The sequence below is a fragment of the Thalia democratica genome, chromosome 8 (genome assembly GCF_965202585.1).
Source record: "Thalia democratica chromosome 8, ktThaDemo2.hap1.1, whole genome shotgun sequence".
Lineage (NCBI taxonomy): Eukaryota > Metazoa > Chordata > Thaliacea > Salpida > Salpidae > Thalia > Thalia democratica.
In genome coordinates, this window is record NC_139172.1 from 15,309,742 (window position 1) to 15,453,920 (window position 144,179).

The following is a 144,179-nucleotide window of genomic DNA, read 5'->3' on the forward strand; positions in this document are numbered from 1 at the left end:
ATCTTGAATAACATAATTTTTTTGTATTAAAATCTATCCTATTTTTTTCGTTTAGTTATAAAGGTTTAATTTTAATTTTTTTAAATGTTACAATATAATATTATCTTATAAAGCAAAAATATTTTGTAGAAATTTGAGATCAAGAGCTTTAAAAATGAAGAAATAGATTTTAATAAATTTTTCAAAATTCCCAAAAAATAAGCCTTTAAATTTATTAATTTCATATGGCTGATTGGAATTTTTTTAACAAAGCTGGTTGTATCTCAAAAGTTAAATGAATTTTTCTTCTTTAAAAAGTATCTAATAGTATATAATTAATAATAGTAAATAATCTTAAGCTTTCAAATAAAAGCCAATTTTAATTAAAAAAAAGCTTTGACACTCCATATGCCCTTAACTAGCTGTTGAGGCCAGAGTTTATAAAAAAACTTAAAATAAATACAACTTATTAAGCATAAAAAACTTATAACACCAAAATTAATAAAAAGCCTTTAAAAAAAAAAAGAATTTTTAACAAAAATACTAAAAGTCATATAAACCAGCCTGAGGTTTTGGAAAAACAACCTAACTACCTAAGTTTTGCAAAAAAAACCTATTTCAGTTGGATTTTTTTTAAATTCTAAACCAGTCTGAGAGTGACCATCATAGTATCTAAATGCTAAGTTTAATTGTGTGCAATTTTTATCTAAAAATTCTAACAAGTTTTATAAGATCTTGCTTAGAGTTGTAAGGGCTATAAAGTATAAAAAAGTTGAATAAGAAAAAGGTTTAATAAGTATTTTAATAGTGAGACAATTAGTGATCTTTCATCGTTAGTAAGAGTTCAGAAAAAGTACATATTAAAAAAAAAAATTTACAAGTGGTCTCATCTATTAATTAGATCAGCCAAATCTCAGCAAAAAGACCAAATCAGATAACTCACAAGTCTTCACTGAAACTTGATGCTATATATATGAACAACATTCTCTCTAAAAATTTTTTATCTACAAAGTTACAAGGCTTGAGTTTGTAGGGTGGGTTGCTTAGAAAGATGTAGTTTCATACTGATGTGTTGTGAATTTTTTTTTTAAATACAAGATCTAGTCTAAGGGTTAATAAAAATATAAATAAATTCTAAATTCCTGATTAAAATTCAACAGTATAAAACTTTATGTGTATAAATTCCACCTCATAATGAAGCATTCATCTAGAAAGTTAAAAAGTACCACTATTTTTAGTCAAAAACTCAACTTTTAATTATTAATTGAAACTTGTTAAAATAATTTTTTCTTGAAGTATTTTAGTCAAATCCAGTTTTGGCCAGACCAGTTCAACAGATACAGTGGATCAGTAGTTAAACTAGAGATTAAGCTCTGTTAAATTTGTATGTTGTCTAGTGGGTTGAGTCTTTCAACTTACAATGCAGTACAATTCTACACTAACAAATCTAGTTTTCATATATATTTGATAGTTTATGATAAACACGTGAAATAGGTTTGTTTGTATTGCTTTGCAATAAACTCAAGCTTATCTAAGAATTCTGGAAAATAAAGGTTGTACAATATAGATTCTAGTTTACAGGTTTTCTTTTAAAACTATTGAAACAGAACAGTCTTAGTATTTTTGTAGGTGGTGAAACAATGACAAATCAGGTTTTCTCTAAAACTAGTTAATTTTTTTTTCAACTAAGTTTGTATCATTTATATTAGAAAAAGCTACAGTATCTATGTGCAAATATTAATTAAATTCTTTAATTTTCATTCCCACTCCATAATTTTTTTTTTTAAACTTAGTTTTAAAAAACCCCACACTGCAAGCAGAATTTATTAGTGTCAGGCTAAATCAGTACCATATGTAAAAAATAGTTAAAAAAATTAATTTTGCATCAAAAAGTCATGAAACTTTTAGGTTAAGCTGTTTTGTCAACTTAAAAGCCCAACTGGGCGCTAAACAACAGTTAAGAAAAATATCAGTCTAAATTAGGGCATGTCATTCTAGATTTTCAAGTTTTGTTTACATAATCTGTCTAAGTCTATGTCTAAAATTAAAATTTGCTATTTTGAAAAATTCAAGTATGATAAAGTTAACTTTTCAATGCTAATTTGCAAGTTTTATTATAATATATTTGATTTTATGACAGCTTAAATAAGCTAAATATTTCAGGATGCTTACTTTTTTATCTCAACTCAGATGACTTATCCCAGTATTTAGACTTATGTTTGTTTAAGTTAAAAACTCTGTGTCTCAGATAGGTCAGTACAATCTTAGAGTCTTTGTTTTGAAATAAATAACAATTTAATTTTTTGAAGATAATCCTAAATTCTTTTCAAAATAAATTGAATAATAAAAAGTCTAAGTTTATAGTTTTTATTAAAAAATAAAGATTTTTGAGAACCATAATACATGAAGGTGTTTTATTTAGTCATTAAAATATACTAATAATAAATAAAATACTATTAATATATAACATAAAAAATGTATAAATAAAAATTAATGAGTGATTTTAATTCATAAATTATAAATAGCAGGTTCTTGTTTTGTGTTTGTTTATATTATAAGTCAAAAATGGTGAAGAAAATTGTTGTTGAAGGATATGAAGAATTCACAGCAAAAGTGAAGGCCCCAGAATTTGAGGGAATGACCAAGTTTTGTTTGTTTACTGGCAGCTTAGATCCTACCACTAATGAGAGTTGGTGTCCTGACTGCAGAATTTTTGAGCCAGTAGTTACTAAGAAAATGGAAACTTTAGAAGGCGAAAATGTTATTTATATCAGCTGCTTTGTTGGAGGCCAAGATTCTTGGAAAAACAAACAAAATCCTTTCAGAACTGATACCAAATTAAATTTAAGTGAGATTCCAACCTTTTTAAAGTATGGTAGTCCACAGAAGTTAGTTGATGATCAACTGAATGAAGCCATGATTGAACTTATGTTTAAAGAAGATGATGATGACAACTAAAAGTTTTACTTCAGTAAAGTAAATAAAAATAAACTTTTTAATTTGTTAAATAGCATTTTTTTTCTGATACTTGAACCTATAAACAAACCTTTAAATTTAAATCATAAAACAATTTTTGTAGTTTTAAATCTTTTTATTGTGATTCAAAAGTTATAAAATAGATTTGTTTATTTTAGTTATTTGACAAACGAATTTAACTTAATCTCAGAAACTTATCTTGTATAAAAAAGCTACTATTATTTCAAACTACTGCATTTATAAAAACTTCTATATTAAACTTAAAATTTCTAATTATTTCATATAAAATTAAAATACTTGAAAAACAAATGAACAGAGAGTTTTGTCAAAGTTATGTAAAAGAAAAAACGGATAAAATTATTTATTTGTATATAAATAGGCTTTCGAAACTTTAAATATAATGCTATTTTAAAGCAGCAACATAATTTACATTTAATTATACATGCAATTACGAACAAACTTAAAACCACTTTTTATGTTGGTAAATTAAATGATTTTGTATATGAAATACTAGTAAGTTCTAAATATTTTAATATTATTAATAAACCACTTGTTGTAAAATTATTTCATAGCTACATATAAATCAGGGATTCCCAAACTTTTTTGCAAATGGCCCACTTCAAAGAAGTTTAAAAAGCTATGGCCTCCTTGGACCAAGATTACTCAAAAACTACCATAAAAAACACCTAAGACTTATTTTTGCTCTTCATCAACATCTCTAAAATATCTAGGGTAAGTTTCAATTAATAACGCAACTTTCGGTCGAAACGATTGTAGTTTTTTGAAAACTAAAATATTAATATTTTATTGATTGCGTTATATCACAAAAAAAGTTTATTTTCTATAGGATTTTGCTTACAAAAGCTTTGAAAAATAATTTTCTGTCAAAAGTTAAAAATTTAAAATCTTTTTTTTGTATAATCTCTACTATATGTATCAAGCCTGAAAAAATAGTTCTCCGTTAATTATTCAAGTTATATGACTCCCTTTCAATGTTTGTATGGGTTTGCAAAGTTTAAGAATATTTTACGCTTGACATGCTTATATTCAATAAAACAGTTTTTTAACCAAACGTTTATATTTCTCTAGAATCGATTCTTACTAACAACTTTAAAAATTATTTGTAAAATGATGTATTGCTTTTACTATTAATCTAAAGTATGCTGCAAAAGACTTGGAACGAAGCAAAGAGTAATGTAAAGATAGTTTTAAATCCTGAAAACCAATTAGGTTTATTAATTTTCAGTAAAAATTACTTTTTTACAGAATTAAGCAAGAAAACATACGTCCTACAGCTAAAGTTCGACTCAAGGCTATATTTTTAAAGATAGCAATCAGTACTAAACAGACAAACTAAAAAATGCTAACAATTTCATTTTTTTGCTGCTTTAAATACCAATAATATTCATAAAAAAAACTCTTTTAACTAGTTGATAAAATTTGTTAAAAGCTGGTCAATTCAAAAACCTTAATCAAAACAAAATAAGAATTAATAACGCATGTCTATCAAATTTACAGTTTTTAGCGGTTTAGCCGATATAAGATTCAATACTTTAATTTAACTTCAAATTTTTAAAGCTTATTATCTCTAGACATCTATGTAAAATAGTTTTCGTTATTATTAAAAATGATTAGCTAACTTACAAATTTAAAAAGGATAAAACATAATGATTTACGTCTCATAAATATATTAAAATCACTTGATATATATCATAGTTTCATCATGAATGTTAAGTTATTTGAACAGTATTTTCACATTTATATATAAGTATGAAAAGTTTGAGATTTTTAGTTTAATTTTTTAACTTTTCAAACACTATAAGTAAGCCACGGTTAATTATTGTTAAACATTACCCTTAAGTTTTGTTTAGTAGATATCAAAATAAGTTTTTCTAATTTAGAATCTAAGCTAGTGATCTATTCGAACTTTTTTTCAAACTTATATTTGGCCGGATCTAGATTTAAAAAGACAATATGCGACCGGATACTGGATCTGGTAAATCACTAGGTGACAGTGTTAAGTTATTCATTGAATATCAAACTATGAAATGTTGATAAATTACGACACTTTTACATTAAGTGGAACTGTAGGAAAATGACTATTATTTTTTTTAGTAGTATTGAGAAAATTCTTCAATCCCCTATAAATTTTACTCGTACTTTCTTTGCTAAGCTGATGTTCTCTTTTAACTTTTTGTGCAATTTCTATCGCTTGTTGTGTGATAATTACTGGTCAGTAATTAGTCGTTAGTTAATCGTAGAACTGTAAATAGGTAAATGACAGAAATACTTTACTGTGAAACATACAGTTGTTAGGTTACGGAAATAAAACAACTTTATTTTTTTAGTTTTTAACTTAATTTTAATTTATTTTTATATATTTAATGTATTTTTTTCCAAACTAATCAATAAATTCGTGAATGACTCTTTAAAGAAATGCGTACCAACTTTTAACATGATAACAGAAGCATTGATAGTTATTAAAAATACTATTAAGTTTCATAGAGCTGAGTTTTCCTAGAAAAAACCTTTTTAGATTTATTTGTTGTTAATAGTTATTTTTAATAAAAAACTGTTCAGAATATTCAATGAAGGTATAATTGTTCTCAGTAATAACTCTTAACCTGATAAAATTTCGTTACGGAAAGTGCTTTTTATAAATAAAGCAACAAATTTAATTACTGTTTTATTTTTAATACAAGTTTTATTAAATTACAGTTAATGTCGTATTTTAACGTTTTTTAAATAATATAAATAGGTTATCTGGTATCAAAAAAAGAATCAGTTACTCAATTTTTTTCTTGAAACTTAACGCTCGAATATACTTGACTATAGGCTCAAATAATAATATGTATTGTATACCTTACAGAGTTGCCATAACGGTATACTATCAAAATCCACCCGCGTTCAAAATCCACCCGATCAAAATCCACCCGCGTTCAAAATCCACCCGATCAAAATCCACCCGCGTTCAAAATCCACCCGATCAAAATCAACCCGAGTCAAAATCCACCCGATTAAAATCAACCCGAGTCAAAATCCACCCGATCAAAATCAACCCGAGTCAAAATCCACCCGATCAAAATCAACCCGGTTCAAAATCCATCCGATCAAAATCCACTTGATCAAAATCCACCCAAGTTAAAATCCACCCGATTAAAATCCACCCGGTTCAAAATCCACCCGATCATAATTAACCCGACTCTAAATCCACCCGTTTCAAAATCCACCCGATCAAAATCCACCCGGTTCAAAATCCACCCGATCAAAATCAACCCGACTCTAAAAGCACCCGTTTCAAAATCCACCCGATCAAAATCCACCCGGTTCAAAATCCACCCGATCAAAATCCACCCGGTTTAAAATCAACCCGAGTCAAAATCCACCCGATCAAAATCTACCCGGTTCAAAATCCACCCGATCAAAATCCACCCGAGTCAAAATCCACCCGATCAAAATTCATCCGAGTTAAAATCAACCCGAGTCAAAATCCTACCGACACAAAATCAACCAAAGTCAAAATCCAACCGAATCGAAACAAGCACCTTGTTTATTTATTTCTTTTTAAATCAAGTATCATTTAAACAAATCTCACCACTCTAAGTACCAATCTTAAACAAGTTTTATTTAAAAACACTTGTAAAATCTTGTATTTTTGTCCCTTATAAATTGACCTAAGAATATAAAAACTGTACTACAGATTGAACTTATTTTGTGAAGTTTTTTGAGTTGTTATTTGGTATTTTTGCTTATTATAAGGAATTTTTGACAAAAATATTTTTGTTTTTTCGATTACTGAATATAATTTTGAATAGCTACAGCCGGCAAGCAGCTTTTAAAGGAACTGTTGTTTTTGATATAAGTATAACTATAAGAGCTAATAAAAGTTAAACAACGTCAGGATAAATAAATTAAAGTTTTACTATACAAATATGACTATGTTAAAACTTTTAGAAAACTAAAGGATGTGCCAGAAAAAATAATCTAGTATTATCTCAATCACAATTACACGACAATCAATTATAATTTACTGTTTCTAGGTATAAAATTTAATAATTTAGAACTTTTAAGTAATTTTTAAATAAATACGTCACACGATATATTTTTTATAAAAACTGAGTATTACAAGTGAAAGCTACCATTTATACTACAAATTAATCCATTTAATTTAGGGGTCAGAAAACTGCGGCCCTCGAAGTGTAAATATGTGGCCCTCGAGCATGTAAATTTGGTCCGCTAAACAAAACAAAATTGAAATTGAAATTTTCAAAAAAAGAAAAAGAAATTATAATAGTTTGTTTTTAAGTTCCTGAATATCATTTAAAAACCATTTATTATGCTTAAGCCTTAGATGTGAAAAAAGACAGATAGTAAATCTAGAAGTTTTTCTTTATAGTTTAGACTTTACTTTTCCTTTTAAACAACAAAAGTTTACATACTTGGATAAATTACTTATATAATATTGCAAAGTTTTTTTAATTGGCAATTTTACATGTTGTTAACTTTTAAAAACACGGTGACTGGGTTGAAGTAACTGTTGTACTTTTTTTGTTTCAATAAGTTGCAACCCGAAAAACTTTAGATAGATTATTAAGGTATTTAAAGGTTTTAAAAGAAAAACTTACACTGTTTAAAAAAGTTATTAAATGTCTTTTTATACCATTTTTAGAAACTATAGTACAAAAATAAAGTTTTGTAAAATTTTTAGAACATACAAATACACACTGTTTTGTGTCATGTCGTATTTATCTATTACTGAAATCTTCAAGATCTTAACGTTTTACATTTATTTTAACGTTTTTCAAGATCTTAACGTTTTATGTTTAGTTTAATTTGTCTACTAAACAATTTGTTATAACAATAGATGTCTTTACCGTTTAAATTCGTTATAACCAATATAAGATTTTGTTTAATTTTAATATTGTTTCATATTTAATTAAATTACTTAAAATTTCTTAAGTTTTAACAAATGGACTTTTTTTATATGAAGATTATATTTAAAAAAAATAGTGGTAAATTTTAACATTTCCATTTCTATGAATTAAAAAAATTCAATTAACAATATAATATTGAACAGTAAATAATAATTTATCTTACTTAATTACAATTTCTTTGCAACTTTATATTTATAAAAAAACATAAAACGTTTACAACTAATTAATTAAAAACATGCAGTTATAGCTTTTAACTTAAATCATCGGAAATTAATTCAAGAACATTTATCGCATGTAAATTAAAAGTTTTAGATTAGAAAATTTTAAATTTAAAATTTAAACGTTAACCAAAAGAGATTAAATTTTATAAAACCACTCAATTAATCAGTTTCAAAACTGGCCTTAACCTATTAATAAAATTAATAATACGATTGTTTAAGTTGATACAGTCTGGTACAAAAATTCATAAAAATAACTTATACTTGAATTTAAACTCTCTTGTCTGAAATACATACTTTTTTTAATGAACATATGTAAAAATAGAACATTTTAATAATAAATTAAAAATGTTATAAGTTTTTTTTTCGTAATATTTGTTATAAATATAGTGTCATTTCTAAAAAACTCAACTTATTTGTTAACTACTACAATTCTAAAGTATATAATTTCCCTAGCTCAAGTCTAACTACTAACTTTTTTAGTTGAAATTTACAAGCTGTTTGAGCAAACTCAATGAATTGTAGAGTCGATATTTGTTTTATGTAAAGGACTTTAGAATTCATAGAAAAATGTTTAGCTTTTTAATTTGTACTATTAGTTAAAAACTAGCAAATTAAGTTGTTATCTAATTAAAAATAACTTATAACTTTAGTTACCTTAGACGAAACAATTTTTAGTTTTTTCAAAAATAGATGGTTTATAAAAAAAAACATTTAATAAAATAAAATTCAAATAACTTAAACACTTTGAAAAAAAGATAATATCAGCTAAAATTATTGTATAAATTAAAAAAAATAACTAAAAAATAATTGTAACAAAAATTAGATAGAAAACAATAAAATTGTTTTAAAACTGTTATTGATTTCTTACATATTCCTCATTTATATTTTTAGTAAATTAGTTTTCGTATTTTTATATTAAAATTTATGTTCTGTTTTTAAAAATTACTAATAAAAGAAACGTCAATAAATTGTTTACTAAACGACAAATAAAAGCGCTCAAAATATTTGTTCCTAAGTCCTCTTGCACGAACATACCTTAAAGTTATCGAGTTGCACACCAAAAATATCTTTTAACGTCTTTTCCACGTCGAAAACAATAATGTTTAAAATATAATTAATAGGTGATAGTTTTTCCAAATTTAACAAAGGATTTTTATTTTATTATCACGTAGCAATTTTATATATTTCTTTATCTATATTTTATTTTTTATAAATACTGTTAGTTAAAATGTTTTATATAATAAAATATTGTATGTAATACTATTTTGAAATTTAAGTAAAGCACAAAACACAAAACTTTTTACATCAAAAAAAAAGCTCAAAAATTTTAGATTAATATTTTAATTTTCTTTTTGTAACATTTTCATAAATTTACATTATTTGGTATTTAATTTTTGTAATTTTCTTTAATTTAATAAATGTTATTAAAGATTCTTCTAAATTAAAAATTTCTATAGTTTTGGTATTTTAATTTACTATGAGTTATCCTTAGTAAATATTTTTATTTAATTATGATTGACTTTGAGAAATTAAATTAGAAGGAAGTTTAAATGGATTAAAACTGAGCGTAATTCTTTTTTTATTTTTTTTTTAACTTCTTGGGTGGATTTTGACTCGGATGGATTTCGATCGGGTGGATATTGAACCGGGTTGATTTTGATCGGGTGGATTTTGACTCGGGTTGATTTTGAACCGGGTGGATTTTGATCGGGTGGATTTTAACTCGGGTGGATTTTGATCGGGTGGATTTTGAACCGGGTAGATTTTGATCGGGTGGATTTTGAACCGGGTAGATTTTGATCGGGTAGATTTTGACCCGGGTGGATTTTGATCGAGTGGATTTTGACTCGGGTGGATTTTGATTGCGGGTTGATTTTGATCGGGTGGATTTTGATCGCGGGTTGATTTTGAACGTGTCCCGCCATAACTGTAGCTTTGTTCATTTAGAAGTATTTTAAATGCTATGATTTCCTATATATCATCACGCGTCTAATAATAATAAATTAAGTAAAAATGTTATACAAATTAGAACCCCTTGAAATAAAATTGATTTGAAAAAAAAAATTCGAGCCAAAACTCGTATTACCCGGTACAAGTAAAGTTTAAAAGAGGTAATAAGCATAAATTATAATTTTCTTTAGCTGTTTTACTAATAGTACAAGTCTAACTTTTTTAAAGCTTAAACTAAAAAGAATTAGTAAACTTTTAGAAACTAGTTTAACCTAATTTAAGATTGTCAATCTAATTAAAAAAATAAATTTAAAATAGACAAACTATCAATAAAAGTAATTTAAATTACTACGACTCTATTCTACCTTTTATATGTAAAAAAACAAGTTAAAAAAAGTTTATTTTTTTTCAAAATTAGTATATACACCCTTTGAACTTTTTCAACTCTATATGAACAAGCATTGAAAAGCGCTTAACAGAGTTTTGACAAAAAAAATATATTTCTTTGTGTTGTCAAATTCTTAGCTAATAAGAAAATTGTTGCTTAGATATGGTTTTAAATATTTTACATATGATATTGAGAGTAATTTAAGATTGGTTTCGATAAGATATCACTGTTTTTAAATTACTTAATAAAATTACTTTATGTTTAACAAACTATTGGTAAATCTTATAAAAAACTAAATTAGCGTCTAAAAACGTAAAATATATTTAACATAAAAACTAGGTAAGTATTGAAAACAAAAATGAAACTAGTATTAAAGATTAAAAATATATGCTTATAGGCCTCTTAGTATAAAATTTTACTACTAAAATTATGTAAATAAGCATAAATAAACAGTTTAAAAAGATAGTTATATACTTGCATTGTTGTAAGATGTGAAGTCTATTTTTATTAATGTTAGGTGTAATATAGCATGATTTATTAAAAAATGATAACTCATACGTGTTTAAAGTTTTATTAAAAACATTATTAAGTTCAAAATTAAATCAAGTTTCATGGTAAAAATTTATTTAAAACACAAAAAAAAAACCTTTATTGGTAGATGCTTATCAAAAATTAGCTAAAAATAAAGAAAATTATCTACTAATAACTATTTAATAAACGTGTGGAAATTTTCAAACAGAAATATTTTACTCTCCTTCAGCAAGTTTTCCAAAAACTTCTTCTGGAATTTGTTTCTGTTCAATCTCTTTCATTTCTCCTTCATCTAAATAGTATAAGTTTAAATAAATAAAAACTATCTTTAAGAAGTAAAACTACAAACTTAATAAAATAAATAAGTAGTAGAAACCGAAGTTCACAATTTATTTTAATATAAAAATGCTTAATTTATTTAGTATACTATACTGATAATTATTTATATATATATATAAATACAACCATATAGTTGTTTAAATTTTAAAAATGTAATGCTATTTTAAAATACTACAAAAAACTGGAGTTAATATTATGATTTATAAATATTTTCACTACTTTCTTTAAGATATACAACCTATTTTACGAATCTTTTAAAATTTTAGAGTTTATTGAAACTTTTAAAACCGATAAACGTGTATCTAACTATCTAATTGTAATACAATATAGTATTTATTATATGAAACCTTCGTTATCATCACTGCTTTCATCATCCGAAGATTCAATGTCAATCTCATTCGGATTTTGTACCAAATTTTGCGGGTCAACATCTTCGTGTTTCTTCTCTTCACTTTATAAATTATTAAGTTATAAGTTTTTCAACAATTGTCTATCACAGCTTTTCACAATAAACTCATTGGATAATAAATTTTAATGTAACTGTTCGTTGCACATACATTAAGATTTATTTTATTTGAAAATGTGGACTTTCAAAATTTAAAAAAAGATATATATTCTGCTAAAATTTAAACAACAATTAGCTTAGAAAAAATTAAATTAAATATTCATTTGTATTTCTGGGTTAAAGTTTTAAGAATATAACTTTTTAAAAAAATATTTATCTAAATTGAAACAAAAACTTTTACATTTGTGTAAAAAAGAAGAAAATTTAAATCAGGGTGGCCACTAGTATTTTGAGAAATTTGTTCCAGATTTTAAAAAGTATATATTTTTGGGTCTATTTCTAATTTAAAGTTGAGTTTAAAGGTAAAAACTGCGTTAAATAGTATTAAAAAATTGAAAAGATACTGTAAAGCTAATTTAAATATGTTTTTTAATTAAAACAATTTGATTAGCACAATTTTTTTATTTATATCAGGATTTCCCAAACTTTTTTTTTATATTGCCCCCTTTGAAGAAATTAAAAAAGCTATTGCCCCCTCCAATAAGACTACTCAAAAACTAAATTTATAACACTTAATGCCTTTATTTTTTTTTGTTCTTCATCTGCAACTCAAGAGTATCTAGTGTAAGTTTCAAAAATATTAATAAATACATCATTATTTTTTCTTCGCCAACTTTGGCGCCAAAATCACCCAACATTTTAAAATTGCCGCCCTTTACTAATTTTTTTCTCCCCTCACTAAAATCTCCCACTTTGGGAAACCCTGATCTATATAATAGATTTTTGCGTCATATCAAAACTTTACTACTCAACATGTTAAAATTGTTAAAATTTCCAGGTTTTTTATTGATTTTGGTTAAAAATTTCAGTTTTTTTTTAAACCTAAATTGTCAAATCCAGGTTTTTAAAGGATTTCAGGTTTAGTGTCCACCTTATTAAATACAATTGTTATAAAAATTAATACTACTAATTAAATTCAAACGTAAAATGTGATCGTAAGTTGATAAAATTCTTCGTAAGTTCAAGTTATTAGGTATTATTGTATACATAAAGTGAACGTTTCAATTTTGCATCAAAGGTCTTTTAAGATTTAGTTTACTTTCAGTAATTGAGTTGATGGTTCAAGATAAAAGAGTAAGGTATTTAAGAAAAAATCTATACCGCATGTAGAATAACAATAAAGGCTTACTAAAATTATTTTATAATTTTTTGACAATATTTTAAATAATGGTGTTTTACTTATTTTAAGTTGTTTTATTCTTTCGTCAGAGTCATTTGAAACATATAAAACACAACTTTACTCACGTAACAAACAGTATTTTATTCTTCTGCTGAGCCTGTCTGGTAGCTTTCTGTTCTAATAGTGCCATGTCAGAGTTATTGGTATCCTGAATTCCAGTTGGTGCCAAGTCTGAAGTCGTTCCAGTCAGGTTACCAGCAGTCGCCAACATTTGAGCAGACATGTAGTTAACCTTGAAAATAATGATATTTTAAAAATATGCATTGAAAACTTCTGTATGTAGTTCTTCATTAACTTGGGTGTAACTCTACATTGTTAATCATTTAATACCTTAATTTTATTACTGTTTACAACTTTAGCTGAAAAAACATTATATAATACATGTATTCAAATTAATAGAGGTATACTACAATAAAAAACAATACATAAATTGTTAAACACTCACAATCTCAAAATGTTAAAAATAAAATAATAATAATGACTTATGTTAATAAAATTCTTTGTAACAAATTTATCTTATACTTTAATTCTTATAAATCAATATAATTAAAATAAAGGCTTAATACAGATTGGATGCGTAAAAAATATTCATTTACTTGAGTTTTTTCGTTATATACATTTTTTAAAGGCAAAACATTTGTAGCAAGAACTTAGTTACTTAAGAATGTAAATACATTTTAGAAATGTTAGATTTAAATTCTAAACTTTGTAAAGTAAGAATCACTTGTAGAAAAATAAGTCAAAGTAAAATCAATATATATACATAAATAACTATTGTTTATAATCTGATTAAACTCTATAATGTTATCTATTTTTTATTAAACAGAGTTAAGAAATAAAATGAATCAGATTAGGAAAATTTAAATACAAATAACTGGTATAAAAATTGTTTTAAAAAGTTACAAATTACAAGAAACATAATTACTATAACAGACATAAGTCCATTGTAATTTATCTAATTTTGAGATAAAATTTACATGGAAATCATTCGAATATTTATTTCCTTTAAAAATGTATTGTTTAGAAAACTATACAATATACCTGGACGTTAAATTTAGCTTGCACGCTTCTTTTAATTCGTAACATGTCTCTTAGAGTGTCCTCATTACCATGGTTACTTTCGAACTGCGACCAAACAGCCCAAAATGAAGCTTCGTATTTCTATAAAAAACAAAATCACATTTAAATAAGTTGAGATAAATTTGTGAAAAGTTTAAACTTGTTCTCATTTCAATTTTTATTAACTGATACAAAGTTTTTATATTAGTGCTTAAAGTATTAGTGACTAAAAAACAAACAATCATCTGTCGAACATTTGTTGAATATTTTTGAGTTTTCTTCAAGAAATAAAAATCATTTTTAAATTTTATTTATAAAAATGTTTAGGCCTTAATTATGTAAACAATATTTATCATAAATATCTATATACTACTATAAACTTTATTTCTTGTTTAATCATTTATTTTTTTATTGAATACTATTTAACATGCTGGTTAGTTTTACTGCTATCCAGTATAAAACAAAACCTTTGGAATAAAAATTTTAGATCGACTTTTTATGCTTTGAGCAGATCTTTTTGTTATCATTGAAAATATTTAATTGTAAATTTAACAAAACATTTATTTTTTCTTACTAACTAGTCAACTAAAAATAATAACTAATAAATTTAACAAAAGTATCTTCAAAATTACATCAATTAACAATGAAGTGATGTCTTTCTTAAATTTTTGCAAAAAGTCTGAAATAACTTTAAATTTAAATCACTTTAAGTACTGAAAACACAGCTAATGCTTGAGACTTTTAATATATAAAACATATTTATTACCCTTGGGTCGCTAATTTCACTACAGTGCTTGTAGATCGCCCTTGCTCTGTCAATTTCTCCCAGCTTTGTTTCCATTGTTGCAAATTGAACACCGAATTTAATGGAGTGCTCGTCATCTGTTTCTTCCAATGCTTTCTAATAAACATTAGTCGCTATCAAGTTACTGTCTTTGGTTGAAATAAGAACATTATATTGTAAAGACAACTTTAAAACTATAATTTTAAAATTAACTTAATTAAACTTTAATTAAAACTATTAGACTAAGGTAAGGTTTCATTTAGTTTGATATAATCTTTGTTTATAAGTTGTTCATAAAAGTCAATTAATAATTAAAATTTTGAGCCTAACCTCATTAAAAAGTTTTCCAAGTTTTACCATAGTATTTTACAAATATAGAGACTAAAATAAATAAACAAAATTCAAACTTCATAAATCTTTCTAGTAGCTGTATATCCTTGGAATTCGATAACTCTTTTCAGTTGTATATTGAATATTTCGTGCCTTGAGATATATAAATGTAAAAAAATACTATACATTATCTGAGAGAATCTAAATAATATATTGGAAAGTTTTCAAAACTTCTGTTTATAAATAGCCTTAATACTAAATTAATTAAATTTAAGCTTATAGTAAATTTATAAATTTTTTAGAACAAATAAACTTATGTTCTTTACTGCATTATTGGTTGCAAATCTTAAAAAAAAAAACGTAAACCTGAGTTTAAATGAAAAAGAAAATTGATAGTAAGAGCCAAAAACTAAAACAAACTACTGCTATTCAAGTATGAAAAACTTAAATTAAAACAAAGAAAAGGACGTAACATCTAAAAATATTAATAAATTGAACTAATAAAAATAAAAGACTCCACAGCACTAAAAATAGCCTGTATTTTTCAAAAAGAAAAAAAAAACTTCAAACTAGCCTGAATCAGTTTGGTTTTAAACAATCTATAGTTTCAAGCAAGCCTATTTTCTAAACTCTTAAATAATCCAGAATAAGTCTTATCAAATGGATGCCCTAGTAGACGATAATTATAACTATACATAATTTGGATGTTACTATACTCAATATGCCAAGGGTTTTATTTAATTCGATTGACTCTTAGTTATTTAAAAACCATGTTTTTTGATTGCAAAAAATTAATGTTTCTATTTTCCCATGTAAAGCGGTATTTTACAGTAAATAATACATTGTTTAAATAGCAGTAAGAAAAGTCCCGGAATAACAAACAAATTTTGTAAATTTAATAATAAAAGCTCGATGAGTTCTAAAAAACTAGTTAGGGATTCCTTGCTCGTACAATTTTATTATTAATAGCTTTGTCATCGTACACTTTTGCAGCTGATTTTTAAAATTTACGGACATCGACGGACGTTTGTCAAACAGACCTAAAAACTCACAACTCTCTTTATTTTACCTAAATATGTTTAACCTGGTGTACTTAAAAAAAATTTATGCTCCAATAAACATTATCTATTTTTGAGTTGAACACAGAAATCACAACAAAAATTTCGATCACACAGCTACATTGATAATATTTAATAGAATCGGTTAATCCACAGAGGGGTTTTACCAAAACAAGCTTTTTATCTTCTTTTAATGATGCCGTAATTTGGAAAACATTTAGAAGTATTTTTTGAGATTACTTAGCTTCAATCTGGTTTAGATAAGCATGAATCATAGGTAAATCAATGGTTAAAAAAAGTTAAAAAATAAAGGTGACGCAGATATTTTGAATGATTATTAAAAACTAAATGAGGTAAATCAATTTTAAAATGCTTTAACTTTTAATTTTGCAAGAAAGAAAGATAGGGCAGCAGATGGTTAAATATACAAAAACTACAAAAAGACTAACTGTAAGCGTGTTGGCAATATAGAGCTTTTTCACAAAATCTAACGAATTTAAACAGTACTATTTAAAGTTAACTGTTGGTATAGAATTTACACTTAAACAAAGTTTTATTGTTAACTTAAGTATTTTTAATTGATAGTTAGTAACGAATTACTTTGGCTTTCTCAATAGAAGTAAAGTAATTAATAATTTTTAAAATGCAGTAAGTCTGAAATAAAAGGACTAATAAGAATAAGATAAATAAGTAGCGCGCACAACAAACAAAATTATGTTTTTGTAAATGCTTAAATCCTGTCATAATTTTGTCCAAATTTAGTAAACGAAACATAACTTTAACAATTTATGCACTTTAACAAATAAAAATAGAAAAAATAATAAATTAGAAAGTAAAAAAAAAAACGACATATAGCTTACTTTTGTTCTGGTAAGACATTTTCTGAGGCTTTTTCGTAAATTTGCATAACTCTTGTTGGAGTTCCGAACTCTTCTTCTAGTTTTGCATACATCAAATATATGTCTGTAATTAAGATTTGTATTTACATATATTCTAGCTGCATAGCATTTGTTTTTGGATTCAAGTATTACTTAGCTTAATTTTTATTTTAACTTTCATTTACTCTAAAAAACTATACATTTTGTATGTTTATTTTTCAAAAGTACAAATAAACCAAACAACAAACTTTTCGAAAACTTTTTAGGACAATCTTCTAGGCACTGATCAAAAAGTTCTCTGGATCGTTCCAGCTTTTTACCACCGTATCTTTGAGTGAACTTGTCCAGGTAAATTTTCCAAATATCATACACATTTGGCCACTTAAACAACATCACACCACGTTCATAAACCTGTATTAAACGTTAACATAAATTTTATAATAAAATTGTTATATAATTCCCTAAATGGTATAATTAGTATTTAATTAAGGCTAAATTTTTAAATAAATACCCTTTAGTTAGACTTATTAGTTTAGTCCTTAGAACAATAGTTGTATTTGAAATAAAATTCTAGTGAACACAACAGTTGTTTATTAGAACTAACCTTAAAAGCATCTTCAAAGTAATTGTTATCTTCAAGAAAAACGCCACAATTTATTATAATTTGTGGATTTGCCACTCTCAAGTCTATTATCTGTTCATATACTGCCTTACATGACTGTAAAAAGTACAAGAGTTAGGAACGCATAAAAATAATTTATTTATTAAAGTACTCAAGTATTGCACATTAGTTACAAGAATAAAAAATGTGAGCATAAACAAAACTTTACTTAAAATAGATATAAGCGACAACAAATTAGTAACAGCCGTATGACAACAAATAAAGCTATAGTTATAAATAAACTAATTATTTAATACTAAGAAAAAATAAACAAATATGTATTTATATATATTTATCAATTAATATTTTGTATTTGTAAAAAAACTAGATAAGGTGTCACCATATTACGTTTTAGTTTCTCTTCGCTTACACTAATAATATCATATTTATAAAAAAAAAAACTTTCAAACACAATTGAATTTTTGTTTTACCATTATTGCTTAAAAAATAAGCGATCTTTTTTAATTTTAAAATTAAGTAAACATGTATTTTGTAACGTGAACAACAACAAAAGAAATTACTTACAAAAACTCCTATAGAAACAAATACATATTGAACGAAACAGTTGGTACAGATCATTTATCAAACATATAAACTTTAACTAAAATTTAAAAAAATTGCAATAAAACTTTTGATACATTTAAACAATATTTATCTTGTATTTTTATTCAACTAACTACAAGTTATTTTGTTATTGCTGTTACTAATATATAAGCAAGTTAGGGACTCTATTTAGCCAAATGTTCAAGGTTTACCTTAACATTTCCAAAACTTTCTTCTAAGTCCGCATAGAAGGACCACAACTTAATGCTTCTATAAACACGACATTGCACTGGTTCGTCGTTGTCATGGTAGCCTGCTCTTCTTTTAGGAATTTTAGTTGCTTGTTTCATAACATCTAGAGCTTTTTCATAATTTTCATGCCTGTTATCAGAAAAAAAAAGAAATAAAAAAATCCATTAGCATCAAAACAATGATTAGAGCTCAAAAAAATCGTCTAGTTAGTTTCGTTGGAGAAAAAGGAATATAAAAATTGATTTGAAATATTGAATATGTAGACTCAGCCAACAAAATAAAATATCGAAGTGAAGTATATGTGCAGTCGACTTAAACATTCAGTAATAAAGTTCTTTTATTTACAGTTTTTTTTTATGATAGAGTTTGTATTGAAATCTTGCTTAAAGTTATAAAAAGACATACTTGTATAACTGTGTTGTTTTTTAATTCTATGTTTACTGTTTAAGTATTTATTCAAACAATACTTCAACTTTTTAAGTCATTTTACGTTAAATTTAAATACTCTATAGTTTTCATAATACTTTAAGTTTTTAAAGTATTTTTCACTTAAACTTAAATTGTTATCAAGTTTTATTTATTTCCAAGTTATTTATAAATTATAATTGTATTTTTGATTTAGAAATTTTATATAGTGTTTTGTGTTCTTTTTTATAATAGATGCATCACTAAAATAGTCTGTCTGATGTGTATAAAGTAGCACCAAGTAATCAAGTAAGTAAACATTTAATAATGAGTAGTACAAATAAATTAAGTAACCCACAACCACTGAGTGATTACAAATTATCATTATAGTTGATCTTTTTCTTTCCATTTTACAAAAATAAAAATAAACTCGTGAAATAAATGTTTACTACGTGCTTCTTTAATATTAAAACTATAAGAACAACTATTAATTAAAATCTTTATATTTATCTTTAAATTGATAGTTTGATTAATAAAATATCATATGTAAGGGCTATTTTATTTAATTTCAAACACTTAAGAAGCTTTTTAGAAGTTTAGTAAAAGTACAAAACTTAAAAAAAACACGAAACAAAAAACAAACTCAATTTCAAGTTCAGCCCATCGGCACCACACATTGGCGAGGTGATTAACTTGCTTGTAGTTTACAGTGACCGCTTTCTTTAAAATTGACCGAGCCTAAAATTAATAATAAGAACTTGAAATAGTAAATAATACTAAATTGAAAAACTAAGCTTTAATAAAGTTGGATTAGTAACTATATTTATAGGTAGTTTTTAACTAAGCATTAGTAGTATATTTATTAAATTCAAAAAAAACACTTAATTTTGTAAACAACACTACGATTAGCAGTTTTTAAACAAAAACTAAAATTTTATAATAAATTCTGTTTTTTTAATAAAATATTTCTTAACTTATAAATTTTTTATTTATATGGTAACTTTACATAAATATCTTTAATAACTAAACATAGCAAAAAAACGAATAACTTAAAAAAATAGTTATTGCCTTAACAACAAAACTACTGTTGATTATAGTAGTGCAATATTTATAGTATATATATATATATATGTATATTGATCATAGTTATTAAATAGTAGTGTAATATTAACTTTAGCACATTAATAAAAAAACAAATATTCATTCAAAAAAAAATAATAATTGAAGTTTAATGGGTATTATCTTTTCTAAAAGTATTAAATGTATTTTTGTTTATATTTAAAACACCACGAACATCATCAAGTTGCCCGTTTTTATCGTAAAACGCAGCAAAGGATACCCACAGTTCATGTACTTTTCCAACGGATTGCGGTATGTCTATCGTCTTGATGGCATCTGAATATGTTTCTATCTGCTTTTGCGGATCTCCTATTCGTACATTAGTGTTTATTAATTGCTTATAGATATACCATTAGTTTAGCTTTTGTATTTGAATAAAAGTTAAACTCTTTTTAAATTGAAATTCTGAAGTTACAATTATTCAAATAAGAGCATTCTGTAAATTATCTTATATTACATAAAAGAAATTTTCACAATTTAAAAAACTGTGGACAGTAGATCACTACAAAAATAAATTATCCGTTATTAAGGTTACTACTTTTTATACGCAAAACTACATTTTTTAAGGGTTAACTGTGTGTTTCAGTAAACATTCTGTACTTTTTAAAGTTAAGTTGTACGAATTTTATGGCCTTTAAAAAATCACTTATTTACACACTGTACACTTTTTGTGACAGTTTGCAAATATAATGGTAAAAATGTAAACCTTCATACAATTGAACACGTTTTAACCACTCAGATACATTGTGAGGATTTTGTCTTAGCATAACGCTGTTGACTAGCAATGGCTGTCTTGACAACAGGTCCTCATACTGATCAGTTTGCATTTCCACATCAACTGTTATAATATTTTAATAAATGCATTAAAAATATGAGAACTAGTATTTAATATATCAATTAAAATATTCTAAAAGACTAATATATTAAGTTTTAATTTATAAGGCTAACAAATAAAGATATATTAGCATAAAGATACTTATGAAGCATTTCTATAAGTAATTTACTATAATCAAAGACAAATAACTAAATAATTTATAAGATGTACATTATAAGCCTAGACAAAAAAAAAGTTTTGAAATGCAAACTCAACTAACTCTACTAAAAATTTTAATAAACATCTTTCGAGAAGTATATTTATGTTTGTGTATGTATTGTATACCTAAAATTATTCTAAAAAACAAATGCAAACTTTGGTCTATTTTTCCAGATTCGTACAATTCAAAGCTATCTTCCATTTGTTGTTCTTCAAATTTAGTGTAGGCTGTAAAAATTTGATTGAAATCTCGCTTTGTATTGACTGTAGTAATGGCTTCCTCATATATGTCACGCGCCTAAAACATTACAACCTTGTAAACTTATTGTAATAAAAAACTACCCTAACTTACAAAAATATTGAAAAAAAACACAGATATATTGCTTTCTTAAAGTTTTAACATAATCAGAAACTGATATATCGAAATTCAATTTTCATTAAAATAAGCTATATTTATATACAAAAAGGATAAAAAATCTAGCAAAGAAGTGGTTGGAACCAGAGTTGGTAAAATGCTAATAGTTACTATGGTAATTCAGCAATGAAGCGTATAAACTTTGGTTTGTTTTAAGTTAGTAATTTCACGCTCGAGTAAACAAAGCAGAGCTTTTTAACATGTCTGGTTGGAACATACTAATAAATTATAACAAACATACAAAATTTAGTTTCATAAGTAATCATATCATGTACTCAGTTTTTGCTATTTAACAACATTATCATGCTTTGTTTTAATTCTCTAAACCCAAAAAATTAATCAACACTTATAAATTAAAGCTGATTAAAAATTCCAAATGTTCTTAATCAAATATATCTTAATTTTTGCTAATCTGATCCAACTCACTAATCAGAACACTAAATTACCTACATAAAGTTACATAATTAATTATGTTAAATTGTTTTAAGTTTTAGTGTTAAATTTGAATGTTGTTAAAAAAAAAAACATCAAGAGGATTAAATAAAAACTATAAATAAAATAACCCATACCTGTTAGTATAACAAAATCAAATAACTAATTTACCCTTTCGAAGAGTGAGCTTCTAACGTAGTATTCAGCAAGTGAGCACCAAAGTTGTCCAAGCTGGTCGGTGAATCTTCTTAAACCACCTCTGATAATAGCTTCCACGTCCAAAGAGTTCACTTTGTCAGGATTTTGTGATATTAGCGCACACAACTCATGCCATAGCTCGTGGTTTGTCTTTCCCTCCTATGTAAAAAAATAAATATTACAGATATCCATAACTATTATAATATTCAAATACGTATTTGGATTTGCTAACGATCAAATAATAAAAAGAGGTGACAAATTAACATGCTTACTTTGGAAACGAACTTGTCGTCATTGACAATATCGGCAAGCTTCAAGCAAGCTTCGTCCAAACGACCAATAGAAATCAAATAATCTTTGTACTCCTCTGCGTTTTCTGGTTGCAACTAAAATAAAGACATTTTTATAAATTTTATATTACCTTAACATAATACGATGAAAGTCAAAAAAATCATCAAACAAAAAAAGATGCATTTAGATATGAAATTTACATAAATTAAAATACAATAATATTTTTAACAACACTTTTGATTTTTTAAATAATTCTAAGATAATCTTTAAAACTATCTAACTGTATTTAATTACATTGATTTTGTACATAAATATGTATTTTAAAAAAATTTTAATGTATTTTTTTTTTAACTTCTGGAAGGTTTCTACTTTTGATTAATGAGTGGTTAAAAAATTACTCTTAACTCTATAAATTAGGTTTTATAATACTATTTATACTTTAAAAATAAGTTATTTAGGATTTATACAGTTTTTAATTATAAGGAAGTAAATAAGTCTTTCACAAGCTTGTGTGCTTTAGTAAATATTATTTTGGACACATAGTAAACTTTACCAAACTAAAACATAAACTTAAAGAATAATCCTAAAATAAACTTAAGTTTAGACGAGAACTTTTACAACTTAACTAAAAATGAGGAAAAAAAAACTGAGAGTTCTACACTTTGTTATAAACAATATACAACCAACTTTTTTAATTTTACAAATAAAATGTTTCTTTTTTTTTGGTTTTACTAGCAGAACAATAACAAAATACTTAGTGGGTTATATTTGAATAAACTTAATAAAAGATTTTATATGTTTTAAACATTTATCACTTTCAAGACTACTTAAACACATTTTAAAATAGCTTACTTTCAGCATTCTCCTAAAAACTCTGACTGCAGTTTCTGGGACAGGATGTTCTTTGATAAAATTAATGTATAAAGGCCATACTCGATGGTGTTGAGTGATGGGTAAGGCGCGTAACGCCCTGTCGAATGTTCTTCTAGTCCTTGTAATTTTACGCTGATAAACAAGAAACTTGCAGTAATCAATCCATATGCGTGGCATCTGCGTTATAAAAAGTCAATTAAAACAATTATTGTAAAATATATATACTGATTTACACTTTTTTTGTTTCGTTTGTAGAATCTGTAAAGAACTCTAAGTATATGATATAAGACGAAAATTTTACAAGATTTTATAAAATTATCAAATTTGTCCCTAGCTGTAAATTAGTACTTCAGGGTTTCCACTCTTTAAGTAAAAAAAAATTGCCAACTACTTATACCTCATGTTCATTTTTCTTATTAATAATTATAAAGAAGTTTGTATGTGTATGCTTCTGCACTAGATGTTCACTTAACATATGAGAAATACAGATTTCTAAGATTTAATATAAAAGTTTAAATGATTTGATGTTAAAAACGAAACATGATTATGTAACCATGTTAGTTAACTTTATATATAATAGTAATAAATTATAATTTTTTTTTGACAATTTGATTTACTAAATTTAATCTACCCACATAAATAAAGTATCTACTTGAAAGCTTCAATTCTAATTAAACAATTCAGTATAAACTACAACCATGATAAATTGTATTTCAGAATTAAATAAAAACTACTATGTTATTTCTAAGAATAGTAAAGAGCTATTTTTAAAAATTTTTAATAAGCTTTTCAAAATCAACAAAAATCATATTTTTCAACAAAATTTGGTGTATAAAACAAAAAAATATTGAAACTGGATCAACTAAATTTCATTTTAGGTCAAAAAAAACCTACCCAGTGATTAAAAAAAAAATCTTAAAACTATCCTGAGATTTTTATAAAAACCAAAACTGTCCTGAGTCATCCTCAGTTTAAAAAAGAAAGTCAAAATATCCTGAGTTACTACTCTGACTCTCCCTGAGATTTTCTAGAATTACAAAACATCCTGAGTTTCCTTGAGTGTGTGGCAGCCCTGGTATCTTGGTTTACCTGGCTTAAGTAAGTTCGAAATGTGTTTTAAATAAGTTTATACGTTAGCCGATATTTTATATTTTGAAAATAACAATGACAAAATATTTTGTTATAACTGTTTGGTTTTTAGTTTTATTTATTTTGCTGTTAAAAACTTTATATACAATAATTATACTCTGAAAAAAAAAAATGTGTAATAAAACTTAAACAATAACAAATAAAAACCTTATGCATGAACACAAGAGCGCGTTCATGTGAATTGTTTACATCTTCAAAAGCTTGGTTGTTGCTGATACAAGTTGATTTAAGCTGTTCTCTTCTTGTGCGTAAGTAAGAATACCACAGTTTGTAACTTCCTGGAAGCTCTTTCAATGCTCTTTCATAAATTTGATTCACCTATTTACAAATAGTAACATTTAAAAATAAATCATAATGAAATATTAGGCTGTAAATAAATATGCAATACATAAAGGAATTAATTTTAAACCTTGATACAACTTTGTTGTTGGTATTTGAAATTTATTATAAAATTCAGTGTTTTACCCTACTTTACTGTAAAGAGTACAGACAAACAATATATAAACTGACAAAAAGTATAGTTCAGAATAATATCTGATACAATAAGATAAAAATAAGATAATAAAACATATTAAGTTCTTATGTAACTTATGTCAAAATAAAGACAGACAAGCACAATATACATTTTAAGAAACAAAGGTCAAAGCTACATAAATTTTTAATAAGCTTTGATTTGTAAATAATTTTTAGAGAAGTTATGATTCTCTTTATAAAAATATCATTAAGAATGAAAAAACAAATAAAAACATAAGCTTTATATGTTTTTTATATTTAGTATTACAACTTTATACTAATGTTATCTTAAGCTTAAAACTCCATGCAATTTAAAAAATCATAATAATTTACTAACTTGCTTGGTAGAAGCACTACCTTTGTGCTCCACATACCTCAGCCAACACTTGACAGAATAAGGATTTCTCAAAATATCTTGTTCAAATGGTAAGTCCTCATCATTCTAAATTTTTTTAATTAAAAATTTAGTGAACAATCCTTGTATATGTTGTAAAACAGCAGTAAAGTAAATGATACTCTTTTTAGCTTTTTTACATAAATGTGTTATATCAGTTTTGCAATTTTGAGTAAAAAAAAGCCTTGGATTATGAGGACAATCAAAATATGTTGTCAAAGTTTTATTTTTATGATTATTTATTGATTAGTTTATATATATATAAAACATCTCTAAAATAATCGGCCCAAGACATTTTCAAATGGTTTTGTGATATTTAAGTTTTTGTTTAGATATACAATTAGTCAGATGTTTGGCATTGTTTAATTGCTTACATGTTTATCAAGAGATTCAAACATAACAAGTTTGTTGAAATTTATTAACAACAACAATTTACAAAGTACTTGTTTTACAGAACTTACATACGCTTCTCTGTGTTTAACTAATGTTACAGTTACACATTGTTCTTAAAAAATAAGTTCTTCAACGAACGGAAGATAAACCATATAAATTGAATAAAAATATTCTAAACTTAAATCATTCTTAATATCATAAGTTATTATTTTTGTTTGTATTTTACAACTATCATACAATCTTTTATAGTGCTATAGTTGAAGCTTACAAATTAAATTTTTTTAATGTTACTGCTACTATTAACTTATACTGTTATCAGTATTAGTTATAAATTTGTTTACATTAAGAAAATACACACATTAATCTTTTATTCTTTGAAGTACTATTTTTTTCAGAAATCAGTGGAATTGCCTAATTAGTTTAAACAGACAACAGTTCAATAATGCAAATTATTTATTTTGATTATTAAAACAATTTCATAGTCTTTAACTTTTGAATTTATTTGAAGTTTAACTTCTAACACTAAAGTACTTATAAACTTTTAATGTGCAAATACAACTTTATTGGTTTTTTATGACAAGAATCTTTTAAGGCAAAATAATTAAAAAAAAAATCATTGGTTTATGATTTATGAGAGCTTAAAGTATAAACTACTAGCTAATTTTTGTACAAGTTTTAATTTTTATTTAAGTTTAGTGAAATTTTAACTTTTGTAGCAAGTTTCCATTACAAATGTATGCACACAAATTTTTCATTGTCAATTTTCTCAAAAAATTAAAACTTCACTTAGAATCTTTATTATCTTTAATTTTCTATTTAGAGATCTCAAATGCTTAGGAAACATTCCTTATAAAGTTTAAAAGACTTAAAATTATTAAATGTAAAAAACATTATTATTCAGATAGAATAAGAAAACAAAAAGTATTTTTTTAATAAAGTTTATTTTATTATCAATAAAATTGAGGCATTGAAAAAATTTTAATATTAGTGATTATTTTATATTATTAATGGAAATACTATAATAACTTGAAGAAAATTAATTAAAAAATGAAAAAGATAAATTTTCAAAGAAATAGTGTTTTTTGCGTTTTTGTTAGTCTAAAAGAAATTTATTGAGTTTATTAATTATATTCAAGTTTACTTTGAACTTTGTTGAGTAGCTAAAATTTTTTGAAAGCAAAGATAAAACTCTACAAAATAAAATCAACTTGCATAAAACTCTTACATTTTTTGGGATAAACACCTAAAATTTTCAGAAAAAGTTCCTTGCAGTATTTAGAAAATTTCTCATAAGAAATAGCTTATTTCTAATTTTTTTTTAATAAACATTTATTTTTGATCATAAAACTTTTATTTCTTAATTTTCAAAAAATCATCACTACAGAATATTGTATAGAAAATTTACTGAAAATTTGAGGTATTTTCCTCAAAAACGTAGGAGATAGATTTTTGGCAATTTCTATTTATTCAACTTTTAGTTTTCTTCTCCCATAAGAAACCCATTGCACTGTCCGACCAGTTATATCTTAAAAATTAATTTGAATATTGTTGTAAAATAAAGTTATTTACCCCTTTTTGGTCTTAAAATCAGCTCAATCCATTTTATTCGGGTCAGTTGCAGTTGTCAAGTTTTGGAAAATTTTGAACAAAATATTGTTTAAATGAGAAAAATTTATTATACAGCAGTATATTAATAGTATCTCAACCCCAATCTCTAACTAATTTTACTTTTTTTTTCTTGATAAATTTAATAAATTTATACTACGTTTGATTTTTATAACAAAAATTTGGCAAACATTTAAAATTACATTTCTAACTATCTTTAAAAAGTTAATAGCTACATACTCATTTATAAAAAAAAAGTACTCACAATAGATCTTAATTAAAATTCTATAACTAAACTGAAATGACAAAAATACCAAGTGACAATTATGCTCACAGTATAATTTAACATTAAATATATGTTTGTTATACTGTTTGAATTTATAATATCAGACAAAAACTTGACAGTTTTTTTTATGTTAAAAGATTGAAAAACTTGAAGAGTTTGCTAAACTTTTTTAATTCTAATCGCAACTAGGTCAATGGTTATGTTTTTTTTTCTATTTGTCAATAAATCAGATCTTCATAAATTGTCTCATATTTAGTTTTTATTTTAGTTTGAGATTAGGGGCATTAAATTTGATAAACTAATTTTAAGAAATATTTTGCCTACACCAAGTACTTTTATTTATAGTTTAACTAAGTTGAAAGTAGTTTTTGAGATAAAGTTGATTTAAGTTGAAAATTGAAAATATTTTTATTTAAAGTGCAAACTAAAAGAGGTTTACTCATTAAAATAAATTCTTTTTATTGTTTTTGAGTCGTCAAAATTTAACAGCTTGCTTTAAAAAAATGTTAACTTATACTTTATACTTAATGTTTTTATGTAAGAGCGGACTGTAATTCTTAGACCTTTTTGGTCTTTAACTAGTTCTAAAATCTATTAACTTTTTACAATTCATACAAAAATAAAATATTTATAGAAGACTTAAGATAAGGCTTAAAAAAGCTTTTCTTAGAAGCTTAAACTGACTAAAAAATTTGTTCACAGGTGTTGTAAAAGTTTTACAATATTTTAAATATAAAATTATAGGTACTAAATTATTAAGATTTAAGTACTTATCATAACAATGATAATTTCTTAAGTTGTATGGTAACCTTTTTTTAAATTATGATATTTTTTACTGTGAAACTCTTTTTTCAAGTAATTATAGAATATTTATTTTAAAATTAATTCATTTGCTACTGAACATATTTATAATCTCTCAAAAAATAAATATTTATACCTCAATAAATAAAAACAAAACATCAAAATTAGAACACTTGTAAATAATTACATATAAAATTACAGCAGTTTTTAATAGCAGATCTAACTAAAATTTATTAAAAAAAACTTTAGGGAACTTACAAACTCAAGGTCGTGCTGTACCATTTGATAAATTTTTAATAATCCTGAAATTTTGCAACTTGATTAAATTTTACTATAGTTATATCTTGTATTTAATTAATCTATGTATCTTTATATTAAGGTTTACATTTATAGTTGACTTTTTCAAAAAATAAATAAATAAGTTTAATGAAGTGCTTAAATGTTCCTTGAGTTACCAAAAAACTAAAAAACCTTTTGTTATATGATATTAAAAGTACATTTTTCCATGTCATAAATAAGAATTGACAAATTTTCAAAAATTTCTTTCAGGTTTTTAAATTTACAAGTTTTAGGGTCTATTTTTAGTTAAAAATTAAGTTGGAGAAAAAAAAAACTGTTTTAAATAGTATAATGATATCAAAAAGATATCTGAAAGCTTCTTTAAATGTGTATTTTAATTGAAAAAAAATTGATAATGAAAAAAAAATAATCTATACAAAAGATTTTTTGTGTCAACTGAAAATTTTACTACTAACATGTATAAGTTGTTTAAAATTCTAGGATTTTCAAATATTTTTGTTCAAAATTCAAGGGTTCTTTCAAAATTTCTCAAACTCAAGGTTTTTCTATGATTCCAGTTTTTTTGGCAACCCTGATAAGTACAGTATTACAACTCAAATTTAAGAAAAATATTATCGAAAATAACATAAATCATAAAAATTTTTTGGGTTGAAAACAGGGTTTTCCAAACTTAATTTTTAAATCACTTCTTGGCAGTAAAATAAAGAGCTATCAAGGATTTAGAGGGAAACCTCAGAACATCTAGTGTAAGTTTTAACTTCCCTGTCAATTGTTTGAGCCACATTCAAAAAAAATTAATTTACTGACTCCAGAATATATAGCTCAAGTTTATCATCAATTATCCCTCAGACCTTTGTTTTATTACTCTTCATTTAAAGGCTCCAGAATATCTAGTACACACTTTTTTTTTAAATTCTATGACTGCCAAAAACTTCAAAACACCCTTTTCTAGTTATTTTTCAAAGTAAATTTCACAAATTGAAAAAAATTAACACAGCTAAATCATACTGATACTGATTAAACAAGCATTGACTATAATCTCACAAAAAGCTGAAATTTCTGAGACGTTGAACTGTCAATGATTTAGCTGTGTCAATTTTTTCAACTTTATCAACAAACGACCGCTTCAGTACTTTGTACTTAAATCCGCTTGGTAAGATTTAGTGGTTTCTGGCGACTATGCCTGCCTGGTCCTAAGAAGGACAAAATCATTTGTAGGTTGTCTTGAATCCTGTTGTTGTTGATCATATTCTGAAGTTTAATATTTATTATTGATGGCGCAAAGCATCTCAACTTTGTTGATGATGGCCGTAATAAATACTATTTATTTTTAACAGACTTTATAAAATCAGTCAAAAAAGTTTACATGACAATTCAAATTCAGACAACTCAAATTCCAAAAATTCAAATTCTTAAAAAAATATTTTAAAGAATATATCTCTAAAAGTAATCTAAAAGTAATATAAATAAAAAAAAATAAAAAATACATATATAGATCTTATAAGATGTAACGTTAAAAGGTGTTAAATCCTGGAGATCCTGATAAGCTAAGCTTATCGGAATAAATACCACTATATAGATAGTGGTATATAGATCTTATTAATATCTACTAACCACTTTTTTCTTTTTTTCAAAATATAAAATACTTTTCAAGATATTATAAAATTACTAAAAATATTTATATTTTCTACTTTATTTAAGTCATATCTCAAAAAATAATCAATGTTTTGCAAAAAGAAAAAAATGGCTTTTAGACATAAAATACATATGTATTTTTTGTATTTGACAAATATACTTAACTTTTTTATTCGTGGCTGTTTAAATTTTTGCTATGAATTTGAATTGTCTGAATTTGAATAGTTCTGCACATTGATATTACCACCTTTGGGACACCTGGATAAATTTTAGCTTTAAATAAAAAGGGTAGTATTTATAGCAGGGGTACCCCACTGGTTTTTGAGGAATTTCTTCCAGGTTTCCTGAATTTCTTCCAGGTTTTAAAAGTACACATTTTTGGGTCTATTTTTAGTCTAAAATTAAGACAAAGGTTTAAAACTGAGTTAAGTAGTAAAACAACATTGAAAATATATTGTAAAACTTAAAAATTGATGTTTTTTTAATAACTAAAAATGTTTGATGATTACAATTTTTCTTTATTTAAATGATAGATTTTTTGTGTCAAATGAAAGTTTTATTACTTGACAGTTTTATTACTTGAAATTTGTTTAAAATTCCAGTTTTTCGAGGATTCCAGGTTTTTTGGCAACCCTGTTATAGTAAAAAAAAAAGAAAAGTTATTAAAGTGTCCTGGATAAGTCGTTAAAAGGTATCTCCTTGGTGTACAACTTGATAACCAAAATTGTTTTTTTTATGCATCAGGTCCTAGAAACAAATATTTTGAGTGCTTTTTTTTGTCATTCAATAAACTATACTAAATGCTATTTTAATTGTTTTTTGTTCCATATTACTGAGGAAAGGGCGTAGGAGTCCTAATAAGCGCTTTGAGAACTCCGTTAAGAAAAGCGTTAACATTGCAAGATCAAAACCCATGGCTGACAGACTTACAAAAAAAAGCCTTAGTCAGTCTGAGTTTATAAAAAAAGTTTAAATTTTTATGAGTCAGCTTGAGACTGCTTACCTTTTTTCAACCTATATTTATTACTTAAGGGTTGTCAAAGGATTTTTTTGTAAATTACATCTAGGTTTTTGAAATACAAGTTTTTTGGTCCCTTTTTAGTATAAAACTAAAGTTAAATTAAAAAAAACTGTCTTTGATACTATAACAGCATTGAAAAGATACTGTAAAGCTACTTTAAATGTGTTTTTAAAGTAAAAAATTATACAATCATTTTTTATCTTATGATTGATTTTTATATCTAATTAAAATCTTGTTACTTTTCATTTAAATATCAAGGTATTTTAGTGCTATTTTGTTCAAATTTCTTTCTACACTATGCTTTTCTTTTTTTTCTGAAGTTTCAGGTTTTTCTTTTTTTTTTGCCTAAATTTTCAAATTCCAGGTTTTTTAGCAACCATGTTAGTTTTTTTCTAACAAAAAGCATCATACTAATTCTTCCCTTCAATAAACATTTTTTGAAGGTTAAGTCATCACCTGTATTTCTACCTGCCCCTTTTAAATTAACATTGAACTAACCAAAATAATAAAAATAAATTATTTATTCAATTGAAAAAAAATTACTTGTTGACATGCCATTTAGGAAACACTTACAAAGTTAAAATCTCAACACTAAAAACCACAAGTGTAGGAAAAAACAATAAAGCTTAAATTCCTAAGCAAGTTCTGCTGACACTGGAACAAAAAACACATCAATAATCTTATCAGGTAATCACTGCCACCAGTGTGAACTCAGAATCAGCAGTAGCAAATTTGAATAAACAAATATCTAACTATCAATTAGTTACAAATATATTGTTTATTGAACAACAAAAAAAGCGATCAAAATATTTTGTTCTAAGACCTGGTCCACAAATAAACCTTTTGGTTATCAAAATTATATAAAAATATTTAGAAAATAAGAAATACTGTAAATACAAAAACAAAACTTATTATATTCATAAAGAAAAATAATGAGTAAAACAGCAAGTATTATAAAATTTGTTAGTATAAGCTTAACATAAAACTTGAAAAAAAAATCAAAAAACATTTGATTTAGCATTTTACTTTTACCTATAATTTGTAATTAAAAATCAAAATAATACTAATAGTGATAGAAAAACTGTCTTTGATCTAATAAAGTAACAAAAAGTAATAAATTAAACAACGTAACAATAAACTTAATTTAAATCAATAGTACAAAATAATCACTCTTTTTTTAACCAGTTAATCATAAATTAAAAAAACCTTTCACAATCTGCATACATAAAATGTACATCAAATTTCAGTACAATTTTAACTTTTTAAAATTTAAAAAATCAAGTTTTTTAATAAATTGTTTAAAAAGAACAAACAACTGAGACTAAATTAACTACATCTAATTTAAAAAATGTTAATCTGTCCTGAGGTTTTTTAAAACAACAAAACTATCCTGACTTAATAAAAAATAAAAATATCCTGAGTTATTCCGAGCTGTCCTGAGTCTTTCTGATATTTTCAAAAACTTCAACATATCCTGAGTGTGTGGCAACACTATAAAATGAAGAAAAAAAAAGTTATAATCTATAATTTTTAATTATTTTTCTTTATTTTATAAGGTTGCCACACACTCGGGATATTTATAAGTTTTTATTTCTTAAAATATAAAATAGGTTACAAGTATTCAAAAGCAAATGACCAAAAGACTTTTCTCCAGAATAAACGATTGTTCCCCAAATTTGATTTTCTTTAGTTGTTCTTTCCAATTCATAATATTTAAGCTGTGCATCTTTGTAAACCTACAAGATGTAATCCCCTAACGCGCAACTTTAAAAACCAAATAGTCTGTTTAGAAAGGGAACGGGTCACGAAGACACTTTTGCACAAGAGTGAAAAAAAAAAGATAAAAAAAAAGTAAAAAAACAACAAGAAAACAAAAAATTAAAAGATAAATTAAAAAAAAAATTACCGACCGAGGGTAAGGGTTAGTAACAGTAATAGTAATTACAAGTAATAAAAATAATAAAAAACTGTATGAAAAAAATATATAGAAAATAAAAGTTACTGACCGAGGGTAAGGGTTAGGCTAACATTAATAAAAAAACAAACTTTTCAAAAACCTAAAAACAAATAATTAATCAAAAAAAAAAGCAAGAAAATACCAAAACAAAATAAGTACTTAAAATAAAATACCTACTGAGGGTGTAGGTTAGGAGTAATAGTGATAGTGAAGTAAATAAAAAAATATAAAATTTAAAACGATTTCAACCCGTGCAAAAGCGTCTTCGTGCAAATTTGACCTTTTGTGCAAAAGTTTACCTACGTGTATATTAGACTCCTACCCGTTTATAAAATGAAAAATTAAAACTAATTAAAGAGCAAAAGGTATTTTAGATCAAGCAACTAAGGAAATGGTTGTCAATGTTTATAAATAAGTGCACCTTAAACTAAAAAAAAGTCTTTAACTAGCTAAAATAAAATATAAAAAAAACGTTATATTTTTAATTTAAATTTTTATCACTAAATGTTAACGTGGTATGGTAAAAAATTAACTACCTACACTTTAGTTTATTAAACGACAAAAAAAAAGACGCTCAAAATATTTAGTCTTAGGACCAAACACGAAAAAATCTTTCGGTTATCGAGTCGCACACCACAGGTGCCTTTTAACGTCTTGTCGAGGACAGAGTTATGATGACTAAACCTTACCGACACAGCTAATTTAAAAGTAGGTCAGTCATAAATGAAATAGTAGTGTTATATTTTTGCGTTTAACTTTTTAAGAACATATACATAGCAATATAATGTAATAAAACAAAAAAACTACAACTGAAATATTTATATAAATCATTATAATTAGCCGTTATAGAAATCTTGGTTATAGTTATTAATAAGACACTAAAAAACCTAAAATTATGTAACATGTTTCAACTAAATAAAATCAATATGACTCAAAAACCGAAAGGTCTTTATAAACACTTAGTCCTATAAGTTAAATTTTTTAAGCATTTTTCTTGTTTTTATTTACTTTGTGTTTAATAAGCTTAGAGTACTGCTTTTCCAAATATCTGTGAAAAATATAGTGACTTGTTTATCGTTTTCAATGAACTATTTGCAACTTTGTTTTTTAAGAAACTTTGCATTTACAGTTTTAGATAAAATTTAGACTTGGGTTGCAGGAATGCCAAAATGGAAATCTGAGAACTTGTTGAACATGTTAAAAATTTAATTGTCATCTTCAAAAAGTAATACTTATGTGCATATTGCAACCATGGGAATATTACAAAATACTTTTAAATCAATATTTTTTTAGTGTAACTAGTTCTACCTTTATAAATTTTTTTATTATTAATAATTTTGTATAACAGTCATTTTAATCTTTAAAAAGTTTTAAACTAATTTTTTAAAGTCAATTCGACAACAAACCCTTTAGTCATAAAAAGCTACCCTATAAGTTTTTATTCTGTAGTAATTTAAATAATTAGACAGTCAATTATTAGTTTTTAAATTTATTTTAGTTTCTTAATAATACTGTCTACAATAACAAAAGAAAAAAAAATAGATTGTTGTTTTAACAATTTTATAATTCAGAAAAAACTAAATAAAGTACTTATACAAATTACGTCTTGAAACTAATTATGCAAATTTTCTGTTTAATTTTTTTTAAATTAAATTGATGCAGTTGTAACAAAAAAATTTAAATAAGAAGATGTATAGTGTTTGTTTCATTAAGTTAGCAATATCAATGGTTACATCCTAACTATGATTCTGTCTTGGACAAGACGTTAAAATGTATTCCTGTCCTGTGACTGTACTGTGTCCTTGGCATGACGTTAAACTGTTCTGGTATATGAGTCGATAACCGAAAGGTTTTTGTACATTAAGTCCTTGGACCAAGCCTTTTGAGCGTATTTTTTGTCGTTCAATAAACAATATTCAAGTGATGTGCAACTCGATAACCCAAAGGTGTAATTCGTGCATCAGATCTTAGGAGAAAATAATTTGAGCGCTTTTTTGTCGTTCAATATATAAAATCTTCCAGCAAATTTTTATAGAATAGAAAGCTCATTTGAAGATTTTTATAATCAAGTGTTTTAATTTATTTCAACATAAATCAGGTTTTGTTCAAGTGTATACAGTTGAATTTGTAAAAAAAATAAATGGTAAAATTGTAAAAACCTAAAGTATAGTTTTTAGTTTTAATAACTGATTACCCTGCGTGTGAGGTTTAAAAAGTTCATAGAAATAATAACAATAAATTAAGTTTTGAAAACAAACAAAAGTATTTTTATTTATTAGCTCTTATGTTTAGGAGTACAAAAAATTAAATAAACGCTGGTTTAAAAATGGGAACGGGTCACTTTTGCACGAGGGGACACTTTTGCACGAAGGGTCACTTTAGCAGGAGGGGACACTTTTGCACAGCGATTCTTTTGCACGGAGGGTCACTTTTGCACGGTCGTCACTTTTGAACAGCAATATTTTTACACGTCAAAATTTTTGCATGGCGACATTTTTGCAAAGCGTCACTTTCGCACGGCGTTATGTTTTCACGAATATACTTATGATCTGCGGAAATTTTAAACAATCCGTCAATTTTGAACGGAACTTCACTTTTGCACGCTTCTAGCTTTTATTTTCTCAAATAAAAATTTGAATGAGTTTTTTTTTTGTCAACTTAAATAATATTTGCTTAAAATGCAAATTGTTTTGATTGAACAAAATGTGGTAGTTTTTTAATGTAATTTTAATGTAAAGTTTTTTTAAATTTATTCTTTGTAGAATTTATTTTAAAAACAAAGTTTTGGTCACAGACCTCGTCAGTGCTTAAATAAAGCTCTTAAATAAAAGTTTTTATATGAAGTTTTACGTAGAACAATATAATAACGTACCACAATTCATTAATTCATATTTATAATCTTAATTCAAATAAACAAGATGAATACAAATTTTCTAGTTAAAAAAAAAAAACAATTTTGAATATTTTAATTAAAAATAATCTAAATCTCGTTAACTTTTAAACAGAAAGATAAAGTTAATTTAGTAAGACTCTAAAGCACGAATCTTGAGTAATATTTTCTACTTATATTCTCTTGATGTTAAAACTAGCATTATATAGTTGTTAAACAAGTATTTAAAATTTATTTTGATTTTAAACAATTTTTAAATTAAAAAAAAGATTTAGTTTATTTATGAAGTGTAAAAGTTTTTCAGATTTTACTTGATGTTTATTTTTAGATATAGCGTGAGAATAAAAAGAGCAAAAAAGTAGCGCAATTTTCATGATTTAAACTTGGATTATTTCATTACTATAATGTTGCATAATCATGATAAGCCAATGAGATAGTAAAATTTGGAAGTTTGTACTTATGTTTAAAGAAAATATTACATATTAGTCTTCAATAGCTGCAATATTTCAATAATGAGGTTTGACAGAACTCTTTTTTTTATCAGTCAGGTGAAATATGGAACAAACTTCAAAATGAACTAGTTTCTTGCAAATATTTTTAAGAATTTCGTTTAAAGTTAAAAAAGTTTTATCTTAATTATATTGTGTTAGTAAAACTAATAAGTAATTTTTATCAACCGTTGATTTAATATTAAGATTTAGCTTAGTTTGTAGTTCAATTTTATTAGCAGCACCTTTACTCTATTAATAATGAGTAATTTTAAATGTGTTTAATGACTATTCATCTGGCCAGTCTATTGTTTATGTCCTTAGAGCGTTAGGTTTTCATTTTTATTGTTAATCAATGCATTTAAATATTTGATGTTAATCGTTCTACATCAAAGTGTAAATAAGTATAAGTTTGTGGTTAAAGTTTTGCTTTTAATGTTAACCTATAAACTTTATATCAAATTATTTTTTTATCTTTATTTTAGTAAGTAAACTATTTGTATTAATTTTATTTTTTATTTATGTGTCTTTCAGTTTAAGTTGTCTAGGTTGTGATGCCTAGGTCTATCATATGGACAATAAACTTGTAACCGTAAAGTAAAATATATAAAAATGCATAGTTGTTGATGAATGTATAAAAATTTAAAATAAACTAGAACATTTTACTTACACATGAAGTATTTTTTTATTTTAGTTTCTAAATAAATTAAATTTTTTGTTTCTTGCATGAATCTTTTATAAATGATTTTTTTTATCTTTTGGTTAGCTTGTTTCTAACATTAACTTTTTAAGATCTTTCATTTTTTGCCAGTACTTTTTGAAATTTTAGTATTCAGTTTCTTTTTATGTTACATATTTGGTACTAGCTAAAAACTTTTTACATAAATGCAAAATTGATGTTCCGTGCGAAAAAGTTATTGTGCCAAAATTTTATCGTAAAAATGTGACGTTGTGCAAAAGTATCGTTGTGCAACAATGCTGCCGTAAAAAATTGTCATCGTGAAGAAATTTCGCCGTGCAAAAATGACGCCGTGCAAAAGTGACGCTTGTGCAAAAGAGTCGCCGTGCAAAAGTGTCACCATGTGCAAAAGTGATGCCGTGCAAAAGTGACGCTCGTGCAAAAGTGACACCCACCCTTTAAAAATATACAAGTTTACTGCATTCAAGTTCAAATCGATTTCGGACAACAGTCCTTCATCAGTGAACTTTAAACTAGCAGAACTAAAACACATTCATGCAACTACTAGACGAAGAACAATATAAGCAAAAGAAAGAATGTTTTTTACAACCGCTAGGGTTTTTGATATCAGAATCAGTTGCCTACAACACATTTATTAAAATTATCATTTGCGTAACTCCTTAAAACTGTGTTGGTTTACGTTCTATCTAAACAAAACTAAGATGCTTAAGCCACCTTCAAAACTTAGTGAATTGTTTAAAATAACCGGCTGGTTAGCCAGTTTAAAATTTAGCTATTTATATCTACCAATGGCTTCTCTTAACACAGTCTTAGCAGATTAAAAAACTGTTCACTACAAGGACACTCTACTTAATAAAATAACATTATCATAATAGCTTTCATATATCCGAAGTATAGTTCAGGCTACATCATCAATTTTGCTTTTAATTATTAATTTGAATTGACGTTTTGGAATATAGAGATAACAATTTGATTTAATAACTTTTCTTTTTAATTGCAAACGATAAATGTATTGACTTTATTTCAAAAAATAACTTAATTAAGTACATTTTGTACAGAAAACTTTCAAACTTTTGCTTAATTAAAACATTTAAAACACTTTATTAAAAAAATTACAAACATAGTCTTAAATTTAACTTTAGTAACATTTAAACTTCATTTCAGTTATGAGGTCATAATCTTAAAAAATAACATTTAATAACACAAGTTTAATTGACAGAAATTCATTGTGTAAAACATTTGTGTAAATAAAAACACGTCATTAAAAAAAATCTACGGATATGAAAACTTTATTACAATTGTAACAAATAAGTCTTAAAAAAAACTACATTGTTATTTTAATTCGAAAGATTAATTTTGATCAAAAAAAGCTAAACAAATAAATGTAGAAACTACGAAAACATTGTAATATATTCGAAAACTAAAGAAGTATATTAAAATTGTAAACAATTGTTTTTATTCTAAAAACTGTAAAATTTTAATTATAATATTCTGGAACAAACGTCAATAGAACTAGACAAGTGGAAATTCATGATAAGACATAAAAAAGTTGTTTAAAAGTTAATTAAAAAACTTTATATGACAAAAAACATTTTGTACCAAAACCAAAAAAAAACTTAATTTCAGCTAATAAAGAAATAAAGCATAATTTAAACATTAGTAAATAAAAGATTTATGTAAAACTTTAGAGTTCAACTGCAGTAAATATATAAAGAAGAAGCATTTCAAGTTGGTCACAAAAGTTAAAGAAAATAAATGATCTAATGTAAAATGATTGGTCAAAAAACTTTTAATAATTTTTGAATGTCTTTGTATAGATTTTTAACATAGACATTTTATTGTTTTTACAGCATGAAATATTGATGACGTTTATAAAAACTCAAAAATATGTGTTTAATGTATATAAAAAATCATTTTATAATTTTGCACTGAAACATAGTTTGATATACAAAGGCAAGTTGAAATGTAACACGTTAACAATGATAATTATAAAAATGAAATTAGAAACCCTTGTTTATGGCAAACATAAACAGCTTTAAGTTTTAATTTGTAAAAAAATCTAAGTAAATCACACAAGAAGTTACCCAAATCTAAAATGTTTTTGTGATGTCATAATAACCGACACGAGCACCAGCGGCAGAAAATAGTTCTGTTATTTGATACATTTCTTCGATCATTGTTGCTACTGGATGGCGCAGTCGGAGCGAAGTATGCATGAATCGCCATGTTGGCTCGCGCTCTCTGAAACAGTTGATATCTTTGTACAATTGTCATTACATTATCTATGTTTGATTTGTATTTTACAGAGTTAGTTTTAATTAAAAGTGACTAAAATTTTTATAAAATGCATTTTCAGTTGTAAAATTTTCAGCAGCTTACAATACAGACAAAAAATGTGCTTAGTGTATTAAGAAACGTAATCTATAACTTAATTTATTTCATATAGCTTTTTTTCTAAGTTGATCTTCTAAAAAACAATACATAACTGCTTTTTACGTCATCTTATATAAAAAAATATGTAAAAATTGTTATTAAAAATTATTTATTATTTAAATGTTTTCAGTAGCTCTATATTTATATGAAAGGAATTAAAATAGATTTAAGATAAATTACTGTTATAGATCGATCACTTTTGAAATTAAGTTTTTGTTGAACATCTTTGTTTAGATTTAGAATTATGTTACAGCTGAGAGAAAAATAAACGTTGTATTGTTTTATCTCAATAAAGCATAATAAGAAATATTTATTTTAAGAAAGATTTGAGACAAAATTCATTCAAAAATATTTTTATTGAGCAAGCAAGTAAAATAAATTTCAGATAAACCTTATCAACTACTTTTGTTAGCAGCTAATTTTTAAAACTAATTGGTCATTTTTTTATTTCAAGTAAAGCATATAATGATTATCATCATAACGTTTTAGAATCTTTATTTATAAAAACGTTTAGACCTAATTTATGGAAGCAACAGTACGTTTATAAATCTAATCTTTATAAGTTGTTATAAATGCTGTTTGTGGCATATTTTATTTTACTTATTGTTTGTTTAACTTTTATTTTTGTACGTACGATTATCTTAATTAAACTACTAATTAATTTATAATTATGTAATTATAAACTGTTAATCTATCTCTAATTAATTTTGCTTTATTTTATTAAATGAGTACTTTCTGATAAAATCTATAAGTGTTTATTTACCAATTTTTTTTTTTAATTAGTTGCTAACAAAAGTAGTTGATAAGGGTTAGCTAAAATAAATTTTAATTGTTAAGTAAATTAAAATTTTTATGAACGAATCTTGTCTCAAGTTTTTGTTTAATATTTTTAGTACTAAAAAGTTATTTAAAAAATATTATAACTCAAATCTTAAAAAGAACTGTAACATTTAATATTTCAGATAAACAAATTTAATTGACTTAATATTCTGTAAAAAATAAAAAATAAATTTGAAAAATAGAGTTACACTATTTTATTCTCTAAAACTAATACATCTTTTCACTTTATTGTACTTGTTTAGACTGGTAAAACTACATATTTTTATTGATGTGATAACCATCATTCTTAGGGTCAGTCATTGACCAAAATCATTGGCTATTTTGATATAGGTCAAAAATTATGTTGCATAATAAACGAAACTAAAACTTAAATAAATCAGGCCATAGTGGGACCAAAATTATTTAAAAACAAAATTAATACTGTCCCTTATATGAAATATAAAGTGAACTTTTGAGATATAGTCAGTTCGATACAAACGTATAAAGGAGAAATTTTTCATTTCTGATTTTCTCAGAGTTTTGAAAACTTTACAACAAATCTTTCTTCTCCTTCATGTTTAATCAATTAACCTGAAATTTTTAGGAAATGTTCTTTGCAATCACATAAAAAACTCCATAGTATAAATTTAAAAGTTATTAAATCAATCATCCTTTTACATTATTTTCATTATTTTTTTTCTAAAAATTTAACAAAAAAATTATAACATGATTGTTTATTTTTTGGTTAAGATTAAACTAGGAAAAATTCTAACGATTGCTTTAAAAAGAAGCAGAAGATAGATTTTTTATGAAATAATATTTTTGTTGCCTTTTTTCCTTGGTCCTTCCATAAGCAATATATTTAACTCTTGGACTTTGTACCCTAATATGTAAAAAAACAATTTTTAATTTTACAAAAACAAAACAGCTAGTTAAGTTAATTTTATTAAACTAACATCAAGATGTAAAACAGTACCTATGACCCTAACCTTACTTAATTTTAGAAAGTATATTCTCATTCGAGACAGCATATATGTAATTTGTACAAAATAAAATTAAATAAGTGCTTTGCTTTGATTTTGATTTTTTAGCATTATAACCATATTAATTATTTACCTTGAGACGATTTATTGCTGCTTTTGTAATAAGTTGACAGTCATACAAATCCAATCGTTCCAGCTTCTATAAATTAAAACAGTAAATCATTTCAAGTCTACTATTTCAAAACTGTAATTCATTATTGCTTAATTTGTAAACAGTATAAGTATAAAATATCTAAAACAGTTTATACTTAAAATTCAAAAGTTTGATCTAAATTAATATCAACTATTTATACTTTAGTTTTTCATTTTTTACAAAACATTAAAAATGTTTAAAATATATATAAAAGTTATAAACTGGTGTATATGCTTCAAAAAATATTAAGCTTTTAAGTTATCTTGTTTTTTAATAAAATAAAGCTAATGTTTTTAATTTAGCGATAAATGTTATACTTTATTATTTTTTTAAAAAGCAACAATAAATTTATAACAACTAGTGTATTTAATTAGTAAGCAATTTCTAAAAATTCTTAAATTAAATTTAATATTTGTGCTAGCTAACTTTTTAAGGTCTTATTATACACCAAAAAATCTCAGCCATTATGATAAATCTTAAAAAAATCAGTCACAAGCATCAAAAATGTTGTGAAATTTGTTTTATACTTTTAATTAAACATCCAAGAGAGTTCAAAATGATTATTTATAAATTATACAAACTTGATAATTTATGAAAACAAATAATATTTTTTATTAAATCTGTTGTAATAACAAATTAAAAAAAAAAGTTAGCTACATAAATAAAATTATTTGAAGCACTGTACTTTGCTATATGCTTTTACTTTAAATGCCTCTTAAATGTGAATTCTTATACTTCATATATTATTTATTTAGCATACAATAAAACAAAATGCTTGTGATGTTTGTGTCACAAATAACAAAGGACAATCATTTTTTTCATCCAATTTAGAGAATAAAAAAACTTTTTAATTTTCTAAACCTATAAGATAAAAAAGCTTGAATTTTTAATTATTTTATTAATGTGACGAGCTTAAAGCTCTTGTTGTAAGAACCCTTGAATTGCTTTTGCTCAAATTAAAAGTTGTAATATTTTTTTAAAACAAAAATTCTTAAAATAAATAAACTTTTTTCTTTATGTAAAAAAATATTTTTTTCTTTATTATACTAAAAATAAATTAATTTTGTTTAATACCTTTTTTTTGTAATGCATACTAATAATTGGAAAGTGCTAATATTAGACTAAAAACTATCACTTTTGAAAAAATCTTGTTATCAACTATACTCCAAATAAGAAGCGATTTAAACAAAGTGTATTGTAAAAAGAGAATGAAATAGCAGGTAAGTTTAAAGAAATAACTTAGTTATTGTTGAAAAAAACTCACAGTGCAAGATAGGATATGCTGTAATGATACGTCAGTAATACATGGGCAGTTGTCAACAGCAATTGATTGAAGGGTGTTTGAAGAGCAAACTGATCTGCTGAGATGAAGAATTCCTTCATCCGTAATCAGTTCACAATGAGATAACGACTGTGTTTATTTAGTTAACCATACTGAACTTTTTTAACTTACTGCTGGTTAAGGAACTACGAAAGTATATATGATGAAATATTTAGCAAAAATTCACAAAAAAAAAAAAAACATTTTGAGATTTACTTAGAAACAACTGTAACATGAATAAAACTTTTAGCAGGACAAGTTAGGATTATAAAAGTTCCAACAAACCACCTAAATAAGATTAAATATTTTGATACACCCTAATCATTTTTAATTCTTGTAACTTTATCTTGTATTTTACGCTCAACTTAAAAACTCATTTTGTTAAACCATCCTATTTTTAGTTATTTACATACTAGTAATATATATTTTTGTATGTATATACCTTTTCCATAGCATTAAGATATGCTAAACTAATTTACTAATATAAACTCCAAAAAACTAACAACTTCAGTTAGTTGATGGCAATGCTGAGCGATAGTTTTGAGTGAGCTGTCAGTTATTTGGACACATTCCTCCAAATCTATTCTCTCTAAATTCCTACACTCCTATTTGAACAATACGTAATAAAAACTTTATTAAAAGATAAAAATTTTAGTTAGCTAGTAGTAAGTAACACTTAAACACGATCAAACCATGGAAAACTTTAATGACAATATGTCGAAAATAAAACATGAATTGCTTAAAATCTTACTTTAAAATTTTACAGGGTGGCCACTGGTTTTTGAGAAATTTCTTTCTGGTTTTTGAAACTACACGTTTTAAGGTCTATTTTTAGTTTAAAGTTAAGTTAAAGGTAAAAAAAACTGTGTAAAACAGTATAACAACATTAAAAAGATACTGTAAAGCTACTTTAAATGTGTTTTTTAATAAAATAAATTTTTGATGATGACAAATTTCTTAAATCTATATGATAGATTTTTTGTGTCAAACAAAACTTTTACTACTTAAGATGAAAAAATTGTTAAAAATTCGAGGTTTCTTTTTTTTTAATTTCTCAAATTTAAAGTTTTTTAGCTTAAATTGTCAAATTCAAAGTTTTTCAAGAATTTCAGGTTTAGTTGCCACCCTGTTTTTATATAAAGTATTTAAGCATTCAATTTAAAGCCAACCTCGGCAGACTTTTTTTCAGTGATCAAGTTATACCTTTGATTTATATAAGTTTTGTAAAAAAAATCCATATTTAAATTAGGATTACTTATTAAGTAGAAAATAATTAAACTTTATTTTATTTGACTATAAGTTGTAGAAATGATAACCAACTTTTATTAAAAACTACTTGAATTTCTTCAAAAATTTTAAGTTTATAGTGATTGAGCTAATTAAACAGCTCAATTTTTTTTTCAATTTCAAAGTAAAGTAGTTACAAAATAAATTTCCTTAAAATACATATCTTTTATTAATAACAGCTTTAAGTTTTAAACTAACCTTTTTTGTAATTTGATTATTTTTAGTAAATTTCATTTAAAGAAAAAAAAATTCATCGTTAAAAATAAAGAAAAAAGCCTACATAAAAATACAAAATTTTTACAAGTAATATCAAATAAAAATAAACGTAGTTGTTTTTGAAACTTTCTAAGAACAGGGTTGACACTCGTTTTTTCAAAAATTTTTCCAGGTTTTTCAAATTTCTTTTAGGTTTTTAAAAGTACACATTTTTGGGTCTATTTTTAGTTTTTAGCTAATTCTTCTATAAGAAATTGAGTTAAATAGTATAAAAACATTAAAAAGATACTGTAAAGTTATTTTAATTTAAATGTGTTTTTTAATAAGAAATTTTTGAAGGTGACAAAAAAATCTTATTTATATGATAGATTTTTTTGGTCAAACTTAAATCTTATTACTGAAAATGTTAAAATTATTAATAATTCAAGGTTTTTACGGGTTTTTTGATCAAAATTCCAGGTTTTTTCAAAATTTCTCAAATTCCAGGTTTTTCCAGTTTATTTTTGACTAAATTGTCAAATTCCAGGTTTTTCCAGGTAAAGTGGCAACCCTGTAAGAAGTATAAACTTATGAAAATTACTTTAGCAAGAGAGATAATTGCGGTATCGGTAAGTGAAACACATTGTGCAATTTCTATCGTTTTGAGTTGCTTGCAATTTGTAGATACTGCAACCATAGAGGCATCAGAAAGGTTCGTGCATTCAGATAAGTTTATTATTTCTAAATACTTGCAACCTGACACTAACTGTATCATTCCTGAATTTGTTATACCCTATAACAAATAATAGATATAAATTAAAATTTGTTGAAAAAAATAACTGTAGCTGTATAAGTCATCTTTTATAGTATTCACAATTTCAAACATATTTAGTTAGTTTTTATTCATTGCAACAAAAAAAAACATTAGCAATTAATAAAAATTAAGTTGACACCTTATAATAAAGTTCATGATTTTTTATTACATATGCATGGTTGCCACTGATCAAGCTGAGAAAAATTTCCTGACTTTTCCTGACTTTTCTAAATCATACTCTTAAATCAAACTTATTCTAAAATACATAATCTAACACTTAAAACTATATAAAGTTTTAAATCTAATTTTAATACAGGTTAAAAACAACAGTTTCTTGCTGAATTCTATCAAGCTTCCAGTACATCACTTAAACCATCTGTGTATGATTCATGTTTGTAATAAACAGCTCTATCAGCAAAATACTTGTATTATCACCTTATAAACACAGCTTGTCTGAAAAAAGACACAAATTTTTAGCATTTTCTAGCATAAATGTATCTAGATAAACAAATGACATAAAAGGAACTTTTACAATTTTTCTGTATATATCACAGATTCACTATGGAAGTGTCCTTGCTACAGATTATCAATACTAAAAAGCTTACAAAATCTGCTTGTTCAAGTAGGGTACTTGTTCAATATGTTAATAGAAAATTTTTGCAAATTATAAAGGATATTTTACTAACTTACACCGGGTGAAGGCATTGGAAATAAAATTAAATATTTTTGTTAATTTCCAGGAAAATTTTGGACTTTTTTTCTGACTTTAAAGGTTTTTAATCTATTTTCACCATTTGAAGGCTTTGAAAAACAAGGAATTTTGTAAATTTAAACTGACAAAATCTGAATTTTTTTTAAATTTTATAAAATTTCCTGACTTTTTTTCAAAACCCCCCATTTTTACCTGACTTTTGTCATTTTTTAAAATTATTCCTGACTTTTCCTGATTTCCTGACTTTTCCTGACCGAGTGGCAACCCTGCATATGGGCAATTTTAAACTACTCTATAATTCATTTTGTAAAATTAATAACAAGATACATCATATGTAATCGGAATATTATCTGTAGTTAGTATGTAGTTGCTTTTATTGTTGAAATTCGAAGTCTTTTATAATTAAACACAAATTTAGACAAAAAGTTACAAAAAAAGAATACAACGATGTGCAGATTTATTTAACACTGTTTGAGTACTTTTCATAAAATATTTTATTATTAAAAAACATATTACAAGTGTTTTACCTAGTTTGTACATACAAAATTAAATTTAAACCGAGGTAACTTTTTTTTTACATTTTTCAAGCTTTTCTTTTAAGAAGCTTTTGTCGATGGGTAAAATGGTTCCCGGTATTACTATCTAATCAGTACTTATAAGTTTATGACTGTATAATAATAAATGTTCATGGAAAAATGTTTATCAATGTAACGATATATTATACTATAGTATGTTCAATAGTACCAACTAATAACTTGTTTAAAATTAAATACAACTACTATTTTGTAAATAAGTAAAAATTGTAAGTACTAACAGTGCATCTATGGAAGTTTACGTGTTTCAAATTCTTACAGTTTTCACTTAAATCTTTCATTGAATTGTTTCCGATCTGAAATTTAGATAAATTATATGCACGTTAATTCGTAGTAATAAGTTAAATTTTTATTAAAAAAAACTGCTAGCATTTAAATAATGAAAATGTGTTCAAATTAGTGTAAGAAAAAAGTGTGCTTATTGCAATTTTTTAGTAAAAACAAGCACTGGCTCTTTTAACAAAGCTTGAAGTATAAACGATAAATTACTTTTTATAGATAATATTTAAAAAAAATAACTTATTAGATGCAGCAACTCTAAAAAAGGGTTTTATACAAACTTTTAGACAGTAATTTTCTTGAAGTATTTTTTAAAGAACTAGATTTTTTTTTCATAAAATCATTTTTAATATCAAATAATACTAAAAACTAGTAAAAACTAAACTGATAAATTTAGAATACATTGTTCAAAAAATTTAGTGATTAAGTATTTTTGTTTGTACTTTTGGTACCTTAAAGTATAAGTTGAACTCTTTAACTTTATACTATTATAGCTTTAAATCTTTTTTGAAGTACTAGTAGGAGCTGTAAAAAATATGAAAGCTTAAGTTAAAATTAAATCTAAAGTAAGAACAGAATCTGGTCCAAAAAAATGATAATTTTGAGATACCAATGGGCTTTTTATATGACGCATAGATTTGCGACTTATATATAGTTCTATATGTCCTTAATGAGATTAATTGAATTATGGATCCGTCCAATATACGCCTTTATAAAACGATGGTCTTGGTATAAAATAAAAAATCTTCTGGATCTAGCTTTGAAAAAATAAAAAATCTGTATTCCATAAAATATCCGTATTAGGATTTGATATAATTGTTGAAACTGGCAGCACAGACTTCATGGATGTCTCACTAGATATCTTTAAACAGCTACTGCTCTTATCGAAAACTTTATTCTAGAAGCAATTACATCAATAACGGTTCAAACCACCCCAAAAAAATACGTAATAATATCCCTAAGATGATTGAAAAAGGACAAAGCAAAATATCCAAAAAGGAGGAAGTATTCAACACCAATTAAAGATTATACCAAAGTGCTATAAGATAAACTTCAAATATTGTTTGACTTTTAAATCATCTAATAATAACAGCAATATCAAAAACAGGAAAATAAATTGTATTTACTATATTGTAAAACATTTCAAACCAAATTGTTAAAACGTTATCTAGACTTATTACACAAGCATTCCGGCAAATACAGAATATACCATAAACGCAAAGTAAAATGTAACATGTTATTATACATCAAATATTACGACCCTCATATTTGAATATAACAAAAAACTCATGACTATATAATAATAAAATTATGCAAATGTAAATAAAAAAAAAACTAATTTGTCAGAAACAAATCTTGTATATCTAACATAGTCTAAAAAGAATACTTCATTACATGAATAGAATCAACCAAATAAATTTTTAAAACAAACCACAAAGATGCTTTCCCAAAGACTGGTAAAAACTAGTCTAAAAATAATAAACGCAATCAGCAAACCGCTTCTGGAATTTAGATAATGATAATAAAATTAAATTAAGGCAGAGCATTATTAAGCCTGTGAAAAATGTTATCAATCATAACAACAAAGTGTACTTTATGCAACCTAGAAAGACTTCATATTGCACTACCAGGTACAAGAAAATCCATATTAAAAGAAATGAACTCATTACTTAAATTCTACATGATTGAAATGTTTTTATAGGTTAAAATTAGACAAATATATATATCTTTTTATACACCTGGATTACTGTATCTATACTATAGCAATTTATTTTAATATAGTTTATTGAACGACAAAAAAGACGCTCAAAACATTTGGTCCTAGGACCTGGTGCACGAAGAACTTTTCGGTTTTTGAGTCGCACACCACGGATACCGCTTAACATCTTGTACATGACGTACTAGTGGTAATTTAAGTTGTGTGTTTAATGTTTTTCCCTACATTAATTTTAACAACAGCCACTATTGTAAGCCTTTATGTTTTTTAGTTCATTATTCTAGATACTTCTAATTTCTAATTAAACCTTTTTCTATAAAAGCCATTATATACTGTGTGGCAATACAAAGTTATACTTCTAATCATAGCAAACAAACATGTATCTAACATCTAATAGTGTTTGTTATACTTTTGTCATTTTTAGAAATACTAACTCTACGTTTATTCATGTGCAATACTTTAATTAACCATTAGATAATATTAAGAGGATTATTTAGAACATTTCTATATAATCAATTACATTTATATCAACTTTTGTAAATTTGCTGTTTTTTTACAGCTTTGAAGTTTTAAAAATCGGTTTAGCAATGAAAGCTATAATAAATATCTTGTATAAAGCAAAAATCACCGTAGTAAAACTTACTTTAAAAAATCATAAGGGAATTAATTATTCTAAACGTAAGTTTTTTGTTAAGTGTGATGTAAAGGTTCATGAAAAATACCTTTCAAATACTCTTAAATCGATAATGGTAAAACATTTCTAAATAAATTGACTATAGGGAAATATAAATAACAACAGCTTACAATGAAGTTTCATACACACTATCCTCTCAAAAAACAAGTGGCTGTTTCTCATAAAACAACAAATTTCATTAATTTTAAAATACTTAAAAAATCAATTTTAAGAATTTTATTAAATAATTACTTTGTTAGCGAACAAAAATCAATTCGTTTTATAAAAATATTTGTAATATAGAAAACGTTTTTTTTAAAGAATTCAGATAAGTGAAATCGACATAATTATAGAAAATTTAAGAAATAAAAAACGTACTTTTAAAAAGAAAACATATTCATTAAAATAAAATACTAACTTCACTAAGACCTCTTGCAACAAGTGATTTAAGCTTAGGACATCCAGTAGCAATATGTTTTATGCCATTATCTGTAATTTTACTGCACCATGAAACATCCAAGTAATTGAGTAGTGGGCAGCCTTGTCTATTTAAGTGAAAAATAATCTTGATTTCAAACACAGACTTAACTTAAGGTAATAAAAGTTGTTAATGTTAACATAACTTTAAGCACTCAAGATTTAGGAGAACTATAAACTTGTTTTTCAGTTTGTGATTTATAAAAAGTAAGTACTGGTTTTTAATTTCAATTTTGTAAGTTGCTTTAAAAGGAAGTTAATAAGAAATAAATGGAATTAAGTTATGTTAGTTTTTAAAATTGTTATTACAGACAATACTTTATATGTTTTTATTTTCGGTTTTTTTCCTTGATCTTGATATCTACATAAAATTTTAAATAAACTTGAGTGAAATGTCTTGAATCTGAACGTTATTTAATGGAGCTTTAAATGTAATTATTATTAAATTAACTACTTTATTAATTTATTAATTAAGTTATTAAGAAGAATAGAGGTATACAACACTACTTACGTAAATTAAAACATGTTATTTCAAACAAAAGAAAATATATAAACTGGTACATTAAAAGAAAACAATCTGAAATGAATACTTATATCAATAGACTCCTTTTCATTTCTAGAAATTTTATGCAAATTATTTTATTCAGTTACTCAAGAAGTCATTAATTAAGTAACTAAATGTGTTTAATTTCATCTTAAATTTTTTCTTTGAAAAGTTTTAAATCTATAAATTATGATACAAGTTGTTACGCAAACAAAATTAAATTGCAATCTGTTGAGAACAAATTAAATTTTTTTGTATTAAGTAAAACATTTTATTTATTTTTATGCACCCATTTGATATGAATGACATATTAATCTTAAATTAAAAGGAAAGTTAAGCTTGTAGTCTGACCTTTTTTAATAAATAATTGAACATTGGATGTGATAACTCAAATAACATATTATTAATTAAAAAACCATTAAACAAGCCGCACAAATTATTTAAAAAACACTTAGAAAGAATCTATTAGTTTATAAATACATTATCATGTTTGTTTTTTTAAACTGAAACACCTTTTTTTTCAAGTTTCGTTTTAACCAAAACTTCTTCTTCTAGTTCTAAACGTAAGTCTTAAAACTTGAAAAAAAAACGATAGTGAAAAAGTTAATAATTTTAAAACGATAAAGTTCAATAAGATTGACTTTGGTATAATAACGACATATTTATTAAAGAGCCTAAGCAATTATCAGCCATACATTTAAAACAATTTTTTTATAAGGGTTACTTTTGTTAGATACTAGTTAATAAAGGTACAGATAAAAATTTAAAACTAACTTTTTTAAGATTTTTATAATAATTCCGTAATAAATTATCAACAAGAAAAGTTAAATAATTTAACTAACGCAAGATGAATTATTCCTGAATCATCAATATTTTCACAAGAGTACAAATCTAAGTGCTTCAGATTCAAACAAAACTTTCCCAGGCATTCTAATGTTCTGTTTTAAATATTTTTTTATTTAATACTTTGATTAAATAAACTCAAGTATAAAAAATGAGCTTAGTAACCTGATATTGCAAATAGTTTTTATTTACTTAAGTCTGTAACTCTATTTTCTTAGCAAAAATTTTTCTAAAAGTATACATCTTTAAATAAGCCAATTTCTAATATAACCAGGGTTGCCACTCGTTTTTTCCAAACTTTTTTCAGGTTATTAAGGTATAGATTTTTGGGTCTATTTTTAGTTTAAGTTAAGATTAAGGTAGAAAATGTGTTAAATAGTCTAAAAACATTGAAAAGATACTGTAAGGCTACTTTAAATATGTTTTTTAATAATTTTCTATTTATAATTTATATGATAGATTGTTTGAGTCAAATCGTAATTTTACTACTGAATATGTAAAAGTTGTTAAAATTCTAGGTTTTTTTCAAAATTTTTTTAATTCCAGGTTTTTTTGCCTAAATTGTCAAATTCAAAGTTTCCAGGTAAATTGGCAACCCTGTATAACTTACTCATGTTTAGAAAAAACGATTAATAAAACTTGACTGCAGATTAATATTAGTAATACGGGAACCGTCCACACTTACGTGTTTTAATTAAGAGTTACAAAAAATATAATCAACATGAGACTGTCCATTTCGAATTCTTGATCTGAATTTTGTTTAAACCTGACTCTGATAACTAGGGAGAAAGCAAACTATTAAAAAAATATTTTAAGAGATCATACATAAGTTACAACATCTGGTTATATATGGCAACTTAATTCATTTAATTGTTTTGAACTATATTGTTGTACTACTACTATTGAAATTTTTACACAGACAACAGTGAACCATAAATATATAAATTTGATGCAAAATGTAATTCTTCTCTTTTACTTTCTAAAAAAATTAATTCTATAGTTCAGGATTATCATACATGTTTAATTAAGTGTTTTTTTTGTAAAACTTTCAAATGTGGCTGGCGAAGTGACAACTAACATCAAAAGTTTTTATAATACTGTCTTTTTCACACAATTAACATAAAATATTTCAAGTCTGTGCTTTTATAAAACTTAGTTTTAATAGACTAAAACTTTTAAATGAAGATAATAATTTCCTCAAAGTTTAAGCAATGTATTAATCTTGGCTTTTTAACATTTAATAAAATTTGAAAAGCTTAACATTTAACAGATTCAGTTTTATTCAGTCAACTTCGAGATAAAACATATTGTGCTTGTAAATTATGTTTAGTATTTATCATTTAACTTTTATGAACTGAAAAAACTAAATTTGTGTTTTGCAAAGTTTTTAACAAAAATTAAAAATTATTGTAAAAATATAGCTATAAAGTAGAATCAAATTTATGAAAAATGTATACTAATACACATTTAATTTTCAAAATAATTGATACTAATAAATTTGTTTAAATGTTTGTAAAACGGTTTGAAATTTTTTTTAAATAATATTGTTAAGCATTTAAAGGCAAACGTTTGACAAAGAGCCAAAAATCAATAAATAACTAGTTTCACTTCTAAATACACTACTCTTTTGTTTTTTAGTAATGTTGTAACTATTTTTAAATGTATACTAACAATTCTATGAGATTCTTAAAGTAAAAGTTTTCCTAAAAACTAAATGATTATTTTTAATTGTTACACTAAAATGTTTAACCATCCTATAAGTTTAAATCAAATAAAAATTAAATGCACTAATCAAATTTCGAAAATAGTAATGACATGATTGATTCTATGATATTTTTTCATTAAAAAATTAAAACACTTATTATAAAACAGAGTAATATTTTCATAACTAAAATTCACTTCAAAAAAATATCCCTTTAAGTTTTCATTGTATAAAACCTCTAACTTTAACAAAAAACAGATTTTTAAAGTAGTAATTTGTTATTATTAAACCTTATTAAAGAAAAGCTATAATTTTTTAAGTTTAAAAGTTTAAAATCTTGTTTTAATTGTTTTTTACGGGTAAAATTCTTTTACTAAATATATTTAATTAGCTTCAAGATAATTAAAAAATAACTAAATGGTTATATCAACGTCAAAATTTTTTTAATAACAAAAATGAAGCTAAAAATATCAATACGTAGTTACAAACACGATCTCGTTTTGTATTTGAATTTTTTTAATTTTATACATAAAAAAATTGAATACTTCCTTTTTTAATCTCCTTTTTATTTTTTCATGCTAACCGTGTCTTATGGAATACCATTAGTAATGTAATATAAATACCGTACAGAAAACGCTACATACTGAAATTTTGTTTATAATTATAAAACAAAATTTTGTTTAATTTCTCTAATCGAAAGTAATTCAGCAGTAAGCAGTATTTAAGTTTTCTTTTTATTTTATATGTTGAATAAATTTAATGAAGTAAAGTGCTTGTTTTGAAAACTAGAAAACAAAATGGATTTTGAAATACAGAGCTAGTTTGTTATATAACTTGTACTGTTAAAATCATTTTTATTAAGAACTATAATTTACAACGAAAAAAAAGCTCAAGTTTTACTAAATAAAATATCATATTACAACAAATGATTATAAAAAACTTATAAAAAAATAGATAATTAAAATATTTTAAATCAAATCAGTCTTTTTATGATGCTAAAACATTTCTAGAATTTAAAAATACTTCTCGTGCTTATGATTGCAAGCAACAAAAAAAAATATACTATAAAAAATGAAACTACTTGAAAACTTTCCTACACAACGTGTTTTAGATAGTGTGCAAAAATAATAAGATTTTTTTCGTAATATGTAATCTTTTTATTTAAAAAAAATTTAATAATTTAAATCAACTAATTTTATATCTTTAAACAATAATAAAAAATACAAAGTCAAATGTTTTTTTATTCATTTAAATTTAAATAATTAGGGAACGGGTGAGTAGACTACAGCTGGTCATGCAGAAACCTTTATCTCTGACTTGTTTCTTAGTTAGTTAAACGTGAAATAGAAATTAAATATAATTAACTTTTTACAGAAATATACTTTTATATGTTCATTAAGATTGATTTTAACAAGCCTAGACTTCATACTGAGAAGTTATATTTTCTAAAGGCAAGTAATTTCAAAAATGGTAAGTATATAAAATCGTGAAAAAGGAATGGACGAGTAAATACTTATTTTAATTTTATGTTTATTCATTGTTTTAAAACTCTAACCTTAAACTAGGCTTAAATACTACAGTTTTGATAATAAAAAATGATCGAACTTCAAATATCAAAAATATTAACACAAGTTAAGTAAAAATTTCTTAAAAAAAAAGCTCTAGTTTCAAATAGGTTCGACCTTGCTTGAGTTAAAAAAAGCTTTATAAATTTAAAGCCAGCTCTAGATTTTACAAAATCATAAACTAATTTGAGTAGCAACCCTGCAGGTTGTTAATAAATAATATAAATCTTCCTTATTAATTATTAATATAATTTTGTTTTAAGCATAACTAAAAATATCTTTTAAAATATAAAAAATAAAAATTTCTCAAAATTTACATTTTAAAAGTGGTTTTACATCTAACTAATTTTGCCTGGAAATAAAGACTCGAAGGAGTATGAACTTAATTTTAAAACAAGGTTTCATAAAACTTTAAGATTGTAATTCACATCGAATGAAAAACTTGAGCAAAATAGATAATATTTAATTTTTTTTTATAATTAACCACTAAGTTTCAAAGATTTGAACAGTAATAAACTTTTAATAAATTAAAAAAACAATTATAGAGTTTGAATTATTGCCAAAATGTTTTAGCTTGAGTAAATTATTATTTTTAAATAAAAAAATTACCTATTGCGAATCTTTTTGCAGTTGTACAAGTTTAAGTGAGTTAAATTGCTGCAGTTTTGAGCAAATTCATCTAAAGTATTGTCTTCAACATTTTTGCAACCCATTAAGGACAAACTCTTAAGAAAGCCACCACACCTCCTTGATAAGTTAACTACCACGTCGTGCTATTGAAAAGTAGTACTTTTTTTTATTATCAAAAAAAATTACAACAGGTTAATTAAAAAATGTACAAAACATTTCAGTACATAAACAAAAATCAAACGAAAATTTGTATCTATAGTATTTGAAACATTTAGTAATTATAACAACTTGTAAATATTTCTATATAAATATGTTTATTATTACTATTTTCCTAAGCTTGTTTCATAAAATTTTGTACAACTTTAATCATTTTTTTATGGGTACTATTTAATTTTTTAATTTAAGTTCAATTTTCATTATGGTATTTCTTAAATTGTTACAGAGTTTTAAAAGTTTTACTTTATTTAAAATTAAAAAAAAATTAAGTGTTAAAGAAAAAGCTTAAAAAAAACTACATTTTTTTTATTGATCCTTATTGATAAAATATTAATTATATGAAGTTAAAGGTTTTAAATCAAACTAAACAACAATTTAATACTATTTTTTATTGTATGCTAATTTTAAATTCTATAATATTAAATACCATTATATAATATGTTATTTTTTAATTATGAAAATACCCATTTTAAGATTGTGTACAATATTTCTCAAAAATATGGCAGTCATTACCTCATCCAACACTAAACTAATTAATTTACCCGACACAGTTAACTATTCTAATTTTAATACAGATTTTTTTTGACACTTTTATCTTTTTCAACTAGCAAATAAACAAGTTTGGAAAGAATTAATAGAGGTATGTTAATAAAAATATATGAAACAAACATTTGAATGTTGTAAGAACTACTACTAGTTATATTACAACAAGAACTGTCTATGTATAAAAACAATTAACAATAATTTCATCCAGAAAACATTGTGTCTTGTTACAGGGTTGCATTTCTATGAGTCAAAAAATTTATCCTGAGTGACCAAAAACTGACATGAGTAAACTTAAACTATCCTAAGTTTTATAAAATCCTTAAAAAAAGTTTTTTGCATCAGGTGCAAAATACTTATACCTAACGTTCATTTTTCTTTTAAATAACAAAAAGAAAAACAGTAAACATATGCTTCTACATTTGATGCTAAAAAAATACAATTATATAAGATAACAAAATATTAAAGATGGATCATCTAAATCACATTCAAGATCTAGTTAAATTCTGTCCTGAGATTTTTTTTTAATCCTATTTTTTTACATAAAAAAACAAAATTATCATGAGTCAGCCAGAAGCAAAAAAAAAAAACTTATGACACCCTGAATCTCCAGTTAAATAACTCAGAAGATTTTCAAAAATTTTAAAATATACAAAGTTATCCTGAGTGTGAAGCAACCCTGTTGTTACTTTAAAAGCTACTTTCAAAATATTTTCATTTCAGAACAAGGTTAATGTACCATTTTCAAAACTAAAATTTCTTACCTCTCATTTACAATATCAAAATATGTTTTTATATTAATTTTTCCAATAAGGTAATATTATATAGTATTTTAAAAGAACAAACTTAACATCATTTTGTGATACAAAATATCTTTTTTTTTAAATTATGTAATCTAAAAATTAAATTTAAAAAAACAGGAGTTGTCAAACTATCTGTTTTAATAAGGATGAAAAACAATTTATTTAAAAAAATTAAATATAAAAAAGTTTTTGAATAGCAATGAAATCAAGATAATTTGTATAACCCTTGTTTCATATTTAATATCTTTGTAAGGTATTAAGAAATAACGTCTTAAAATATATCTTTTTTCATATATTTTAAACTTTTTTTGCAGTTATTCTTTTCAGATGTTAAAAAAACAAATTATTTTTTTATAACATAAATCTTAAAAATTTTAAAACCAGTCATTAGGAGTATCTTATGGTTTGTGTTAATTCAATATACATAAGGAAAGTTTAGTACAATCAAATAAAAAAACAGTGCAGTAGTTTCTAAAACACTTTATTTGAGCTTTTTATTGTTAAAATAACAAAATCTTAGTTAGACTTTGATAATAAAATACTTATAAAATTGGTGATGTATAAACCAATAAAACTACAAAAAATATTCAATTGTTTCTTAAGTTTGATACAAAAAAGTTTATAGATAAACCTAAAATCTTTTATAACAAATAACTCTAAATTTTAATTAAAAGTACACTACATATAAAAAATTTAAAATATTACTTCAACAAAAGTTTGAAATTCAAAAAGATCGACTTTTTGCCAATTACTTCCATCTAAAGCGAGATTATTCCAATAGTTTGAAACCTGTGGTAAATTAAATTATATATTATAATGTATTTAAACTTTTCGATACAACTTTAAAAAAAACTTAGTTTGATTTTATTTTTGTAAAGCAAACAATATAACTAAGTTTATAAAGTATATAAAATTGGTCAAATGAATAACAATTGTTTATTGTTTTGTATTTTTAGGTTACATCTGTTTTCACAAAGTATTAGTAAAAGTTAAATGTATTAAGAGACTAAAAAACAAGAAATCTAAAATAACTTTTTCCAATTTTGTAAATTATTATTTAAATATAATTTTATGAATAATAATGGTCAATAAACATAACAAAAATGCTTTGAAAGTTTAATAATATATAAAGTACAATTTTTTATCACTAGTATAAATATTTTATACTAATGTATTTTATTCTTAAAATTGGAATAAAAGTAGTTTTCTTTATCATTGAAAAAAAAAGCTCAATAGTCTGATAAAAAACTCCTTATTAGAACTTGGTTTTTTTATGATTTAAAAACATCTTTCAGGATTACACCTACTGCATATTTTAATTAAAATTTAAATTAAGAGTTAAAGAAGTGGTTCATACTTTAATACTTATTGCAACCTGTTGTAATGTTATTATGTTTTCAAAAGTTTTTTTTCTATCAATGAAAATGTTTTTTTAATCATCAATTCAGAAAAAAATTAGTTTAAACAATGACAAAATCTCAAATGCTAACTTGATTTTGTTATAGATTAAAAAACATATAGTATAATACCATTAATTTATGCTTTTGAATAAACCACTCTGTAATTTCTGCAAAAAAAGGAACTTCTAATATGTATGTATATCAAGTACATGTATAGAGGACTTTATACTAGTTAAATAACTGATCCCTGTGCCTTATGGTAAAAAAATGTTCATGTGATGTCTAGTTCATTTGAAAAATATTTTGCAGTGAAAACTTTTTTGTGCAATTTTATTGGTAAATTTTCAAGAACAGGGTAAATGAAAACTTTAATAGACTTAAAAGTAACCATCATAAGTCTGCAATGCTTAATATACGCACTTTTATTTTGACAAACCTGTGCACATCTACATAATGACATGATATCAAGGAAGGAAAATATTCTTAACAATAGCTCTTGTGGCAACTTTTTGTTTATATTATCATCATTCTTGATAAGAAAATCTTTCTGCTCACTCAGTTCTGTCTGTTAAAAGTTTTTTTTTGCACTACACATATTTAAAAAAAGTGGTTAATCATTTTAAATACCCTTAATTAATTTTTAATCTACAGGCTTCTGCCTTAAAATATTTTGAACTATGTCAAGTTTAAAATATTTTGCTAAAGCAATTTTATATTTTTTTTAATAAAGCCATTAAATAATACTACTTTAAAGGATTCTAAAACAAGTTTAAATTTGTATATTATTTAAAAACTGTGACTATGTGGTAAAAACATCTTAAAGGTTTCATGTAAGAATCAATTGGCATGTTTCAAAAATCTTAAAAAGCTTGTTTGATGATTGTTTGGAAACACCTGCGAAAATACATATCTGCAATTGAACAACATTTGGTGGACAATCATGAGTGTGCAAGTAATTATAAAGAAGAGATCTTTCCAGTTTTAATAAGTACAGAGTAATCTTTTTAGCTATATATTTTGGAAGCCTTATGCATTCAATCATTAAGTTTCATAATATCTTATGAAACATATGATAATATCTTATTCATTCAACCAGTTTACATAAGCAAAAAAAAAGTTATTACACTAGACTAGACTTTTAAAATCTTTACATAAAGTAATTTTATAGTAATCATTTCTCTAAATGTTATATATTTTGGTTTTAAGAAAACAAATAAAGAGATCTCAACTACTGGAGGATATATAATGAATTAATTTTTTAAGGACTTTTTTTACAAACTAAGTTTCGATCAAATAAATCGTGCTTAAATAAATCTTATTCAAATAGAATTCTTAATCAAATTCTATTTGAATAAGATTTATTTAATCACTGACGTGGTCTTTGACCAAAAGTTAGTTGGCTAAATAAATCCTTGAAAGAATAAATTAATTTCTCTAAATATTTTAAAAAGTGTATTTTTATTATTGTTTGTTCATTTCAAATTAATTGTAATCTAACACGTTTAATTAGTACAGCAAAGTTGCATTTAGTAAATTTTTAATTCCACACTTGATTATTACATCACTTTATAGTTTTTTTAAACTTTAGTGTTTTGATTATAATATTGTTTTATTTCAGTTTTAATTCAGTTTAATTAAGTAAAATACAACTTTTGATAAATATTACTCTAAAGTACTTATTAGAATGAAATGTATTAATAACTCTTTACACAAAATATATAAACCATTATATTGCAACTTTAGTAATAAGTAAAGCAAAATGTAGTTAAGTTTTTACTAAAGACCAATAACTATATTTAAGGGAGTGATTTAAAATAAACAAACTAAAGTAATTAGTTTGCACATTGTATTTGTTTAAGATTGAAAACTGTTTAAGGTATTTCAAAATAACATTTTCAAACAAACTAATAAAAATATTTAAGGTTTCATTTTTACCACAAATAATAAAATTACAAATAGACTTGATAACTTAAGGAAATTAAATTCCAATGAATTTTAATGCTTACTTAACAGGGCTGCCACTCTTTGAGAGAAAAAAACCAGCCAGAGTTACCAAAAACTAGGCTGAGTTACATTGAGCTAGCCTAAGTTGCTTGAGTTCATAAGGAAACTGAATAAAATATTAATCAGTCCAAATACTGTGAAATATTACTACTAATCAAGCTTAACAATAATTAACCTAACTATGTTAAAATGAAACAAAAGTACCTAAAAAAACAAACTTAAAGGAAAAAAAAATTGAAAAACTTTGTCTGACATTTAGAAAAAATATTTAAACTAGCCTGAGTCAGCATAAGTTTTCCAAATAATTAAAAAAAACAGAATGTGAGCAACCCTGCTTAAGTAGCTTTATACATTTTTTTTAGATCATTTACATATACAAACATTATTAAAATGTTAACATTGAAAATGAAACCTTGGTGCATTAAGTTAAAATTATAATCAGTTTTTTATTACTTTTTAAAATTTTGGAGATTTAAATTACTTGTTTGAATTTGGAGCTTTTTTTTTTAATTGACCAAATTTTTCTGTGTTTATCATTTTAAATTGATCAAACTTTTTAGGTTATTCTTTATACGTGATTGAATTCATAAAATATACAATAAGAAATTAAACAGAAAGCTAACATGAAATAAGATACTTAAAACTTATATAGTAACAAAGTAATCAAAAGAGTAATTTTAATAAGCCAAAATAAATTAGCAACAATTAAAACTAATTATACTTAATTAAAAATAATTAGTCTTTAGTATAACTACACATTAAAACAGTGACAATAACACTACTTATAAAATATAAGGTGTTACAAAAATAACAAAACAGTATAATTTTTTTTTCTATTTAAACTAAACAGGTTTTCTTAGTAAAATACAAATAGCTTCCAGCTTCATTAAATCAAAAACATTACCACAACTTTAAACTATTTGAAGTCAGTTTAAATTATAGCCATTTGCATACATTGAGTTATTTACTAAATGTTCTGCAATAGACAAACACTTTTATGCATTTAAAACTTTAACCAGTACATTATCTTTCTTTGGTGGATAGAAAAAATACTCCATACTCTTTGGGAAATGCTCTATTATATTTCTTTTTAATTTTATTTTTTAATTTGTCTTTAAAAAAAATTTCCTGCTCAGAAAATTCATTAGAGTTTCCAATAAAACAAATTACAAGTATAAACTGAAATTTTTATACTGCAAAAATGAACAAATTATTTCGTTTTTGAAGGTAGAAATAAATTTGTCTAGCTCTTCCCTATGGATCTCTTATCAAAGGATAGTTGACCATAAAGTTTGTGTGACGAATTCACACGAAGTATGGAGATGAAAATTTGTACACTTACTAATGACAACCTAAATCTATAAATTAATTTTTTTAAGGCGATCCGTTAAGTAATTATGACGTCACAATGGTATTGTGTTTTAAGCAGAATGAAGTTTGTGTGACAAAGTTACTGCATTTTTGGAGATAAAAATTTTTACACTTACTAATGACGACCTAAATCTATAAATTAAAAATTTTTAAGGCAATCCGTTACTTAATCCACTCAAAATGTTTTGTTCTAGAACCTGGTGCACAAAGAACCTTTTGGTTATTAAGTCTCACACCACTTGGATACGGTTTAACGTTTTGTCCAGATCAAGTTTTTAAGTGAACAAAACCAGAGGAAGCACTGTAACACAAACATGAACAGTTTAAATCTTATAGTTTAAATGTATACTTATGAACCCATTCGTATTTTATTGTTCAAACTAATGTATTAAAAATTTTACCACTGTCTGAACTTAGCTTTTAAAACACCTATTTTGGTATTCTCAAGTATTGATAATTACCTATTACACTCTAACACAAACACTTCCTAATAAAACTATTCAAAATTGAAAGTATAAGTTAAAATGTACAGTTATAAACCTGTTTTTTTTTATTGTTCTAACAGGGTATAAAAATTTTTAACACTGCCTGAGGTTTACCTTGAAAACACATATATTTGTCCAGTGAAAAATAGACTATTTACCTACAATTATTAAAATTTTATAAGTTGTTAATTAAAAAAACAAAAAAAAGCTCAAAAAGTGTGGTTAAAGACCTGGTATACAAAATAACTCCAAGTCATACACTCCAGATACAGTGTAATGTCTTGTCCAGTACATATAACTTTAAAAAACTAATAACTTACCTCTTTTATATTATCCATTTTGCATATTTCTTGATTATTATTCATTACAGTGATACTAACTTGTTCTGAATGAATTCTTGATTTCCTAAATTTTTTAAACATTTGTCATAGCATATTGTTTTATTTAAAATCAATGTTAGCATATCATGTTTTAGAATTTTTTTATTTCACCTTCAGCTTAAGATTTATATTCAATGTAAACCAAAATTGCTAAACTCGTTTTTCCATAGTGAATTAAACAAATTTCCTAGTCTTTTAAATCTACTTATTACATATATAAATGAAAGAAAAAGTTTAAAGTATTTTTGTAAGTAATGATTTTAATATAAGCATAATTATTTTTTTTATTACTGTAACTCAATGTTTCAGAATATTAACTGGTAGACTATTATTAACTGTTTAAACAATTAGAAATTCAAACTTAATGTAAAATCGTAGATTACCTATATCATTTGTTAAATTAAAACAGAAAAATCAAAATAATGAACTATCCAATTCTAAAAATAATTTTTTTCAAGTAAAACTATTTGATATCAGTAAATAAATAACTTTTTGCTTCTTCAGCTAGTGTAATAATTTTAATTTAATATTTTTATAAAACAAAACATCCAGATAAGTCTACAAAGCCTAAGCCTCAACTTTTGTATGCCGCTGAAAAGTTCAAGATTTTATCATACCGATTCGTCACATCTACAAGACGTATTTGGTTATTGCTGACTGGGTAGTCCTAATAAGGACGAAAAAACCTTATGTTAAAAAGAACTTTTAAAGTTTTAAATTGTAGTTTAAGATTAATAGAAAAAAGTAAAATGGTTGGTCAGTGTTTACGGAAAATACTCTTAAACATTAAAAAAAAATGTTAAGTATTTATTTTGAAACTTTAAATTAAGGATGAATATTCTTTTAAAACTAAACAAGTAACTAATTTTTTTACTTATAAGTAATGTATTTTAAAATTATTTAAAACTTAAATTACAAAAAGTTATCTTCATTATCGAATTTGTGGTAATTCTAATAGCAAACACATTGTAAGTAGACCTTTTCAAATATGTAAAATTAAAAATATGTTTTAAAAGTTATTTCAAGTATTATATTAGACCTTTAAAAGTATTAAAGACCTTTAAGAGCTGTACTAGTATGAGTTATTGAAAAAAACTAAATAAGTTTTTAAAGTTCCAAACACAAAGCGTTTATAATAAAACTAAGTTGTAATTAAAAACGCTGTTGCCTAGGCTAGTAAAACACAATAAAAAACTAGAAACGGTTATAAAAAAATAAGTAAAATCTAGTTAAACATACAATATTGTTTAACTTTAACAATGTAACTTATTTTAATCTTCTGCAAAATAACATTAACACTTATTAAGTAAAGGTGTTTTATTAATTATATTTTGAAAGTATAAACATACTTTTTAACAAAAGTTATATTCTGTTAGTGCTGACAAATCTTGACTTATTTTACATTACCACTTTCAAATTTTTTAATACATGCAAGGTTGCCACTCGTTTTTTCAAAAATTTTTCCAGGCTTCCAAATTTCTTCCAGGTTTTCGAAAGCACTTTATTTTTTGATATTTTTTAGTAATAAGTTATTATTTAGTTAAAAAACTGCTGTTCAAAAGATATAAATTACTTAAGAGTTACTGTAAGTATTGAAATTTATCTTATTAATTGGAAACCTGTACTAAATTCTTCTAAGATGGTTATTCAAAGCCGTTATGTTAGTTTAATACAAATAGTTAAAAGTCTACTTAAACTTTTTCTTAGTTTGAACGTGTTACCTTATATTAATTCTTGTTAAACTATTTTAATTAATGATTATTTGATATTTTAAAAGTTGCAATACTTATTTAAAATATTATTACTTTTTAAACAAGAACTAAGTCCTAGAAGTAAGTGCTAGAACTAAAATAAAACAAGTATGTATGTATATTTTTTTTTATCTGTTAGTATATTTTTCTGTAAAAAATTTGCAATATTTTTGTTACAAGTACAAAGTAATGTTTTTATTACTTTCTTATTGATTTCCACTCACTAACAATATGAACAAAAAGTTAATTTTAAAGCATTATTGTTTCCATAACATTTAATTTAGCTAAAACTACAGATTTATAAGTCATAAGAAATATAAATATTTTAATTTTATCTATTTTATAAAAATTACAAAAACTCTAACTTAAAGAATTCTAGGTTTTTTGTGCAAAATTCCAGTTTTTTTTAGCCTAAATTCCAGGTTTTTCCAGGTAAAGTGGTAGCCCCGTACATATTTTTTTGCCATCTATAGCTAAAAGTATATTCAATTTTTGATTTCGTTCCGCTTTAAAACCTTTAAAAGATAAACAATAATCGCAAATAGTTTTAATACACTAATAGTTTGTCATTAAAGGATTTGAAAGTTTAAAAGTTATATATATCAACAATAATAAACTAACATAATTTTTGCAAAGAATGTTTTTTGAAGTATACACTTTAACTAAAATATTAGTAAAACAATTAATTTTATAATAAACGATATTATATAGTAAAAAGTAATTGATAAAAAAAGAATGTATAACTTATTTTTTAGTGGTCTAGTTACTGAAAATATTGACGACCAGTAAAGGTAATAAAGAAATACTATATTTAAGAATGAACTTTTTCCTTTGAGTTCCTACTCTCTATAAAAATGCAGATAAACAAAACTGAATCATACGTTTTTTAAAAATACGACGTAGAAAATTTTAGCAAATTGTTAAAAACCTGTTTAAGTTTATCATTAAATATATTTTGATACTAAGTAAAATAAACAAACACATTAAAAATAAATATGCCTTAGTACCTAATTTAATCTACTTCGAAAACATAATTATCGTTCAAAATTAAAAAAATCCGTTTTTTGTAAGGTATCACTTTCGAATTCTCGAATACTATACAATTTGCATATTAAGTTCATATGTTGGAAACTATTCAAAATATACTAAAAAAAACTACCCCAATCTAACAAACTAGTTGTCAAGCTAAAAGTTCAAAAATACAACTATACTTCTAATTTAAAAAGTACAAATGACTTATTTGGTACTCTGTATACGCAAACATTAAATTAAAAATATAAAGAAAAAATAAGGCATTCTTTTATTTAAAAATAAAAAAATTAAACAATATACTTCACAATAACAAATACTAGATATAAAAAAGCTATAGATAAAAATTGCTTATTTTATTTAAAATTTGTAGAAACAAGAGTAAGTAAATTTTAAGATATAAATAACACGTTGCGTTAAACACAACTTTTGAACTAAAAAAAAAAGTATTTAAGTAGTTTTAAAATGTGTCTATATATCATGAGCAATTTATAATAATTTATAATATTTTATAGTGTTTTTAAATGAAATAAAACAAAACACTTTAAAAAAAGTTGTTTTACTCAAGTGACTCAATTTTTTTTTAGATCTCATAACCTTTAGTTTAAAATTAAGTTCTTCACTCATAACGACAAAACTTATAATAAACTTTAATAAATGATTATTAAATTAAAAAACTGCAATAAACTTCTGAAATATGTATTATCTTAAACATTAGTACTATTATAAAACACTTGGTAGAGAAACTGTAAATGATAAATATCAAACAAGTCTGGAATTGTTTTTCAAGAATTAAAGAAGTAAAATTTAAATTACATAAAAAATATTATGAAAAGCACTTAAAATAATCAAGTAAACTGATGAAAATTAAGATTAAAAAAATTCTAATCTTCTAAATGCTTAGAACCTTGTTTCAACTCTTTGAAAAATACATCATCATGAGTTTCTGGCGAATATGTAAAAACAATCACACAAGTCCAAATGTGAAGGAGCATCTGTTTCAATAAAACGTTCAACAATTATTTTTTTATAAACTAGTATAATTTTTTTATTATCATTTTAATTTGAGCAGAGTTAAAAATTTTTGATAACTAAGAATTACCAAAAAAATCATGGATCAAACTTTTTTGATAATTTATGAAATAATAATAGAAGAGCTATTTTTGGATCATTTTTTATAAAAACTGTAATTTAAATTTGCTCATAAAATAACTGAAATAAAATAAAACTTTCAAAAACAAAAGTAATTTTTTTTTTAAATGCTTTAAAATCGTTATAATGTTACAACTAAATAACAATACTACCAAATAATGTGCTAGAAATTATATAATTTAAATATTACTGTAAGTAAATTTCGAGCAACTTTTTGATCAACACATAGTTTATTAGTAAAAAAAACATATACATATCTTGATTAGAAAACAATATTATTAAAAAATCGATTGTAGACGTCTACTCTACAATTAAAATGTTTTATTATAACTTAAAAATAGTATTAACAAAAACTTGCCATATAAAAACAGAAAAAAATTCTTGCAATAGGAACTCTTCTTAAAAAGTTACCGATGTGAATGCTGTAAAAATAAAATTTAAAAGTTATCAACTAGTTGCTTAAAGCATAAGTTAAATAGATTCACGTTTACGATATTGGTTACAATAAGTTAATACATTTGATTTAATAATTTATAAACTGTTTAAAGGTTTTTGAAATTTCTAGAAAAAAAGGTAAATTTCATAAAAAAAGAATCAATAAAAATATTTTTTCCTGACAAATATACAATATTGACAGTTAAGAATTGTTGAGCAAATAAATAACATGTTTTTTTTTAAGATATTAGTTTAGAAATAAAGCTGAATTAGACGTAGAGAAAAGTTTAAGAACAAACAATTAAATTCAATTAGCTTTTTCTTTTGAATTAAGTTACTTGAAGTTGTTGTCAACATAATTTTTAATTTTATTAATGATAAATTATTTCTTTTAATAAGATGTACTTTGGCATATATTTAGATGTTTAAGTAACAAAAAGAAGATATTGTACAATAATAAGCGCATTTAAAAGTTTACAATCTCATTTAGATTAAGAATAATTAAAAATAGTTTAAAAATTTTTAACATGTTATCAAGACAATTTTGACTTAAAAACACTATTAGCAATAAACTTTTAACTAGCATAAAACAATATCAAAAATTTGTTATTTTCCAGAGATTTATAATTGTACTTCCTTAAATTAAATAAAACACTTTTAGGTCTACCTAAAATAAAACTCACCTGATTTGATCAACAAAGTTAAGAAATGTATTTTTGAAATTTTTTCGTTTAAATATTGGTTGCTTTTTCATGAAATAATTAGACTTTGAGTCAACGTATGGAGAATACTGGTTTCTTAATGGCTCATTGCTAAGCCTCTGAATTTGACCCTGTTTTAATTTATGGTGCTTTACTTTCGCCCTAATTTTTATTTAGTTACGAAATATTTTTATTAATTTTGTTGTTTTAGATAGTATCTAATTTTTCAAAATGATTCTTTTAAAACTAATATGTGCATCAAATTAAAATCAAACAAAATAACTAACATTGTTTTTTAATTTTTCTGAGTATAATCAAATAATTACTTTATTTAAAAACTAACCAACAAGTTTAAATAAAAAATTAAAGTTATATAAAAATTTTTTAAGAAAGATACTATTCAGGTGTAATACTAAGATGGAAACATATTTATAGCTGATTAACTTTTAACTTACAGAATTTAAAAATATTTTATTACACAGTAAATATTTATTAAATAAAAATTAAAATATGTAACAGATTTTAATATTTTCAGTAAATCAAAAACTAATATTTCAAAATTATAATTAGAAATGCCTTGTTATTGAATAAAATTAGTCACTTATACATATTTAATGTAATAATAGTCTGATTTTTTCACCCTAAAAACATTTTAAATAAAGAAAAAATTTACAAATAAATTATACTTAAGTCTTATCAAAAAAAATACTTTGCTTTTTTTTTCATTATAGACAAAATTATTAGTTGATTATTACATAAAAGAAGTTAATATACTTGCATTCTTTCAAGTTGCAGCTGGAGTGAACTTTTTTCACAGTGGAGATTGTTGATAGTATGCTGCTTAACCAAAATATCTTCCGTAAGAACTCTTATCCTGGACTCAAGTTCTTGCTCATTAGGAGAACAATTAATTTTCATAGACAACTGTGATAAAATGATTTTTCTATTACTCATTTTATAGGTAAGGGGTTGTCAACCTCTTATAAGTCGCGGGCCAGTTTTTCTAGAAAAAGTTGTTCGAGGGCCGCGCAGTAAATAAAAAAGTCTTTCGCGATCAGCAGTTAGTATGAATTCTAGACATAAAGTATATATAGTTTTGTAAATATTTTTTTTTAAACAAATAAGGTCGAATTAAAAAATTTGACCCAAATGTTTTTTCTTTACTTTAAAATTTTTTTCTAGGGTAGTTTTTATACTTGTTTTATTTTTGTGTTCTTTTTTTACATAATCAAATTAAAAAAAACTCGATCTGTTGTTGAAACTACACCTTTGCTTAAATTAAGTACGTTGAAGCTGTTTTAAGAATATCAGTAAATCATTCTTTACCAATCATTAGATGGATCTGTTTACCTGGTGCAACAGCAACCAAGCTTGTCAACGAATTAGTAAAATAAGTTAAAATTATTAAATTTTCAATGGATGACTACACTTTGTTTATCCTATTACTCACATCTAATACTCACAGCATGTTGAAAGTTTTTGGAATAAGCTTAAATCTCGTTGTAAAAGAAATAGGAGCTAGAAAAGTTGAGCTTAATTCCTTTTTGCAAGAAGATGTGTAAGAAGAAGACTTATTTTTAACTTAATATTTTAAAAAAGTGTTTTTTTTTTTTAAAAATTTTATTAAAAAAAAAAAAACCTGCATTTAATCTCTTTAAAATTTATTTATAGACTTTCTGTGAAAATTTAAAGAAGACTACTTAAAAAATGAAGGAGGAGATAGATTTTTAGTGAAATGGTCTTTTTTCACGTTTTTGGTTTGCGCCTTCCATTAGGAACCTATTGAGATCACCGACTTTAATCGCTTGTATCTAAATATTTACTTTGAATTTTTTCAAGCTGTTAAAAATGTCTGATAGCTCAGATAAAAATCTATAAAATAAGATTAACTTGTAAAAATCTAGGTTTACCCCCCTATGCCCTTAATAGTGTTAAAAATTACTAAACTTGGTAAAACCTTGTTTATTTTAGAAATAAAAACTTAGTATTTAATGGTCCTCAAACAAATTTTGAATTATAAGATTTATACCATATTTACTCTTAAATAGCTATAATTCAGTTTTTTATAGAAAAAAAAAATGATTCTAGTAGAAAATGAAAAAATGCGCAACAAAAAATAAAACATTTTTTTTTTGTATTAAGTTAAACTTTGAAACTGTATTACTTTTCGCTAAACTCAAAGTCAGTCTTGTTATATATACAACTGAACAAAGAACATCTTTACATTTTAATGCATAAAAAGACTACAATTTGAATTAAAAATATCTACTTAGTATCAGTTTTTTTGAAAGTAGAAAAAAAAACATGTTGTTTTTTTCATTTACTCTTTTATGATAAATCTATTTGTTCATAGTATTACTAATATTTTTTTAACTTGATTTTTAGTGCTTTATCACTTTATCGAACTACTCTTTTAGACACTTTTCGTTAGACGTAGTTGTTTGTTTGAAAGTACTTTACTAATAAACTGTCTTAATAAGGTAACTTACTTTATTTTTTAAAACTTTTATCTACTTAGTTTTAGTTAACATTAATGGGTGAATATCGTAAAATATACAAATCTAAGTACAAATAACAATCACTTAATTTTTAACTGGTAACATTTATATACTATTTATTTTATTTGTTTGATTCTAACCTGATTATTCAGCCTTTGAATTTCGGTATCTTTTTCGTTAATTTTTTCATCGTGCTTTCTTCTATAATTAGAAAAATCTTCGTTAAGATGAAACTTTTCATCACTCATCCGATTAAGTTCTTGTCTCTGTTCGTCCTCAAACTGCTTACTTAGCAAATATTTTTCGTTCAAGTTGTCCTTGTCGTCTTTTAATTCCTTTATCTTTTCGGCTGTTTTATCATCTAACTCCTTTAATAGTATGGTATAAAGTTTAAGTGTTATTTTAATTCATGACTCTAAAAACAAGCTTGAACAGAACTATTTTAGGATGCATGTACATTATTGTAATGAAAATAGTTTACTTTCAGTTCGTTGTGCAAGCCCCTAATTTCATCTTTCATCACATAATTTTCTTTCAGCAAGTTTGAAACTATTTCATCGTTTTCTTTCTGCTCTGCTAACATGGCCGAATTGTTTAGATCTTCAGTAGGGTTGTTTTTTAAACTTGAAATTAATCTTTCTTTCGACTGCAGAAAATAAAATAAACTTATTTCGAAATTTTAGCTAAAAATTAACTTTTTAATTGAATGAATAAAATAATATCCTAACTTATGATTACTGTAAAATAATAGCTTTTTAATTTAATTAAATACACTGATTTAAATTAAGTCCACATTTTTTTAGTTTCAATGTAATTACCTATTAAAACGATGTACTTACAATAAAACTATAAAAAGGTACATAAATTTTAGTTGTTACAAAACCGAAATTTATTTTCAGCGTTAAGTTGATGGTTGTAAGAAATTTACTTACAATAAAGATATATAGTTACTCAAATAAAACCAAGTTTTTTTATTTAGTTTATCACAGACACAAACGAAAATCTTCTTTTCACATATTAATAATTAGACTTTAAAATATTGGTGGAAAGCATAAGAGTTTGAGTAAGATTATTGATAGTTATTTTCAATCGGAATTAAGAAAACACTATATTTTAAATAAGTATCAATAAATACAACTAAAAGAAATAACTTTAAATTCATTTTTACTAAAATACTGTAATCTTTAAAACCATAGTAAAGATTAGTTATAATAACTACTAACTTAAAATATTTTTTTACTTTAAAATAGTTGTTAATAAGCTAGTAATTACTTAAGAAATTAAATATAAAAGAAGCTTATATTTTGTATTTAGTAGAACTTTAAAAAAATGAACAAGACAAGGTTAAATCATACATATAATCTCAAAACATAGTTATTTATGTACCATTGAAAGAAAAATATATCCGTATAACAGAGTTAAACATAATAAAAATACCTTTTTTAAACAGTAAATAAAATAAAAAAATGTATAATAAAAGAACTGGTAACAAAGTTTTTATACTTCAAAAGATTCAAAGTTAGTAGTCAACTATAACATAGTTATTGAAAAATACTTTGTAATTAAACTAAATTCTAAGTAATAAATGTCTAATGAAATTGATAATTTATCTTTAAATACGTTAAGAGTTTTTTATTTCTTAATAAAAAAAATTCATACAATATAATAATTTTTCTAATATAATATAATACTAACTTGCAATATTCTTGCTGCTTTATTTTTATAAGCAACCAGTTCTTCATTTGAAAACTCCAACTGCTTTTCAATCTCATTTAACTTGTTTTGTAGAGTTTTATTGATATCTGAGAAAATTCATACTTGATAAAAAATGATTTTTTTATAGAAAAAAAAAGAACGATATACTTTTCTACATATACCTTCTAAATTGGAGTTCTTTAAGTTTACAATTAATTTGTAAAAACTTTATCTTTTTTACCTAATTTAATATACAACCTTTCTTCTGTTAAGTGGCATATGTTTAAATGCCTAGGTCAAACTTTTGTCAATAAACAAGATAAAAAAGTTTTTTTTAACTGTTAAACTTGTATTTACTGATTCTTTTATAGAAAAAATTAAAACAATACTTACATCACTACATATTTCATAAACACAGTGTTCTGAACAAAAAAGAAAATAGCTTTAAGTTGAGTTTTTTATAAGAATTACCAATAAGGCTTAAAAAGGAAAATGAATATAAATTTTTTGGTAAAAACAAAAAATATTTTTTTAAAATAAAGCATTTTACATGCCTTTAAAATTATAACGACTTCATTACAACGAATAAGAGACTTAATAAGTATTAAAAAGAATAAAACAAATTAAGTAAAAATCGTTTGGTAATTAAGATACTTGTACATATTCTTAAATTAAAATGTATTGTACCATGCCCAATATAATACGACAATAAATTAAAAAAAAAACATTAAAATCTTCTTATCTTTATTAATTATAAAAATTGATTAAGTTATTAGTTAAAGCCCATAACTGAACTAAAAAAAAGTGTGTAATGAAGAAACAAACGATTTAAAATAAGTCAAATAACCTCTTGGATTCCTTAATAACTATAAAAACCATAAGCTACTGTAGTCGATTTTGACAGAAAACACTTGAAATTTCTTGACTAGTAATAAGAAGTTTTTTTAGCTTACTTAAAAAAAATATATTTTAAGGTTCTGGTTCATATGCTTAAATGTACATTTGGGTATTTATAAGTGTAAACATAACAAAAGTTGTTGTTTAAAAGTTCGTCTTTAAAACTGCTGTTCTGTTTAATTTACATAAAAAAAATGCACATGATATAATAAAATTCTCATAAATTTCACAAAAACTTATTTGTTTAATAAAATAAGCATGTGTAGCATAAATCTTAAGAAAAAAAACTTTTAATACTAGAATTTTTTAATCATTGACAAACATATTTGTTTTTACAAAACACTTGTTTACATAACTTCTCTATACGTCTTCTAGTTTTGAAGTACTTATTCTTTTCAGACTTTGTAAACTACAACAGAGAAACACTTTTAGTTTTAACAAACTAAGTGTTTAAAATTTGTTATTAGTATAAAAAGTATAATGGTGTAATAATCACTTTTAGCCAGTTTAAAACATTTAAGTAATAAAACTACTTAAATTCAAAGAATTTTTCTGGTTTTTACGCACATTTTTTAAAACAATATTATTTAAATAAATAGAGATTTTTTTATTTTATATAGTTTAATGCACTATCTATAACTTTCTAGAAAGTTAAATAAATGAAGCAGTTAAGGATTTTATTGATCTCTTTATATGCAACGGAGTATTTATTTGTTTTGCAAATATGCATACCAAGACTTACACTAGAAAAAAGACAACCAAGTTTTTAGATATTCTACCAGTTATACAAAAATATTTATTACAAGTTCTGGAAGTTACAAGGCTTCAACGATGAGCATTTCTGCATTATCTGTTTTAACCAAATATTTAATTGTACCAATTATTGCAAAGATTATCTTAAATACCACTCTGTTGGTACTAAGTTAGCATAAGGTCGTTACTTTGAACCTTTGTGAAGCACTTCTTAAATTGTTGATAGTTATATAATGTCCCAGATTTAGATGAAAAAAGAAGTATACTTGAATCAAACAAATATTATCAGGTTAAAACCTGGTAGTTGAAAGTTGTGCTTGAAGTAGTACAGGAATCACCAAGTCAAGCTAGGTGAGGATTAAGTTCATGATCTTTGCTTGGGTAAATTATAATCTTTTTTTGTAAGAGGCATCATCTAGATAAATTTCCTGATACAGAGCTATGAGTGTTTGAACTAATCAGGGTTCGTGCGCGAAATTTTTTTCATTTAGCCAGACTGGGACCACTTTAGCCTGACATTTTTTCAAAGTAAGGAAAATCTCTTTTAGAAGTCATTTTAGATATTGATGGGTCTTAATTAGTACTATCATAGGCTCCGAATTCAACAAGCTTTATCTCAAAAACATTTTAAGCTTTAAAAATCTGCAAAAAGCAACTCATAGCTTAGTTACAACTCAATAAAATAAGACTAAATTGTGAAAAAGGTAATTGACCCCCCTATGCCCTTAACATATCAGATTCAGTGATAAGTTTTAAAATTAGTGTTATATCTATACTAGTGTAAAAATTTAATATACATTACTAAAGACAATTGTTCAATTTAATTAAGCACTAAATAAAAACATTATAACCAGAAGATTTATATTAAAACAACGTGCATTGTCTTGTTTTATTAAAATTTAAAATGAAACGCTTAAACGAGTATTGAAATTCAAACAAACAGCTAAGTTGTTGAACTAAACTTTAATGTTTAAACTGTATTTTTTTTATGAATTTTCATAATTATGACGTATATAATCTACTCAAAACAAAATAATGAAGATTTATAATAAATTTTTAGAGATTCAACAAAAGGTTTTAAGCATTTATTTTTACACATACTGACTGATTTTGTCTTAAATAACTAAATCATTATTTAGAAATAAATTCACATCTTTCTCAATTCTTTTTAATCAAAAAGTGTGAAGAATTTGAACTGAGAAAAACTGAGATTCTCAAATATTTAAATAAAAAAACTGATTTAGCCTGACGTTTTTCAACTTTTTCCAAAAAAACTGATTTAGCCTGACTTAGCCTGATTTAGCCTGACGCGCACGAACCCTGATTAATGGATAAAACATTTAGTTTAATTTTTTAGTTTCTTAAGAACTTCAAATATTTTCCTACCTCTTAATAAAAGCATCCAGAAAAAAGAGGGCAGCTGAATGGATACCATAGGGTAATCAGTCCTAATAGATTTACTGATAAAAGAATAAATTACTATAAGAGTAAGTTAAAGGAATGAACCTGCACTAAAACTATTGGTTCTTTTACGAGTAAGTTTAATTTATACGTTAAAATCACAAACAGGGTAGTAGGCTAAGTTAAAAAGTTACTTCTGAGTTAATGTTTTAGAATAAACAGTGTACGATTTCTAAATTTAAGACTCTTTTCCATTAATTATAATAAACCAAGTTTAGTTAGAAACAAAAAAAAACTGTTTAAAAAAACAAGATGATATTTTGAGGAAAGCTTTGCATCTATTTTAAGGTTTATAAGATTTTAATGTATTTGCTCTGAAAACTAAACTTACTAACTATTATACAAAAAACTAAAACAAAATTTTTGTAACAAAATCAAGTAAAAAATAGTTTTATAAAACACAAGTTTTTGTAATAGTGTATACATCTTTTATTAAAAATAAAACTACTTGTAAAAAATAATTAATACTTGTTACTCAGTTTTGTCTAGATTATAACCTGTAATTTCTAAGTTTGTCAATTGAGTTTTTTTTAGATCATTTTTTAAATCTAAGACTTTTTTCTCCAGCTCTTCCGTCCTTTCTTTCAAATCACTGCAAAAGTAAAACTTTTTATATTTTTGTTACTGACTTAAAAGAAAGTATGTCGAAAAAAACTTATTTTTATTAACTTTATTTAATTTAGAAGTTTAAGCATTTTAAAGTTGTCTACAATAAACATAAATGCATAATTATTTTCTGTTTGTATTTTTTAAACCTCATAAAAATACTGTATACAAATATAATGTTACAATATATCAAGTATGTATGTAAGTATTTTATAAAACCCGAGAGGCATAGGCTTAGTTAGTTTTTTAGATGTTGAAGTTGCAAAAAGTTACTACTATTTGATTAAAAAACAAAGTAAAATTAATGTGCGAGACTACTTAAAAACAACAAGAATTAACTGAAAAACGGTTATGGTTTTGATTGCAAACATATTTAATTGTAAAGAATAACAAATGATAAAATAGTACAAGACATTAAATAGTACCCATGGTGTACAACTCGATAAGCGAAATGTTCTTTAAGCACCAGATCCTAGGATTAAATATTTCGAGCATTATTTTTTTGTTCTTAAATAAACTAATAGTTATAGTAATCAAAGAAAATAACAATATATTAAATAGAAACTTAAACATATAATTAAGCATCACCTGTTTAAACATTAGTTGCATGAAGCAAATAAAATAATTAAGTAGTTCATGAAAAAATCTATACTTTTAAATACTAATATTGAAAATAGCAGAAAAAAGTTACAAAATTTACAATACTGATACAATCAGTAGTAATGAAAGCTTTTAATTATTTTCTTCTTAATTAGCTTGAATAAATTATAATTGAATTAACCCATTTAAGTTTTTTGTGATATAACATTTACATTTTTGTTTAAAAACTATAAGGAAAATAATAAAATTTTAAGTTGTGTTGCTAAATAAGCTTAGAAATTAATAACTGGTTGCTAGTAGTCTCTAGTGAAGTGTTTTTTAAATGCTGAATCTTATAACTACATTAAAATTTAAGAATTTTAAATAAGTTTAGAAAAACTTTTATTATGAACTCAAAACAGTTGTGGTAATTAAAGTCATTTAAAAGTTTTTTATTAAAGAATACTAAAAAAAAGTCTCAAAATTTTAAGGATACTATTAATACAGGGCTCCCACTGAAATAAATTACCTTTTTTAAGTAATTTCTATCTGATAGAAGAACTGGATATTATTTATAGTAAAAACAATTTAAAACTATTATTTTATATATTTTATTGGTATATTATAAAACTATATTTCACTTAATAGAGTCAATATGTAATATTTTTTTATCTATGTAGTACAGTGGTTCCTAACCTTTTTGATGACCCGCACCCCTAAAGTCTCTTAATTTGATCTCGCACCCCTAACACTATATGCTAAAATTATTTATTAATAATTTGATTATAAAAACATTGATTTCATTTATTAATAGTTTGTATTTTAATTTTTACGATAGTGTACTATATTATTCTAAACATTTATTGGCCAGTTAAGAAACTAAAATATTTAAAGAATAGATGATTAAAATTCACAGGTGTAAAACTCTAAGAAAGCTTTACTGAAATGTTAATTCTAAACTAACATCTATCAAATGAAACTAGTAAAATGAATTACTTCTAGAAAAGCGCTCTTGCTCTATGACGTACTAATAAAATTAATTTATTCAGAAAATTAGCGCTAACTTCTTTTTAAACAAAATGTACTTTTCAACTTTATAAACTTTATCAGAGAGTGAAACTCTCCTTATTTATCATACAGAAATGAAAAGCCATCTCGCACCCCTAAGGGGTGCAAGCACACCTTGTTGGGAACCCCTGATGTAATACTTTGGTATTTAAAAGACTTTTCCTTTACTTATTTACTGTGCAGAGAGCCAATAACATAAGCTAAAGTTAATACTCATCTTTTAGTTACTTAGCAATTTAAAATATATTACCATTGTACTTTCCTTATCATAAATTTTACTTTTATTTTTATCTAAAATACTTTTTTTTTCATTCATCATCCCTTCATACGTTCTTAGATGAAATAAACTAATAAAAAGGACTTAAAAATTATCAAGTTTTTGTTCATATATAAACTTTAAGGTCTACTAAAACCTTAATTTTTATAAATAAATAGCTTTTTTAATAATTTCAAACTCTAAAAACATGAGCCTATATCCTTATATCTAATCAGGTTTAAAATAAAATCAGGTTTTATATTCTTAATATTAGTATACTTAATATTTTACATACTGAAGAGCTGTCATTACACCGAAACATTGTAGGTTTAATAAAAAACACTAGTTGAAAATCTTGTTGAATGTCTGCTCTCTTACTCTGAAGAACTGATTTTTTTTTCAAAATGTATAATATAATAAAAAAACTGTTAATGTGTTTAAGAACAAGTCTGGTATAGGGTTTCCTAAAATCATTTTTATAAATGCCCCATTGGCAGATATTTTTATAATAGTTGACCAATTTATTAGACATCTACCATATTAGCTAATTACCTGTTAACTTTTCTGAAAGCAAAAAATATTGAAGCAAACATCAATATTGAGCAATTTGGGATATCCTGCTTTGGTAACATAAAAACAATTAAATCAAGGAAAATAGAGTTTTTTTTTTCACAATTTTACTGAAGAATACCAAGTGACTTTTTATTTAATTTCAATTATTTAGAAAAATCTAGTGAATTGGAAACCCTTATATAAACAATTAATTGTAAATTTTTATAAATATTTCAAGTCAAATTTCAATCTTACAAGGTTCTTATTGAAAGTGAAAACTAAAAAGACAAAAAAGACAAACTTTCCTAAAATATTTCAATTCTTTATTATATAACCAAATATTATTAAATTTTAATTACCAGTTTTTCTGAAAAATACATCAGGAATTCAATAATTTTGAAAAAATAACACTTTTCAACAAAAAAGGCATTTATATGGGGTTTTAATCAAAAAAAAAATTTTATATAATATCTGACAAACTAAAGTTTTAATATAATTTAGTAATATTCACTTAAAATTTCAGACTGCTATTTAAAAAAAGAAGATATAATATAAGTTATTTTTAAAATTAATAAAAAAATGACAATGAAAAATTTGCAGTCCATACATTTGTATTGAAAACTTTATATAAAAACTGACTATATTTTATAAATTAAAAAAAAAAATTTATTATCAGAAAAAGGGACGAATAGTTAATACTTTATGTTTCATATACAAGTAAAAGTAAATACTAAAAACAATATCTTCAAAGTAAAAACAACTGTTGAAGTCAAGAAATTTGTTTGATGCTATATATACAAGTAATAGTTTAGTAAAAGTAATGTCTCTATTTTATGATAAATAAAGTAAATATTTTGGGATAACTTTTAATTTTAAGTTGTAGTAAAAGGTTTTTTAAAAGGTTTAACTTCCAAAATAAAAAAGCTAAATAGATTTCAAATGAACAATGTCAAATAAAACTACTTAAAAAGTTGTTTCAAATAAGACTCACCTAAACAAAACTGTAATCAGGGTTTCTTCTTTTGAGTCAAAATAAACTATTCTGACTAACTAAATACTGTCCTGGTCATTCTGAGTTTTCAAAAGGCTTTAAAAAAATCTTAAATAAACTTTTTAAAAAATTCGAAAAACCAATAAAAATTAAGTTCTTGAACAAAATTGCTTATAAAATATCATAATACTGAAACAGGAACAACTAAATTTCAATCATGATCAATAAATAAATTTTAATTTCATCCTTAGTATTCTATAAAAAGAAGACTATACAGAGTCAGCCTCAGTCTATAAAATAAATCTTAATATCCTAAGTTGACATGAAATTTTTAAATATTTAAAAGTAACTTGAGTTATCCTGAGTGTGTGGTAACCCTGTGTTATTAGAAGAATATGTTGAACCTAACTTAATCTTGTCAAATTATTTTAAGAGTGTTTATGTATAAAAAAAAACAAACAACATAAACGTATAAAAAAGTAATAGGTAACACTCACTTGTTTGTATTTTGTAAACCAGATTCAGTGATTGCATTCAATGAAGCTTGTTTATACTCTCTTAATTCAAAGTTTTCATTTTGAAGATTTTTTATTCTACTAATAGCCTCTGAATTACTTACAGTCAAACTTTTGTTTTCAGCATGGAGTTCTTAATAAATTCTTAGTTTAATTACAAAACAAAATACTAATTATTAGCTTAGTCAAACACACATTTATAACTGTACATATTAAAACAAGATAAAAATTAATAATTTATATTTTGATAAAAAAACTTTATAAATATTTATTACTTATCTAAAGCTTCAATAATTTAAATCTCAAATATTGTGTTAAGTACTACAAAACTATTTCATTTGTAAGATATACTTAAATAACTGCAATTTATTACAAAAAGTAACCAACATTATTGATGAGAATATTAAAAAAAATAAAAATTATAAAAAAAATATAAGTTTGTAAAGTTGTTCAGCTGACAGATAATATTATAAATTTTTTCTGTTTGTTAAAATATTAAACAATATTTCACTTACTTTTAAGTTTATTTGTATTTCTATCTCTTGTTTCTAAAATGTTTTTTTGTAAATAAGCAATTTCTTCTTTTAAGGCACTATTTTCAACAGATAATCTACTATCTTCATTTTTGTTTAGTATACTAGGATGATTACTTTTTTGATTACTTACTGTTGGAGTAGAAACAAAATCTGTTAATTCAATATAATTAAATTCACAAAATTTCAGTTGTCTTAAGTATTTTTACACTGTAAGTTAAAACCTTAAGTCAGTAGCTATTTTTTTTTTGAAAGTTATGAACTTTTTTAAGTTACCTGTTCTATTTATTCTATTATTTTGTGGAACTTCATTTAGCTTTCCTTTTCTTGATATTAGTTTTGAATCATTCTGATTAATCTTACTGTCCTCATTCAAAAATTTAAACAAATCTTCATCTTCTGTAGTCTTTTTTTTTTTAAGTGAAATCTTTTTAGTAGGGACTGGTAAAGATGCAATAGATGTTGGTGTATTGTTACTTTGAAAACTAGATTTTGTAGTGTTTATTTCGTTTGAAAAGTTATGTTTTATATTAGTAGGTTTATCTTTTTTTTCAATGAGATCTGCAGCAGACTGATCAATATTATTTAAAAGATTTTCTGCTTTACCAGCTAAATCATTAAACCATGAATTCATAGTTTAGTATCACTGAAAATCTTACAAACATTAACTAAGTAGCATTTTATCAACTTTTTATGAACAAAGGTTGTAAATAATATAATGAGTAAGATGTTTTGTTTCTGGGTATTCACCAAAAGAGTTTATATCATTTTAAAGGTATCTCTCACCCAAGGGCTTAGTTAGTAAAATTATAATCAAAGTTTATTCACAGTTACTTTATAACTTTTTTCAAACAAAATAAGAGCCAAAATAAAAAAAATTATATTAACCTAAGTAAATTAAACTTTATCTTTACGATGTTTAACTGGTACTATATCATAACTTGAGTTTACAAATCATCTCAAACCAACAATTTAGTAACAAAGGTATAACAAAAATAATATAAAATAAAATCCAACATTTTATAAACCAACAAAAAATTGTTTTATTAAATACTATTATTTTTTAGATAAATACGCCTTGCTGTTCATAATAAACAAAAATCTATAAACGGATTATGAAATAGAGTCTCAGCTCAGGATTAAATAAATATAATAGTTACATAAACGATAAGTATAGGATTTATCAACAAACTAAAAAATAAAGCATAACATAAAAAAAACTTACAAAAAAAGTTATTAAGTTTTTCTTCAAGCCATGTTTGTTTGATACCTAGGAATCAAGAACGTATTACGTTGTGTTAATAACAAGTTTATTAGTATATTGCTTATGAATGTACTATTCCATTATTTACATAATATATTAGTTAGTTGTCAACTATTCAGAACTCCTTCGAAATATTTTAACAGTTTACCATAAATAAAAGTCGTTAGTTTTAATACTAACTTTAAAAAAAAGTTTATTTTAACCATTAGCAACTTATTAGTGTTCGAATATTTTATCAGAAAGCACAACTAGTTATATACTTAGGCTTTTTAGAATATATTTAAAAATATTTTAAAATTAAAAGAAGAAATATATGTGTATACTTATTAAGTTTGTTTAAAAAAGGTATTTACTTAAATTTAGTGCTAATTTTGCCTTAAAAAGTCGAGCATTATCCCTGATAAATAGAAAACTTTTATTGCTTAACTCAAACACTACAAACTTTTTGCTAACTCAACCATAAAAAAACAAGCTTATAACTTTTAAACATTAAGCTTAAAATGGTATATGGACTTTAACCTGCATTAATTTCTATTTTGTTAATAATTGATATGAGATTATTGAAAGCTAATAGAATTTTAAGGTAAAGTTAAAAAGTTTATTTTTTATCAATTCAAAGTAAATTTTATAATGGTTTTATTACTTAAGTTAACATGCAGGATTAAGATTATCAGTTTGAAATGATTTTTTTAAACAGAAAGTTTTACGAAAATTAAAAAAATATTTTATGTTTATAATCAGTGCAAAGTTTGCACAACATGAATTTAAAATAATTTTAAACTAGGTTAAACTTTCTATTTAAAAAATAAATTTAAACTGATTATTTTAATCGTGCATGTTAACTTAAGTAATAAAACTTGTTTACAACTGTCTAGTGTTTTGTCTAGAACAGTAGTATTTAGACTTACAAACTCATACCAGCTAAGTTAATAAAATAGATATTTTTACACTGTTTGTATTTATGCAAACACTTAAACCAAATGGTCAAAAAACTGTGGGGTTGCTACTCTTCTATACTACTCGAGCCAGATAAAAAAATAGTATAAATATTTTATGAGTACTTTAAAAATGTTATAAAGGTTGGCAAAATTTTGTTCTAGAAATATCAGTTTTTGATAATGTTTGCAAACTAAAGATTAAATTATAGAATTACATATAGAAATTATTTGGAAAGTACAGTGCATCCTTGCTTATCTGGTCCTCTCTAATCCAGTTCCTTGCTAATCTGATCGGTTTTAGTTTAGAATTAGATGTAAATAGATCAGTAAAAATAAATGTTTCAACTTTAAAACTTATAACATATACAATTTAAACTGTTTTTTTTTCTTAAATTGATTTTAGTTTTGTTAAAGTTTTGTTTTGTTTATTTTATCTGTTTTAGTTGTTTGACTAGTTGAAGAAGTGGAAATACATTAAATTTACAGAAAATGATGCGTTTTATTAAATGTATTTCATAAAACAATATAGGTAGGTTATTTAAAGAAAAACAATGTTTTGTTCTTATCCAGCCATAATTACAAAAAATCTTGCCTAACATGGCCGGATTATTAAGGAGGCACTGTAGTACTGTTTTCTTCATGATTTGTCTTAAGTGCATTTAGCTTTTATGCTTCAAGCTGTGTTGATTTTGTGTAAGTTGACAAAACTCAAATTTTTAACTTATGCTCTATTTACAGTAAACAAAACTATTTGTAATTAAAATTTATTCGTTATCTGACAGTACTAACTTTTAACAGAAATTTATATAGGAGAGCTACAGCAAAGTACGTTTTTAAAATGTTGATGAAAACAGCAGTTTTCTTTTCAATTTTTTCCTTTATTTTTCTAAATTTTTCCATCATCACCACTGGGATTATTTTAACTATTTTTGTGTTGTTCACTGGTAAAAGTGAAACTGTTGAAATATTTATCAAGACACTTCCTAGGGATCTTCTGTGAGTTTTTTATTTTGCATATTACTCAAAACTTAATTAAGTAAATAGAACACTTTCAAAAATATTTTGAATCTTGTTTAAGAAAGTTATGTTTAATGTTTCAATTTATTAAAACAAAAAAGTTAAACAGTTTTATAAATTCAAGTGAGTTTTATTTATACAATTAGGTTTTAAGAAAAAGTAGAACAAAGTAAAAGACGAAAATTAAAAGCAAGACTTAATTTTTATGTTTTGAGTTTTTCAAGTATATTTAGAAAAGTTTATTTTGAAATACTTTATTTAATAAAGGTGTTTAAATTATGTATTTTTTATATAAAAAAAAAAAAATAGTTTTTTAAACTGTTTACAAAAATTCTCGTAAAAAAAAATTTTTGAGAGATGTAGAAGTTATAAATAGAACTACAATTTTTGAAAATATTTTAAGATTAATCTAATTATGCTTAGTTATTAAAAATTATACATACCTAAAAAACTTGACTTACTAGAAAAAGTTTCTTTGAATAAGACTAAAAACGAGTACAAATTTTTAAAAGTTTTAAAACCTAAGAAATTAGTTTTTTTATATATACTTTAACAAATAACAAAAATTATTGCTGAAAATTTTGTCAATATACAAAAAAACTTTATAATATTATATATAAAAAAAATATTGATGAAAGAATAAAGCTATATATATCTATAATTTATAAATATCTCTAGCCTATACTCATTATAACGCTTTCGGTTTATTAATCAAATATTATTTTTTTTTAATAATAAATGCTTAGTCATCAATACATTTAAATATATAAAAAAAATGTTATTTTAAAATTACTGATTTCAGTAATAAATATTGTTATTATATTTTCTAATAAACTTTGTTATGTTTCTGAAATAGTATTTTTTTTACATCGCAAAAATCCTAAGTATAGAATATTTTTTTTTGTTTAATATTAAAACTTAAGAAGCTTAATAAAAACGTAGTTTACCTGATAAGATAATTATAGACTTAATAGAACTTATTTTCGAATAGTTAAAGAGTTAACTAGCTGTCATTTTAGTTAAACTTTTAATTTTGTATATAAATGTTTTTAATTTAAAACTACTATTTTAGAACAGATTTTAAATTAAGCATATTACTACTTGAATGACAATTTACTTTTCACAATTGAACCATTTCAGATTTCAGTTTGTTTAAATCAGGGTTTCCTAAAATGGGCCATGAAAAATACTTAGGGGACCACAAGCAGCAAAGGGGTAAGAGGGGGACCATGAGCAGTAAAGAAGCCAAAAGGGGGCCATGAAGTCATAATTTGAAACTACACTAGATATTCTCGAGTTGCAGATGAAGAGCAAAAAAAAAGTCTTAGGTGTTTTTAATGGTAGTTTTCGAGTAATCTTGTTGAAGGAGGCCATGGCTTTTTTAATTTCTTTAAAGGGGACCATTTGCAAAAAAGTTTGGGAAACCCTGGTTTAAATGATATATTTAAAAAGTTCAAATATATGCTTTTTCATAAGTTATAATATGTATAGTTAATAAAAATAACTTAAAATGATAAATTTGAGACAAAATTTTAAGTTCTGTTATTATAAAAATGTTTGTAAATATATTATAATAAGATAGAAAAATGCTTGGATTATTATCTTATACTTGTTCATCTGTGGTTTATATTTTGTAAGTATCTTTGTACCTTTTAGGTATTGTTTTTTTATTCTACTTAGTTAGTTCAATAAAAGTACTACATATTAAATACAATCATAATTTTTAAAAGCTACTAATTGAAATTCTTAAAAGCAAGATAATTCACAGAGCTGCTTACCGCCTTGCAAAGTTTAGTTTTCTCAACAAAAGAAATGCAAAACATAACTTAACAATACCCAAGCTGTTCTCACAGCAAGTCCATGCTCACCCTCTCAAATTAGCCCTTCAACAAGAAGATGTTAAATGGACGTACAAGATGCTTGATGACTACTCTAATGCTTTTGCTAATTATTTCAGGTTAAGCTTTTTTAATTTTGTATTTTTTTACTTTTGTTTTAAGCATTGTGTATACATTTTTTAGTCTTCATTTTAAAATTTAATTATAACTTTTATGACAAAAGAAAGTTTAAATACCATTTTTCAGGCAGGATATTTAAAGCTTGCACAATTTTTAATTATCAAATGTACACTTTTTTTTGTTTATTTAAAACTAACTTTATTAAAAAAGATTGCACAATATTATGAGTGTTAAAACGTGAAATAAGTTCTTCAAAAACCAATATAAAGCTTATAGTTTTGTTAAAATGTTGTACTTCAACAGTATATTCAAAAAAACTTTTATGATTATGAAAATTAAGAGTTCAGTAAGTATAATAAAAATATGACTAGACATCTTTATACAAATTCAATGAAATATAGATTAATTTTATATGGATTAAGTATGTAGTTTTTTGTGAAAAAAGAGTCATCTGTTATTATTTATTGTATAAGTATTTTTAATACTTATTTATTATAGTTTTAACTCTCTTGTTACTAGTGACTTTTATTATATAAATTTTCATACAGTTGTCGAAAATTTTATAAAATACTCACTTTATATTTATTAATTTTTCTTTCAATTTACTTAGAAGTATTGATACCTTAATTTCTAATTATATAATGTTTTTTATTTGTTTTTTAAAATAATTTCTTTTTATTGTTTTCTTAAACCCTATTTAAAAGTTCTAATTTTAATAGAATTTCTTTTTATTGTTTTATTACTATATATTTTTTAAATTGAGCACTAATAGAAGTTCAAGATAGTTTCATAATTGATTAAATTGTTTATTACAGTTTAAGAAAACGTACAATTTACAGAATTAAGTTATTGGAAATTAATACTTTCAGATGTTTTGTGGTTCAATCTTAATTGTATTCTTCTTCTGATTTAATATGTATAAATAGAAAAATGTGTAGAATATAATTAATACATGCCTAAAAGTATTTAATCTGCAAAAATAAGTTCTGAGTAAACAAGTACTTATATTTAAAAACGAAAGTAAATTATGTTAGGTTCACTACATTTTATATAATAAAAAATATATTTAACTGAGCAGAAAACAAGGAATTGGTGCTGGGGACACAGTCAGTATTTTTGTGGACAATCGACCAGAATATGTTGCAATTTGGCTTGGATTATCAAAGATAGGCGCTATCTCTGCCCTTATAAATTATAACCTTAGAAAAGACTCACTTTTACACTGCATTCAAGTTTCAAACTCCAAAGCAGTCGTAGCAGTTGCTAGATTGAAAGATGGTATTGTCTGTGTTCTATACCATATATTTATTATTTTGGTTTACAAGTAAAACTTACTGGAAACGAAAGTTGTGTTTTTCACTGTGTTTACTCAAAAACTGTTGTTGAACTTTGTGATTAATATAAAAAAATATTTGTTTCTAGTTTGATGTGTTCAATAATTATTAAGTTTATATAGACTTCCAACTTATTTACTTACCTAATTTAAGAACATGATCTTGACTACTATAAACTTAAAAAATTCTACTTATTATATAAAAAAGATAGTTTTATGTTAACTTAAAAGTTGATACAAACATTATTTGTAACTTAAAAAAAGAATAAAAAACTAATATTGAGTTTCAATTTTTAATATAGTAACATATAACAAAAATGGAATATTCAGGTTTTAGAATCTGGTTTACTTAATAATAAATTAGTTATACGTAAAACCTTTATTTATTTATAGATATGTAAAAGTCAAATAAGAGTTTTGTAAGAACGATATGACATGTATTTAATAATATACTGTTGTAAGTATGGAATAAATTAGAACAAAGCTAAACAAATTATAAAAAATCTTAAAATAATTTAAAATAAAGTCGTATACAAAAATTTTTCTTTTTTTTACATAATTTTAAAATGTTGTATCTTATTTTAAAGGTTTTATACTTTGACATACTTTTAAAGAAACTACCAGCAAAAAAGTTTTAGTGTTTTATGTTTTTTACATAACTTAGATAAGTTTTTTGTATTGGTATACTTATTAAATAAAAAAGTTTAATGATTTTTACACTTTATTTTCTAAAAAAGTGAAACATTTTTTTTTCAGAGCTGTATTTAAATAAAAACTTTTTTTAAATAGAGTCCTAATTCATAAATAGTTTTTTATAAGTCCAATTTTTCAAACAATGAATTAGCAAATTTATTATTCTTTTATGTTGAGAATATCGTTTAATATTGAAAACTACTTTTCTTTTAAAGTATTGAAAAAAACACCGAACGATGAAACTATTTTTCTATCAATAAAATAATGTTGTTAAGATTTACAATTAGTGGTTAAATATAATTTTAACTATTTCCGTTTCACATAAACAGGTCTTGAGAATAAATTGGTCTGTTTATTTTAATTATTTCAAAACTAAAACAATGAGCTCTGAGTTACATTATATAAATCGATAATAAAACTAGAAGATACAGCATTAAATAATTAAAAATTGTGTTGAAATATTTTTGTCAGTCTGTATTTTTGTTTCTTAAACTTATTAAAAGTTATAATAAGATTTTAATATGTATGAAAAAGTTTCATACAGTTTACATATAGTTTACAATATATAATTTGATAAATATGGCATTCAATTTGTAAAATATAAACATTGATATAGCTGTGAGAGAAGTCATGGGAAAGTTAGATCAAGATGTAAAATATTACTCTTTAGTTGATGATGTTAACAGTGAAGGATTTACTGATGATTTCATATGTATCGATAATGTAAGTTTTTTGTTTGTTTTTGTACTGTTGTTTTGTTTGTTTATAAGATCTGCTTGTAAACAAAAAACGTTTTTTATTGTTATAATTAAAAAAAAATACATATTTAAATACACAGTATTTAGAATATTTAATTAATTAATTTTCAAATGCTTTAACTTTTTTTTTAATCACTAGTAATTTTTTGTTTAAAAGTATATTATTTTAGTAGTGATAATTACTCCTATTTGCAAAATCGTTCTAATCGATAGTTTATTTTTGTTTTGGTACTGAAAAGATGTAAACACAAACTAATTTTTACAGTTGTTGATAATATTCGCTTTATGTAAATTTTATTATAACAAAAAACGTTTAAAAGAATATTAAGTACTACTATAATAATTATATTTTTTTGATTACTTTTAGGTATATTGGTTTTATATTTACTTTTAAACTATTATTTATATGTACAGTGTACACTCTTGCAATATCTTTTTGATATATTAAAGTGCATTATAAATTTTTATAATGATTCTTAATCAAATATGTTCAAAGTTTCAGAATTAAATAAGTTCCTATAACAATTAAAAGATTAAAAACAAAATACATCACACAGAATATTTCTGTCTATAAATAAAAATCACTTTGTTAAACAAGTTTTCTTAAAACTATTTAATTTTTTTATTACACTAAAGAAATACTTCTAATAAATGTTTAATAGCTTTATAAACAAATTTTTACATATTTAAAACAACAGCTTTTTAAATATGTAGTCTTATGCTAAAGTCTAAGTTGTACCATAACAGTTTAACATTGATACTGATGTTGATAATGTCTCTGAATAAGATAAAAGACACTCAATGTAAAAAAATTCTTTGAGTTCTAATTAATACTAATTTTTCAACCCATTGTTCTGCGTAATAAAGAATTATTCAAAAATAAAAACAGTAGTAAGATATAATACACATATTTGTTTAAGTAAAAATTAATTAAAAATAAGCTATAACATTTTTGAAATATATTTGTGAGATAAAATAAAGATGTATACTATAATGTATATGTTTTTCACTATGACTTAATAAGCTTAAATTTTTTTATTGTATATGAAATTTACTTAAACTTCGTTTTATTAAACAATCTATTAAATTTTAGCTTAGATATCAAGTTTTGACTTTGTTATAAAAGTTTTTCTTGTCACACGAAACTTTTTTTCAAGTATGATATAACTTTATGAGGTAATATATATATTTTTTTAATTCTTTTTTAATTAATTTCTAAAATTTAAATTCTTAAACTTCTATACGATTTGTTTTAGATTACAATAGATTATTTAAAAAAGATTATACGAAATTCACTAAAAACTACAAATATGTTCAATGTAAGTTGTAAGTATAAGTTATGAGCTTAATGGGTTTATAGAATTGCTTGAAAAAATAAAAATAACACTTTTAATTTCTATATATTACTAAAGTTATAGTTTTCTAATGCTTGATAAGTTTATTTTCAAAAAAAATTACTCGTCTAAAATTAACCATTTAAAAATTGACAAGTATAGTTATGATGTAAATGTTTTTTTTAAATACATTATTGTTCGTTTCAAAAAGGTTTGAAAAACTCAATATGTAATGAATTTCGAAAGTAAAATAGATAATTATTTGGTAACCTATTTGCAAAAGTTTAAAAAAATATACAACGTTAAATAACAGCTTTAAATTTATAAAAAAACCTTAAGTTAATGTTAGATATGGGAATTAATTTTCGGTTAATAATCAACCTTTTTGTTATATATAACTTATTTGAGATATTTTTTTTGTGATTTCCTTGATTTTGTAATGCTATTTATTTCTTAATTGAGTTACTATCACCCGATCTTATATTGTGAGAAATTTGTTTTTACTAATAGGTAAAAATTCTGACAGATCTAACAATAGGGTTTATTTGCCTTAAGTGTAACCTTAAAAGTTGTATCAGTTTATAAAAATCAGAACAACTTTAGGTGGTAAACAGCGAGTCTCACATGCCTCCTCCCGATGTGGGTGCCAGATACTCTGACAAGCTGATGTATATTTACACTTCCGGTACTACAGGTGTACCAAAAGCTGCTGTCATATCGCATTCCAGGTAATATAATATTAAAAGACTTAAATTTGTGTTATTGTTTTAATTATCTAGATTTTTACATTATTTGCCATGGTATACGACTAAATTATTTAAAACTAGTCCTTACAAACAGTTTACAGAAAATAATTTTAATTGCAACTTAAATTGTTATAAGTTGAGATTTTTTTATTTTGATCCATTTAAATAAAGATGTGCAAATTAAATATTTTATTCACAACCGGGTTTCGGTGACAAAAAATTGCGACCTCTTCAATAATATTAAGATCAGTAAATTGAGCAATCTTTTTTAGTTAAGACAAATCACTATATATTTTGATCCATTATAATAGTATAAAGTTTTGTTTAAAACTGTTTTAATTTGTATATTAAAGACATAACAAATAAAAAATAAATAACAAGTAGGATTAAACAGTTAAGTCACTAATATATTGAAAAATAAACGATCCTTATAATAGTTAGACTTGTCTTAATAGTGAAACAATCTTTTTTAAGGGCTTTTTTACCGCTGACTATGCAAAAACTAAATCTTACTCTTTTAAGACTATATTTTATTTACGCTTGAATTATCGATTTAATATAACATTAATTTATTTACTTAATGTTCCACACTACAAACTTTATTACGAGTGTCCTTATGCAAATAATAAACATGTTCAAAGTGTAAACTGTAAACAATCAATCATAATTGATAACAATTAAAATGCACTAAAAGTAACTCAATAACAATTTTTTAATATAAAACTTCAAAGGCTAGAAAACTTAAATTACTGTTAAAGAAAAAAAAATTACAACAGCTTTAAAGCGTTTAAAACATTTTCCGTTTAAATTCTTTACTATTAGTTATCTTTAGATGTTTTTGAGTAATAGTCTATAAATAAAAATATACAAGCAAAATTACTGTACTAGTAAACAGCTTTCAGAATGTAAACTAAATTAGGAAATACATATAAAAAATTTTTAGAACATAAATTTTCCAAAAACTATATACATAAATATATTGTATTTATTTGTTTTTAGTTATTTAACAGACCTTTTAGATAAATAAACTCTAATGTCAATATTTATTTTATTTATAAATTAATAATTTAGTAGTAAGGTTAAGACCATTGTCTGCAAAGCCGAGGTGTTCTCTCGCCATCACAATAAGCAATAAACTGAACCACATGACCATTAACAACATCTGATAAAAGATTCATCGTGACTAATTTTACTTGATAAGTCTTAATGAAGAAGAAACCAGGTCGCAGAAAGAAACACGGATTGTTGTTAATGGTCATGTGACTCAGTTTATTGCTCAAGATTTACACTTCAAAATTTAATTCTAGAATAAAAAATTTTGTTAATAAATAAAAAAACTAAAGTATTTCAAATGAGTATTTGTCATAGGGCCATCAATAATAAATATCTTACAGGTTATAGTAAAATTTATATTTTGATGTAAAGTCACTATGCATAAATAACCTTAAAAATATAAAAGTTTGTTTTTGTTTACAAAAGCTCTAAAATGTTTTCTACAGATATTACTGTCTTGCAACGTTGTCTCACTTAATGTTGGGTTATAAACAAAATGACAAAATTTATTGTATACTTCCCTTATACCACTCAAATGGTGGTATCGTTGGAATAGGCCAGACGTTACTACATGGTGTTCCATGTTACGTCAGGACAAAATTCTCTGCCAGCAGGTTTTGGACTGATTGCCTTCGATACGACTGTACAGTTAGTCAAATTGCTTTTGTTTATCTTAGGTTTAATATAAACTATTATTTACAAGGTTATTATGTTGATATTTTTAATTTTTCTAGTTAATAGATTTATGCCCAAACTTAATGTCTAGCTCTAGAACATTACTTATATATTTTTTTTTAAGTATAGTATAGATTTTTTATTTTATGTTTTGTAATGCAATTCATTATAACTTATAAAGATGATGAGTTACATTAAGTTTAAATTTTTTTCTGTAGTTAGCAAGTTATATCAACTAAAATACATGTATAAGATTAGATTTTTGTTTATATCAATTTAAATTGAGTTAAAAGTATGTTTTAATAAATATTACAAAAATTTGTTATAAATTTAATAATGAAGTAAAGAAATATTTTTCGAATTTATTTCTTATTTTTGCTAAGTGTTTTACCCTAAACAAAGCATTCTATGGTTTTAAAATAATAATCTTCTAAACTTTTTCTCTTTTGCTAAAGTTTTTATTTTCTAAAAACTATAAATAACCAAATTAAATGTTTACTTTAAATGACCTTGAGTAATTTTTTTGATTTAAACGTTTTATTTTTATAGATCTTTATTTTTTAATATTTTGAAAATATAAATTTTACTGTATTGACTGTAAACAAATATAAAACTCTAAAGTTTAAAATATATGTTTTAAAGTTTAAAAACAGACTTTTAGAAAAGTATTAGAAAAATATTAATTCAAAAAACGTTAAAACTTAAACATAAGAATCACAAGTTAAAAAATTTTCAGAAAAAGCGTAATTGTTTAATGTGTCAAAAATTAACATATTTTGTTTCGCATTTTTTACTATTATTTTTGCTCTAAAATGACATGTAGTTTCCTTGAAAAATTAATACAATCGAGAGTTGTTATTTTTAAATTACGTATTTTAAGTTGTTTAGAAAGTAAGCTTACACTAATATTTTAGTTATGCATACAAATTGTTTTTTAATTTCAAATTCATATTAAAGACTGTTCACTTAAGCTCGAAAAAGAAGTTTGATAACTTTTAGTATGTTAAATGAAGCGATATAAGATGCTTATAAAAAGTAAAGTTTTAAACCATAACATCATTTGTACGAAATAATGTTAAACTAAAAAGTTCGTCCATACCATCAGGACATCTTTAAAACAACCAATACATATTTTCATGTTTATTGTGAGTATATAACTATAGATATATTTATAAAAGTGTTTACGTGTTTTTTTTTTTTGTCGTAATACAGTTACAGACTTTTAATCTATTTCTAAATGTTATGAAACTTTTTTTTTAATGAATTCCTCTACAATTTATAATCTTTTCAGATTTTTAGTTGTTTGTATTTTCAGGTATTTCTGTACATAGGGGAAATTTGCAGATATCTGCTCGCTCAGCCGGAACGTAAATCAGACAAAGACCACAGTATCAGAGTTTGTTCTGGAAATGGTCTCAGACCAGAAATATGGGAAGAGTTCGTAAAAAGGTTCGTCACTTTTCTAATTGTCTGATGATTGATGTTTTGAAAGTCACTCAACTTTTGTTTACAACTGCCTTTAACTTTTGGAATATAAAGTTTCTATATTGATAAAAATACAGTAAAGACGGCCTCAATTAATGAAAAATATACTAGCAAAGTTTACTTTTGTATACTCATTTTTAAAAAGAAGAAGAAAGAATTGTAGTTATAGACAATTATTTAAATAAAACTAACAATTTTTATCTACAGTTGGTCTCACTTAAGTTTTAGCTTAAAACTATACTATTTTGTAAAATTTTTATATGTTTAAGTTTAGCTGTAAAAAAGTTATCAGGTTATGCTATTAAAATACAAAATACTCCTCTGTGTTGCACATAATAACACTTTTAAAATACTTTTGTAGTGACAATTAAAAATACCATCGTCTGAAAAAAGGTCATTTATACGTAACGAGCCTGATTTTACCATCACAACTTTAATGGACTGTTACTTTGTATGCACAAAACAACTAGTTTTACGCCTAACAACCAAACGGTAATAAATTAATCATGAAATTACCAGAATGGCTTACTCACTGTTAAATTTACAACGCATTTGTATTTTTTATTAATAAACTTATACTAATTTATACTGTTCAATCAACCTTGAATTACTTTGAAAGAAGATAAATATGTACTTGATACTTGCTTGAAATTAAAAACTTCAGTTTAATTTTTTTTTTTAATCTTTCTTCTGGTTTATAGTACCAGTTTAATCTTATGGTTTAAGTTTTAGATATTTATATTTACCGTTTAAAATAAATAAAATCAATAATTAATTAAAAAACTTATAAAAATGCTTATTTTGAACCATTATATACATTAATTAATTTTTTAATACTAACTCATACTTAATTTAAACTTTTTGAAAAAATATATTGAATACTTATCAAGAAAACTGCTACCCACTTGTTTTATTTGTAATTGTCAATAAAAACTAAGACTAGTTTTCATTTACCTTTAATAGTTTAAAACAGTTATCACTTATAAAGTATGTTTTCTCTTTATATTCGAAATCTTATTTGAAATTTTCACAGGTTTAATATAGGCAAAGTGGCTGAACTTTACGGCTCAACGGAAGGCAATGCAAACATGATGAATATAATGAATGTGACTGGATCTTGCGGTTTCACTAGTGTCATCGCTCCTAGTTTGTTTTGCATTTCTATTGTATAAACGTAACTACATATGTTTTGTTTATAATTTTAAATACATGTCTTGAAGTTGGTAGTACTTTTTTTAATTAAACGTTTTAAAAGTACACTTAAATCTAACCAAAAAACATAACTACACACATTTTATTATAATTTATTAAATGTTAGGTTCATTCGGCTAAAACTTATCAAACTATTATCTTAGTAAATTAAAGTAAAATAAAAATATACTTTAGTAAAAAAAATTAAAAATTTTATAAAATATGAAACGACATAAATTTAAAACAGGATTTAAAAGTTAACTAAATGCATGCTAAAGAAACAATTATTTAATATTTTAGATTTAAAATCATAATAAAACGAATTAACGATTATAACTTACTCTAACAAAATTACACTTTAAAAATATTTAAGAAAACGATTACTATTAAACTACTTGTATGAAAATTAAAAAAGCCTAGTCTAATAAGCGAATTTTTCTACTCGAATAAACTGAAATTTAATGATTGATTACATAAGGTTTCCAGAAGATCTAAATTAAGTAGTTTTAAGGTCAAAAAGTACAATAGGTTGCTTGAAGGAGGCGCAAACTAAAAAAGTTATAAAATACAATTTTACTAAATATCTACTTTCTCCTACGTTTTTTTATATTAATACCTCCAATATTTAGAAAAACCTCTCGTAAGGAGATGTTAAATTTCTGACTTAATATACCTTTTTGATAAACGAAATAGCTAATTTTTTTTTGGTTTTTGGTCATAATCTTTTTCACTTTTCAATTAAAAAAAAAATTACCATATAGCTTTTTAAATATTGATAAAAACATTTCCTGAAAGTTTGAGGTTTTGTAGCTAAAAAAAATTAAGCAATTTATTTTAAATGGTTATTTTCAAGCACTCTGTTAATTATAAAAATATTTAATTTACTTTTGTTTTGATAAAGTTATTATCTTAAATTTTCAATTATTGTATTGAATTTTTTTGTAAAAACGTCAAATTTAATTTCCCGCAGGCTTTTTCCCGTTAGTGTTAGTAAAGGTAGATGATGAGATGAACTTTATTAAAGATTCTAATGGATTCTGCATTAAATGTGAACCAGGTTTGTTTACGAAATTTAAAAATATTCCAATACTAGTTTCATATTTTAAAACAAAAGTTTTGCTATTATTGTTTTAATTAAAAAACATTTATAGTGACAATATAAAACATTAACTTTTAAAAATTTTTAACTTTTAGTTATGACTATTTTTTTAATTAGAAATTATATCAAATTGACAACCTTGTTATTAACAGACCTTATTATAAAATGTTTTTACTACTGTATTAAAGTATACTATCATGTAGTACACAAACATAATTTAATTTTTTTAGTATTTGCTTAGTCATGGTTAATTTTACTCAAAAGTGTAACAAAGTATTTTTTCAAAAGGTGAGCAGGGAATGATGATAGGTGAAATTAAGAGTGGAAATGCATCTAGAGAATTTGACGGTTACGCTAATAAGCAAGCCACAAACAGCAAAATTATGTACAACGTGTTTCAAGATGGGGACAAATGGTTTTTATCAGGTAAGTTTTCATATAATCTAACTTATTATATGATCTAAAGTAATTTCAAAAAATAAATATAACATATTCTTTTTATTCAAGTCGCACTAGTTTTATACTTTTTACAGACAAACTTCATTAATTTTCATCACTCAATGTGTAACTGTGTAAATTAATTTAAAAGTTTTTGAATTAAGGAGGTTGTTTGACATTTTTAAAGTTTAATTTTGTTTAACACTTTTATTTAATGTTAATAAGTAGCTATGGCAAAACCATTTTTTTTAAGTAAAAACAATTTAATAAAAAAAACATATGACAATTATCTAAGTTTTATTAAATGGGATGTTTATAAACTAGTTTGTTTTATAAATTAAAAATTATGTTCATTTAAAAAAATTTCTTAATTTTAAGAATTGAAATATCTACACGATATCTCCATTTGATTTTTTTACATTTTAGATGCTAACTGTTACTTACTATTTTTCTAAATGGGCTTGACAGTAATGATTTAAAATAAAAAAGAAACTCTAAAAATGTAGAAACTTTCTCAAAAGCAAGTTCGTAGTCGCTTTGTTTATATTTTGATATTTTTTACAGCCACGAATTGTTTATTTGTACTAATTTAAATTATGATAAATGCTATTGTCATAATTATGATTTTGACGGCTTAAAGTTCATTTTACACTGCTTTAATGTAACAAAGCTTACAAACGATTGCAGGCGACGTGCTGGTGCAAGACAAGTACGGCAACATGTTCTTCAAAGACCGCACCGGCGACACTTTCAGGTGGAAAGGTGAAAACGTGTCGACCGCCGAATGCGAGGCGGAGCTGTCGAAAATCCACGACAACAAGTTTACTGTAGCTGTCTACGGCGTTTCCATACCCGGTTCGTTTTGATTGTTTTTTTGTATAAGCTTCATTTGGGAACGCATATATTTTTCATATAAAAAGGGTTTTTAACAAATCTCATAGAATCGTTAGTCCTGTTCTACTGATTAAAAAATAAGTAGTTTATATAAAATTATAAGTTTAAGTTATTACCTAGTTTCAAAGTATTGTTATTACTCTAAATGTACATTGTACATACAATGTTTAATTAAATTGAAGTATAATTATTTTAGTGTGTTGTTGACAATGTATTTTTTACTTTGTGTTTAATTGTTTTTAATTGTACAACATTTATTTAACTATAATAAAGAGTTTGATATTTTAATTTTCAGTTCATTATATTTTAGATCATTTTTATAAAACTTTTGTAATGCAATGTATGCTGTCAATATAAGATTTTCTAAACTTTTCTACTCATTATTTTATAACTTGACGTTTAAATACTATAGTCATCAGATGCGTTATTTTGGGAGTATATTAATTTTTTAAATGTTTATTGAAATACTGAAGTATTTGTTTTTTAACATATAAAAAGTGTACTTAATTTTTTAAAACTAAAGAGTTTTTAATTTTTGTTTTATAAATCAAAATTTATTCATAATATTTTTGTTATTCAAAAAAATTTTAAGAATAGATAAGTGTGTTTAAATTTGTACATAAGCAATCTAAATTTATATCATTAATTATAACCAACTACTTATTTATGTACATTATTTTAATATGCAAACTTCTAAGCATATCTTGTGAACTCTTATGTTAAATTATGACGACTTATAGGAACTGACGGAAAAGCAGGGATGGCAACAGTGGAAGACGAAGGTGATCAGCTCGACTTGGGTGAATTTTATCTCGGTGCCGCGAAAGTTTTGCCTTCATACGCAAGACCCATATTTGTTAGAATTGTTAAGAAGATGGACATGACAGGTACTTATTATGTTTGTCAATTCGGAATGAAATAGTTTATAGCTTCTTTAAATTTTAACACTTTTTTTGTTAAAGTATTTCCTTCCTCTTAGTTTTAAAAACTTTAAATTATATATATTTTATACAATAAGTCTTAATATATATTGAAAAATGCAATTTAAAAAATTCTAGAACATATGTTTCATAAAGACAAAAAAGATTGTCTTTAACTTCAGCTAGTTCAAATTTAAAATAAAAAGCACTTTGGTAAACAGAGATGCAAAAGCCTTTAAGGTGGGCTCCGTGTGAAAGAATTGATTTATCAAGTAATTAACTTAATTATATATATAAGTTATAATATAATACTTAAATTGTTAAAATAACAATTTTATCACTTAAGTATTAAAAGTGTAATTTACATCTCAGGAACTCACAAACTAGCAAAGAGTAGATTGAGACGCGAAGGTTTTGATATAAATTCGATTGAAGATCCAGTATACGTTGTTGATCATACCAATAAGACGTACAAATTGCTCGACAGCAGTTATTATAATGAAATAGTCGCTGGAAATACTAGATTGTAAATTAAAACCGAAATTTTTGTATTCAGTTATACTTAGTACTATTATTAAATGTTGTAAATATGTTTAAAAAATCAATTTCCGTCAGTTGTATCTTTAAGGGAACTTTTAGTTTTTAAAGTTTTATAGGTTAGTTTTTTAAATTAACTTATTTAAATTACTATAAAACAAAAATTAATAAATAATATCTCACAAAGCAGTATTTAAACTTTTTAACTTTAACAGTATTCTTATTGTTTACTGGTTTCTTTGATTTAAAACTATACAGTTATAAAATATTCCTTTTACTGTAAAAAGTCTTAACTGCTATTTTGTTTGTAATTATTTTTTTTTGATTAGTGATTTTCTAATTGTGTCGATTGAGTTGTGATCAAGAGCGGTTTGTTGTAGCAATTTAAATTGTCTTGTTTGTTGTTAAAAGTTTTTATTAACTATTGAAATTTCGCTTTAGCTTTCTGGTATATTATTATTTAACTCTTCTGTTGTATAACAAACCTTTTATAGACAAAAAGTATGTAAACTTTTTCTCATACTTGTTTCTTTAAGTTTTTAAAAAGTAAAACTTTTTCTTAATGAGTTTTTGTAATCATATAAATATAACATTTAGATATAAATATAATTATATCTAAATGCCATTACTAGGTCAATTTATAAAATACTTTAAGCTTTTAATTCAAAGTCCATGAGTAATTCTAAGTTTTAATCACAACAAAAATTTAATACAAAAGATATTTTTTTAAGACTGCATGTAAACTTATTTTTATCTGTTCGTATGATGTGTACAAGTAACTACATATTTGTTATACTTTTATGAACAATAGTAGTTTTTTTTTCACCTTTTAACACCTAAAAAATTTTTCTAAGTTCACTGTTAAGCTTTTTTTACTTTTAATAACCTGATACTTCTTCAAATTAAGATTCATATTTTAATAAAAAAAGTTGATCAAATTTCAATGTGATATTTCAAAGAGCATGGCTACAACTAGTATTTAAATCTTAATTTTAAAATTAATTTCTTTAACTTTTAAGTCTTGTTGCATTGAAGTTTTTTACTGTATCTAAGTTCCAGAGATAAGGTTCGTAGAAGCAAATAATTTAGTATTAAAAGTAGTGGATGTTTTTGTTATCAGTTTTTACATTTTAAAAAAGCGAGATAACTTATTACATTTTTATCAACAGAAGTTTTTCATTTTCAAAGTTTTAATTCAAATTTTACCATTAATATATAGACTCGCAAGTTACACATTTTTAAATCAAAAGCGTAATTTTTAAATACTAGATACATATTTTTAGATTCTGCTATTATATATAAAGTTTAGCTGGATTGTTAATAAAGAACTTATTTAAAACAGATCTATAAAATGAAAATTTAAAGATATTAGATGCTAAAGCTAGAATCGAGTACAAAAAGAAATAAACAACCTTCAAAATGTTTCTATAGCAATTAATGTTAATACCAGGCTTATATACCTCTTCAACTCTGATAGTTTTACACTTTACTAAACTATGTAAAAATTTAAGTATTGTTCTTAAAATAAATTTATTATTGTAAAAATCATATGTCAATTTGAAACCTTAATAAAATGACTTTTTCACTCTTGACAGGTTTTGAAATCTTATACATAGTTATATTGTTAGATTAGAAGTAGTAAAACTGTACATGATAATTAGCCACGTAATCTGAGTTTTTTTTTTCAAATACGCTTTCTAGTATAAAGGTATTAAGTTGATACATTGTTCTTTTACATATTATTTCTAACGCACAAATATAGTTAAAGCAATAACTATTTTGTTTATATATGTGTATCTGATAAGCAACTGTTGCATGAAAAACTATCTTTAATTACACTTTTATAATTAAATACAAAGTAATTTTTATATTCATAAAAATAAACTTAAAATGATCAAACTGCTTTTTATATATCTATTAAGTAGCAAACAAGATCTAGAAAATTATAAATGAAAATTAATAACGCGACATAGATGTTGAATAAATTTATTTTTGAGCATAAATCTTTGACATAAAACAGCAAGGATATTGTTGCCCATTGCTGTAAAACAGTATAAACGAAAAAATAGTTACTGCTTAATAATATATTTAGTTAAATTAAGAAGTTAAAACACCTTGTAAAAATACTTTAACTCGAAAAACTTAGTTTATAATAAATTAACCTTTAAATCAGGGTTTCCAAAATTTAGGGGCCAAGAGCAGCAAAGGGGGGCATGAAGTCTTAATTTAAAACTTACACTAGATATTTTGGAGTTGATGATAAAGATAAAAAAGGTCTTAGGCATTTTTTAATGGTAGTTTTGAAACTTACACTAGGTATTATGGAAACGAATAGGAAATTTAGGGGGCCACAAGGCGTAAAAGGGGGAGCCACAAGGCCATAACTTGAAACCTACACTAGATATTCTGAAGTTGTTTATGAAGAGCAATAAAAAAGGTCTAAGGCGGTTTTATTGGTAATTTTTTGAAAAATATTGTTGGAGGGGGTCATAGCTTTTTTAATTTCTTTAAAGGGGCCTTTTGAAAAAAAAAGTTTGGGAAACCCTGCTTAAAAAGAAGACTGCGCGTATAGTTGATTAATTAAAAAACATATATATAACAACTTTTCGAGTAAACACATGTTATCGCTAATAATGCTCAACTAGATCTTGAACTATTTTTATTAAGTCAGTCTCCAGAAAAATTCAATTGTTTCTATGAAAAAATGACGTTATACAAAAAATTAGCGCAATAGTCTAAAATATCTGCAGTAAAATTTTATCTGCAACATTAAGTAACTTAATTCCTAAAGATAGTTGACAGAAAATTCAAAAATAAACACAGCAAAAATTTGATTATAATATTTTATTATGCTTTTATCGAGAAGTAGTACTTTTTGACTTAGTATTTACGAGGAGTTCAACTAGTAGGTATTGTTTATAAAAGTTAAAACTTAAGAAAATCTACAGTTTAATTTCACTTTAAATTATATTAAAAAAACTATTAGTTATGTTTAGATTTATTTTTAAACAGACTTTCAAATAAATCTATAATAATTTTTATCAAATTACTACGAGGTTAAAATTTAGAATGCTTTTAAATAAAAGTTTTATACGTATTGAATTTTGTCTACACCCGATTGTGTAGGGTCTCTCTTATTTTGTGATTGTTTGGTGTGAGGAAATAGTTTACACTTGTTTTCATTAAAACAAATAAAACTCGGACGATTCAAATTCTTAAAAATGTTTAAAGGGCTACAATTCTAAAAGTAACAAATATTAAAAATAAATAAAATTGCGTATGTAAGTTTGATTAATACCTACCACCACTTTTGTTGGTTTTGGTACAAAATAATTATTTAATAATAATTTTATAAATTACTAAAAGTTACTATATTTTAAAACTTAGTCTAGCTATATCTCAAAAAAAAATAGTGTTTGAGGGTATAAGTTAGACCGATGTACGCCTTTTTTATTTAAATTATGTATATCTTCTTTAGTTGTGTAATTTTAATTTTTCAAATAATTTGTTGAGTCGTGCATCCGCTCGTTTAATCAGTTTTAACCGGTAATTGTTTCGGCCATCATCAATAAAGTTCAGATGTTTCGCGCCATCAATGATAAATAGTGAACTTCGCCACACGGCCATCAACAACAGCATCCGATACAACCTACGACCGGTTCCGTCCTTATTAGGATTAATCAGGTTGACATAGTTGCGAGAAACCGCTGTTGATACCTACCCAAGAGATTTCAAGTGCATATGCACTGAAGCGACCTTTTGTGTGTAAATTTCAAATAGTTGACGCAGGTAAATCGTTCCCAGCCCAACGTCTAATACTCTAATACATTGTCTCTTTTTTTAAGAATAAACACATTAAAATTTTGTTTAATTTAAGGTCGTAAAAATATTTTTTTGATGTTTTGGTTGAAACTAAACGAAAAATGTGATACCTATAAAATAAAATAAATCGTTTGAGATTTTTTTGTTGTTTAAATCAATGAGAATTTTCAGCTGCTTTATTCAGAATTTGTTTACTTTTATGAAGACTACACAAATAAAATTTATCTGTAATTTATAGTAGGAAATAATACTTAATAGGTTTTTTTTATTGTACCTTAATAAAAAATGTGATATCTACAAAGCACGACGAAATTTTTTATTGTTTAAGAACTGTAAGCGTGATTAACTAGATAAAAATTATGGAATAGTTTTTTAAATGTACAAACATTCTATTTTAAAAAACTGCGAAACTTAAACTTTCCATAAATATTTGAATAATAAAAGTCGTAACTTTCATAAAAATTACTATTCAATTAAAAACAGTTTTTTCATTTTTAATTTTTATATTCGATAAACAAAAGTTTCTTCTGTACACTAGATCCTAGACCCAATTATTTTGAACGCTTTTTTATTGTTCAATATATTTTATTGTCTACAAGTACATCAACTAATAATTTATCAATAACAACAAAATAATCTATAACATAATATATTATATTTATTGTTGATAAGTTATTAGCGGATAAATTATTTTTTTCGATTATTCTAGTTGTTTTGTATTTTTTAAATAATAAATTCTAAAGTAACACAAGCTAGAACATAAAAAGTGCTTAACATAAGTTGTAACTGCTTTTTAAAGCTAACATATTTGACATAACATAAGAAATTTGAAAAACTAGAACCAATTTTGTATTTTTATATTAAAAGTGATAAATAATAATATTTGTTTATAAAGTTTAATCTTAATTTTTAAAATTATTAAATAGGTTATATTGGTATTTCTCATCGTAATCATCATAGTATTTCTCAAAAAAAAAAAAGACAAAATACAAAATAGTGCTAAATACAGTAGGAACATCACAAAACTCGCAGCGTATATTAATAAATACACCTACACACCCACGTAAGTTACAAACTAAATCTCAAACATGTATGGGGTAAAAATTTATTTGAATTTTTTTCTAATGATATTTTATTACAAAAATAAAATTAAGTAAGAAAACATGACTTAAAGAGGATTGATTTAAATTAAGCAAGATGTTTTAAAATTTCTGTTAAAGCTATAATAAACGAGATTAGATCATAATTCTATTTGTGATAAATAAATATAAGATTTTATTTGATGTGGAAGTGTTGAATTAAGTTTAAAAAGTAGCATTTCAGATAAGAACTACTTATTTTTGGATTCAAAGTGAATGTTTGGGTTCATGTTTATAAATATTTTTACTGGTAAGTTATAAAAAATTACTTTGAATGCATATAATTGCCTTTCGCTGCCCATAAAACGGATAGCTGTCTAAACTACAGAATCCACCGATTCAAAGAACAACGACTATACATCGGATTTTAGATTTTTTAGAGTATCATTGAATATTTTAAAATGATCTTTGGTTGTCTTGATCTTAAAAACTTAAAGTCTTAGTACCTCCTCTCTAACAAACATCAGTGTATGTATGTAATGTAGATATTTCTCACTACATTATATACTTACTTTTTCCTTCGCCTTAACTTTTTTTTGTTTGTTTTCAATTCTAATAAAGTTTTGTTTGTATACTCCTTATATTATATCGATCATACTATGATTTTATAACATTTGGTACAACAAAAATCTCTCTGACGTTACAAACATCACATAACGATTTTACACTTGAAATGAACTTGTTTATCCCGCCCGCCATAACTTTTCTATTTATTTTTTGTTCTAACCAATTTTAGTATTTATACTCCTTGTTTAATTTTATATTTTATTTTTAATTGTGATTTTTTGTTTTATAGTTTTTATTGTGTGACACTAAAGTTTTTGGTGAATAAAATCGTTTTTATTAAAACAAAAAATTGAGTTTGGCAGTTAAAAAAAAAAGTCTACTTACAAAACATAATTAATACTTTAGTTGTCTATTTAATATTCAGTTTTTTAGTAAGAATGATAATTAGAAACGTAAAATATTTTTGAACACAATTAAAACGAAAAAAAGTCACAGTTAATAAAATTTTGAAACAAAAGTACTAATAATGTTTTGTAAATAGACTTTATTTTTGTAACTGCCAAATCAGCGACTATTTAAAAATTTTAAAGTTGTATTAAATACATACAGATAATCATTAAAATATGAGGATTGTGCTCAATGCCATTGAGTCAATGGGTTTATAAGTTTAGTTTAAACCAGCGTTTCTTAACGTTTTTTCATGTTTTACTTCTTTTAGAAAGGTCAATACCAAATTTACCCCCAATATACAAAATAGTGTTTAAATTAAAAAAAAACTAGGTTTTTTGAACTTTAACACTAATAAATATAAAAAGTCGTAAAATTAAAATAGTATGTTGAACTTAAAAAATACAGTTAAATACTAACTCATAAATAAAAAAGACGATTAACAAACATAAACTTAGTCAACTTGTAATAGAGTAAACTTGCTTGCTAAAACAAGGGAATTTATTCCCAGGGTCAAATTTACTCCAGGTTAAGAATCGCTGGTTAAAACTATATAAAAATTGTAACAAAAGTTTTGATTGCCAACTAAGATCGACATAAGGAGTAAATTAAAACGACTATTTTTATTCGATCATAAATAAAAAAAGTTATAGTGGGGAAAAATCTAATGTACTTCGAGTGAAAAATCGTTATGTGCTGTTTGTTAAGTCATAGAGAACTTTATTGTAACAATTGGTATAAAATCCTAGTACCATCGATTACTGTAAGTACAAAAATTGTTTACAAAAAAAAAAAGTTATGCAAGGGAAAAGAGTAGGTATGTAATGTTAAATGTGGTTTTCCGATATAACTTGAAATCGAGAATCGCTGAATTGTAATGTAGTATGTAGTACATACTACATTGTACATACTATGTACAATTAAACTCAAAATTTCATAGAAAACCACCTTATATAAAACTAAATACAACAGAGTAATGCATACATAAAGCTGAGTTTTGACACTAAGACATTTAATTTAGTGCTCAAATGGTTCTGATTGTTTTTACTAAAATCTAAAATAAGAGCAAACTACAAGGTTTCCACTTATGAAAAATAAAAGTTTTACAAAAAAAAAAACTGAGTTAAGCCAGATAAATTTGGAAAAAATCATAAGAAACATCAAATTTACTTTTATTGCCTCATGTCAATTTCAAGACCAATTTTAAACTAGATATTGTTTACAATACTTTTTTTTGTTTTAAAAGAAAAACAAAGAGTTTACACTTAAACAAGTTTAAAGAAATAGTGCACAAGATTTTTTATTATTATTTAAAACAATTCTCCTTATTTGCTAAAGTGGAATAAAAAAAAAGCGCCAAATAAAATCTATTTTAAGAAACTAGAGATATTTTACATAATTTAAATGTTAAATGTTTTGAAAAAAACATGGTATAAAGTTTCAACTAAAATTTTTAAAGAAGAACTTTTGAAAAAATTAACAGATTTTTTGTGTTTTTCAACAATATAAGAAAAGGTTTTTAGAAAATCTTAGGACACCTTTTTTTTCTAAATCTTGAATGAAATTTAGTTGAACTAGTTTCAACATTTGTAATCTAACATAATTAATTTGTTAAATGACTTGATTATTATTGATTTAATATTGGTTTGAGGTTATTTAAAAATTTTACCCTTGCAGCTGGCTTTTTACTAGTCTTACTCTAGTTTATGTATTTTTATTATTTAGATGAAAAATAAACATTATGTATATGTAGTTTGTGCCAGAAGAAAAAACTTTTTTACTGCTATCTTTTTGGGCTAAGTTTTTCTAGGCTAAGTTTTCAAAAAAAAGGTTACTATAGGTCAATATTTTGACGAACTGCAGGCTAACTTTTTTTTAGCCTAATTATTGGTAAACATGCTAATTTATGCAGGCTAAGGTTTTAACACAATAAGTTATAAATAAATAACGCCAATAAACAACGGCAACAAATTTTAATGAAACTAAGTAAAATAATATTCAAAAAAAGATAACACTTTCAACATTTTAGACTATGACAAATAAAATGAATTTAGTTTTGTAACGGCCGTTTAAAATTAAATACTGTAACTATATAAGAGGACAAAATACTTTTTTTTTTAGTTTAGTAATCTAAAACTAACAACTTTTAAAATACCTTACTCGAACTTTGCATTAATTTTCTAAGAAATAAAAGAAACTTTATACGTTAAATTAGGGTTTAAAACAAATATATAGCAAAACTATATCTCTTTTTAAATAAAAACATTAATATATAAAATCTAAATTTTATTTTTGATATCTTAAAGGTATCATTTTATGTGTAATTTCCTTCTTAATGTCATTTTACCGTTTTATTATGAGCCAAGACAATTCTAGTATAGCGACTCATCGTAAACTTAGAATTTTATCTGTATACTTTAAAAAAAAACTACACTTCAATCTAACCTATAATTTTGAAACTTTATATTTGCATTCTTAAAGGTGTCATATCAGACGTTTATTCCTTACTTTTGTCATTTAGTGACATTTCTAATAAGGTAATTTTCAATCCATATTTCGTTGTTAAAAAATGGTATACACTTTCAAAAAAAAACTACACTTCTACTTAACTTAAAACATTGAAACTTTATATTTGCATTCTTGAAGGTGTCATTTCAGACGTATATTCTTTACTTTTGTCGTTTAGTGACATTTCTAATAAAGTATTTTTCAACGCATATTTCGTTGTTAAAAAATGGTATACACTTTCAAAAAAAACTGTACTTATAATAAACCTAAAACATTAAAACTTAATAGTTGTATTCTTGAAGGTGTCATATCACACGTATATTCTTTACTTTTGTCACATAGTGACATTTCTAATAAAGTAGTTTTTCAACAAATATTTCTTTGTTAAAAAAATGGTATACACTTTCAAAAAAAAATTACAGTTCTACTTAACTTAAAACATTGAAACTTTATATTTGCATTCTTGAAGGTGTCATTTCAGACGTATATTCTTTACTTTTGTCGTTTAGTGACATTTCTAATAAAGTATTTTTCAGCGCATATTTCGTTGTTAAAAAATGGTATACACTTTCAAAAAAAACTACACTTCTACTTAACTTAAAACATTGAAACTTTATATTTGAATTCTTGAAGGTGTCATTTCAGACGTATATTCTTTACTTTTGTCATTTAGTGACATTTCTAATAAAGTAGTTTTCAACGCATATTTCGTTGTTAAAAAAATATATACACTTTCAAAAAAAAAACTACAGTTCTACTTAACTTAAAACATTGAAACTTTATATTTGCATTCTTGAAGGTGTCATTTCAGACGTATATTCTTTACTTTTGTCGTTTAGTGACATTTCTAATAAAGTATTTTTCAACGCATATTTCGTTGTTAAAAATGGTAAACACTTTCAAAAAAAACTGTACTTATAATAAACCTAAAACAATAAAACTTAATAGTTGTATTCTTGAAGGTGTCATATCACACGTATATTCTTTACTTTTGTCACATAGTGACATTTCTAGTAAAGTAGTTTTTCAAAAAATATTTCTTTGTTAAAAAAGTATATACACTTTCAAAAAAAAACTACAGTTCTACTTAACTTAAAACATTGAAACTTTATATTTGTATTCTTGAAGGTGTCATTTCAGACGTATATTCTTTACTTTTGTCGTTTAGTGACATTTCTAATAAAGTATTTTTCAGCGCATATTTCGTTGTTAAAAAATGGTATACACTTTCAAAAAAAAACTACACTTCTACTTAACTTAAAACATTGAAACTTTATATTTGCATTCTTGAAGGTGTCATTTCAGACGTATATTCTTTACTTTTGTCGTTTAGTGACATTTCTAATAAAGTATTTTTCAGCGCATATTTCGTTGTTAAAAAATGGTATACACTTTCAAAAAAAAACTACACTTCTACTTAACTTAAAACATTGAAACTTTATATTTGCATTCTTGAAGGTGTCATTTCAGACGTATATTCTTTACTTTTGTCGTTTAGTGACATTTCTAATAAAGTATTTTTCAGCGCATATTTCGTTGTTAAAAAATGGTATACACTTTCAAAAAAAAACTACACTTCTACTTAACTTAAAACATTGAAACTTTATATTTGCATTCTTGAAGGTGTCATTTCAGACGTATATTCTTTACTTTTGTCGTTTAGTGACATTTCTAATAAAGTATTTTTCAGCGCATATTTCGTTGTTAAAAAATGGTATACACTTTCAAAAAAAAACTACACTTCTACTTAACTTAAAACATTGAAACTTTATATTTGCATTCTTGAAGGTGTCATTTCAGACGTATATTCTTTACTTTTGTCGTTTAGTGACATTTCTAATAAAGTAGTTTTCAACGCATATTTCGTTGTTAAACAATGGTATACACTTTCAAAAAAAAACTGTACTTATAATAAACCTAAAACATTAAAACTTAATAGTTGTATTCTTGAAGGTGTCATATCACACGTATATTCTTTACTTTTGTCACATAGTGACATTTCTAATAAAGTAGTTTTCAACAAATATTTCTTTGTTAAAAAAATATATACATTTTCAAAAAAAACTACACTTCTACTTAACTTAAAACATTGAAACTTTATATTTGCATTCTTGAAGGTGTCATTTCAGACGTATATTCTTTACTTTTGTCGTTTAGTGACATTTCTAATAAAGTATTTTTCAACGCATATTTCGTTGTTAAAAAATGGTACACACTTTCAAAAAAAAAACTACACTTCTACTTAACTTAAAACATTGAAACTTTATATTTGCATTCTTGAATGTGTCATTTCAGACGTATACTCTTTACTTTTGTCATTTAGTGACATTTCTAATAAAGTATTTTTCAACACAGATTTTATTGTTTTGTTCTGTTTAAAGTCAGTTAAAAAAGTATTTTTCTCCATGTATCCCAAAACTCTTTTGTTTTCTTAACTAACCTCGATGATCTTGTTCACCATAATAAAATTTATAAACATTGGACGTATAAAAAGTGTCTGTACTTCCCAGATGTGTAGTAAGTTGTTTTTATAAATTTTGAGAAAGTTTTTCTTTTCAAACATTGACAACTACATTAAGTCAAACTGCTTAACTTTATAATTTAGTAAAATATTTTAACTTGAGATTAAAGTTTGCACTTTTTATGCTATCTAACTTTTGTTAAACAATTTGTATAGCTAATCTATTTGTGTATGTTTGTAATAAAGTTTTACTTCCTAATAAAAGTTAGGGGAAGATTTTCAAGTAAAAGTTGTTTTAAACGTTAGTACCATTTATAAAATTAGATGTACATTGTACATGCTCTTCTTGAAAAAGTCTTCGCGGTCATTACTTAATTTTTTTCTACAAAAAACAATCTATTTCTACGTCATTTTTCATAAATTTATAAAACTACATCCGTTTCCGGCTAACTAATAGTGCTTTTTGTTTGTTTAAATAAAAATAACATTTAATCTGTTCTTTTTAATTATTATATAATAAAGATAGCTTTCGCGCGCATTTTCATCTATTTATAACTTATCATCTGAGTTTATTCATACTTATTAGAGCTGAGCAACTGCAATGCAACTTGAGCAATTTTTATTGAAATTGAGCAAACTTTTAGCTGTTTAATCGTTTTGAAGCAGCTTGTAAAAGATTTCAATATTATTTATAATGTGTTAGATAAAACAGCTTTGCCTTTATTTTTAATTAAACTAACATATATAAGTACAAATTGTTAGATCGTAATAAGACAAATTTCAGACGGCTTAAAAACTAACCAGATAGAATTTGCTGATGATAATTTGATATTAGAAATAAAATTAGGACTACTTAGGCTAGTTTAGAACTTTTTTAAGTCTCATAATAGTTTTACCATTCTTGAAAATTTCAAGCCAGTTTATTATAGATTTTAAATAAGAATTATTAGATATAGTTTTATTATTTTGTTATATTCCAAACAGTTAGTTGAAAAACTTTATCTTAATTTGTTTTGGAAAGTTTTTAAGTTTTGTTCCAAAGGCTTAGTTTTAATTTAAATTATTTTTTGCTCAAGGAATTTACGTATAGGTTTTTGTTTACAGATTCTTAGTATTTTACAAAGTGTCACTAAATGACAAAAGTAAAAAATATACGTGTGATATGACACCTTCAAGAATGCAAATATAAAGTTTCAATGTTTTAAGTTGAATAGAAGTGTAGTTTTTTTTGAAAGTATATTTTTTTTTTAATAACGAAATATGCGTTGAAAAATAAATGATTAGAAATGTCACTATGTGACAAAAGTAAAGAATATACGTGTGATATGACACCTTTAAGAATGCAAATATAAAGTTTCAATGTTTTAAGTTTAATAGAAGTGTAGTTTTTTTTTTGAAAGTGTATACCTTTTTAACAACAAAGTATGCGTTGAAAATTATTTTATTAGAAATGTCACAAAACGACATAAGTAAAGAATATACGTCTGAAATGACACCTTCAAGAATGCAAATATAAAGTTTCAATGTTTTAAGTTAAGTAAAAGTGTAGTTTTTTTTTGAAAGTGTATACCATTTTTTAACAACGAAATATGCGTTGAAAACTACTTTATTAGAAATGTCACTAAACGACAAAAGTAAAGAATATACGTCTGAAATGACACCTTCAAGAATGCAAATATAAAGTTTCAATGTTTTAAGTTAAGTAGAAGTGTAGTTTTTTTTTGAAAGTGTATACCATTTTTTAACAACGAAATATGCGTTGAAAAATACTTTATTAGAAATGTCACTAAACGACAAAAGTAAAGAATATACGTCTGAAATGACACCTTCAAGAATGCAAATATAAAGTTTCAATGTTTTAAGTTAAGTAGAACTGTAGTTTTTTTTTGAAAGTGTATATATTTTTTTAACAACGAAATATGCGTTGAAAACTACTTTATTAGAAATGTCACTAAATGACAAAAGTAAAGAATATACGTCTGAAATGACACCTTCAAGAATTCAAATATAAAGTTTCAATGTTTTAAGTTAAGTAGAAGTGTAGTTTTTTTTGAAAGTGTATACCATTTTTTAACAACGAAATATGCGCTGAAAAATACTTTATTAGAAATGTCACTAAACGACAAAAGTAAAGAATATACGTCTGAAATGACACCTTCAAGAATGCAAATATAAAGTTTCAATGTTTTAAGTTAAGTAGAACTGTAATTTTTTTTTGAAAGTGTATACCATTTTTTTAACAAAGAAATATTTGTTGAAAAACTACTTTATTAGAAATGTCACTATGTGACAAAAGTAAAGAATATACGTGTGATATGACACCTTCAAGAATACAACTATTAAGTTTTAATGTTTTAGGTTTATTATAAGTACAGTTTTTTTTGAAAGTGTATACCATTTTTTAACAACGAAATATGCGTTGAAAAATACTTTATTAGAAATGTCACTAAACGACAAAAGTAAAGAATATACGTCTGAAATGACACCTTCAAGAATGCAAATATAAAGTTTCAATGTTTTAAGTTAAGTAGAAGTGTAGTTTTTTTTTGAAAGTGTATACCATTTTTTAACAACGAAATATGGATTGAAAATTACCTTATTAGAAATGTCACTAAATGACAAAAGTAAGGAATAAACGTGTGATATGACACCTTTAAGAATGCATATATAAAGTTTCAAAATTATAGGTTAGATTGAAGTGTAGTTTTTTTTTAAAGTATACAGATAAAATTCTAAGTTTACGATGAGTCGCTATACTAGAATTGTCTTGGCTCATAATAAAACGGTAAAATGACATTAAGAAGGAAATTACACATAAAATGATACCTTTAAGATATCAAAAATAAAATTTAGATTTTATATATTAATGTTTTTATTTAAAAAGAGATATAGTTTTGCTATATATTTGTTTTAAACCCTAATTTAACGTATAAAGTTTCTTTTATTTCTTAGAAAATTAATGCAAAGTTCGAGTAAGGTATTTTAAAAGTTGTTAGTTTTAGATTACTAAACTAAAAAAAAAAGTATTTTGTCCTCTTATATAGTTACAGTATTTAATTTTAAACGGCCGTTACAAAACTAAATTCATTTTATTTGTCATAGTCTAAAATGTTGAAAGTGTTATCTTTTTTTGAATATTATTTTACTTAGTTTCATTAAAATTTGTTGCCGTTGTTTATTGGCGTTATTTATTTATAACTTATTGCGTTAAAACCTTAGCCTGCATAAATTAGCATGTTTACCAATAATTAGGCTAAAAAAAAGTTAGCCTGCAGTTCGTCAAAATATTGACCTATAGTAACCTTTTTTTTGAAAACTTAGCCTAGAAAAACTTAGCCCAAAAAGATAGCAGTAAACTTTTTTAAGGATTTTAAAAACTCAGAATAGTTTGTCGTCACTCAAGACATTTTTTTTTTCACTCAGGATAGTTTTTTGACTTAAAGTGGTAACCCTGTGGATCTTAATTTGTAAAGGTTTTAATTATAATAAAAGTTGCTTTTTACAGTCTTATAGTACTCAAACTAAGTTTTGAGATATTGCTGGTTAAAGTCAGAGTGTACAACAGGTTCCTTTTTGGGGAAAAATATTTATTTAAGGATTTTTAAAATTCTAAACTAAAGTTATATTGTTTAAAATAATACAGGTTTTTGTTATGTGGTCACATAGTTTTATTTTTGTGTTTTAAAATTTGTTAAAATATAAAATTATTAATATTACACAGAAAATTTAATTTAAATTGAAGGTATCTATTTCAGATCTCAAAAAACTTAAGAGGATATAGATTTTATAAAAACAAATTATACAGTAATCTTCCTTTATTGTACCAACATATATTTCTGTGTGTTAATTAATCAACACACATAAATTTTATTGATTTTTATAGAACTTTATTAAATATTTATTGGTTTTTATTTTTATTTTTATTGACTTTTATTGAATTTTATTGATTCATTAATTAATGGTTATTCTTTCATTTTTATTCAAAATAGATTACACACTATTTTTCATATTAAAGCACTTTACAGCTTACCCAAACATAAAGTCTAAATTAACCATCTTTGTTATATAAATTGAATAGCACTCTTAATCTTCATGTATATTGTGACATATTTATTGGATGTACTTTATTCAATCATTGACAACAGTAAAATAAATTTGAATCAGTATTTCTTTCTATTAAAGTAAGTGGTTTGTTTATATTATGATTTGTTGTTTTGTTGTGTATTTTAGTTTACTTTACTTAGTTTAGACTTAATAATTACAAATATTATATAATTTTTTAACAGTCAGATTTAATTTTAAGTATTTTATCTATAATTAACTATTAACCTGTAAAAATCTGTAGGAATTATTTTATTACAATTTTAATGAATACATGAATACACCTACTTTATGCTATGCTTCTATTTTTACATTACAGTAATTATTTTTTACAGAACCCAGTTGAAGTGTGTTGATTTGTTAACACACAGAAACATATGTTGGTACAATAAAGGAAGATAACTGTATTATTTGTTTTTATTTATATTCCAGTGAACTTGTTTTACTAGGATCTTTTTTAGCAAACGATTAAATCTATATTTTGTAAAGTTATATAGATTTTAGTGATTCTTATTTACTCACCACTTTAGTTTAACCTTCTGTATAAAGAGTTATTGTACTCTTCAGCTTTAAACGAGTATACCTCAAAAGACAACTTATTTATAGCTCAGTTAAAACTTTACAAATTGAAATCTAATAGTAAAAAAGTAAATTACTACTTTATGGCCTTAACTGATACTAGTTGCTGTAAGCTACAGCCAATATGATATCTTAGATCTATCTAACCTTTGTGTAAAGTCTAAAAAATGGTAGCTCTTAAACGTTTGTATTAAATTTGTGACACTATACATTCTTATTTCTTTAAAAGCTAACCAAAGTTTGAACAATAGTTTTTTTTATTTAACAGATAAAATAGTAAATTATGTCTCTTTTATTATGTAGTAATGTAAAGCCTCGTCCAAACAATGTTGGAATTCTGGCACTCGATGTCTACTTTCCTAACATGTATGTTAATCAAACTGATCTTGAAACTGCAGATGGATGCAAAGGAAAGTATACTAAAGGACTAGGTCAGGAGCAAATGGGGTTTTGTTGTGAAAATGAAGACATTCAATCACTTTGCCTTACTGTTGTAGCTAATCTGATGAAAAAGTATCAAATAGATTACAAAGATGTAGGTTAGAAAAAAAGAATTTAGTAATATTAAGTGTTTGTTAAAAAATAACAAACACATGATGGGAAAAAATGTTTCATATATAAAAGTAAAATGTTTATGTATTGTTTTTTTTTAAGTTTCTCGAAAATTAAGTAAGTTAAAAAGTTATACTTGAAATAAATTGTATCAAATTACATAATAATAATTATATATAATCAAATTTACTTAATGTCCAGTTGCATTAATATGGCCATACCAACATTTTGTTATAACATGCTTAGTAAATATGAATTGAAAAAAAACATTTTCAATACATTCTATACCTGACTAATGCCATTATGCACTTTTAGTTTGTTTTATATTCTTCAATTAACTTATTTTGTATTTCTTGTATCACTATACAAAATTTTATATTTTTTCTTTATTATTGAAAGTTTATAACTTTACACCAATTTCTTATAAGTTTATAGTTTTCAACTTAACACATATGGTGTTTAATTAATAATTTATTTCTAAAGCTGTTTTTGGTGAAACATATTTTAAGTTATATAAGTTTTTGTATGTCTCTAACTATAATTTTGTTTTGTAATAAAATTTATATAAATATAAAATTGTTAAGTTTATTTTTGTTTAAAAAAAATATAGGGTTGCTTTGTGTTTAAAAGGTCCATTCAAGTTTTAGTTTTGCAGTACTCAAATTGTTAAATTTTTATTCCAATGAGAATAATCAAGGTAACCACTTACTCAGGCTAACTCAGGTTAGTTAAGTTTTTAGCATAAGTAATGAAAATTTAGGCTAGTTTGGAACTTTTTGGTATAAATAAAAACTTAGGCTGACTCAGGATGGTTTGAAGATTTTTGCAAAACTCAGCTACTTAATGTAATTTTTCCTAAATCACAGGCCAGTTTTTATGACTTAAAAGGCGTTATATTTATAATTTATATCCAAAATAGCCTAAGCTTTGCAAATAATTTGAACAAGCCTGAATCAGACTTGGTTTTTCAAAAACTTAAAACTAGGCAGATTATCAATCTTTAGTAGCAACCTTGAACTGTTTGCATTTAAAATTTTTTCATCAAAGTTTATAAGTTTTGTATATCATGAAATATAGTTTAGCATGCATTTAATAAAAGTTTACTATGATAAAATAAATAATATAAACTTTATTAGAGATTCTATGTTCTTCTTTTAAAACCACATATATAAAAAAGTAATCTCTAATGTTGTATAACTTATTTAGTCTCTTTTAAAAACCAAGAATTCCATAAAGTCTTAAACATATTTGAAACTTAATTAGGCTATGCATGAACATAGCTCAAAGTTGATTTGAATTAAAGCCTATTACTTTCTGAGTTTTATTAATTTTCATAAAAAAAAAAAAATGTTAGTAAATAAATATATCTTTCTTGATTGAGTTTATTCACAAACTAATTACAAGAATGATAAAGTCTGTAATACAAAAATAATTAAAACTAGGTAAATACTTATACATCTCCCCCCAGATTTTATCTACAAAGGAGATAAAACTATAAATTTACCAAGCGAAACAAAATTATTTTAAAACAATTTTTTACAACTTAAACACATTTTCAGGTCTGAAATTCAAGGAAACTAAACTCAAAAAGACAAAAACATTTAAAAACTACAATTAACTTAGTTCAATATTAAATGATTTGTTAAAACAAACTACAACTTAAACAAACAAACTGTAACAAAAAATTTGAGACTTAATCTTTACTTTTCTTCACTCAGTTACTGAATACATCACTATGTTACTGAATACAAGCATTAAACACTGAAGAAATACTGCTACACTTATTTTCCAAATACTCGATACCAACCAACAGTTCGAATTTTTGACAGTCAATCTCTGCGTACTCATCCAAGATTTATTTGAACAGATGGCTATTAGACAAGTCTGCTGCAAAGTGAACTACAAACTTTATGACGTCACAATTGGACTGAAACTCATTCATTAGACCAAAAAAATTAATTTACAGTGAACATTCCAACTTGTCAATAAATGAATATCAGCAACATTGGTGTCACAAATCTTTTGAAAAGCATCATAAAGTCTTCTACAGAAACGCTGCAAATAATCCAATAATTTCACACACTCATCCCGGACACATTTTTGTTTGCAAGTAAACTTTGGTGGTCTGCTTGCTTTTCTTTAGAAAACACAAATCAAGAAAATACAGATCAAAGCAAATCCGAGCCATTCCAGTTCAACATCAATTTTGAAGAAAGTCATTAGTACAGAGGGAAATTACACAATGCTTACTCAAAAAAAATCTTTCTTTCTGGAAACAAAGAACATTAAAACTTTTCTTGATATCTTTTTTCTCAACTTTACCAGAAAAGACAAACTTTTACAGTGGTATGTTTGTTTTTCTCAGATAAGGGATGCTACTTAGAGATTTGCAAACAGGAGGGGAAATTCTTCTTAAAAACTTACGGTTTTGAACAGTTAAGCGACTTGATCCATCAACCTTGACAACACATTGATGGCAGTCCTTTACTTCCACCACCACTCCACCTTTCCCCCACTTGCTAGGAAAGTTACCTGTTTGATTTAGTATCACGATATGATCACTGCAATTCAGTGGTGGCAACAATTTTGTGTTCTCACTTATATTTTCCACAGACTTAACAAAACGAATACTGAGAGATTCTTCCTTTTTATTCCAAACGTCACGCCACATTTTTGAGATCTGCGGGTTATTGGAAATCATAACTTTCTTTCTGACATAAGGTAATGACTTCTTATCTTTTAGAGGTAAGTGAGGATTGCTTTTGGATTTGTGCGGTTTTCGTTGCCATTCAGTGTGTAGAAATACATTTTTCTGTCTCTTTACTTCCTTTTTCTTTTTTACGTTTTTACGCTCGAACATATTTTTCCTTTGACTTTGGATGCAAAAACTATCAGAATTTTGTGTAGACAATCCACCAACCAGAAGTGTGTTTGACTCATCAGCTTTATATTGGTGACTTTGATAAACTTTTGTACAGGACTTTATCCAGCATTGTTTACAGGCAGAACACTTTATATACTTCATATTTTTATTGCTCCAAACAAATTTATCAGTTGACTTATTACATATGCTACAAGTTATTTTACCACTTGGTTTTTGTATGGTTTTCTTTAAGGATTTGTATACATTTGGTGTATACAATTCACCAACTAAAAGTGCATTTGTCTCATCAGCATAATTTTGGTGACTTTGATAAACTTTTTTACAGGAATTTATCCAGCAATGTTTACAGGCAGAACACTCAATATACTTCATATTTTTACTGCTCAAAACAAATTTATCAGTTGATTTATTACATATGCCACAAGTTATTTTACCACTTGGTTTTTTGTGGTTTTCTTTGAGGATTTGTATGAGAAAACTGAGGCTATAACAGCGGGTTTTGACATTGCATCATGTGAATCTCTTTTCTTTCAATAAAACCGATTGTCTCATTGACATTTTTCTCATCTAGATTTTCCCATCCTAGCACCTCTTTACGGATATCCTCATCGCTAAACCTGTTTCCATGACATCTTTTAGGATTATGTCTGTAAAATCTATCATTTGATTACAGCCATCCTTTGGGCATTTACATGTGTACGAGCATGTACTGGTTTTTCCCTTTAAACGTGCAGCAAATGATCTAGTGTTTTCAGTCAAATCCTGTCTTGCACTAAGAAAGTCTGATCGCCGTACAACAACTGAAACAGGAATAACTTCAAGCTGCTTGATCATCCTTAAAAGCTCTTGCTCACTTAAATTTATAACATCTTCATGTCCCTTCAGAATAGCATCGCCTAAATCTTCCTCACAGCACTGGTACAGTTGACGATGTTTTTCTACCTCTGTCATCTGTTTGCTATCTTTAAAAATAGTCCACTTTTGTACAAATATGTTCCAACCCTCTTCATTGCAGTCTGTCCCTATTCGAGGACGGTCCATCTTTGAAGGCTTCGGTTTTGAAGAATTTGCACTAATGTGAACATTGTTGTGGATGATGAGCAAAGAAGCAACTACGGAAGCATCGACGTCTGGTGTTTTGGGACACGTTCAAAATCCACCCGATCAAAATCCACATGAGTCAAAATCCACCCGATCAAAATCTACCCGGTTCAAAATCCACCCGGGTCAAAATCCACCCGATCAAAATCCACCCGATCAAAATCCACCCGTTCAAAATCAACCCGGTTCAAAATCCACCTGATCAAAATCAACCCGGTTCAAAATCCACCCGATTAAAATCAACCCGATCAAAATTTACCCAAGTCAAAATCCACCCAATCAAGATCAACCCGGTTCAAAATCCACCCGATTAAAATCAACCCGAGTAAAAATCCACCCGAGTCAAAATCCACCCGATCAAAATCAACCCGGTTCAATATCCACCCGATCGAAATCCATCCGAGTCAAAATCCACCCGTCAATCATAATTAAATAAAAATATTTACTAAGGATAACTCATAGTAAATTAAAATATCAAAACTATAGAAGTTTATAAATTAGAACAATCTTTAATAACATTTATTAAACTAAAGAAAATTACAAAAATCAAATACCAAATAATGTAAATTTATGAAAATGTTAATAAAATGTTACAAAAAGAAAATTAAAATATTAATCTAAAATTTTTGAGCTTTTTTTTTGATGTAAAAAGTTTTGTGTTTTGTGCTTTACTTAAATTTCAAAATAGTATTACATACAATATTTTATTATATAAAAAATTTCAACTAACAGTGTTTATAAAAAATAAAATATAGATAAAGAATTATATAAAATTGCTACGTGATAATAAAATAAAAATCCTTTGTTAAATTTGGAAAAACTATCACAAAAGAGTGTGTATTTGTATGTTCTAAAAATTTTACAAAACTTTTTTTTTGAACTATAGTTTCTAAAAATGGTATAAAAAGACATTTAAAAACTTCATGTCTAATTAATAACAACTTTACTGTTTTTCAAAATCAAACTTTAAGTTTAAAATAAGCTTAGCTTATTCCAAATAAAGTTCACAAAGAAACTAATTAAAGTATAAGTGCCTAGGTTTTGATGCCTGGGTCCTTCGTATGACAATAAACTTACAATAATAATTAACATATAGTGATGATCATACCAATTAGATCATCAGACCACAAGCACTTGGTAGACTGAGACCCGATCTGAGTCTAACAAGTGTTTGTGGTTTGATGATTGAATAGGTATAATCAAGCCTTTATGTAAAACAGAGCTTGCCTCACGGCACAAGATTTTCTGAATATTTCTACCGGCTTTCGCCAAAGTTGTCATTTAATTAACAATTAATTATTTTTATAGCTAAGACTGAAAAAAATACTTTTAAAGATAAATATCTTGTTAAGACCTTTCACATAAAAAAATATATTAAAAAAAACACAAACTAAATGAATTTTAAACGTTTGCCTTTTACTTTTTTGTAATTAAAAGTAACGAAGATGCAGTTGGATTTAATCAGAGTCGGCAGACAGTTGTTTATCTCGGGCCAAATTTCATGTATCAATTTTTTCCGCGAGCCGTTGTTTTATTCAATTTTTGTTTTTAATCTGTTTTAGTCACGTTTATCTACTTATAGGGATCAGGCCTGGCATATTTAAAATGTATATTTTTTTCTAAAGTCGAAAACTATTTGAAAAAAAACTTGTGTCATATTATTATTTCTATCATTATTTACAAGGTTATTTAAATTAAATAACAAATTTTTAATTTTCATGACCACTTATCTGTTTAATAATTAAGAAAGCAATCTATGAAACGTTTTGTGTTTCAGAAAACAACACGGTACACAACAACACAGTGATGCAATAATACAATTAATAAAATTTGATATCCATTTCCTCTTCTGGTTCGGTTTCATAAAGTGTTGTTTTTTATCTTTCTTTCAGTCTTTTGCATTTTGTTGATAGCCATTTCAGGTTGTCATTTACAAGCAACACTCAGTGACATCTGAAAAAAACTAAGCTTAAAAAACAGGTGTAGATCATTATGTACACTTTTTATAATCAATTTCTATTATTTTATTTGTATTTTCTTTTTAGTAGTTAAAAAAAAATCTTTTTTTATTTAATGCACAGCATATCACGTATTTAAAATTTTAGTGATTTTGTTAAACTAGTTAAAGTATAAACAAATATTAATACTTTCATTTTAAACAGTGTAAGTTTTTCTTTTAAAACCTTTAAATACCTTAATAATCTATCTAAAGTTTTTTGGGTTGCAACTTTTTGAAACAAAAAAAGTACAACAGTTACTTCAACCCAGTCACCGTGTTTTTAAAAGTTAAAAACATGTAAAATTGCCAATTAAAAAAACTTTGCAATATTATATAAGTAATTTATCCAAGTATGTAAACTTTTGTTGTTTAAAAGGAAAAATAAAGTCTAAACTTTAAAGAAAAACTTCTAGATTTACTATCTGTCTTTTTTCACATCTAAGGCTTAAGCATAATAAATGGTATTTAAATGATATTCAGGAACTTAAAAACAAACTATTATAATTTCTTTTTCTTTTTTTGAAAATTTCAATTTAAATTTTGTTTTGTTTAACGGACCAAATTTACATGCTCGAGGGCCACATATTTACACTTCGAGGGCCGCAGTTTGCTGACCCCTAAATTAAATGGATTAATTGTAGTATAAATGGTAGCTTTCACTTGTAATACTCAGTTTTTATAAAAATTATATCGTGTGACGTATTTGTTTAAAAATTACTTAAAAGTTCTAAATTATTAAATTTTATACCTAAAAACAGTAAATTATAATTGATTGTCGTGTAATTGTGATTGAGATAATACAAGATTATTTTTTCTGGCACATCCTTTAGTTTTCTAAAAGTTTTAACATAGTCATATTAGTATAGTAAAACTTTAATTTATTTATCCTGACGTTGTTTAACTTTTATTAGCTCTTATAGTTATACTTATATCAAAACAACAGTTCCTTTAAAAGCTGCTTGCCGGCTGTAGCTATTCAAAATTATGTTCAGTAATCAAAAAAACAAAAATATTTTTGTCAAAAATTCCTTATAATAAGCAAAAATACCAAATAACAACTCAAAAAACCTCACAAAATAAGTTCAATCTGTAGTACAGTTTTTATATTCTTAAGTCAATTTATAAGGGACAAAAATACAAGATTTTATAAGTGTTTTTTAAATAAAACTTGTTTAAGATTGGTACTTTAGAGTGGTGAGATTTGTTTAAATGATACTTGATTTAAAAAGAAATTAATAAACAAGGTGCTTGTTTTGATTCGGTTGGATTTTGACTTTGGTTGATTTTGTGTCGGTAGGATTTTGACTCGGGTGGATTTTGATCAGGTGGATTTTGACTTGGGTTGATTTTGACTCGGGTTGATTTTAAACCGGGTGGATTTTGATCGGGGGTGGATTTTGAAACGGGTGGATTTAGAGTCGGGTTGATTTTGATCGGGTGGATTTTGAACGCGGGTGGATTTTGAACGCGGATGGATTTTGATAGTATACCGGTGTTTCATATGTGCAACTCTCAAGAGGCATTTAATTACAGGCATTGTTGATTCAATTTATGTAGACTTTATCATAAATAAATATATCTTTCTTGGTTGAGTTTATTCACAAACTAATTACAAGAATGATAAAGTCTGTAATAAAAAAATAATTAAAACTAGGTAAATACTTATACAGTTAGTTTTTTTAGCATAACAAAATTAAAAATTAAAAACTTTGGGAAATATTAAATTTTAGGATAAAGTTTTTCTAAACATCATTAAAATTTACAATATTCAGAGGATTCTCTAATTTCCTTTATATTTAGTTTTTCTTAACTCTCCTAACAATTAATTTATTTAATTAGCCAAATGCTCAGGGTTGCCACAAAATCAGGAAAGTTCAGGAAAAAAAAGGCATAAGTAAGGAAAAAGTTGGAGTTTTTGAAAAAAAGTCAGGAAATTTGATATTAACATGCTGTTAATGTTTATCATAACTAAAAAGTTTATTTTGCAAAGGTTTGCTTTTGCAATTCATCATTTTTTTATGGCCTAATTGAGTTTTTGGAATAAATTAAAATGTATTATTATCATTATTTATTTTTTAAGTCTTTGTTTATGTATTTTTGTTTAAGTTTCAATTGAAATTTTCATGTAGAAAAGTCAGCAATTTTTTTTCAACCCAATCTAAGGCAACCCTGAATGCTCAATAATTAATTTGTCAGTTATGTATTAATTTTAGTTTTTATTTTCGTTAACATAGCTGAGATGTTTTTTACCAACATAAAATTAGCAATAGACTGCACAAAAATCAATAAAAGCTCATACAGTAAACAATACTTGCACTAAAGTCTTTTAGAACTCAATGTGTATAAATAACACAAAACAGTTAACATCAGTTTACTGTTTAAATTAAAGTATCTTAGATTTTAAACTTTACAATAATGTTTTTAAAAGTAAAAAACATTGCCTTTTGGGGTGATATTGGCTATCAGAGGGCAAATGAGTAAATGGATAATTAGCTAGTAAAGGAGAGGCATCTATTTAAGGGGGCGTATATTTAAACAAATTCTTCAAAAATTGGCGATTGTGGATATGATTTAAAAAAAACCATGAGTGTGTTTAAAACTTTAAATAAAGTGTATTTGTCTAAACTTAAGAGCATCTTCAGGTCGATTGGAAGTAGGCACTGAGACAATAATTGACAAATCAAAGAGTGTTAAATCAGTGTTGATGAAGTTATTCGAAGATTGTGGTAATCATGATGTTGAAGGTGCAGATACTACTAATGCTTGCTATGGAGGCACCAATGCTCTGTTCAACTCTATTGCATGGGTTGAAAGCTCACATTGGGATGGTTAGTTGTAAAAAATTTAAGCTATAATTTTGCTGTAAATGATTGAAAATACTCTATAAATACCAAATTATTATTAAGGATTATAAGATCAATAGTATGAATGGAAGTATAGTAAATTAAATACACAAAGTAGTAAATTTATACATATTTTGATCAGGTCGGTATGCGCTGGCAGTATGTGGTGACATAGCAGTGTACGAAAAAGGTGGAGCTAGGTGTACTGGAGGGTGCGGGGCGATTGCCATGCTCATCGGTCCAGATTCTCCTCTTATCCTTGAGCCAGGTTAAACTTTTTGTACTTAAAAGTTATATTAAAAACTCAATAAGTTTTCTTTACACAAGGGTTTTTAAAAGTCTAGCTTGAGCTTATTATGTAAAGTCAAGTTGCTTCAACTTATAATAAATATTTATTATATTTTGTCAGGTAGAATTAGCATTAACCAGTTAAAAAGGAAGTTTTAAAGTATTAAACTGAAAATGTTAGCAGAAAAATGTTCAAAGTATAAATTGAAAATAGAAAAAATTGGTGAAAATAATAACCTTTGTAATAAACGTAATCTAGTATTAGTTATAAATATTTCTTGCAAAAAGTCTGTAATATTAATTTTAAATTATTTTTCTACAGTTTAATTAAATGAATAAATATTTGGTTGAAATGAGTTTTTAAGAGATTTTACATTAGTAATGTGGTGTTAGATTAATAAGTTAACTTTACGTAACACATACATAATTATTGATCTTCTTTAAAGTTGAATAGACAAGATTAATTAGAACTCTCTAAAATTCTCGTTTACTTGATGTAAAACATTTTACTTGAATAATATTATTTTGTATGTTACTGGAGAACTTGTGTGTTTTGAATAAATTCTTTTAGTTTGAAGCTCCTTGTAAGAGCATTTACTGTACAGTCTATATTATAAAAACATATGCTGGTAATTAATTGCAAATTTAATTTTTCAAAATAGTCTAAAAAATTGTTTATGGGCTTAATTTTTTTAGTTGTTCTAGTTTGTATGAGTGTTTAATAAAGTATTTTATCTAACCAGGTTTAACCATATCATAATTGTAAATTAGGTTTTAGAAATGTATTAGTTATTCTAGTAATTTCTTTTAAAATAGTTGAATTTTTTGAATATTATTAATGTTTATTTTTATAGATAACATACTTTAACCTTAATAAAAATTAGATATACTTGTGTAAATTTTGTTACTTCAGTAATTGAAATTTTTGTAAATTAACTATTTAAAAAATTATTAGTGATTTAATTTGTATATGTTGTTGATAATTATTAAATACAAATCTAAATATAAATAATCACTAATTTGAATTAGTATTATGATGTTTTCCGAATGAAAGCTTATGAATGTTAAGAAGTAAGAAAAATGATTATCGAACTAGCGTATAAATCACGATTTATTTATTTTTATAGAAGAAAAACTAATTAGTTGATATTTATGTTTTTATTGAAAATTGTAAAAAAATACTTGAATCATATTTTATATAATTATCTATCAGTTTCGAATGTTTCAATTCAACTTAATTTGCTGTCAACTTATTTTCGTAATATAAGTAAATTAATATAGTTTTTAGTAATTGTTTTAAAATTTTGATTTGTTTCTGTTTTTTGTTTTTAGAATTAAGAATTTAATAATTAAAAAAAGTGTTTGTTGTACTGTTTTAACTGTATAACATTTATCGCTATATAAAAAGATTCTTTAAACTAAAAGACGAAGTTTAAATTTAATATAATGAACATTTAAATGTATAAATAGATCTTGAATTGAAATTTTTATATAAACTATGTGTTTATGACAAACTTGTGTAAGCTTATAAACCAAAATTTTTAAAGCTATTGGACGAAAAACAGAACGTATTTGTAGTTATATTACAATATAACACATCTCAATTAATTCTAATGGACTTCTTAAAATTGATGATTATAAATCCAATAAAAATATTAAAAAACTCGAGTTTGTTTAGGTTACTAATAAAATAATTGAAGTAAAACCAAACTATCATCTTATTGTTAAATATCAAGCTTTAATTTTGTTTTAAAAAAATACTCCAAAAGTACTAACAAATAATATCTGAATTTCATATTGTTCACAGGTACGAGGTGCACATACAGCCGTAACACATACGACTTCTATAAACCGAACCTGACGAGCGAATATCCGGTTGTAGATGGAAAGCTGACACTCACCAGTTACATAACTGCGCTAGACAACTGTTATCAAGGCTACTGTCGCAAGGTCGAACAAAAGTTAAACTATACTGGTTTGTTTGGAGGTACATACTATGAGGTGTAAATACATATTGTTTTTAGCATTTTTGTACGTTAAAGTTTTGTCGTTTTTAATAAATGCTTGATTTAAAAGTAGTAAGATTGTTTAACTTATGCGTTTGTTACTTTATTTTATAAAAAAAAAATTAGATTAGTGTACTTTTACTAAATTCTTAGAAACGTGAGTAAAATTTTAAACAAATAAACTAATCAGATTTTCAAACTTTTTTATGAAGTCTTTAATTAAAAAAAATCCTATTAAGTTTGCTGAAAGTTCACCAATAATAGTATTTTTGGTATCTTTATGTAAGCTCAAAAAGTTTACAGGTGTTCCCAGTAAAGTTTTAATGCTTATAAAATTTTATATCAATTTTATACCATATGTTTATTAGTTATTCAACGAGTTTTTATCATTTTTACCACTAAAAGTCAAGTGACTTAGTTTCAATTTTTAAAAGTTTGTAGATACATTTGTATTAGTTGAATATTACAATTTAACTTTATTAACAAAATTGCGTTTAAATACTTTGTTGTATATATAAATTTCGTTTATACAGAAAATTCATTCAGTTTAGAAGATTTAGACTATCTGTGCTTTCATAGTCCTTATTGCAAGTTGGTACAGAAATCTGTAGCTAGATTGCTTTTGATTGACACAAAACGAAAAATACCCTACACTACCCAACTTACCATGAATGCTCTCAAGTTAGTTTTTTCCAAGCTCTGTATTTTATTTCAATTAAAAGTAAGAAAAGTAAATTTTAAAATGAGTTTTTTAGTTTCATTTAAAATATAGTTGATCATGTGTCAATAAAGTTTGTAGGACATTATAAACATTAAATATTTTAATATTTTTTTGTTTCAGTAAAAAATGTAGTTTTCAAGGTTATATATTTTTAGTATACCTTATTAAAACCATCATAAAATTAAAAAACTCTATAAAAGTTTTTTATGATTTATCAATTAAGTTTTTGGTAATAAATTATTGGCAGAAACTTTTTTGAAACTAGTTTTTTTCATCTTTAATCTTTAGTTAAAAAATCACCGTATCTCAAACATGTGACTATTTTTTTAATTATAAAAGTTTTTCTTGAACTTAAACAGATTTCTTAGATTAAAAGCTATATTAATCAATAAAATATGTGTACCGTACATACATCAAACCTCTATATGTACTGCTAGCAATTAAAAAAAAGACATTATTAACTTAAACTCAGTTGAGATTTAGAAAACTAAAGCAAAAAATATGTAAACTAAAATTTAGATTTATTGAACAAAATAACTATTCCCTTAGTTATATTAAGTCATATGAGTTGCTGTAAAACTTATCCTAAAACTTAATGCAGTGTAGAAAATTTACAAGAAACAATTGGCGACCGGAATATAGAGAAGAGCTTCATGCAAGCAAGTAGTGAAATATTTGATAAGAAGACGTACAAGTCGCTGATGCTGAGCAAAAGAGTGGGAAATATGTACACACCATCCTTGTACGCCTGTCTTATCTCTCTTGTTCATAGGTTAGTTGTTGATTTATTTCTTCGCAGGTTTTACTTCTTATAATTAAAGAGGTTCCATTAGTATCTTCTTGATAACATCAAGTGTTACAAGAAACAAAACTAATCGATATGTTTTTACAAAAAATAATCGTAGAGTACCTTATCAAACAGTTTGAACTAAGCTTTGTATATTTTCTACTGACAGTTTTGTGTCTAAAAAGTAAATAAGTGTCACAATATAATAGGTTTTAACTAGTTTTAAGATCATGTTTAACTGTTATTTAAAAAATTTATAGCAAAATTGCTTGTTGGACAACATTGATTTTATATTTTAAATTTATAAGTTTTTTCTCATTTTTTATCAAATAAATAAATTTTTAATAAAAAAAACATTTTTACCTAACTTCACTCTTTAGTCTTCACTTTTAAACCTATTAAAAAAGTGAAGTTTTGTTTTCTGTTTTGTAGATCTAAATACAATGGTAGAATATCTTGTTGTGTTAATCTACAACATTCATCTATAACTTGTTGTGTTTGAAATTTAAGGATTTTTTCAAATATATAGAATTAAATTTGACATTACTAATATTCTAATAGCTTTTAGCCTTTCAGTAGTTTTCTTATAAAATATGCAAACAATTTAAGTTACTAATTATAGTTTTGAAGTTCTTTAAAGTAAATAAGCGTTTATCTTGTGTCTAGCTCCGTATAGATAAGGTTGATTAAATTTTTTGCAAGATTTTATAAGTTTTTTTTAATTTTTTATAATTTTGTATATAATTTTTACTGTGAAACCTATTCCTCAGATTTTTTAATAATTTTTTACATGAAATAAGAAAAGAGTACAAAATTTTACTATGTTGGTCAACTAGATTTTTATAAAAAATATTATAATATTTTCTATGATATTACGCAACTGCTTCAGTTCTTTTTAAACTACAATCATCATCGTTTAAGTATTTGATACTTTTATTTTAATTACCATTGACCTGAAAAACTTTTAAAGAGAAATTAATAATATGAATTTTAGATAACTATTTTTTCAATTTTTTATTAATCATTAATTATTTTTTTATACTGTTGTTAGTTCATGTTTAATTTAATTTATAGTTAAAATTTTGAAAATAAAAACATTCATTTAACAATATATACAACATTTTATCATAGTTATACAAAAGTACTTAACTACGGTTTTATATAGTCTAACGTCAGATCGTGCTTAAATAATGGTAATTTATCATGAAACTATACTGGTGAAAAAAATTTGAAATGTTTAATAACAAAAACGAAAGTTATGATGGTTTATGATTCAATAACTTGCATTTTAACAGAACTTCGCTTAATGATTTGCACAACAAAAGAATTGGTATGTTCTCATACGGAAGCGGCTTAATAGCATCAATGTTTTCGATCATATCAGTCAATCGTCCCAAGCAGAAGTTTAACTTGGAAAAAATTAAGCTTCAGCTGTCTGATATTGAAAAGCGTCTTGATAGTAGAATTTGTTTTAGTCCTAATGATTATACCAGCATACTTGAAAGAAAAGAGTTACTGTACAATAAAGGTTTTAGTTTATTATTTTTTTTATTTAATATATCGCTCAAATCTGTCTAAGACACAGTCAATGTTAGTTTGTGATTTTTGTACGGCATCAACAAAATAAAACAATAATTTGATTGTTTAGTTTAATGTTTTTATACAACTATTAGACATAATCGCCACAAGTTTAAAAAATAGTTATAGTAACTTGTTTGTCACTGGGAATCAGTAATTTTAGAGTTTTTCAGAAAAAGTTAACATTCTTATTTAACAAGTAAAATGTTTTGCTTTGTAGTATAACCGTTTGCTTATTTTAATTTTAATCCAGTATTTAAAAGAACTAAAAGTGGATTAATATACAGGGTGGTCAAAAAACCTGGAATTTGACAATTTAGGCTAAAAATCTTTAACATAGAACAAAAATCACTAAAAATTCTTGAATTTTAAACAATTTTTACATGTCAAGTAATAAAATTTTGATTTGAGACAAATAATCTATCATATAGATAAGAAAAAATTTTCATTATTAAAATTTTTTTATTAAAAAACACATTTAAAGTAGCTTTACAGTATGTATTCATTGTTGTTATACTATTTAACACAGTAATTTACCTTAAACTTGATTTTAAACAAAAATTAGACCCAAAAAATGTACATCAAAAAACCTGGAAGAAATTTCTCAAAAACAGTTGGCCACCCTGTATATGAATAAACTTTTAAATACTTAAGCCTCAGCTAATAATCTTCGTTAAAAAATAAATTCTTGGAAACTTTCTTTGATCTAATCAGTTTAGTCAATTGTGTCTATTAAATCTAATATTTTTAAGTTTTATGTTCAAAAAGTAAACTGATTTTACCTTTTTCTGATATAATTTTACTTACTAAACTTTTGAACCAGTAGGGATTTCTTGTACTTCTTTTTAGTGATTTAAAACTATTAAATAGATCTTTGAATGGATTAACAGTGAGTTTTTTTCCCTTTTATATTAATTATACATTGATATAAGAATCTGGTTTAGCGGTATTAACATTTAATATTTATTTTTAACATTGATATCTAAAATTTGATGGCAAGACAAATTCTTTGTATTATAAATGTTTTAAAGTTATTATCCGTTAATGCATACCACTGTTTTAGAAAAGACAATTGATCTCTAACTTTGAGGTATTCTATGTTGTTTTCAATTTGTATTATAAATTTCAGAATATTTTATAAAAACGCCATGTTAAGTTACAAACTTTCTTGACCTTCCTAAAAAGTGAAATCTCAGATTTTTATTATTATAGCAAACAATTTTCAAAGTATAATACTATCTTCTACTGATTTCTATATAAAGCAAAATATAAGATTAGTGTAGAATGAAAGAAAAATATGTTGTTTGATAATGATTAAAAATTATTCAGTCATTTTTATTAAATATTATGTTTATAAAAGTTTAAAAAAAAATGTTATGCTTTTAGTTTATTTCAAGATATTTTAAAATCTGGTTAAGTGTTTTTTTAATACAGATTGAAACCTTTATTTCATTGATTATTTAATTTTTATAATCTGAACAGCTAACTACACAACTAGTGAGGAACTGCACAGTAAAGTTTCCTCATCATCATACGTTCTTGTCGGAGTTGATGAAGCGTATCGCCGTAACTACGTCACAGTTGCATCTTTTGAAAAATTAATCACAAATGGTGTACATACATCGTAGTATTTATTAAGACTAAGATTGATGAAAATAGTATTTAATGAATTTCTCAGTACAAATGTTTATATACCGCTGCTTTTTAACGAATGTAGTTTGTACACTAATTTTTTATTTACTTATTTAAAAACTTATGTAATCATATTTAAATTTAGCTAATTTATTCTTAAACATCGTTTTAGGAATTAGTTGAATGTCAATGTATTTATTGCCTTAAAAGTGTTATATTTTAATTATGATTTTAACTTTAAAATATCAGGTTTATTAAGTTCTATCAAAATTGTTTTATTAAAGAAAAGTTATCATCAATAATAAAACGCTACTAATTAAAAGCCTGCTTTTAATTAAATAAAACGAAATTGTATTTTGCATTTTTGAATTTAATTTTTTTTTAAAGTCAGACAAAATGTAACTAACCTCGGGGTTGCCACTTTACCTGGAATCCTGGAAAACCTGGAATTTGAGAAATTTTGAAAAAAACCTGGAATTTTTAATAATTTCAATATTTTCAGTTGTAAAATTTTGGTTTGACACAAAATTCTATCATATGAATAAGATTTTTTGTCATCATCAAAAATTTTTTTTATTTAAAAACACATTTAAAGTAACTTTACAGTATGTTTTCAATGTATTTATACTATTTAATACAGTTTCTTATATATAAATTACAGTAACTTCTCGGATCTTTACGCACTCGTGACGTTACGCACTCTCGTTTGATTACGCATTTCAAAATTCTATAAAATTCAGAAAATAAAATTTTTATTTTTTTTAATATTGCGCAAATTAGGTTTAATGTATATTTTTAATTTAAATATGTTTTTGAATGCTAACACGCCTCTCTATATCTTTAGACTTTGTAAATTTATGTTCCTTGACTAATTGATAAACATTTGGTTATACCTCAGTATATCAGAAATTTTGTAAACAATAAAAGATTAAATCAAAATTCTGAAATAAACATGACTGTTTTTAATAATGAAAGTATAATGAAATAATGAGTTTAAAACACAAGAAGTAATACAGCAGTCTTGCATTATATATTAATAAACACCATTTTATAATTGTAAAGAAATTCTTAATTATAAATTGAATTTGCCAAGTAGAATAGAATATAAAAGTCACATATAAATAAAGATAATTTCTACTTATTATTAAATAGTAAAATTATTTCTACTCGTATCATTATTTTTATAGAAATTCAATTTCTTTTTTTAATATATGTATAGTTATATCTGTTGTTTTCATATTTATAAATAAAGTAAACAAATTGTTAAAAGTGGGAAAGTGCCCAGTCTGCTTTTAACTAGAAGCAATATTATAAAACAGCCACTTTAGTGAGTATATTTGGTACCTCTCGTTTCTTTACGATCTCTCATATCTTTACGCACTTTTTCTGTGGACACAATGTGCGTAAATAAGCGAGAGGTTACTGTAACTTAAAACTAAAAATAGACCCAAAAATGTGTACTTTTAAAAACCTGGAAGAAATTTGGAAATCCTGGAAAAAATTTGGAAAAAACGAGTGGCAACCCTGTAACCTTTAAAGCTTCGAACTTAAAGAACTTGATTAAACTTTTAACAAGCAGAGAAATGCTTAATATTGTTATATTTTAACATAGTAAAAAAGTTATTTTTTTAATTTAGTGTATAAATACTTGTAAAACAGCAATATATATTTTTTTAAATCATAAGAACTATACATACAAACAAATTAAAGAAATTACGTAATCACTTGTTTTTGGAAATGCTCTAGAGGTCAATATTTTTGAAAAAGTACAACAATATTAGTTTTTAAAAAAATCTCAATAAATAATAAGAATATTATACACTAAACTCGATCTTATTTTTCAATAATAAAATCGTTTTTTTTCTTTTATTTTTTACGTAATTAAGTTAATATACTGATAAAAGTTGTGAAAGACAATGTGTTTAAGCACAAACAATTTGTTTAAAAAGAATTTACCATAAATAAATTAATTTAATCCCATCTATTTAAATAAACATAGTAATAAAGAGTTATACTAAATTAGGGCTTAATTCGATTGATAAAGCTGTTTTTACTTGAAATTTATTTGTAGTTAAACAAAAATATTTGTTACAAAAAGCGTGTTTTTGTTTAAAAGTTTAAGACAGTGAAATAACATTGTTATAATTTTAATAACTTGTCCTCCCTTAAACCAAATTGATTAACAGTGTTTATAAGCATAACATAAAATGTGTCTAAGAGTCGTTTTGTTTGTCCTTATGCCTGCACTTAAAAGGTTTTAATTTCCTATCGCTAGGTACAAAACTCCTAGTGTTTCCCTGCTTTTTGCTTTCTTCTAACATAATAAAAGTTAGTTTAATTATTTTAAAGTGCAGTAAGTTTGATAAAATAAAAATAAAAATACGATATTAGAGTAAGTGTAGTTACTTTTAATACAACATTATTGCTTTAATAGGTCGTTTTACTCAATTTGATAAAAAACCTTTGTACTGATTGTAAATATTTAAAGAAATTTTTAGAACTACTTATGTGTTGGTAAACTTTACAATATACTGCCTTACTGATAAAGAAAAGTAGTAGAAGTTGTAATAAAAAAAGAGTTTAATTATCAAAACTACTAAGAACAGTTTTTTTTTTTTAATATTACAAGATCCTAACAAATAAAAACTTTCTAAAATTATATTAACTTAAAAAATAAGAAAAAGCTTTACAGTCCTTCTTTATTAATGAATTTTATATATTTCAATTTATTAAAATCTAGTTTTTAGTCTAGCAAATTGATTTAATTTAGGTCACTTTAAATATTCAGAACTTTTAGTTTAGTCTAAAAATATTAGCTAATTTTTCTTATTTTTTCTCCTATTTACTTATATGATTTCATTAAGTTTTTAAATCTATAGAGAATAAATTAATATTTTTTTTAATGGATACCTTTTGTCCTATACGATTAAAACTTTGAAAATTTGATTTTATGTGAACCGACTGCTATACATCGTATATAGTAATTCAATTGAACAGATTCAGTTTTAAGTTAAATTTTTGTGCTTATTATTATTCATACAATAATATGTTTTGTTATTATTTAATGCTGTTTTATTTTTAATACAAAAACTTCTTTTCAGTTTTCTTTTTAATAAAGCATCTGTACCTGATCCATCTAATAGTTCCATGTACGTTAACAAAAGTACTTAATTTTTTAATTACTTTAACTAAATTTTTTTTATCAAATACTCAAAATACTTTAAAATATTCATTTATACTAGTTGTTTAGTAATAATTAAAAAAAAAAACTTACTTTTATCAATAATTAATTTATAAATTAAAATATTGTAATAAGCCAAATGTAGCCAAAAATATGTATGAAGAGATGCTCAAAAAGAGTCTATACAGATAAATATATCAAACTAAATTTAAAAATATGCTAAAAACAGCTTAAAAAGAATTAGAATTAAAAACTATCAGAGTAAATTGAACAAACTTTCTTTGAAATGGTACTTTACACATACTTTATATAAATGTTCATAAAAATAAATTAACAATAAAAGTTTTTAGTTCTACAAAAGTAATTAATTTCATAACATATGTCTAGTTCTTAAAAATATTTTATAAAGAACTAAGATTTTTTTTTTCTACTTTTGAAATACAAACTAATAAAAGATCGTTTAGCTCATGAGTTATATAAAACTAAGTATTTAAAAATGCTTGTTTATAAGATGTGTTGTAAAAAAATTAATTAAACATTTTGAATAATAAAAATTTAAAAAAAAACATTATTGTACAACATTAAGGATTCCATACAAAAATAGTTTTACAGTTTAATTTAAATATTTTCTTCATAATTTTTTAAAACAATAAATCATCATACATCTACAATTTAAAATTAAAATATGTATGTATTTGAGTTTGCATGACTACACTAAGTATTCTCAAAAAAAAAAGCTTAGTTAACTAAGTTTTTATTGTACTTAAAATTTAGTTGGTGCAAAGACTGTTTTTATATAGACTTTTATAGTTTAAAAAAATGATTTTAACTTTGTAACAAAAAAGGTAGTGAAATATATTTTTATACTAAAAAATACGTGTAGATACCAAGGGGCGTAGTGTGAGGAGGGACACTGAAGAAATAAAAGTAAAGTAAAGAATACATTAGCTTAATCCTTTAAGCAGTTAATTTCTCTGCTTATTTTGTTTAATTTTTTTCACTATGTATATGTAAAATTCGAAACGTAAAGCGAGTTTTTTGAATACCAAATATACGGGAGCCGATCATTTTTAACCCGCTATCATTTCTAACCCGATCACTTCTAACCCAATCATTTCTAACCTAATCACTTCTAAACGATCATTTCTAACCCGATGTTTTCTAACCTGATCAATTCTAACTCGATCACTTCTAATCCAATCATTTCTAACCTAATCACTTCTAAACGATCATTTCTAACCCGATTTTTTCTAACCTGATCAATTCTAACTCGATCACTTCTAATCCAATCATTTCTAACCCGATAACTTCTAACCCGATCACTTCTAACCCGATCATGTCTAACCCATTTTACTTGTTTATTATTTTTTAAATTAGATTGCATGCAAAAACAAACTAGTCTTAATAAAGTTATTAGAATATTTTAGTTACAGTAAAACATAATGATTTTATCGTGTTATGTAAAAAATATTATTATTGTTATTAACTTAACATTATTTTGATTTATCTTTAATACCTAGTTTTTTGATTTTTCATCGTACACATAATTTTAAATTTTTTCATTATTTCATGTATTTTTGTTTTTTCAATCTAGTTTAACAGACTTTTTTTCGTTAATCATATACAATTTTCTAAATCGTTTACTTTAAAACATTTTGAACTCTGCCTTGTAGGATTTTAAAGTAAGCAGTTATAACTATATTTAAGTTGGATTTTATTGTGATTCACGTGACTATAATAATTTTAACATAAGCAAATTTTAAAAGTAGATCTTTACAATTGTAATATTCAGATACAAAATCCTTTATATTACGGTCTAAAAACTACATTGTAAGTCTGAAATAAATGTTTTATTATTGCTGACTAATGTGTTAACGTTTTATGGTAGGTTAGTTTTAAGTTTCATCTTAATAACTTATACAAGCTATTCTAAAAATTGCATAGGCCTACTAAGATAATGGAATTCAAATAAACTTTAGAAAAAATTAAATACTTTGTTATATTAAGTGTAAAAGCATGATTTTTAGATATAACCTAGCTATTAAAACAGTAATGTCATATTACAAACCGCAAAAGTATGTTACGTCGATTGACCATCTTGATTTAACATCAATAATAAATTTATACTTAGTTCTAGAGCAAAAAAAAGTCATTAAAAATCAAACAGACATGTTTATTTTTATAAAAATATTCCGAGGGTAATTAAATCTCGCCTAGGTAATCTTCTTTAAAAACCTTCACCTAAATTTATATTATATACGAAATGTTTCAATTACGACTTAAATTAGTACTTTAGTTGACAAACATTTCTTTAAAAATTTACTTTATTATGAACAGTTGAAATAAGGTAAGTAAAAACGAAATAAGTACTAAAAAAAGCATTTTGAAATAGAATAATAAATACATTATAGTTAAATTAAGTATAACTAAGAGCAGAATTTTATAAAAACTCCATCAAGTTCTTTGTTTTCTTTAATCAACTATTTTTTGGACGATTATTAAACGCAACATATATACTTTTATTCATTACAGTAAAATCAGCTTGAAGTCTGTTGATTTTATTATAGGTATTTTTTTGCACCTCCAAATTTTTATAAGTGTCATGAGTATTTTCTTCATTAAAAATTTAAACTTATATAAAAGGTTTCACAAGGCAAACTATTTTTATTATTTTATTTATAGTTATATAAATTAATCTAATAGCTTTTACTGATATTTCGTATTTAATGATCGCTAAATTGCTAAAGTTTTTGTGTTTTAAGAAACCTGTGAAACAATAACTTTTAAAAGGCATCAAGAAAATTATTAAATAAGTTTCTACTATTAATCGTGGGAAATTGTTTTTGCAATTTTAAAAACTTTCAAATTTTTATGAAAAATGTAAATTTATTTTGCTCTATATTCATCATATTTTAAAAGAAAAAAAGCAAAATAATAAGTTTTTGACACTTAAAATTTTACAATTAAGTTTATTATATAATGTTTTTATTTTATCTTTAGATACAACTTATCATTGGCTAAAAGAAAATTAAACTTATGTTTTAGTAAATGCCAGGTTCTAAATATTAAAAAAACGTCTACCTCTACTTTTGACTTTGTATTAAACAGTATAAACTTTCGTTATAAGAAATTAGAATTTAATGATGATAAAAATAAATGAAACCACCATACTAATTACAATTACTAAATTTTATTAATTGTGTTATTTAAAGTTTCTTATACACTAATATTAATATTCTTAAAAAGTTGTATTTCATATAAATTCGCTTTAAATTTGAATGCAACGTGCCAATCTGGTCCACGTACTTAAGAAATACATATTAATCATATAGAAAATCTCCAAAGAAAAAGTAAAGAATAGCCTTTAACCGCTGCAATACTCATTATATTTCTTACATTGACAACTATCTAAACTAAATATTTAATCTTTAGAATACAGAAGCCTTGTACTTTTTCAATTGCGTTTTAAAACTAATTAACCACATTTAATTTATAATCCATTTTTGAACCTTATTAATATAATTATAAACCACAAAAATAAATCGAAAATACGAGCAGTCATAATTATCTTTCGGTTTAAATGTGGAATTAGCTTTCAAACAAAACTAATCTTTGGAAAAAATTGAACAACTTTGATTTAAGTTTACTTGATTAAGATACGATACTTCATATTAGAAACTATCAGTAAATTAACAAGTTTTAAACTTATAAACCATTGATTTAATATGTAGAATTTTGTTCATTGTATAGTTTGATTTTATTAGCAGCGCCTTTCCTATGTAAATAATAAACCATTTTTCAATAACTCTGATAGATATTTATTTGACCTGTATTCTTAATGTGCTTTGGACTTTAGATTTTAAATTTAGTGGTTAGTCAATGAACCTAAGTTTTTGATTTTGAAATTTACAATGGAATCAAGTACATCAAATAAACTTCCTTTTCTCGACATATGTGTTTAACTGGAAGAGAACAGATTTACTACCTCAATTTACAAGAAACCATCAAACACAGATGTTTTATTAAATTTTAACTCTTGTACCCCGCAATCATGGAAGAAAAACTTGATTAGACATTTGCTCATCAGAAACAAAAGATTAGTGTCAGAAGAACTACAGAACCTAGAAACAAATAGAATAAAGAATCTTCTTTTGAGAAACGGTTATCAAATTAATTTCATAAACAATGAAATAGAACAACTTCAAAAGTTAGAAGATAAGCCACAAATTCCTAAACAACAGTATCTAACAGTTCTTTATATAAAAAATGTTTCAGAAAAATTCAGCAGAAATATAACAAAAAATTTGGAAACAATTGGATTAATATTAAAGAAGCTTTCAGAACATCTAAAGTTGGAAACTATTTTTCATTGAAAGAAAAGATCAATAAACTCTACAGAACTTGCATCGTTTATAAGTTTCAATGTCCAGGTGACCTGAATACCCAATATATTGGAGAAACGGAGCGACAACTGTTCGTCAGAATTAAAGAACATACAAAACCTACAAATAGTGCAGTATTTTTACATATAGAACAATGTAGAATCTGTCAGAATCATAATGATATTTTTAACTGTTATGAGGTAACTAAATTTTGTAAAAGTAGAAATATTTTACTTGCAGTAGAGGCTATTATGATTAAAAAAATTAAATCTAAACTTAATCATCAACTAGGTCCTGATAGAGGATCTAGAATTAAACTTAACATTTTTAAATAGTCCATTTTTGTTCTAATTATCTATTTTAGTTTTTATGATAAATTTGATTAGTTTTATATTGATTGCTTCTTTAGTTTACTCGTATTTATTGATAAATTAATTTTTGTGAGTATTTATTTCGACAAGGGAATTAGTTTAATTTTGAAAGCATTGCTCAATAAACCGCTTAAATGAAAAAAGTTTTGTTATTAGCAATTAATTGGTACATTAAATTATGAAGTTCAATTGTTCTATTATTTTTAGTAAACTACTATAACTTTCTTTCTACAAAGCTTTACAGATCAAAAGTGTAACTATGCTAAAGAAAACTACATACAAAGGTAATAAAAAATCTATTAAAACTAAATTTTCTTAATTTCTTGTAATAAACAATTTGAATTCGACTTCAAACTTTTTCCTTTGGTTTAAAGTTTTTCAATGGTTTTTTTATTTAAGTTTCTTATTATTTTGTCTTAACTTAAATAGGTTTTTGATAAATTTTAGTTTTGTTAGTTTACAATCACTTAACTGTTATATTTTTTTTGATTTACTTGTTTATTCTGTGTAATGTAACCTATATCTGACTACATTTTACTTCATTATTTTTGTTTGCTTTAAAAATTTATGAATATTTTAGTTTTTTAATATAATAATTGAACTTTTAAATAAATTAAAAATATCCATCTTTTACTACATAAGATGCAGTTAGTGAACTATTAAATAGATTTTGCTATACTTGTAAATTATGCCTGTTCGAAACTGACTTTTATTGTTTTGGTTTTTAGAAAGTATTACATGTTTTAGATAAATGTTTATAGTTGTTGGGTATTATTACCTTTTTTTTACAAAGCTTTTGCTAAGCTTGACTATACTTTATTTTTCTATTTATGTTAATAAATGATTAACTGTTTTATATAAAAATATTAATACTTTTGATAACGTTTTCCTACTTGCAAAAACGTTATCATAAAAGTTGTTGTTTATTACTAATTAGTTAAGTATTATGCCAGTTAGTTAATTTATGTGCAAATACAGAAAAGTATAATTGAACTTTAAAAAAAGTAGCTATAATTTTTTTGAAAAATGCTACATCTTGAAATAAATAAGTATTTTTTTTGAACATTAGCTTAAAATTTTTTATATAGTAAAACTATTTTAGTTGTAGCAGTTAAAATAATTTGGTTTTATAACTTAAAACAAAATTTTTAAGTTAGGGATTTTTTCATCTTGAAATAAGTAAATTTTGCGCACTCCCTAACAAAAATGCCCGCTACGCCGCTAGTAGCATTCATCCCAAAAACACACCCTTCGCGTTTAAAGAAAATTTCATGAAGAAATTTTTTGATTCTCTGTACGCTTTTTTAAATTTTCAAGTTTTTTGATAAAACTAAGAAGTGCCTGCCTCAATGAAACTTTCTTTAAAATCGTCTTAAAACGCGTAGAGCGTATTTTCGTGATGACTGCTAGATTTAAAACAATATTAGCCAAAAACTTGAACCTGAATTTTTAAGGTCCCATACAATTTACATAGGGGTTGTTTTCAAAAGTATATACATAGAGCAAGTGTGGTAAAAAGTTAATTTTTTGTATTGTTTAATTATGTAATTTTCTAAGCACAAAAAGTTATACTAAGCTCTATTCTAATTTCTTTTATTTTTTAGCGGCGACATATGCACCCTAGTGTATTTGCAATAAACAGCTTTATTAGGAAAATACTTTTATCGCTACCTCATGGCAAATACACACATGAGATCATAGAACATTTTATCTATTTTAAAAAACTCAATTAGACTCTGTAAAAAAATAATTGCAAAAGCAATTTTTTTTTGAAAATAATATTAGCAAAATGCAGTTTATAGTGATGACAAACTTTCTTATTAAGAGCATGTTTATATCAATTTCCTGAATATTTTTCAAAACCCCTATTTTCTCCCGACTTTTGTCATTTTTCCTGACTTTGTAGCAACCCTGCACTTATTAATCTCTTCTTATAGCTATAATTCAGGGTTGGTGGCATTTTATTGAAAAAACGGGCCAGATTTACTAATTAAAATTCTTCACGGACTAGAGCAGTGCTTCTAAAATGGGGTTCCGCGACGCCTTTCGAAATTTAAAAAAGAACATTTATTTAATTAAACATTTTATGTAAAATTAAAATTATGGGTTCCGTGGAAAAGTTGAACTTTGGAATAGGGTGACGCCACTAGAAAAAGGTTCAGAAGCATTGGACTATAGTATTAAAAAATTATAATTAAAAAAAAATAAATTCAAGAGCAAATGTTTAATTAAATAACACAAATTTGACAACACGATTTACTTACAAGCAAAAAAAATATCTGTGAAATTTTTTTACAGTTTACTATTTTATAATAATTTTATTACATTTGTCAAATTCGTAATTTTTTTTTGCCACCGAAACCTGGTAGTGAATAAAATATTTAATTTGCACTAAAATTATTTAAATCAGCTTGTAATCCTAGTAAAGAAATTAAGAAAATTTTTTTAGTTAAGACAAATAATTATATCCTAGCTCTTTCAATCTTAGTAAAGAAATTAAGAAAATTTTTTTAGTTAAGACAAATAATTATATATAAGATTTAGTTTATAAATGATTAAAGTAGACAAAAATGGTCTTGTTAGGGGTCATTTTAGGCCCACGGGTCAAAACTTACTGACCCTTGCTTCGGAAGTTATAAACATTTTTTGTAGAGATCTTATGGCAAACTTTTAACGTTTACTTTACTCGCGTATGTTTTCTTAATTATAACATAAGTAAAAGCATGATGATTGATTTATAGTCATGTTAATTTCTTGTTATTATGACAAACCCAACTTATTTTACTTTTAAATTTTATAGAAATTTTTTAAACTTTAATCAATTTATCTTTGTATTAATTTTTAGATGTTTTACAACATTACAGATTCAAATTTAAACCAATAAACCAAACACGGTTTATCTAATTTCATTTAAAATTTTTATCTAGAACCTGATAACAGATAATAATCGGTGGCGTTGCGTGGTAATTTTCTTAGGTTGTGCAGAAAGTTTTTTAAAATTTGCCGCGTTGCCCGTGCTCAAGTTGCTGGTAATCGAGTTGCCCGTGCTCATGTCGCCTCTGCTCTGCTTAGTTTTGCTTAAATTTTTTGTTTACAATAGCTTGTGGAATGACACTAAAGCCTGTACTGTTTTAGGGATTTTTCAACTTAGCTTACTTAACGCAAGATATTGTTTTTGCGGGAATTTTTGAAGAAAGTTTGCTTTTTTGAGTTCATTTGCGGCAGGCAGCTAAGAGTTTGCGGCAGTTAAGTGAGCAAAATGGTCGTTTTCTAAATTGGAGTTTTATAAGAGATTTCATTCTTAAAAATAAATACAATGATATAGATACTTATTTTTTCATACAAAATTTAAAGGTGGGACAATTGCAGCAGTGCAACACCCCTGGCGATGCCCCTGATGATAACAATAATGATAAAAACTATAAGTAAGTAGTTTGAAAAAATCATTTTGAAAAACTTTAATTACCTGAATCCAAACTTGTAAAATCAGTGGATAACTAAACAATAGTAATAAATAACTACATTTTTGTGGATCTAAAAATTACTTTTATAATACCTTAACACATGGTATTAATGAAATTAAGATACATATATAATCATGTTACTGTAAAAACTTCAAAATGAAAATAAAATTTAGGACATAAACAATGTATTAAATAATAGTTTTATTTAACTTTTATTTAAGGTTAACCTGTTCAAGATTGCATTTGCAAGACAAAAATGAGTTAAATAACAATTTACTAAAACATATTTGTATTTGATATTTATTAAAATTTATTTTTTTATCAAAATTAAAAATTAAGACGTGTTTCTCAAAACAAAGTTGATAAGTAATTTTAAGCTTATCATTAACAACTACATAAAATAATTCTTCAATCGTTTTGTTAGTCAAAACTATTCTTGTCTATTGAAATTTGATAGAAAACAGCACCAATTAGAAGATTTATTTCCTCTGTACAGCTAAAAAAATATTTACTTAAATTAACTAAAAAATGATATAATTTTAAGACTTTAAGAACTAACTTTTAATCAAAGTTATATAACTTAAGAAATACACTGTTAGGGTTTTAAATAAATATATCCCAATTATGTTTGCTTCAAATTCAAATAAAACGTTTATTAACGCTCATAGTTAACAAACTGATTATGTTAACGTTTTACTTAAGTTACTAGTTTATTTTAACATGATTGACGCTCTTGGAAGCAAAATAAAACTAGCAATAATTTATATATTAATAACAAACTAATTCTTCAATAAATGACTATTGACTTGCTGATTATTATTATACCATTCACAAACCATAATTTAACTTAATGAGCCCTGATTAAAAATGTTTAAAAACAGACTGATTACATATTGTTATGAGGTTATACTGAACTGTAAAACAAAATACATTATTTTAAATAAAAAACTTTAGTTCAAGGATAGCATTAAAAAAACTATCAGGGTTGCTGTAATTTTTTGAAAACTTTTCTAGGTTTTATCAATTTATTCATAGTTTTTTAAAGTATAACTTTTTTTTAATTTTTATTATAAAATAAAATTGGTAAAAGACTGTCTTCAATAGTATAAAATGTCGAAAAATAAATGAAATGGTACTTTAAATGAGTCTTACTATAAAAAACTGTATATGATAGATTTTTGTATCTTATCTGAATTTCATTATTTTAAATGTTAAATTATTAAATAAAAATTAATTAAAAAAAATAATACAAATTTATCAAACTTAAGGTTTAATGGCAAACCTTAATTATACATAGAAAATATAATTTTTGTAAACTTTGAGATGGTAAAAACTGTACCCTTCCAAAAATAAAATTTACATCAATATATGTATAAAGTTCACAATGGCTTAAAAATTGATACTTACACATTAAAAACTAAATTTTATAAAAGTTAAGAGTGGTTAATATAAAATAAGTTCATAAGCTGAACATATAAGAATGCAAGTTTCATTTTTAAATATTTAGCTAAAAAATCATCGTACTACAATTGAACAATCTACAGAAACCAATATTTGTTTATACCTTTTGTACATTACAACCAACAAAAATAAACTAGTATTTGTTCACACTCTTAGCAATTTTTAAAACAATTTTAGAGGTATATGATACATATTTTTTTAAATACGTTTTAGTAATATAAACATACACTTTTTTAAAATAAATGTACATTAAAAAAAACTATAAACTTAAGTTTCTAAGAAGGTAATAACTTTACTAGTATAAAATTTTACAGTTAGACTTCTTAAATATTAGCTTACTTTTATGAAATTGATATACTGACAACATTTTCAATTTATCTGCTTTAGTAACAGAAAAAAATCTATATCTTTAAATTAAAAGTTATTAATTTCAATGTAGATAAAAAACTAACGAGGATAGTGTGCGACTTCTGAATAGTAATGAGTAGATTGTGTGTTTATATTCTTGCTTGTATCAGTTGCAAGTATCAAGGCAAGATATATAAATGGAAGAACTATGAAAAAAATGTTTTTTAAGGGATCAGAAAAAATTTATTAAGTTTTTTTTAATATACAAACTGAACTAAGAACTTCCCTAGCTAACTTCAAAAAACATAAAACTTTTATCCTTAAAACACAGCTAAAAGTATTATATGTGTTTACAGTTAATAACAACATTCAAAAAAAAAATTAGCTAAAAACTAACAAAATTGAAGCTATATTTGATATTCAAAACTTATTTAGGCTTAAACTGTAATGAATTTGATGGCAAACTACTGAATTTGATTGTTTAATCAAAACTACTCTTATGGTGGTTATAGCACAATATTTCAAAAAAAAAAAAACTAACACATTACACCACCAAATCCGAAAACTCTTTCTCCGTGGATAAAAACTTTCTGACGCATCCATCTACCAGGCTCTATTGAAATTTAAAAAATAATTAAGTATTTAACAAAAGTTATATAATTTTATTTCAAAAACCTTCCTTTAATGATTAAACATACAATAAG

The 144,179-nt window shown here is 24.5% G+C and overlaps 6 protein-coding genes and 1 pseudogene across 8 annotated transcripts in view; 3 read left to right on the plus strand and 4 right to left on the minus strand.

Annotated features, from left to right (window-relative positions):
- Positions 1-2,544: 2,544 nt before the first annotated feature.
- LOC145842931 (thioredoxin domain-containing protein 17 pseudogene) lies at positions 2,545-2,937 on the plus strand (annotated as a pseudogene).
- Positions 2,938-11,003: 8,066 nt separating this feature from the next.
- Positions 11,004-28,833, minus strand: LOC145842785 (pre-mRNA-splicing factor SYF1-like). Its single transcript, XM_082950266.1, has 20 exons — positions 28,794-28,833; positions 25,394-25,498; positions 24,691-24,861; positions 23,374-23,571; positions 22,503-22,616; positions 22,204-22,389; positions 21,342-21,483; positions 20,859-20,990; positions 20,328-20,461; positions 19,677-19,771; positions 18,589-18,757; positions 17,777-17,890; positions 17,421-17,583; positions 17,155-17,257; positions 15,314-15,389; positions 14,889-15,023; positions 14,105-14,224; positions 13,129-13,295; positions 11,666-11,769; positions 11,004-11,271 (listed from the first exon to the last, which is right to left on the minus strand). The coding sequence occupies exons 1-20, from the start codon at positions 28,815-28,817 to the stop codon at positions 11,195-11,197; spliced, it is 2,529 nt and encodes an 842-aa protein (XP_082806392.1). The 5' UTR covers positions 28,818-28,833; the 3' UTR covers positions 11,004-11,194.
- Positions 28,834-39,126: 10,293 nt separating this feature from the next.
- Positions 39,127-62,552, minus strand: LOC145843342 (uncharacterized). Its single transcript, XM_082950808.1, has 12 exons — positions 62,449-62,552; positions 58,705-58,833; positions 57,574-57,657; positions 55,286-55,449; positions 51,409-51,504; positions 49,964-50,090; positions 47,098-47,172; positions 45,359-45,550; positions 43,779-43,880; positions 43,219-43,365; positions 41,895-41,960; positions 39,127-39,767 (listed from the first exon to the last, which is right to left on the minus strand). The coding sequence occupies exons 1-12, from the start codon at positions 62,548-62,550 to the stop codon at positions 39,636-39,638; spliced, it is 1,416 nt and encodes a 471-aa protein (XP_082806934.1). The 5' UTR covers positions 62,551-62,552; the 3' UTR covers positions 39,127-39,635.
- A 3,437-nt stretch (positions 62,553-65,989) lies between these two features.
- Positions 65,990-80,657, minus strand: LOC145842511 (golgin subfamily A member 5-like). Its single transcript, XM_082949968.1, has 11 exons — positions 80,257-80,657; positions 79,963-80,133; positions 79,430-79,580; positions 75,378-75,472; positions 71,770-71,876; positions 70,556-70,720; positions 70,215-70,442; positions 68,351-68,500; positions 67,559-67,707; positions 66,799-66,862; positions 65,990-66,283 (listed from the first exon to the last, which is right to left on the minus strand). Exons 1-11 carry the CDS (start codon positions 80,612-80,614, stop codon positions 66,173-66,175), a joined length of 1,749 nt encoding a protein of 582 aa, XP_082806094.1. The 5' UTR covers positions 80,615-80,657; the 3' UTR covers positions 65,990-66,172.
- Positions 80,658-81,746: 1,089 nt separating this feature from the next.
- LOC145841860 (long-chain fatty acid transport protein 4-like) lies at positions 81,747-99,040 on the plus strand. 2 transcript variants are annotated; one of them, XM_082949146.1, is made up of 14 exons: positions 81,747-81,827; positions 82,981-83,178; positions 84,968-85,156; positions 86,236-86,435; positions 87,800-87,906; positions 89,879-90,003; positions 91,521-91,722; positions 93,065-93,198; positions 94,268-94,380; positions 95,396-95,482; positions 95,813-95,950; positions 96,650-96,817; positions 97,597-97,743; positions 98,149-99,040. In XM_082949146.1, exons 1-14 carry the CDS (start codon positions 81,796-81,798, stop codon positions 98,304-98,306), a joined length of 1,998 nt encoding a protein of 665 aa, XP_082805272.1. In that variant the 5' UTR covers positions 81,747-81,795; the 3' UTR covers positions 98,307-99,040. The 2 variants fall into 2 exon arrangements, with proteins under 2 accessions (XP_082805272.1, XP_082805273.1); XM_082949147.1 differs by lacking the exon at positions 81,747-81,827 and adding an exon at positions 82,197-82,323.
- Positions 99,041-114,150: 15,110 nt separating this feature from the next.
- On the plus strand, positions 114,151-130,579 carry LOC145843412 (hydroxymethylglutaryl-CoA synthase 1-like). Of its 2 annotated transcripts, none has more exons than XM_082950890.1 (8): positions 114,151-114,416; positions 123,056-123,241; positions 123,399-123,524; positions 125,352-125,531; positions 126,084-126,231; positions 126,873-127,043; positions 128,354-128,586; positions 130,119-130,579. In XM_082950890.1, exons 1-8 carry the CDS (start codon positions 114,161-114,163, stop codon positions 130,262-130,264), a joined length of 1,446 nt encoding a protein of 481 aa, XP_082807016.1. In that variant the 5' UTR covers positions 114,151-114,160; the 3' UTR covers positions 130,265-130,579. The 2 variants fall into 2 exon arrangements, with proteins under 2 accessions (XP_082807016.1, XP_082807017.1); XM_082950891.1 differs by having other exon boundaries at positions 125,352-125,519; positions 130,119-130,578.
- An 11,255-nt stretch (positions 130,580-141,834) lies between these two features.
- Positions 141,835-144,179, minus strand: part of LOC145842731 (uncharacterized) — a 6,116-nt gene continuing 3,771 nt past the window's right edge. Inside the window, exons 3-5 of the mRNA XM_082950210.1 lie at positions 144,017-144,088; positions 143,580-143,681; positions 141,835-142,162 (exon numbers count right to left, since the gene is read on the minus strand). Coding sequence (XP_082806336.1) covers positions 142,146-142,162; positions 143,580-143,681; positions 144,017-144,088 — 191 coding nt within the window. The 3' untranslated portion in view covers positions 141,835-142,145. The remainder of the gene's footprint in view (positions 142,163-143,579; positions 143,682-144,016; positions 144,089-144,179) is intronic.

Excerpts from the sequence above, each read along its gene's own strand:
- LOC145841860 (XM_082949146.1), top strand. The coding sequence starts at position 81,796 with ATGAGATTATTGAAAGCTAATAGAATTTTAAG. Across the intron at positions 86,436-87,799 it reads AGTTGCTAGATTGAAAGATG|CTGTGAGAGAAGTCATGGGA; the intron begins GTATTGTCTGTG and ends ACATTGATATAG. Across the intron at positions 97,744-98,148 it reads TAAGAAGATGGACATGACAG|GAACTCACAAACTAGCAAAG; the intron begins GTACTTATTATG and ends TTTACATCTCAG.
- LOC145843412 (XM_082950890.1), top strand. The coding sequence starts at position 114,161 with ATGTCTCTTTTATTATGTAGTAATGTAAAGCCTCGTCCAAACAATGTT. Across the intron at positions 123,242-123,398 it reads TGAAAGCTCACATTGGGATG|GTCGGTATGCGCTGGCAGTA; the intron begins GTTAGTTGTAAA and ends TATTTTGATCAG. Across the intron at positions 126,232-126,872 it reads CTTACCATGAATGCTCTCAA|TGTAGAAAATTTACAAGAAA; the intron begins GTTAGTTTTTTC and ends AACTTAATGCAG.
- LOC145842785 (XM_082950266.1), bottom strand. The coding sequence starts at position 28,817 with ATGGTACAGCACGACCTTGAGTTT. Across the intron at positions 22,390-22,502 it reads ACGACAAGTTCGTTTCCAAA|GAGGGAAAGACAAACCACGA; the intron begins GTAAGCATGTTA and ends TTTTTTACATAG. Across the intron at positions 15,024-15,313 it reads CTACTAGAAAGATTTATGAA|AAAGCATTGGAAGAAACAGA; the intron begins GTTTGAATTTTG and ends AATGTTTATTAG.
- LOC145843342 (XM_082950808.1), bottom strand. The coding sequence starts at position 62,550 with ATGTTTAAAAAATTTAGGAAATCAAGAATTCATTCAGAACAAGTTAGT. Across the intron at positions 43,881-45,358 it reads CAATTATCTCTCTTGCTAAA|GAGTGTAGGAATTTAGAGAG; the intron begins GTAATTTTCATA and ends TTGTTCAAATAG. Across the intron at positions 39,768-41,894 it reads CAGCAATAAATCGTCTCAAG|AGAGCGCGAGCCAACATGGC; the intron begins GTAAATAATTAA and ends CAACTGTTTCAG.
- LOC145842511 (XM_082949968.1), bottom strand. The coding sequence starts at position 80,614 with ATGAATTCATGGTTTAATGATTTAGCTGGTAAAGCAGAAAATCTTTTA. Across the intron at positions 80,134-80,256 it reads TAATAGAATAAATAGAACAG|ATTTTGTTTCTACTCCAACA; the intron begins GTAACTTAAAAA and ends TTGAATTAACAG. Across the intron at positions 71,877-75,377 it reads GACAAACTTAGAAATTACAG|ATATCAATAAAACTCTACAA; the intron begins GTTATAATCTAG and ends GAATTTTCTCAG.